Genomic DNA, 144,179 nt, shown 5'->3' with positions numbered 1-144,179 from the left:
TCCTCTTCTGTGGGGAAATATGAAGTGCTCTTGCCTAGGTAGACCTTTCATTTTTTATGGTATCGTTTTTCATGGATATGAGACCCAATCCCCAATATTCTTTGGATCATGACATGATAATTGTGATAGTTTACACCATTGTGATTCCCATGTTGAATTCCATAATCTTGGGTTTGAGGAACAATTATTTAAAGTAATGCAAAAATTTGGAGCAACAATTGGTTTAACAAAAAGGCATATTGTTTGCACTAAAAATTTCATTGCAAAAATCTGGAGTGTATTATGTATGTTAGTATCAAGAGAATATCTTACAAATGTTTGTTTTATTAGTGTAATTGTCTCTTTATACGTATTTCATAATAAAGATCAAGTGTAATCCCCTCCTGTGTTGTTTTAAATGTGTGAAAAACCCTGTCATTCCTTTGGTATTTACAATGCTCATACTAATATTAGCATATGCATATACTTGTAAGTTGACACTAATAGTAACTGAAATAGACAAAATGCACACACACTATGCTATCTCTATTTCAGAATGCTGTACATGGTTTTCTTTAATTTTCCATATCATATTTTGTATACTATGATAGCTGCAACTATAAACAAATTTACAGGTTTATTGGGCTGGATTGATCAGACTCCAGGTAATTCAAAGGGAAAATAAAATACTGCTCCCATAAGCCTAGGATTCTAGTTCAAAGCAATGTGCTCCATCCTTAGTTCTGTTCTGCAAGCTTATCACATCCTGTGGTTAAGACACTGTAGATTATATCAAATTTCTATACGTCATCCATCCCAGGGCTTATTTGATGATGACATTTTTCCTCTTTTATTATATTATATATGCCACAGGAATAAGCCCCTTCTGTAATTCACCAGGATGCACAGAGTAGACATTAGCACTTACCAAGTTTATACTTAAATGTTAGGGATGACAGTGATAAAAAAAAAAAAAAAAGTACAGTTCATAGAATAAAACAGAACAGGCTCAGAGCTTTAGCTCTCCCCAGAACAGAGTCTCCATCAGGATTTCCGGGGGGCCTGGGCTCAGCTGTTGGCTGTTTTCTTTTGACACCCACCACTCTCGGAGGCTCTTATAGATGCCACCTGCCTGGCTGCCCAGGTCCAGGAATGGAAGCCCAGAGAAGAATCTCTGCTGTGTTCACGTCTAATGCTGCCTCCAGCACACCTCATGTCCACTGCACAGGTATGTCTCCAAGAGACAGCTGAGAGTGTTGGGACATCCATCAGTGCAGGAGGCCTTTGTTTTGATTCCTAGCACCACACACACAAAAAAATCTTAAAACTCATTTTTAACTGGTATTTTTTTCCTTCTTTCCCTGTTTCCTTTTAAGTGATTTTGTGAACTGATTTTCCCCTACAAGCATTCCATTTACTTATTAATTATAGCAAAACAATATCCTTATTACACAGGATATAACCAAAGGGTTTTATGTAACATGGTACTGATCAATTTCATAGCACTATAACAGTCAAATAGAGATCACCTCTTACTACAACAGATGGTTACTCAACACCTTAAGGATGTTTTCTTCTCTGGAGGGTTCTCCTATATGAATCTTTTCTTCAAATTTTCAAAAATATATCATGGTCATTGATACATATTATTATTTGTGAATATGCACATGGAAAAATGAGCACTGTATTGTACAGGTCTTTATATATATATATATTATGTATATATATATATATGCATATGTTAAACACCAAGAGTTCCTTAAGCCCACTCAAACTTACAAAGAATGATGAATAAATGCATACAAAATTTTAAGTATGCATCATAAAGATCAATCACAAATATAGTAAAATGTACCACAGAGCCTAGAAAACAGCTACACATATACTTTTGGTGAATTAATCAATAATAGACCATTAATCGCAATGGCACTGAATGACACAGAAACACCAAAAATCTCACAGAATGAAAGGTCTTATTGTTAATATCTGTACTCAAGTTTTAAAGTAACTTGAAAATTCTAAATAAATTATATCAAACACTATTAATACTCATAAACTGACTCAAATTTAAAGTTGGTGACTTCAAAGTAATTGTGACCAAATGAGGTAAAGGAACATTTTTACTCTTTTCATAGGATTATATAATAACATCATAACAAATATTTTTGGAAACATTCCAAATATCTAATAAATTTATGTATTCAGCAAAATAAGGGAAGAACATCTAGCTAATTATCATAGAGGATTCCAAAACAAATAATTAAAAGAAGAAAAAAAAATCTTCTGAAGAACACAGTCACTAGTATATTACAAAAATTTACTTAAAATCTCTGCAAACTTACAATGTTTGTAGATATACACATTCACAGATAACAAGACAAATGAAAACTAATGCTACAGAGTATTTTCAATACCTTGTATAAGTGGATGTTTATGTTTTTTCCACATCTTGGGTATTTCAAATAATGTTGCAATGAGCATGAGTGTGCTTGTATATTTTTGAGATTCTAATATCTAGATACTTTTGGATGAAACTCAGAAGTTGGATTACTGGCTCATGTGATCAATTAGTTAATAAAGTCACAATCAAATACAAATTATTCCTGACAATTAGTGGCTAACTTTCAGGCCTTTTGTTAATCTTCCAAATACTTTAGGGATATTCTACTAGTTGCTTGACTTCTCCTCAGGGAAAGTCTCCAGAGGTGAAAGAATCCATAAATCATCCTTACAAGTGCCATGCCAAGAAAACAGGGGAATCAAGAGAAGAGGTTTCATTTCAGGTAACAAGGACAGAAGCAGAAGTTTTAATGTGGTGCGTATGTTACCAGTACCTATAGAAAAGGTCACATTTTTGCTATGGTTCTGTCATCTAATATTACTGATCATTTCTGATTCGAGTTTCAAACATATAGTTACCTAGTGATTCTAAGGTTTTTTTTTTTTTTTTTTTTTTGTAGAATTGTTGTTATTGATTCTTTTTAGTTATACATAACATTAGGACTTATTTTGACATAATTATCTAGTGAGTGTCTCTAGGCTGTTTTTGTGACATTTTAACAAATGGTTGGAAATTTAATGATTATGTAAATAAATAGATAAATGTGATTCATTCCTGATCTCTTCATAAGCAAAAGTGAGCTTCCACTTCACACTGAGATATGAAAAGCATTTTTTGAAGAGTCAGAGACTTTCAAGTCCCCAGTTCTATAGTGATGGTAAAGTACTCCTCTTTTTGAAGTGGGGAACGAACTGAGTCTAAGAAAATTGAACATAGAGTTAAAAAATGAAATTCCAAGATTCACTAAAGATATTAAACTACAAAAACCAGATTTTTTTCCCATTGAATTTCAACATGGTGAAAGCAAATAGTTTTCATCTTTACTTACAGAAGTTCATACTGACCAGGTCACTTTTTAAACACTTCATGGTTACAAATAAAACCAAACCTAAACAACAAAAAATAAGAATTCCACTCTTTCTTATTGAATTTATTAAAAGTATCTCCTCTAATGCTTTATTCTGCAACATTTTCATATGACTAATTTAGGAATGATGTGTACTTGTAGCAGGGTAGGCTGTCAGGTAGTCACATGACTAAGAAATATTTTAAGTAAGTTAAAAGTTCATGGTATTTAATCTGATATATAATTAATGTCATCAAATTCTATGATTCTGACTAGTGGAGCCCACTTGTAGATTGATGTTGTGACAATTTTCACTATAAAGTTTCATGTCTATTTTTTTGTTGTTGTTGTTTAGGAAAGATTGGTGCTCACAATATTTTATTCCAACAGTAATTTTTTTCTTTAAATGTCATACCTCTGCTCTTATGCTATACCTGTCCATCTTCAATCTTTTAGATGCTCAGGTAGATTTCATTTGCTTATACACATGTTTATATGCATTACCATATTTGGAAGATGTTCTACAGCAGATCTGAAAGAATTTCTATGAATTTAATGCACAATAGGCTTTCCAATGACATCCAGCAACCCATCCACGTCATCTTTACTGTATTTTATTGTGTTTCTATGGGATTATGTACCATATTAAAAGTTTACAAATTGTAGAGCTTCATAAAATTTATTGCAAAATACTTTCAGCCTTTTTTCTTCTTAAAATTAATAGTCCTTTATCAAAAGAGAATTTTATGAATCTTCATTGTATACAACCAGTGCCACTGATTTTCTACAAATTTCTTCACATTATCTCATCCACATCTAGATTTGTGCATATAAGATACTAAGAATCTGTTACATACAAGTAAGGGTATTCTAATAATAATGACAGAGTCCCAGGAGAAAATTAACATTTTAAGGCATTTTATACTAACGTGATTTACATTAAAATATTTCTAAAATTGTTATGAAAAACAAAAGGTAGATAATTCAAGCCAATAGCACACTTCCAGTTTTAGTAAGTGTGGGGGTCATGGGATAGAGTCTGGATATGTTTTATATACTTGTCCAATGTGATCTGTTCATCTCTTCACTATTTCAGCCCTGGAGAAGAAGTGAAGTTCCTGTGCACAAGAATGCTCATTTACATTCCTAAAGAAAACCTCTTTCGGGTCAGTAACAGTCACATAACCAACACTAAGAGAACAAAGACATTAGGTACTTGACCTTTGGGAAATATTTCAAAGTAGCAGAGACACAGTGAATCATTTAGTCACCCTTAATTCTCAACAACCCCAGAAAAGGGTTTTGTTAAAATACTTTCTGAAAATAATCTTCGTAAACAATATGCTTACATACAACTTGGATAATATGTATACCCTATATATTTCTTTATATACATATAAAGATAATTTCCAGTGATTTTTTTTGTAGTTTTGGTATTCGTCTACACTGAATAAGCTAAGAGTTTGAGTTGTATCAACTAGTAGTATATAGATTTTATAAGACTATGTCAAATAGAAAGTTGTATGAATTTATGGAATTTGTCATTAGAAATTTTTATTATGTAATCAGCATAGATGACATGTAACTTAATTAAATATAATTGTAGATATGTGATTGTAATTATAGAAGTGCAAATAAAAATAAGAAATAATAAAATTATTATTCATTATTGTATTCATTTTATAATATTTTAACTTTCATCATTTTGCTTTCTGTATTCACATAACTGTATCTCTATTTCCAACTTTATGTATATATCCATCATCTATGTAAAGTTGATTTATCTATTTGTCTATCTACCTATTACCTCTATCTATGAAGGATTTTTAACCTCAGAATGAGATTGTTGATCTGGACACTAATTTGGGCAGAGTGCTCAGTAGTTTACCTGATCACTAACCTAAGATACCAGCAGCAGTTCACTTTAACAATCATGACAAAATATCTCTAGATATCACCAAATGATCATTAGTAAGAAAAGTAACCTTGATGAGAATGAGTGACGAATCTCTGACTCCTTTTCTCTAGATTTTTATTTTTAAACATGCATTTATTTTAGACTATTTTAAATATGAATATTTGGACATAGCTTATTTACCCTAGCTTTGCATAACAAATATTAGACTCTTGCAAATATTTGTAATCTATTGACTTTGATACTATCTACCCAGAATAGGCTTTCTAATAAAAACAGATGGAAAAGTACAATCTGACAGTGGTGCATGAGTTCATTCTGATGGGTATCATGTTGCGCCCTGAGCTGCAGGCTCCACTGTTTGGGCTCTTCCTCATCATCTACCTGGTCACAGTGCTGGGCAACCTGGGCATGATCATCCTCACCAAGGTGGACCACAGCCTGCAAACACCCAGGTACTTTTTCCTAAGACACCTGGCTATTACAGATCTTGCTTATTCTACAGTTGTGGGCCCCAAAATGTTGATAAATTTTGTGGTGGATCAAAATACAATCTCGTATTATTTGTGTGCTACACAACTAGCTTTCTTTCTTGTGTTCATTGCTTGTGAACTTTTCCTTCTAGCAGCAATGGCTTATGACCGCTCTGTGGCCATCTGTAACCCTCTCCTCTACACTGTCATCATGTCACAGAGGGTATGTCATATACTGGTAGTTGTTCCCTATCTCTACAGCACATTTGTGTCTCTTCTGGTCACCATAAAGATTTTTACTTTACGCTTCTGTGGCTACAATGTCATCAGTCATTTCTACTGTGACAGTCTCCCTTTATTACCATTGCTCTGTTCAAACACACATGAAATTGAAGTGATAATTCTGATCTTGGCAGCTTTCAATTTGCTTTCCTCTCTTCTGATCACCCTGGTGTCCTACCTGCTCATCCTCATAACCATTCTCAGAATGAAGTCAGCTGAGGGCAGGCGCAAGGCTTTCTCCACCTGCGGATCCCACCTGACGGTGATCATAGTGTTCTAAGGGACTTTGATCTTCATGTATGTGCAGCCTAATTCCAGTCACTATTTTGACACTGATAGATTGGCTTCCATATTTTACACCGTAATTATCCCCATGTTGAATCCCTTGATCTACAGCTTGAGGAACAAAGATGTAAAACATGCAATACAAAGCACATGGAAAAAGATATGCACTGCTTTTTCTTGAAAACTGCATACTTTATGAGTCATACCCATCAGGTTGTTATGGGACCGTCTACTGCATTTCTCCAAATAGCATAGCTAGCAAAAAATGGGCTCAAAGTATATTGAGATTGACCTTCTTTGTCTTCTTGAAACTTCTAAATGCTATGAACACACACTGAACAAAATGGTAAAGAACCTTGCCTTCCTGAATGGAGAGACTTTGTTAGTGTGAAAATTAAAGAAATTCATCAGTACAATATGACTGGTCTGTCATCTCTACACTATAGGTTGTATGTTGTATGAGAGTGAGAAAGAATATCATGTACAGATAAGAGATGAACTACATATTGTTATAGCCTCGACTGTTGTAATAAGATTTTAGGACCCATATTTGTGTTTGTGAATGTGTTATGCCTTGCGTAAGCATGATTGTTCCATGTTATGCTTCATACACATCTATGGGTTGTGTTAAATCAAATTTAATTGTGGTACAAAAAGACTCAGTGTAGCATGCTGATTTGCAAGTCATAAGAATATGCTCAATGTCCCTCCTCCACTTGGAAATCTTAGAGTCCTTCCCTTTTCTTATCTGTATCCTTACTTTCACATATGAGTGAGCCCAGGAGTGCCTCTAACTCAACATATTTGGCTATTTAGTAACTCATTGATTCAGCACTGAACTTGATTTTTGTCTAATCTAGTCCTTGAATATATGTTTGAGTGGACGTACCAATTAAGATAAACTTAAGTTCTTCCATAGATGCTCCCAAGATTTTACTCCTTTTTTCTTTCCTTCTTTCTTTTACTTTCTTTTCCTTCCTTCCTTCCTTTCCTTTCTGTCTCTTCCTTCTTTCTTTCTTTCTTTCTTTCTTTCTTTCTTTCTTTCATTTTCTTTCTTTCTTTCTCTTCTTTTTCTTTCATTTATTTATTCCTTAATGGATTAATATTAATTCCTGGCTGCCTATTTTTGTCTAATGGATAGTAACTCTCCCTTGCTTCTCTAAAGGCAAAGAAAAATTCTTTTTTAAAAGTCATGGTCTGTTTGATATTTCATTCTTACCCAAAGTACCTACTCTGTGATGAATTAGCATTGTTGTTCTTTTTTGTGGCTGATTTTCCTCAGATTGGTTCCATGTGAAAGTACTATTTTTTGGATGTGATCCATTCTTTGATTGTACTGATGGTAATCTGGTTTGAAGGAAGCAACAGAGATAATCCTACAATATTTGAACTATGCTGTATTTATTCTTACTTTGTCCTTTTTTTGTGGTGCTAGAATTTAGACCCAGGTCTTCAGGTACATTAGGGGAGCCCTCTACCACTGAACTGTTCCCCCACCCTGCACTATGTTACATTTTTAATGAAGGCATAATATATTGTATATTGACATACATACCATCATAGTGTCTGAAGATACTGCATCTGTATAAAATGATCTGTATGTTTTCATTGTATTTATTAATTTAACATTCATAGCATTTTACTGATAGAGACTGATCTGTTTTCCTAGTGTAATATCATCTAATAAAATTATCTTTTACCAATCAAATATGAATGAAAAATCATTGAAATAATAGCATATATATATACATATATATGTACATATATGTATGTATATACTTATATATATACATACATATATATATAGTCAGTTAAGGATGAATATTCCTGAAGTTTATGCAGTTATGTTCTATTTATTATGATAAAAATATATAACAGAGTTTCAGCAATTGGTTTATATATACAACAATATATTTTAATTTCCTAGAAAATACACTGGGCAGAGATACAGTGAAATGTTAATTCACTACAAGTTTTACATGTTTACATTAAACATGTAAAACATGTTTACATGTTTATATTAAAATACTTTATTTTGTGCTACCCCAAATTAACTTTAATGAACAATCATCCATTTTAGAGAAAGATAAAGTTTCAATATTTAATTTTGAAAAACAAATGCTTCTTTCTAGGTTTTCAATTTCAGAATCTCCTCCCTCAAAAAAAAAATACATAAAATAAATAAATAAAAACAAATTCACGGCTGGGATGTAGGCAAGTGTTAGAACACTTGACTGGCAAAATTAACATCAACTAATTAAAAAATTATTGTCGGTATTTAGACACAAATTATTATTAGGGATTATATGTATAATAAAATATATGATTAAGCTTTTCACTAATAAAACAGATAACAAACATAAGATTATATCAGTGTCTACCTGAAATCTTTGGAGGCAAATTTACATATCATAAAATCAACTATTTTAAAGGAAACAATATTAGGGGCAGTTAGTACATTTGCAATGTTGTGCAGCCACCACCTCTGTCTAGTTCTAGCCCATGAGACTGAATCAAAAACAGCTGGGATTCAGCCTCTCATACTGATAGCCTTCCAATACTCAGTTTTTATGTGGTTCTAGTCTTTTTCTCTGAATAATCCAACCCATAAGCTTATATAAATAAATTTTCTTAAAATTTTTTGTCTGCAGAATAACCATAAAGCAATTTCTCCTGTTCCTCACATCCTTCAGCTCCTGGCAACCTGTATTCTGTCTCTATGGATTTTCCATTCTTTTTCTCATTTTATTGTTTGTTCTACTTAATTACACATGACAGTAGAATGCATTTTGATTCATTGTAAACAAATGGAGTACAACTTTTCATTTCTCTGGTTGTACATGATACAAAGTCAGACCATCTATGTAATCATACATGTACATACGGTAATGATATTTGTCTCATTCCACCATCTTTACTACACCTTTCTTCCTCTCTCCCACATTTCCCTCTACACAATCCAAAATTCTTCCATTCTTTCTTTATCCCCAGTCCCCCAATATGTATCAGTATCCATTTTCAGAGAAAACATTTAGCCTTTGTTTTGGGGGTGTTGGCTTATCTCACTTAGCATGGTATTCTCCAACTCCATCTATTTACCAGCAAATGCCATAAATTTTATTCTTCTTAATGACTGAGTAATATTCCATTGTGTACATATAGTACAGTTTCTTTATCCCTTCACCTCCTGAAGGGCACCTATGTTCCCACATCCTCCCCAACACCTACTGATGCTTATATTCTTGATAATAGTCATTCTAATTAAAGCGAGATGAAATCTTAATGTGGTTTTCTTTTGCATTTTTCTAACTACTAGAGATGTTGAACATTTTTTCATAAATTTGTTGATCGATTGTATATCCTCTTCTGTGAAGTGTCTGTTCAGTTTCTAAACCCATTTATTGATTGGGTTATTTGTATTTTTGGTGTTATGTTATTTGAGTTCTTTATAAATTCAGGAAATTAGTGCTCTATATGAAGTGCATGTGGTAAAGATTTTTCTCCCACCCTGAAAGTTGCCTCTCCAATTATTTATTGTTTCCTGTGCTGAGTAAGAGCTTTTTAGCTTGAATCCATCCCATTTATTGATTCTAGTTTTTATTTCTTTCACTTTGGTTGACTTGTCAGAAGTCTGGGTCCTAAGCCAACATGATGAAGATTTGGGCCTAATTTCCTTCTATTTGATGCAGGGTCTCTGGTCTCAATCCTAGATGCTTGACTCATTTTGAGTTGAGTTTTGCACAGGGTGAGAGAGAGGGGTTTCATTTCATTTTGCTACATATGGATTTCCAGTTTTCCCAGCACCATTTGTTGAAGAGCTGTCTTTCCTCCCTTGTATGTTTTTGGTATCTCTGTGTAGTATGAGATAACTGTACTTATGTGGGTTCATCTCTGTGTCTTCTACTCTGTACTATTGGTCTACCTACCTATTTTGGTGCCTGTATTATGCTGTTTTGTTGCTATTGCTCTGTAGTATAGTTTAAGTTCTGGTATGGTGCTACCTCTCGCTTCACTTTTCCTGCTTAGTATTGATTTGGTTATTTTGGATCTCTTATTCTTCAATATGAATTTCATGATTGCTTTCTCTACTTCTATGAGGAACTTCATGGGATTGTAATTGGAATTGCATTGAATATGTATAGGGCTTTTGGTAGAATGGTCATATTGATGATATTAATTCTGTCTATCCAAGATCATGGAAGATCTTTCTATCTTCTAAAGTTTTCTTAAATTTCCTTCTTTACTGTTCTGTAGTTTTCATTGTAGAGGATTTTCACCTCTTTTGTTAAATTGATTCCCAAGTTTTGTTTATTTTTATTCTGTTTTATTTTGAGGCTATTGTGAATGGAGTAGTTTTTCCCATTTCTGTTTCAGAAGATTCATTGTTAATGGTATAAGAAAAGAATATACAGAAGTTCTAGAAAATAGAAAGGGTGAGAGTGTAATCAAAAGAAAATTGGATGTTAGCATGCAAAAAAGGGAGAAAGAGACTCTGAGGGAACAGGTAAACAAAAGGAAAAGAGAGCAAGAAAAGTAAAGAAATAAAAACAAATTTTTTTAAAAAGGAGAAAAAAGAAAATCTATAGTATAACTGTCATATAGTAGGTTAGTTTTGCTGAATATAAGAGTCTTGGTTGGCATCCATTTTCTTTCAGAGTTTGGTATATATTGTTCCAAACACTCTTAACTTTTAGGGTCTGGGCTGATAAATCTGTTGATATCCATATTGGTTTCCCCCTATACATAATCTGATGCTTTTATCTCATAGCCTTTAAAATTCTATCTTTATCTTGTATGCTGGGCATTTTCATTATAATATGCCTTGCTGTGGATCTGTTGCAATGTTGTACATTTGCTGTGATGCAAGCCTCTTTTATTTGACTTTCCATTTCATTCTTCAAATTTGGGAAGTTTTCTGATATTATTTCATTAAATAGATTGTTTATTCCTTTGGTTCGTATGTGTGTACCTTCCTCAATCTCAGTGATTTTTAATTTTGGTCTTTTCATGTTATCTCATAATTCTTGATGGTTCTGTTCATGATTTCCAACCATCTTCTCTCTTTATGTGGCCAACTTTATTTTCAAGATTAAATATTTTGTCTCCATTGTCTGAATTTCTGTCTTCCAAGTGTTCTAGTCTATTGGTGATGCTTTCTATTGAGTTTTTAATTTGGTTTATTGTTTTCTTCATTTCAAGGATTTCTGTTTGATATTTTTTTCAGAATTTCTATTTCTTTATTGAAATAAACTTTTGCTTCCTAAATTTGTTCTTTTAACTCTTTATTGAAAAGATATTTTGTTGCCTACACTTGCTTTCTTATATCATCCTTTACTTTGCAGATCATTTCAGTTACATACTTTCTGAAATCCTTTTCTGACATTTCTTCTATGCTGTCAATGAATTCTATTAATATAGCATCTTTGTTTAGGTGACTTTCTTCCCTTGTGTTTTCATGTTGTTCACGTATCTTCCCCTCTAGCAGTGCAAATCCAAGATAGTGTGGTTTCTACACTATAGATTTATAGAATCCCTGCAGGTTTCCAATACCTCACCTTTAAGGGATATCAATATTAACATCACTTGATGCAAAAAATATGCAGCCTTAAACCAAACATCCCCTGTTACGATGTTAACAGTATTGTCATAATAAACAGAGATGATGTTTCTGATTATTATCTACAGTATAAACAGTAGGTTTTCAATAAGGTCTAAAATTTCTAATGGTGGACAAGGAGAGGATGGGGTAGGGGTGTAGTATGAGATGTTAATGAGGTAAGTAGTGAGAATATAGAGGTAGTAGATCATAGGAAGAGTGAAAATGGAATCAAAAGAAGTTGGTTGTTAGCAGGAGAAAAGGGAGAAAGAGAATCCGAAGAAACAGATAAATAAGAGGATAGAGAGAATAAGTTAGAAAAAATCTACAACAAAACAGTAATATACTATTCAAACCTCCCAGTCTTCAGGTGCCTGATGCATGAAAGGTATTTGATTTCAAAGACAATGGGATGTGAGAGTAGGAAATGAAAAAAGAAAACACTGGGGGAAAAGAAATAAAAAGATCTTGAAGGAAAATTGAACAATTGTTTGTGCGGTGTTTAGTATCTCCTCTTCCTCCCCTCTATGCTGATAGGCAGGGTTTTCTGGAGTTTGCAGGTAACTCCAGTCTCAGGATGGTGACAGTTGCTAAAGTGGGAGGATTAGACTTGGAGGCGAGACTCCTTGAGGCAGGGTACAGCAACGCCAGTCCCTCTGGAAGACTGCATCTGGTCTCTCCTTTGGGGTCCACTAATGTGATGCAGGAGCTTCATCTTAGTCCTTTCCCTCACTTGTGGGCTCCAAAATTCCTGGTCTATAGTTTAGTCTCTGAATTGTGTCTCTCCCTGGAGGTCCTGAGCGCTAAGTCGCAGACCTATGCCCCTGTCTGGGAAAGATGGTCTGTATTGGAAAAATCAGAACCAGGCATTGAAAGCTGTGGGCCAGCCACAGAGCTGCAGGACCTGAAACGTGTGGGTGGTTAGCGGATGGTTGGGAAACTGGGGATTGGGGAACCAGAGGACCCTGTCAATTGCCAAAACAGCAGGCCAGGTGATGTTGGGTCCCAACAAGTGTTGCCCGAGTTGTCTCTGAGAACCTGGTGGATGCCAGACTGGGTGACTAGGTGAGCCAGGATCAAGATGCCCTCACACCCTTTTCCCATATCTTTAACACCACTTAATACTAATTGATATATTTATATATATGTATGAATGATATATTTATATATATGTATATTGTACATATACATATATATAAAAAATACCACAGAAATAATTGATAAGGCAGAAGTCATAGACAACTCCTATTGTTTGATTTTATGCCATACATAATTCATGGTTATTTACTGTTTTTCTGTTGGAAATTGTTGTTCCTACTATTTTGGCATATTGTACCAATTAACACTATAAATATCAAAATAGGAAATAAATACCAAATCTATTGCTATATATAGTTTGCATAGATTATTGTTATCATTGGTCTTCCCCCTTAATCTGTGAGGCAGTAATATAGAAGGACACTATAAAGTCATAAGAGAGAAACTTTACACCTTCAGCTTCATCCAGATAGATGGGAAGATACAAAAGCAATATGGAAAAGGAAGGAACAAATCATCCAAAACAACATAGAATATCTCAACATCAATCCAGTGACCCTATAATGAAGGGAATGTCAGAAATGGATTTCAGAGATTGCATGGTTAAAGTAATCCATGAGTAAAAGATGATGTAAGAATTGAAATCAGAGAGAAAATATAAAAAGTGAAATATCACTTCAATAAAGAGATAGAGATCCTGAAAAAGAATCAGACAAAAATTCTGAAAATGAAAAAAGCAATGAACAAAATTAAAAATTAACTGGAAAGCATCACCAGCAGACTAAACTACTTTGAAGACAGTTTCAGGCAATGAAGATAACACATATAATTTTGAAAATAATGTTGACCACAGAAAAAAGATGTTAAGAGACCATGAACAGAACTAACAGAACTTTCAAGAAATATGGGATAACACGAAAAGACCAAACTTAAGAATTATTGGGATAGATGAAAACTTGTATATACAAACCAAAGTAATATGCAATGTTTTCAATTCAATGATATCTGAAAAATTCTCAGACCTAAGTAATGAAATGAAAAGTCAAATAGAGGATCTCAAATATGCAAAATTAAAACAGTTCCATTATTAAGAAAATGCCTAGCATACAGAATAAGGATAGAATTTTAAAGACTATTAGAGAAAAATGACTGGTCATGTTTAGAGAAAAAAACAATCTGGATCTCAGCTGATTTTTCAACTCAGATTCTCAAAGCTAGGAAGTCTTGGAAAAATATAAACCAAGACCTGAAAGAAAATGGATGCCAACTAAGAATGTACATCCCACAATATTAACTTTCTGATTCGATGATTAAATAAAAACCTTCTAGGAATAAAAGTTAAATGAATTCACAAATAGATAGCTCACACTATAAAACATAATAAAATATTTCATGGAGAAAAATGAAAAATAAAATTGACAACCAGAAAAGGGAGGAAATTCACTAGAAAAACAATCAATCATAGGAGAAACTATTTCAAATTAAAAACTTGAAAGAAATCAAAATGATAGGGAATAAGAATTATTTCTCAGTAATAACCCTGAGAGTGAATGGTCTACATTCATCAATCAACAGACAACAAGTGGCATATTGTATTAAAACACAATAACCCACAATATACTGTCTCCAAATCACTAACCTCAAAGGCAAAGTCATCCCCAGACTGAAGGTAAAAGGAGGGAAAAAACACATACCATTCATATGGATCTCATAAACAAGCAGGAGTTTCTATCCTCATATCAATTAAAGTGGATGTCAAGCCAAATATAATCAAAAGGGACAAAGAAGGAAATTTCATATTGATTAAGGGAATCATACATAAGGAAGACAGAACAATCATAAATATTTATGTCCCAAACAATGGAGTATCTATGTATATCAAACAAACCCATCTCAATTTCAAGAATCAAATAGACCAAAACACAATAATACTGGGTAACTTTAAAATGCCTCTCTCATCACTAGATAGATATGCCAAGCAAAAACTAAATAAGGAAGCTATAGAATTAAAAATACAGTTAATTATTTAGAATTAACAAATATATATAGAATATATTTTATCCATTAATAACTGAATACACTTTCTTCTCAGCAGAACATGGATCCTTCTCCAAAATAAACCACATCTTAGGCCACAAAGTAACTCTTAACAATCACAAAAGTTTGAGATAATAACTTGCATTCTATCAGGTTATAATGGAATGAAATTAGAAATTAATGATGAAATTTAAAAAAATAGAAACTACTATAACACTCAGAAAAAAATAATATGCTGTTAAATGACCAATGGATAGCAAAAGAAATCAGAGATGAAATTTTAAAAAATGCTTAGAGATAAATGAGGATAGTGACAAAACATGTCGAAATCACTGGGACACTACGAAGATGATTCTAAGAGGAAAGTTTATTGCATTGAGCTCATTCATTAAAAGACCAGAAGTCACCAAATCAATAACCTAACATTACATCTCAAAGTCTTAGAGAAAGAAGAACCAGTCAACATTAAAAGCAGTAGAAAACAGGAAATTACTAAAATCAGAACCAAAATAAATGAAATTGAAGCAAACAAAAAGAATTTTAAAAAAATCAATGAGAAAAAAGATGGTTCTTTGAAAAAAATAATAAAATTGACACACCCTAAGCCAAACTCATGAAAAAAAATGAGAAAAAACTGAAATCATTTAAATTCATGGTGAAAAGGAAATATTATCATGGACACTACTGAAATACAAATGAAAACCAAAAAGTATTTAAAAAATTTATACTCTAATAAAATAGAAAATAATGAAGACATCAATGAATTTCTATAGACATATAATCTACCAAATTGAACAGGAGGACTTAGAAAATTTAAACAAATCAATTTTAAGCAATGAAACTGAAGATGCCATCAAAAGTCTACCAACAAATTAAATCTAAGGACCACATGAATTCTCAGTCAATTTCTACACCTTCAAAGATAAATTCACACAAATATTCCTTAAATTATTCCATTAAATAGAAAAGGAGAGAACCCTTCCAAACTCATTCTAAGAGTATCATTGTGATACCAAAATCATACAAGGAAGGAAAGAAAACTTCCAACTGATATTCCTAATCAACACAGATGCAAAATTCTTAATAAAATACTGGCAAATCACATGCAAAATATAGTAAGAAGATAGTCCACCATGATCAAGTGGTATTCATCCCAGGGTTGCAAGGTTGTTTCAACATGAAGAAATCAATAATTGTAACTAATTCATCACGTCAATAGATTTAAAGCCAAGAATCATATGATTATCTTAATGGATACAGAAAAAGTGTTGATAAAATTCAACATTTATTAATGTTCAAAGCACAAGGGAGAGCAGGAACATACATCAACATTGTAAAAGCTATGTATGCTAAAATCAAGGGCAACATCTTTCCAAATGGAGAAAAATTGAAAGCATTTCCTCCAAAAATTGAAACAAGACAGGGATGCCTTTCTTCACCACTTCTACTTATCATGATTATTCAAACCCTAGCCAAAGTAATTAGACAAAATAAATAAAAGGGACACTAATAGGAAAAGAGGAGCTCCCTACTTTCCAATGACACAATCTAATATTAACAAGACCCACCAGACTACATCAGAAAGTTCATAGAACTCATAAATAAATTCATTAAAGTAGCAAGATAAAAAAATTAGAGCTGAAGAAATAGCTCATTTGAACTGAAAAAATAGCTCATTTTGGAGAGCACTCACCTAGCATGCACAAGGGCTGCAGTTTGAATCCCCCGTGCCTCAGAAGGAAAAAAAAAAATTAATACCCATAAATAGTTTTTGTTCCTAGATACCAATGATGAATCAGTTGAAAGAGGAATTAGGAAAACCATCCCATTCACAATAGCCGCAAGAAAATAAAATACTTTGGAAACAATCTAACAAAGGAAGTGAAAGACCTCTACAATGAAAACTGCAGAGCACTGAAATAAGAAATTGAAGACCTTAGACAATGGATAGACAGAATTAATATTGTCAAAAAGGACATACTACCAAAAGGGCTATACAGATTTAATGCAATCCCTCTTAAAATTTCACTGACGTTCCTCATAGAAAAAACAGTCATGAAATTCATTTGAAAAAATAAGAGGCCCAGAATAGTCAAAGCAATTCTTAATGAGAAAAGTGAATACCAAACCTTAAATTATACTACAAAGTTACAGTAAGAAAAACAGCATGGTGTTGGCCCCCAAACAGACATGAATATCAATGTAACAGAATATAATTCATAGAGGTGAATAGAGACAAACTCACATATAATCATTTATATCATACAAGACCAAGGTACCATCAACATATGTTGGCAAAAAGGTCACCTCTTCAATAACTGGTGCTGGGAAAACTGGAAATCCATATATAGTGGAATGAAATTGAAACCCTATCTTTCACCCTGCATAATACTCAACAAAAAGTGGATCAAGTAATTAGGCATTGGACCAGAGACCCTGTTTCTACTATAAGAAAATGTAGGTTCAAATCTCTATCACGTCAGCTTAGGAACCGACTTCCTAAACAAGACTTATAAAGCATGAGAAGTAAAATCAAGAATCAAAGAACGGAATAGTAACAACCTTAAATGCTTCTTCAAATCAAAGAAAACAATCAAGAACATGAACAGAGAGACTAGAGAATGGGAGAAAACATTTGCAACCTGCACCTCAGATAGGACCTTTATCTCCACTGTACATAAAGAACTCAAACAACTTAACACCACGAAACAAAATAACCCAATCAATAAATGGGTGTAGGAACTCAACAGGCATGTCACAGAATAAGAAATAGGACTGGCCAACAAATATATGAAAAAATGTTCAACATCAGTAACAATTAGAGAAATGCAAATTAAAACTACATTGAGATTTTATTTCACTCCAGTCAGAATGGCAATTATCAAGAATAAAATAACAATAAATGTTGGCAAGGATGTAGGAGAAAAAGGTACAATCATACAATGTTTGTAGGATTACATATCGGTACAACCACTATGGAAAGCAGTTTGGAGACTCCTCAGAAAACTTGGAATGGAATCACCATTTGACCCAGCTAAGTCATCCCTTACTTTGCTATATACCCAAAGGACTTAAAATCAGCATATTTCAGTGATGCAGCTGCATAAATGTTTATAGCAGATCAATTCACAGTAGCTAAACTGTGAACCAACCTAGGTGCCCTTCAATAGATGAATGGATAAAGATAATGTGGTATATATACACAATAGAATATTACTCAATCATAAAGGAAAATGAAATAATGGCATTTTGGTAAATGAATGGAACTGGAGACTCATTATTTGTGAAATAAACCAATCCCTTAAATCAAAGGCGAAATGTGCCCTCTGATATAAGGATGCTAACACAAAAGAAGTGTGGTGAGGCAAGAAAAGAAGGTCATCATATTAGACAAAGTGGCATAAAGAGAAGGAAGAAGGGATGGAAATAGAAAAGAGAGTAGAATAAATCAGACATGACTTTCCTATGTTTGTATTTGAATAAACCATCAGTGAAACACAACATCACATAGCACTGCAAGTATGGGATCCTAAATAAAATAAGTTATAGTCTTTCTGTATATAATATGTCAAAATATACTCTACTGTCATGTATACCTAAAATAAATTTAAAATAAATACCGACGAATGATCTCGCTGATAAGCAGATGAGGACATATAAGGGGGGGTAGGAGGGGTTAGCGTTAGGGTTAGGGTTAGGTTTAGGGTTAGGGATAAGGAGGGTAGTAAGAATGGAGGAAGGAAGGACTGTATAGAGGGAAAAGAGGGAAAAGAGGGGTGGGAGGGATGGGGGGAAGGGAAAAAAGAACAGAATGAATCAAACAAGATTGCCCTAGTAAATTTATGATTTTTTAATTAAAATTAAAAAAACATAAAATTGTTCCATTGTAAAATGATATTCATGTAAAATGATATTCAGGTAAATCATCAGTATTGTTATCTATTATAACAATATTAATTTTAATATTAATTCAAATGTCATAGTTCCTGGAATGGAGAAGGGGCTTATTAAATTTTTGTCGATTGGATGATTGTGTAAATTGACAACTTGTATGCCCAAAATATCAAGTATGCTTATGGCATGACAGAGGAGAGGTAAATTGCTTACACTTTATTATTCTATGGTAACAATAAATTCACACCCTTTTCATTGTGGAGTCATCAAAAATAAATATAAGATTTTTTAATTAAAAAAAGAATAACTACTAATAAATTAGAATAATTGTAATAATAAAAAGTAAAATAAAGGTAGCTGAACAGAAAAAAATAAATAAATAAATACCTTGTAACAAATAAAGAACTGAGAGGAAAGATGTCATTATATGCCTGTTTTATTAATTGGTTTAATATTTTGAAGATTCATATCTATTTTAAGAGGTATTGGATCTTTGTTTCTTTGTAAACATTTATTTAATTGTGCTTAACATGAAATTTACTTCTCAATATTTTAAATGCTCCATTTAGTACTGTTAACAATAGGCACAATGTTGTACAGCCCATCTTGAAATTTATCCGCATGATTGAGATTTCATGTCTATTTATTTGGAACTCATTTTCCTCAATTCCCTGTCTTCTGCAATCACCACTCCACTTTATAATTCTATTTTTGAGTATTTTGAATATATCATGTAAATGTGGAAAATAGCAGTATTTTTCTTCTGTGATTGGTTTGTTTTATTTAATATATTCTCCTGGTCTATCCATGTTATCACACAATGAAGCATATAATTCCTTAAGTCTGAATGATATTTCATTGTTTGCATATACATTTGTCTTATCCATTCGTCCTTCAATAAATACATTTATATGTCTTTCTTTCAGATTATGCTGCAATGAACATAAGTGTACTAAGATCTCATTGTAATTCTAATATGCAAATACTTCTAGATAACATCCAGAAGTCAGTTTGTAGGATTCTACAAAAAATGCATAAAGAAGTAGTTAAATTTTTATGAATTTTTTTTTTGGTAATTAGTTGACAACCTCCATGCATTTCATTAGGGTTTCAAGTGCTTTAGGAATGATCACAAATTGTTTGTTGTCTCCTCAGAGAGAATCTCTACATTAAGAAGAAATTAATAAATTTTCCAAAGAAATGTCATGTTAAGGAATACACAGGAGAATCAAGAGAGGAGTTTCATTACAGATAACAAACGTAGTTTGATGAGTTGGCATATTTCATCAGTCTCTACAGAAATGAACATATGTTCACAACAGCTGTTCCCTTTAATATAAGTGAGCATTTCTCATTCGATTTCTGCACTTTCTTCTACTCCATAATGCCTCAATTGCAATGGGATCTTTCTCTCTTTTTCTTTATATTAATTTTGGAACATGTTCACCCAACTTGAATGGGTAAATACTCATAATAAGCACCTTTGAAACATGCACATTGTGTGGGTGCCTAGATAATATTGAATTTTATAGAGATATACTTTTACATTTAACAGATGAAAAAAGTGAGAGCAGATGAAACATAAATAGAAGGAGACATATTTTAAAGCAAAAGTGGAAACAGCAAGGATTCGGTCTTTCATTCTTAGGTCTTTCTGAATATGTAGGTCTTAGTGATCCTCTCAAAATAATTAGCATTTAAAATTATGGAAATGACTGTATGAATGGGATTCATTTTCAATCTGTTGATAAGGAAAAGAGTTTACTACTCATGTAGAGAAATAAAAGAATAGTTTATTGATTTTCAGGAGATTTTTACATATCCAATTTTTTAGTCATATGAAATATTTTTCCTTTTGTTTGGAATTTGCCTAAATTTTTTTCACAGTGTAATTTAAAAAGTACACTTGAGTATGAACATAGGTTATTAAACTTTGCGAAATCAGCTTGGTTCTTTCTATTGGACCCCAAAACCAATAGGAGGAAACATTTCGGTATTTTTTTATATTGCAGCAAAATAGATTATCGTATGCACATTATTTGGTAGAATCTCATAACTTCACACCAAATCAAAACAAAACCATAAAAATGAGATTTAAACATTATTACTTCATTTATTGAATGGACTTCTTTGGTGGGATAATCTGAAGTACTTTGTTATATTTAACATGAGAAAGTGTTCTGGTAGGAACAGAGTAGGATATCAGGTAGCCTCAACCATATAAATAATAACTTATGTGATTTAAGACCAAATTGTATGTAAATATAACTGAGTTTATGTATATATGTGCAGAATTGTAAGATGTTTTTGTTTGCTTGTAGCTCATACACGGACAGCCATCACTACTATTTTTGCTAGAGTGTCATTCTGCTAATTTTTCTTATGTAGGGAAAATTAATTACAAAAATTTTTATAGAAATATTAATAATCTTACCTTAAAAATGCTACTCGTCTGTTACTATGCTTTATTTTTCAAATCCCTGAAGTTGTTTAGGTATTCAGATATAATTTTATTTGGATATTTATCTGAATAATGTGTTGTCATAGTTGAAAAAGTGTTCCCATGGAGTTATTGTAAATAAGATTCTAAAAGATGAGGGAGAAGCCTTATATACCTCATCTTCAGCGTATATGTCTCTGTGGTTTACACACCATAGTAAATATTTTATATTATATATAACTTTAAAAATCTATTTAAAAGTTCTTGACCCTTTTTATTTTCTTTGAGATACAGTGTCCTTTATCCTAAGGAAATTTTATGACTCTTCATTGTACAAAACCAGTGCCAATGACCTCTCTTTCTCCTAATTGTTCAGATTTCCTCACACTCCTTCAGGTGAACCATAAAGTCTATCAGATATGTTACGTGCAAGGGAATATATTTCAAATTTAATGAAATTGCCCTCAGGGGAAACGCAATATTTTAAATAAATTTACATCAACCTAAATTATATTAAAATTCTATAAAATTTTATAAAAAATAGAAGTTAAGTAATCCAAAAGAATCATAAAAGTAATAGAAAATGGAAAAATCGGCATGCTACTTGACCTATTCTCATCTATTTTTTATTTTAGCCTTTTAAAAGAAGTGGAGCTCCTCTGTAGAAGAATGTACAGAAAAATATATAAAGAAAACCTATCTCAGGTAGGTTACTGCCACCACTTAAAAATAAAAATAAAAGCAAAGGGATATTTGAGAAGTATTTTGAAATAGCATGGACACATTGAATCATTTAATCATGGTTCATCCTTCCAAATACACAGCAAGATCATGTTTGTTCTGTATGTGGCGATCAACTTTGATAGATGATTGCCCAAAGTAACCTCTGTATACACTGAGTTAATATAGTATGAACTACATCTACATGCATACAACTCCTGGTTCGTTTCTTCATGTCGATACAAATGCAGTGTGATCTACTATTGACTTTTTATTAATGCATCTGGCCAATAACTATCAAGGGAGTTAGAAGTTGCTCATCTAACTCCTTGAAGTATTAGGATCTATAAGACTAAGTTTTGAATTGGGAAGTTCTTTGCAATTTTTTGGAATTTGTCATTTTAAAGAGCACATAATTAGAATATATATTAAGTAATATTGAAAGTACTTATTAAATATCACCATATAAATGTAATGATACAAATGAAAAACAGAAAACTTTACATAATAATCATCAATTTATTTAACAGCAAATATTTTAATAATGTTTAAACTTAATTCACTTTTGTGTTATAATTTATACCAATTTATCTGAATCTGTAAGTCTATCTTTTTATTTTCAAGGTATTCCATCTGTTACTTTTTCTCAATTTGCAACACACTTATTGACATGGATAGCACTTTGGGCTAGATATTGGATATGGTACTTTGAACAGTTTAAATAACCACTAACCATTAGAGCTCAGTAGCAGTTCATGTCCCAGTTGGGACGATGAAAATATGCAGCAATTAAAAATGCTCTTTTTTGAGTAAATTCACCCGGTATGAGAACCACTGCTGCACCTTTGCCTCTATCTCTATTTATATATTTATTTGTGTCAATATTGATTCATTTTCAACTATTTTAAATTAGAAATATTGGATATATCTTATTTACCCTAGATTTGCATAATTAATCTTCATAGGATGACAGTCAAAACATAAAAACCTTCCTACTGTGTCTATCAAATACAGGCTTTCTAATACCACTGAGTGGAGAAACACAATCTGACAGTGGTGCATGCGTTCATTCTGAAGGGTATCACATCACGCCCTGAGCTGCAGGCTCCACTGTTTGGGTTCTTCCTCATCATCTACCTGGTCTCAGTGCTGGGCAACTTGGGCATAATTGTCCTCACTAAGGTGAACCACAGCCTGAAAACACCATGTACTTTTTTCTCAGACACTGGCTATTACAGATCTTGGTTATTCTTTAGCTGTGAGTCCCAAGATGTTAGTAAATTTTGTGGTGATTCAAAATGTAATCTCAAAATGTTTATGTGCTATACAACTAGCATTCTTCATTTTGTTCATTGGTAGTGAACTTTTTATTCTGTCTTCGATGGCTTATGACCACTATGTGGCCATCTATAACCCTCTCCTCTACACAGTCATTATTTCACCGAGGGTATGTTATATACTGGAAGTTGTCCCCTTTCTCTACAGTACGTTTGTGTCTCTTCAGGTCACCATAAAGATTTTATTTATCTTTCTGTGGTTACAATATAATCAGTCATTTCTATTGTGATGGTCTTCCTTTATTATCTTTGCTCTGCTCAAATACACATGAAATTGAAGTGATATTTATGGTTTTAACATACAGTAATTCGATTTTCTCTCTTCTGGTCATCATTGTGTCCTACCTGCTCACCTCAAACTCATTCTCAGGATGAAGTCAGCTAAAGGCAGGTGCAAGGCTTTCTCCACCTGCAGATCCCACCTGATGGTGGTCAAGGTGTTCTATGGGACTTTGTTCTTCATGTATGTGCAGCCCAAGTCCAGCCACTCATTCGACACTGATAAAATGACTTCCATATTTTACACTCTGGTTATCCCCATGTTGAATCCCTTGATGTATAGTTTAAGGAACAAAGATGTAAAGCATGCTCTATGACAAATATGGAAAAAGATACATCACATTCAAAAATATTTCCATTAAATATAAATCCTAAGAACATGGTTGGGATACAAACCTGCCTTGTGTTCTCCCGGCATGTATGATAAGCACAAAGGGACTCAACATATATATATAAAAATTTGCCTTCTCAATTCCCACCAAATTTCTGAAAGCCAAAACATACTCATGAAAAAAACAGTATAGTCTTTGCTTTCCATGAGGTGGAAGGATGAATTGTAGACATAATAACTGAGTAATTATCTAGTAAAGAAATCAGGTTTAGCATCTGTAGACCATAAGATCAGGAAGCAGATTTGTATCCTGCATGAGCATGAGGAAGACCAGTATATTTAGAAGAAACTATGTGTGGAAGAGGACTTGAAATGTTTCTTTTTGCAATCTCAAGTATTACCTTAAACTCTCCCATGTCCATGTGCATATTTTTGTATTGTGTGTGTGTGTGTGTGTGTGTGTGTTTGTGTAAACATAATCTTTAATTTTAAACTTCATCCGCTTCTGAGCATTGAGCTTCATTATGATATTAGGAGGCTTGGTAGTGTTCTTTGAAGGAACAGTCATTCAAATGTGTCCAGATGTCCTTATTCCAAGTGGGGATCTTAGTCTTAGACTCCTTTTCCTTTCTTTTTTCTTTCCTTATCCAGGCCTTTACTTTCATGTATGAATTCCAAAAAGTCTATTAAAATTTTGACTGTATAATAACACTTAGCTTGAACACTCCATCCAATTATGTCTAATTTAGTGTAGTGTGTATATGAGTGAATGTACCAGTTAAGATAAATTTCCTAAGTTCTGTCAAAGAAGTTTCAAAGTTTTTGCTCTTTTTTCTTTTCTTCTCTTCCTTACTGGCATGATCTTGATTCCTTACTACCTGTTTTTATCTAATGGAGAGTTATTCTTCCTTACCTCTCTAAACAAAGGTAAAAGTATTTTTTTAAATGTCATGGTCTGTTTATGATTTTATTCTTCCTTCTCTATGGTGAAGTAGTTTTATGATCTTCTTTCTAGGGGCCCATGTTCTTCGAAGTAGGCAAGTGAGCATGCTATCTTTTGGTTAGGATGCGTTCTTTGACTTCATTGATTGTTTAACCCATCTTAGAGGAAGCAAACTGGCATAACCCCACAATCTAGACATTCCTGTATCTCTGGTGAGATGCAGAATCATGGGCACTGAGTTCTAAGCTTTTCATGTCTTCTGCATGTACTTCATCCACACCCTCTCTATAATCCTCCATGTATTCATCATTTTTATTATTTAGCATTCATATCATTATTTACATAATGAAAGAATTGTTTTTTTAGTAAAGGCTCATGCAATAAAATTATGTGTATATATTTGATCAGAGATGAGTAAAAATAATTCATTGGAATGATAAAAGCATGTGTTAATTTTCTATGGGTGATAAATTTTATCATTTATTAATCGTGACAAAATTATATATACTTAATGGCTAGCCATTGACTTGTGAATTTAAATTCATTAGTATTTAAGAAAAGAGCATAAATTTATAGAAAGGGTTGTTAGAGGTAAAGTGAAATGTTTATGTCAGCTTTTGTTGGTATAGGATTATAGAAATGTGTAATTTAATCTCTATTTAAATTATTTCATATGAGTCACCAAGCTAACTTCAGTGAAATAGTACCACTTCAGTGAAGTAGTACCACTTTTATAATAAAGATATGCTTTTTTAATTTCTGAATTTGAAAAATATGAATAGAGATATTTTCTCATGCTCTCTCTTCTTCTTCTCACATTCATGCTTCCTCTCTCCTCTCCTCACTTTCTTTCTCTCTCCTCCTTCTCGCTTTCATGCTGTCTCCTCCATTTCTCTCTCCTGCGCGTGCGCCCTTTCTCTTTCCTTTCTCTTTTCCTCTCATTTTCTCTCTTACCCTGCAGGGAGACACTTCATCTGTGTGCTTAATAAACTCTCTTATGTGAAAAAAAAATGAATATAATTATCCAAAATATCACTTTCAACATATCTTGGTGGTACATTAATACTCCTTGAAATGATGAACAAAACCCAAAAAAGTAATGTGCTAATATTTAATATTCATTAGCATATTTCATTCATGTTCAGTTTTTTCATTTCGTTTTTCACTATACATTTTACCATGGAGTACAGTTTTAAAACATGTACCTGGCATATGATTATTTTATTGGCTACAATAGATTCAATAGACTTTCATATTTTATATAATGTTAATTCAGAAAAGTCAGCAAAATTTAGAATAAGAAAAATATAAGACTATTGAGGGGCACTGAAAATGTCTATAAAAATATCAACCTGTGTTTTAGGTGAATATCCTAAAGAGTGGTGTATTATAATTTTTCATTTACACAGACACTAAAAGACAGTAGAAAAAAAATTGATAAGTAAGAGAGTCTCAAATGAAAGTTTGTATTAAAATACCAGTTCACTACTACCTATAAATCTAGTCCTGGTGGCTCGACAGAATGGTACCAAGTGTTCAGGTAAAATCCAGTAATAAATCTCTGGAAACCCTTCTAGAAATATGAAGAGAAGGTGAATTTTAGAACATTTTGTGGAGCACTCCTCAGATATCAAAGGCAAATAAAGGCATCACATACGTAAAATACTAGCTGGTGACTCCAGCAATATGTAATACAATAAGTTAGATTTAAGCAAAGACTTTAGTTTTGTTTTAACATTCAGTATTTGAATTTCACATGCCATGTGAAGAAACTGAAAAAGAAAGCATTCAAATGAAACCTCTATGTATTTAAAATGCTTAAGTTCCCATATGCATTAATAGGAATAACTATGACCACATTAATATTAAAACCAAAGTTTCTGAGATTGGAGGTGTTCTTCTGTTCTCTTTCATTTCTATTTACAATTCTGTCGTATTGCAAAAATAATTTTATTCCTCCCATTATGTGTTCCTATGAGAATATCTTGCTTTGTTGTGTGTTTGTTTGTTTTGGAAGGCAACTTTCACACAATTACTTCTTCACATAAGTCATGGACACTACACATTATCCATGCATTTACTAGACTCACAGATAAAAATCACCCCTGTGTGTATATGTGTTTGTGTTTTTGTGTCTCCAGATGTATATGAAAAAGATCATGGAAAAGATCATTAAACGCAACTGAAAATCACAAAAATTGATATGTGAAATTTTAAAGTGTGCACAAAGAAAATAACAGCAAATATAATAATAGAAACTAGCAACCAATTAGTAAAACTAGATACATAGGTGGAATTATTATGAACCAAGTCAAAAGCCATAGAAAATGAACAAAATATATACTCAGAGAATTTACAAAGTCAGAAATATCTTGTGGCATATATATTAGTATTATGAAAAATAAATACAAATTCATATACAAACCACTTAGGAACTTGTGAAGTTAACCAAAGTTCAAAACTGAAGTGCTACTAAGTATTGGTGAGGGGTGAAGGAAACATTCTCATTCTACTAGAGTACATATAAAATTTATACATCTTTGGAAAACAATTTTCAAATTTCTTGGAATTCCTGCAAATCAGGAAACATATTTTATGTAAGTCAATTAGCATGAATAGATCATAAATCACATCTGAGTGAAAAATATTTTCAGGATAAAACCTACAACAATTTCAACATTAATTCAAATACTCGCAAAACTATACTATAGATTGTAATGAGTGCGTGAAGATATGTCACCAATGGCAACATCCATATGAATGACAAATTGTACGTAGGGCTTACCTCTAGTAAAATAGATAACTTGTTAGGGTTGGTGCCAGGATTAAAAGGAAGACAAACGAGTGCATGAAGTTTCTGTTTTATGAAATACACATTTTAATGATTGAAACAAACCAGACTTCCTGATGTGAATATATAATTCAATTTTATCCCAGTGTGTTGCAGAGAAGATCCATTTGCAGAGCTTCAGTGTTCCCTGCACAGGATTCTTGCATTCTTGCTTGAGAAGATTCTGGGTAAGACAGGAGACTTATAAAAGAATAATATAGTTTATTGGAAGGGATAGGAAAAAGGGCTACTCTCACAGAGACAGTGGGTTCTCTCTGAGAAGAAAAGGAACACCTGTCATGCCCTCCAGTTTTGTTGGGAGTTCCAGGGATGTTTCCCGAGAGTCCCACCCGGGTCTGTCTCTTGAAATTTGACTCACAGCAGGATGGCATCAGATTTTCAAGTCCATAGTGTGCATAGTAAACATTCAAGGCAACTAAGTCACTTTGGCCCATGCCGATCACATCTAACTGGGACTTGATCTTAACAACTTTTCGTTAGGGGGAATTATCCTTATCTCCCTGAGTTCTGGAACTTGGTCTGCGTGAGGGTCACAGAAGTCCCCTGCTCCTGATAACTTGTATTCTTCATGACAGCATTTCAGAACTGCATTTTTTCTTCAGATAAAAGGTTGTTTGCTGAGGAATGTAGCATGTCCTATTGACTTAAACCAAGCAGGTTTGCAGGTAAATTGCTTTGTAGATGAAAGTATGTGGGGTGGCACAACAGAACAGTTTATTGATTGATCCCATTAATCTCATGTTCCTACTATTCACATATTTTTGTTACCTGTCACTATGTAATATTCAGGGAATGTTGGTATAGTTTAACCTAGGAAAACATATATTGTTAATAATTTCCAGAGGATTTAAGGTAAGTAGAATTCCCTTAGTTAATGAAATTACATTGTAAGAGTTCAGGATGCAGACCAAGATGACAGATGAAGATGTTCTTGTGATTCTTCTCCCACAGAGAAGATGAACTATTGGTACACTGTTGAAGTACTACATTATTTCACAATAGCTAGGAAGTCAAGGGAGAGACCAGAGAACCTGGCTTTAGTATAGTAAAAATGATGTTGAAGAAAGCATGAAGGAAAAAGCAGCCTGCATAAGCCTTCCCCAAATATAAGCAGTACAATGTAGAGATGCATCCTTCTAGGAGAGAAAGAGAGAATGGAGTCAAGGTTACAGACTTGAAACCCAGTATTAAACCCACCAGTGTGAATCCAAGTACTGAGCAGAGCCCCATGACTACTGCCAGAAGCCCACACCTGAGACTGAGCTGTTGGAATTATACAACGCAGGCTGCAAAGGGTGGTAGGCTGCTTCTACCACCCCCCTCCCTGACCCCAACCTCAGGCAGCAGAACAGGAAGCAGGACTCTACACCCTGGGAAGCAGGGCAGGGAGGACCACATGGGAGTTTGTCTTAGAACTCAGTGCTAGGACCAATGCAAAAAGTGAGAACCATCGTGAGGCAAATAATATGGCCTGAGAACCAGGCCAAAAGCCTGGATCAGGTGAATATCTACCTCCTGCAGGGATACACTTAAGTCTGGCCAGAGTCTCTAAAAGCATTGGAGTGGTTGTGGAGAACCCCCATGCAAGACTACTTGTGCTGGGAGAATCAGATGTGATCAAGCCTAGTGTCAGATTTGGTGGGCAAGACATCATCTCCGCCATCCACTCTGTAACCTTGGACACCACAGCTAGCCCTAGACTGGCTGGTTCAGCTCATAGATGGAAACTTCAGACCTGCTACAACACCCAGCAGAGATGTGTTCCTCAGCTTCTCGGTGATTTGGCCTTCATCACTGACACCTGGCCCATGAGCTTGGGTGCACTCCTGAGATCTGTGCAGGTCCTTGTGGCTGTGGATTCAGGCAGGACCCTTCTTAACATCAGTGTCAGTGGTGTTATTGTCTTTACAAATACTTTACAAATTTGAAAGGTCTTTACAAATACTATACCAACATTGGAGCATACAGCATGGAGTAAGATTGGACTTGCTGAGTAGGATGGGGCAGTCTACAGAAGAGAAAGTGCGTTCTTTCTGTAAGCAGAGTAATAATGTGCCCCTTATCCACAGTGTAATTGGGGGGCGGGTCTCAAGGAAACTTTGGGAGAGTTCCACCAAGGTGTTATCTTTTAATTTTTGACTGACAATAGGATTGCTTCAGATTGTTAAGTCTTTAATTTGTTTGATGATCTTTGTTTTTAATTAGCCCATTATTCTGAGACCTGTTATACTTGGTCTATAAAAAGTCATAAAAGTTTCCCTTCCAGGTAACTTCTTTTCTTTTCATCAGCAGTGGGACCCTGAAAATACCTCTGCAGATAACAGATTTTGGATAAGTAATGTAGCATTATATTTACTTTTGTAAAATTATCTGTATATCTAATAGGGTATTATTATCAGGAGTCCCAAATATGCAATAGTTATTGATATGGTTATTTTTTGGAACTCAATATTGGGTATAAGAGTATGTTTGCAGATTAACTGACCTATAACCATCAGATGACTGTGGCAGTCCACCTCCCTATAGTTATGTGAAAATGTCTGTATATTTTCAAAAATATTATTTACTGAGTCAAATCGCACTACTAGGGAACAACTTATCTATTTCTGCCTCTGCATTTGTGCTTATGTATATTTTTTGGTAAATTTTTAAGTTTTGGAAATACCTTATTTACACTGGATTTTCATAATTAATCTGCACATAACAATATTCAAAATATACCAACTTTGCTACTGTGTCTGTCAAGTGCAGGTTTTCCAATCAACTTAGATGGAAAATACAATCTCACAGTGTTGCACGAATTCATTTTGAAGGTCATCACAGACTGCCCTGAGCTGCAGGCTCCATTGTGTGAGACCTTCCTCATCACCTATGTGACCTCAGTGCTCGGCAACTTAGGCATGATCATCCTCACCAAAAACTACTTGTTATTTCATTCTTGCATAAGATGCTGATTCTGTAATGAAATAAGTTGTTTTTCTTCCTTCCTGTGGCTGAGTTTCCTCTTATTTGTTGCATTTAACATGTGCTGTTTTTGATCAGGATCTGCTATTTGATAGATTATATAAACCTACTTGGCGGAAGAAAACAGACATATTTATGATTGGAACTGTGCCTATATTTTACTCATGGTACGTTATATTTAATGTACATACATGTGATGTTATCTACATGTACCTCACCCATAATACTCTCTGAAGTTCCCTGACTTTTTCATCATTTTATTATTTAACATTCATGTTTTTATTATATAACATTATATCATGGAGATATTGATATTTTCTAAATATGCCATTATGTAATAGAATTGAGATAACTAAGTTTGGATAATACCTTAATAACAACATATGGATCACATCTCTTCTCAATATATACTCCTATCACTATATTTCTACTTTTGATTGAAAGTGTCTCCTCAGTCCTCTCCGTATGGTTTCTTCAAATATTAAAACTTAATAATGGTCACTGTTATTTGGATATGAAGTGTTCCCCAAAAGCTTCTGTGTTAATTCAGGAGGTGAAATAATCAGAATATGAGAGCCGTAAGCCAACAGTGGACTGATCCACTTGTTGCATTAATAATTTGAATGGATCCTGGGTGGTAACTGTAGGCAGATGGGGAGAGGCTGGAGGAAGTTCATCACAGGAGGTGTGCTTTGGGATTTACATATTTTGTCCCTGGCTCCTCCTGCACTCTTTCTTCTTCCTGGCTGTAATAAGGTGAGCAGCTTTCTTTTATCTTGCTCTCTGCCATGATGTTTCAACTTCACCTTCAGCCCAGAATGATAGAGTCAGCCAAACTTGACCTGAACCACTGGAACCCTGAGCTCAAAATAGATTTTTACTCTTCTAAATTGTTTTTGTAGGGAATATTAGTCACAGGGATGAAAAGTTGACTAAGTGGTCAATAATATATATTACATGTACATATCTCAGACTTTCAAACAAACATTGCACATGTGTATCTCTGTGTGTGTGTGTGTGTGTGTGGGTGTGTGTGTGTGTGTGTGTGTGTTTGCAGATATGCATCATTCAGCATGGAAAAAATCTTTATAAAACACAAAAAATTCAGAAAGATTGATACTAAAATAAAATTAGATATGGACAAGAGATAATTAAGAAACCAAAATTACATAAAGGTTATATAATGTATTTTGGAAAAATGACTTAATCAAGGGGTATTCAAAAAGGAAATTTAAATATTTCTTTAAAAAAATTAAAATGGGTTTGCAAGATGCAAAAAATGGTGTGCAGAAAATCAATACAAAGAGGGAAATTTATACCAAGCAACACCTGTATCAAAAAAAAGTAGCAAGGACGAAAATAAACACTCTATCAATATACCTTATGAAACTAGAATCAGAAAAAAAAAGAAAAACAGTGTTATTATAAATAAAGAAATGACAAAGATCAGACCAGAAATTAAAAAAAAAGAGCCTGAAACTAATAAAAAAAATCAATAACATAAAAAACAGTTTCCTTAAAAAAGTCAATGAAGTGGACACACCTATATTTAAAGTAACAAAATAAAGCAATAACCCAATTAAATAAACTAAGAACTGATTAGGGATCTTGGAATATAGCTCAGGGTCAGAACACTCACCAAGTGTGCGCAAGGTGAGCTTCAACCCCTAGCATTCAACAAAGGAAGTAATGATAATTTATCCCAACTGACACCTCAGAAACACAAAAGATCAGTAGAGATTATTAAGAACAACTTAATGTAGGCAAGTTTGACAATCTAGAAGAAATGGGCAAATTCCTGTATGCACACACTGAGAACCAAGAATGAATCAATAGGACATAGGAAACCTGAATGAACCAGTAAGGAAGTAACAACTTTGATCAAATAATGAAATTTCCCATCAAAGAAAAGATCAGGAGTAGATATTTTCCTGCTGGCTCCTAAAAAGTTAAATAAGAAATATTATGAATTCTTCTTAAATTATTCCTAGAGGGAGGAATTTTCCCTAATACAGTCTATGAAGCCAGCAATACCTTCACACCAAAACCACACAAAAACCAGCATAAAAAGTATTAGCTAATATCTTTGATCAATGAAACTACAACAATCCTCAACACAATTCTAGCAAATCAAATCCAACAGCATGTTAAAAAATATTTTTAAGTATTTCTAAGTGGGATCTATCCCAGGAATCCAAGCATGCATCAACATATAAAACTCTATAAGTGTGATATATCATATAAACTGAAAGAACATCAAAACCTATTCATATGATTATTTCTAATATGCAGAAACCAGGCTTCATAAAATTCAATAACTTTATATGAAATGAGAACACTGAACTAGTACGAATGGAAGGGAATATACTCCATATCATGAGGGTCATATATACCAAGCTAACTGCTAACATTATATGGAAAAAGGAAAATCTGAACTCTTCCTCTCCATGATCTGGAACATACAAGAGTGTCTGCTATCTCCATTTTTGTTCACCAATCAGAGTAAAAAGGTAAGACAAAGAAAACTATCACCCAACTGGAAAAAAGAAGTCAAACCGTTGCTGTTTGTAGATGACCTGATCTTATATACAGAAAACTCTAAAGGACTGCAGAAAAATAGTCTTAGAACTAATAAAGACACAGCAATATTGCAGAATACAAAATCTAAATACAAAAACAAGAAGTTCTGTTCTATAACAATAGTAAATCACCTGAAATGGAAATGAAGACAGAAATTTCATTTTCAAAGGCTACCAATATAAATAAAGAATACAACTAGGCAAAATTTAACCAACAAAGTGAAAAGTCTCTAAAATGAACACTGTGACATATTAATGACAGAAATTGAGGTCACAATAAAATGGAAAATGATCCTATCTCCATAGGCTGGAAGATACTGTTGAAACGTCCATGCTATCCCAAATGATCTACACATTTAAGGCCATCCCAAGGAAAATACCAAAGAAGTAATATATAGAAATAGAAAAAGGTTTTATATGGAAACACACACACACACACACACACACACACACTCACACATATAGCACACACACCACACCCCAACAGACAAAGCCTTCTTGACCAATAAAAACAAAGCAGGAGACTCACTCTATCTCATTTCAAAATATACTAAAAATGCTACAGTAATCAGACGAGTTGCAGTCAGCCTAAAAACAGACCCTTAGAACAATGGGACAGGATAGAGAAACTAGAAATGAGCCCATGTATCACAAATCACCCGATGTTCAATGGAAGGGCTCAGAACACATGCATTAGGGAAGAAGACAGTCTTTTCAAGAAAAAGTCCTTGAAGAAGAGAATATCTGCATTCAGAAGAATAAAACTCCACCTCTATCTCTCATTAGTTACTAAAATCAACTTGAAATGAATTAAAGACTTAAAAGGAAGATCTGAAAACAAGAAACTACCAGAAGTTTATATAGTTTAGTACATTGAAATTAGGAAGGATTTCATAAGGAGACCGCAAAAAGCACAAAAGAAAATTTTAAGTAGACTAATAGAATTAAATTATAAAACTTCCAGGCAGTAAAAGAAATGATCATAGCAGTTAAGGCCCAACCTACAGAATGGGAGCTACAACTTTTGTATCTGACAAGGGGTGAATGTTCAGACTATATAAACAATGTCAAAAAAATCAATAGCTAAGTAATCAAATAACCCAGTTTAAAAATACAACAAGGTCAAAATAGTTCTGAAAAGAAACCACACAAATAGAAAAGAGAAAAATGAAAATGTTCAACACCAGTAAACACCTAAAAAATTTAAATCAAAACAACAATAAAATATCATCTCAAAAGTCATAGTTATTATTACCCAAAACAACAACAATAAATAAACAAAACTCCCCAGAAATAGAAAACATGACATGTCCAGGTGAACATATGGATAGAAAAGAAGACCTTGCACTGTTAGTGGGAATTTAAGTCAGAATGTGATTTATGTTAAACTATATGGAAGATTGTGGAAAAATGAAAAATAGATCTGCAATGTTATTTAGTCATCCCTCTGCTGAGTACATATGCAAAGGAAAACGGAATCATCATGGTGAAGAGACATCTACACTCCAGTGTTCTTTCCACCACTATTCAGAATAGCTTAAGCTCAACCTAAGTGCTCACCAACTGATACAGGTATAGAGAAAATTGGTGCACAGAGACAATGATGTATTATCTACCTCCCAAATGGAATTGAATCCTGTCACTTGGGATGACATGGATGGAACAGGAGATAAATTGTGCTATTGTATGTAACCAGATACAAAATGGCAAGTAAGTCATTTTCTCACTGAAATGTGGCCCACAAACAAGTTAACCTCAAAAAGTTGAGAGAAGAATGCTGTTTAGCAAAGGGCAGGATAGTAGGGTGAGGGAAGGATGAGGACATGTTGCTTGATGTGTCAATACAGAGAAGACAGGTATAATAGATTCTTTAGTGATATTGCATAGTGGGTAATTGTCAAAAGCAATAATAAATGAAAAACTATAAATATTTTGTATGTTTCACTTAAAAGAAATAAGTGAGGAGATAAATATTTTTACCTGATTTCAGCATTACATAATGAATACATAAAATATTAAATGGTAGCCCATAAATATGTATAATTTGATTTTTATGTATCAAAATAATTGGATTTGTATGTATCAGATCAGTAAGAATTCATTAACATAACAAAAAGAAGTTCTTAAAATAAAGTGCTACCTACCATGAAAAATAAATCTTGAGCAACTAAACTCAATTGGCTACTAGAAACAAAGCCACACATGTTATGTCCACTGATCCTCAACATTGGTGTGAAGACTACGGGATGAGGAAAGGATGGTATCATAAACAAATGGTTTTGGTATAAATAAATATATACATGCAAGAGAATGTAATCAGACTCTCAAACTACATCATGTTGATACATGAATTTAATATGGATTGAAGATTTAAACAAAAGTCCTAAAGGAATAATTCATAAAGAAAAAGGTTGCAGGGTTATGGGGTTGACCATGAGATTTTGGTGACCACACAAAATCCAAGCAACAAAATCAAAATTAGATAAATGATACTATATGCAACTATAAAGCTTCTGCCAGGGAAAGAAGCCATCAGCAGGTGAAAAGGCAAGTGAAAAAAAGCGATGAATTATTTGCAAACCACAATCTAATATGAAATGAGTATGAAAAACACAAGGATTTCCTAAAACCCAAATAACAAGATCTTATTTCTAGATAATCACAGGAATTGAGTATGCTTTAGGCAAAGAAGAAAATGGCAAAAAGATGTGTGAAAAAGATGTTCAACATCACGCATAACTAGGGAAATGTAAATCCGAAAAGTTTAAATCACAGGACAGAGAACACCATTCACTCATTAAATGGCATCAGGTCAGGCCTCAGCCAGAATGATTTTTTTTTTTTTTTTTTTTTTTGTAATGAAGCAAATAATTTGACTGCTCTGTGAAAACAGAAGATAATTTGAACATATTCCCTTTGGGACATCTGCTGTGGGCTTCATTAACAGTTCCTTTGGTGGATATAAACTGTTTAATTTTGCCACATTCACATTGCATCCCAATGTATATTTGCTGATCCTTCAATACAAGGAAATTTCAGACATTTTGAAGGGTGTTTTGGGCACTTGAACCTAGGATTTCAAGAGCAAGTCTATTATTTGGTACTAGACATTTTAGTAATAGCAGTAGTACTAAATACTTTATTTCTTGCCTATTGCATGTGTGGATCACTTATACTCGTCAATATCTGATTTAGTAAGTATTCTGCCTAGAAATTTAAACCCAAACTTCAAGGAAAAGAATAAAAATAGAAAATATTGAATTTACATTTACTGTACCAATGAGTGTGCTTCTTAATGCATGTGTGCTTTCCTGCTGATGATGGATGAAGATCATTCAAGGTAAGGACAATCAAGACTCCGACACAGAGTAAGAAGGCACTTGATAATAACTTCAAATTCTTTGGCATCTTCTATTTTGATAAATTTGGTAGGGCACAAATTTTGTAATAATCCTTGCATGTAATCTAGTAGTCTCTACAGATTGCTACTTATTTCATACCATTTGCTAATTTAAAAAACTGACTTAAAAAAATCCTAAAACATCAAACTGAGACTTGCTTTAAGTTCATGGGTCAGGGTGTTGCCTGGGGCCAAGTCCAGTGACACAATGAAGTCAATATGTTAAGGGAGGCAGGAAAACAGTGTCCATAAATGCATCTACTCTGGAGGGAAATCTGGCACTAAATCTACTCTCTAGCAATTATTATGTAGGAAATTCACAAAAGGTGAAATAGCAGAAAATACAAAGTAACATTTCTGCACCAACAGCTCAATAAGTAGCTTTTGTCATTTCCCTCCTCTTTTGCAGACTCAATGTTTGCTCATGAAGCCCAAGCTAATCCATGCTATCTACCTTCAATTGGGATTAGATTTGCAGAAGTAGATCAAGATTAAATTTATAACTTTCTCTTATATTATCTTCAAGAATCATAGCTATTTTCTTTAACTGATTGCATGAATATATATTAATGTTGATTCTCTTTAAATAGTGTTCCTTTTTCATTTAGGATAAAGGTCTGTCTAGGAAGAATTTTGTTGAAATACAATTTATCACAGCAAAAGTATGCCCCTTGTAATGTAGAAAAATGAATTATGGCAATTTTCAAGTGTTTTTTTTTTTTAATAACTCAATTCAAAAAGCTTTTTATTCGCTAAAGAATAATACAGGAGCCAGGTGCAGTGGGGCACACTTGTAATCTCAGTCACTCAAGAGACTGAAGCAGGAGGATCTCAACTTCAAAACGAGCCTTAAGAGATTAGTGAGGCCATAGCAATTAAAAAAAAAAAAATCCTGTCTCCAAATAAAAAGATGAAAAGGACTGAGGATGTGACTCAGTAGCTAAGCACCACTGTATTCAATCCCTGCTACAAAAAAAAAAAAGAAAGAAAAAAATAATAATTCAGGAACATAAAGCATTAGCATGGAAAAAGTATCAAAATTCTAAGTGTGATTTAATGCATTTAACCACAGAGAATAATCTTTAAAGGCAACCTAATGCAGCACTTCCTCTAAAGTTACTCATCCCTGAATCCTGAAAACAATATGGGTACTCTGATACTTATAGATGAGTATTTTATATGAAATCATTTTATTCAATTGTTGATAAGATGTAGAATTCTGATTCTGTTCCAAAACTTTGCCCTGATATAATATCTCCAGTATGTAGATATCAAATATATGTTTTTTTGTTCCTCAGATTTGTCCTAATGTGCTTTAATAAGAAAAAGCCTAATGAAACTCAGTAGTACATTAACCCATTAACAGGATTATTTTTAAAAAGTGACATGATATCTATCCTATGAGAACACAGATAACTTTCCCACGATTCTGCAGTAATCAACATGAAAAGTCCATTGAAACTGTCTTCTGATCTGCTGAATAGAATTTATACAATGTGTGTGCAAAGCCTTCCTTATTTAGCAGAGTCAGACTAGGTTGAGCCAAGGGACTCAGAGGCCTGGCTTCTAGGAACTGCCAGGAGGTATGTGGCACTGTGTGGGAGTGGTTCTCTGTTTCCTTCTGGAATTTTCCCCATAAAAGGATGGCTCCCCTAACTCCACCTTATCCTGTCCATCACAGAAGAAGCTCCTCCCAGTCCTGGTCCCCTTTACCTGTATTTTATAAGTAAAGGAGAGTTGGGCGACTCAGTTGTGGTAAAGAGGCTAGAGTTGGTATGGCCAGACCCATCACATCCCCTCTCATAAAAAGAGTATGGGCTCTTGTGTGTTTATTGACAAGATAAATATTGGGGGTAATAGAAAAACTGCCAACAGCCTCCTCCAGCAGTCAACCCTTTCCTCCTCCAGGTGGAACATGGTAGAGAGGACCCAGAAAAATCTCAACAACATACATTTGTACATTATTGGGCATGGATCCTGTTCCTTACAGTCATGGTGCTGTTCCTTCTTTCCTAGTAATCTCAGCTGTGATTTTATGATCATCTTCAAGTGTGCTCCATGGGATTTCAGCATGAAGAATGTCACTGAAGTAACTGTGTTTGTGCTGAAGGGCTTCACTGACAATCCTGAACTGCAGATCTTCTTCTTCCTCCTGTTTCTAGCACTTTACCTGTTTACTCTCATGGGAAATTTAGGACTGATTGTCTTAGTCATTGCGGATTCCCGGCTGCACAACCCGATGTACTATTTTCTGGGTGTATTGTCTTCAATAGACGCCTGCTATTCCTCTGCTATCACTCCAAATATGTTGGTGGACTTTCTGTCAAGGGAGAAAGCCATTTCATTTGGTGCATGTGCAGCCCAGATGTTCCTTGCTGTCACCTGTGGAACCACAGAGTGCTTTCTCTTGGCAGCCATGGCTTATGATCGCTATGTGGCCATCTACAACCCACTTCTCTATTCAGTGAGCATGTCACCCAGGGTCTATGTGCCGCTCATGGTGGCTTCCTGTGTTGGTGGGATTCTGCATGCTATAACGCACACGGCTGCCACTTTCAGCCTGTCCTTCTGTGGATCCAATGTAATCAAACACGTCTTCTGTGACATCCCTCCTCTCCTTGCCATTTCTTGTTCTGACACCCGCCCCAACCAGCTTCTGCTCTTCTACTTTGCTGGCTCAATTCAGATTTGCACTATCCTAATCATCCTGATCTCCTATGGTTTCATTCTGTTGGCAATTCTGAGAATCCGCTCTGCTGAAGGGAAGAGGAAAGTCTTTTCCACCTGTGGCTCCCACCTAACTGTAGTTTCCATTTTTTATGGCACTGCTGTATTCGTGTACGTGAGACCAACATCCAACTATGCTTTGGAGCACGACATGGTAGTGTCTATATTTTATACCATTTTTATTTCCATGCTGAATCCCCTCATCTACAGTTTGAGAAACAAAGATATAAAAGCAGCAATGCAGAAAGTGTTTGGGAATAATCAGCTTATCAACAAAGGCTGTTTTTCACAGTAGGCATTCACTGGTAAATTAAGAAAAATACATTTGACAGGATCATAAGAGTTCCTCAAAATTTCCTGGTATTGATAGTTCTCTGATTTGTGGCCATTTGATATACCAGTCAGGGTCATTCTTTCTTGTGTTGTTGTAAATGTGGAATCATCCATTTGCTTTTTGCTATGATCATACTTAAACATGTATACACATATGTATGTACATCATCTACTAAGTGAAATATACAAAACTCCAATACACACTTGTATTTATTGATGTAATTTTTAATATTCTGTATATTTTTCTGCCTAAATCATAATGTATAGACTATATTCCATGTAGTTGTGAATAATTATATTATGTCAACCAACTTGATCAAGTATTATATTAAAACATGGGGGAAAAGTCACCATTTCCATAAGCCCAGGATGTTTTCCATAGAATCATAGATACTTGGATGTGGTTCAAAGCAATCTGCTCTATTCTTATCTCTATGCAATCCCATTCAGTCTATGGTTTAAACACCAAAGATAACATGCTCATATTCCAGAATCACTTCCATGTCATGATTGGTGAAGGGGGATTTCTTCTTCTTTTTTGTACCTTCCCTAGCATAGGCATAAAATCATTCTTTAATTTCTCATAAACTATTGATGTGACATCAGCAGTGTTCAAGACTAAAGTTAAACAGAAGAAAAACAAAAGGAAAGCACAATTTGGAGAGTAATGTATGACTGGATGACAGATTTTGTTCTTGCCAGAACTGAGCACACAGGGTCATGATGAGATCCCCCACAGACCTGGCCCCTGTTCAGCTTTTTCTTGATTCCAGAATTCTGAGAAGCTCTTGCAAATGGCATGCCACCTTTTTGCCCAGGTACAAGAATAAATACTCTAGAATGGCTACTGTGCTCATCTTTAACCCTGCTCCCAACAAACCAAAACTTCACTGCACAGGTGTGTCTTTATTAAGTTTGTTTCAGTGATATTTTTTCCTTTCTTCCCCCATTTTCCTTTATTGTATTATTTCATAACACCATTTCCTCTCTGAAGGGCTCTTTTTTTCATTAATTGCTGTAGGACAAGGTGTTTATTACATAGAATACAACCAAAAGATATTTTTCTAGAATGGGATTAATAAATTCAAATAAGCCTGTAAAAGACAATGCAGAATATCCTACTTATTATACATAAGTATCTCAATTATAATAATTCCCCAGATGAAGATGAATCAAGTTATATCAAGTTAATTCACATTAAAATCTCCCTTAAACATCAAAAAACAAAGCAAGAAAAACAAAACAACTGGAAATTGCCCAGTGTTTTTGTCTGGATATGTGAGGGGAGGGTAGAGATTGGGGTAAATTGCCTGTATTCATCCTCCTTGATGTGATCCCTGTTATTCATCATTTTAGCCATGACATGGAAATGAAGACCCTGCGCACAATTATCATAGATGTAATTGGATTAAATGTTCCAATTAAAAGATGTAGAGTGTATGAATACTTTAAACAAACGAAGAAACTACTGTATGGTTCTTTCAAGAGGTGACTTTACATCTAAGTAAATGCTGGGGTTGATTTTGAAAAATAAAGTAAGATATCCCATGCAGATGGAATCTGCATAAATAAGTAACCATATTTACATCAGATAAAATGTACTTAAAATAAGAAGCCACTAAAATACAAAAGGATAATTATAAAATGATAAAGGGGTCAATTCAGCTAGAGGTAATAAAAATTCTAAGTATTTATGTATCCAAAATCAGAGCTCCCAAATACACAAATATTAAAAGAAGATTACAGTTTCTCTCTTTTTCTTTGGAGATAATAATACTGTAATAAAATAATGCTAAGGGAATTTAACACTCCTTTTCCAGCTATGGATATATTAAGCAGAGTGAAAATCAGTGAAGAAACAAGAGTTAAATTGCTTCTTTGACAAAGCAGACCCAATAGACATCCAAATCCCATCACACTCTGAGTCTACACCACCATCTCATCAGCCCATGGCATGTTCTACAGAATTCATCTTATGGCCAATTACAGACAACTATGAAAAATGTTTTAATTGAAATCATATTATCTTTTTCAATCTACATATAAGAAAACTAGAAATCATTGGATAGAGATATGTTGGACACTGCAAAATTACATGAAAATGAAATAGTCTACCTTGGAAAAACTAATGGATCGTGGTAAAACTCAAGAAGAAAGTTTAAATGATTCATGAAATAAATTCAGAAGCAGATGTAACATACAATAAACAAACAGTGGGATTTGGAAAATGAATATCAAGAGGTGATTATATATCAAGCAATGCCTACATAAAAAAAAAATATATATATATATATATAGAACTCAAAACACTCTACCAGTACGTCTTATGAAACAAGAATAAGAAGGATAACAAAACAAACCCAACCCAACAAAGATTTTCAAAGGAAAAAATGATAAAGAATAGACTTTAAATAAGTGAAATTGAGACTAACACAAATGGAAACAATCAATAAAATGAGGAACTGTTTCTTCAAAAAAGATCAGAAAAATTGATGCACCCATATTTAGACTAGCAAAAGGGAAAAAAGACTCAATTAAATAAAAAAAATGTATGAATAGGGAGCAGAGATAGAGCTCAGTCATTTCAGCATTTTCCTAGCATGCACAAGGTCCTGGGTTCAAACCCAGTACAGAAGAAAAAAATAGTGGGAATTAATTTCATATGACACCTCAGAAATGCAAAAGGTCATCAGAGATTTTTATGAGCAGCACTATGTCAGCATGGTTGATAATTTAGAAGAAATGGACAAAATTCTGGATGCACATACATGATCAAGAAGCAACAGAACCAATCAATCAGGAAGAAATATAAAACCTGAGTAAACCTGTAAGAAGCAACAAGTTTGAAAAAGTAAGAAAAATCTCTCATGAATGAAAAGCTCAGGAAAAAAAAATTTCCCTCTGGGTTCTAAAGAGATAAAAGATAACTAATACAAACTCTTCTTAATTTGTTCCAAGAAATAAAAATGGGAGTAATTCTTTCTAACACATTCTATGAGGCCAGCAATACTCTGACACCAAAACCATACAAGACATGCCATAAAAAGTATTGGCTAATATCCTTGCTCAAAAATGAGACAATAATCCTTAAAAAAATTCCAGCAAATCAGATGCAACAACATGTTGAAAGGTTTTTTCAGTATTATTATGTGAGATTAATCCCAGGGATTCAGGTATGTGTCAATATACAAAACTATAAATGTGATACACATTATCACCAGAATGAAAATCAAAACCATATGTCTGATTATCTCCATATGTGCAAAAAATGTGTTTCTTAAAACAAGAATACTGAACATGTAGAAATGGAAGGGAAGTCACCTCAGGATCATGGAGACCATATGTAACTAGCCAGTTACTGACATTATACTAAAAGGGGAAAAACTGAAATCTTCCTCTCCATGATCCAGAACAAGGGTGTCCACTTTTTTCCATTTTTATTCATCAGCCAGAGCAACCAGGTAAGAAAAAAGGAAAAGGTCACCTGAATTGGAAAAGAAGGAGGGAATCTGTCACTGTTTGTAGACAACATGATTAAATACATACAAAATCTAAAAGATTGCAGCAAAGTACTCTTAAAATTAATAAAAATGCAGCAATGTTATGGAACATAAAATCAAAATACAAAAACCAGGAGCTTTGCTTTATGAAAACATAAAATCATCTGAAAAGGAAATGGAGACAAAAGTACCATTCACAAAAGATACAAATATAAACGAAGATCTAGGAGAAAATTAACAAAGTGAAAAAAAATCCTAAAATGAACACAATGAAATATTAATGAAATAAGTTGAAGTCACAAAGAAATTTAAAAAAAAAATCACATCTTCCTAGGCTGGAAGAATATATAATCTCAAACTGCCCATTTATCCTAAAGAATTAATAAATTCAAGGCAATCCCTATGAAGATTTCATTGCCCTAATTCAAATAACCAGAAAAAGTTGCCCAAGATTTATAGGGAAAAACACACACACACACACACACACACACACATACACACACACCAACAGCCAAAGCCATGATGACCAAGAAAAACGAAGTCAGAGTCAGTTCCCTGCCTTTCTTTCAAAACATACTACAAAGCTACAGTAGTCGGATGACTTGCAGTTCACCTAGAAACCGACTCTAAGACCCATGGGACAGGGACCTTGCATCTCAAGCCACCTGAGCTTCCAAAGAAGTGCTAAGAACACACATTAGGGAAAAAGACAGTCTTTTCAAGAAAAAGGGCAGGGAGAAAAGGATATCTGAATTCAGAAGAGTAAAACTGGACCTGTATCTCTCATTAGTTACTAAAATCAACTCAAAATGGTTTAGGAAAGACTTTAATGGGAGATTTGAAAACAAGAAACTACCAGAATATCACATAGGGGAAATACTTCGGAACATTGAAATGGGGAAGGATTTCATGAGGAGACAATGCAAAGCACCAAAGAAAATTATAAGCAGACAAGTAGGCTTATTTCAAACCATAAGTTTCAACAAAGAAGGAAATATTCCTCAGAGTGAAGAGACAACCTGTGGATTGGGAGAAAATGCAAGAAATCTATGTATTAGACAAGGGGTAACTGTACAGACTCTATAAATAATGCCAACAATCAATAGCTAAAAATCACAAATAATAAAAATTATAAATGGACAGACCTACACTGACTTTTCTAGAAAGAAGACGTATAAATGGACAACAGAAAAACGAAAAAAATGTTCAGCATCATGAATCACCTGGGAGGTTCGAATCAAAATCATAATGAAATGTCACCTCAAAAGAGTAAAGCAACTATTATCAAAAACAACAACAAACAAAAACAAGTACAAACAATAACAAGATCAGGTAAAGACATGAAACAAAAAGGAAGACTTGTACACTGTTGGTGGAATGTTAAATCAGAATATGCATTACGGTAAAATAAAATATAGATCTGCAAGGCTCTCCATTCATCCCTCAGCTGAGCACACACACAAGGGAAATGGAATCAGCGTGTTGAAGAGACATCTACACTCCAGTGTTCTTTGCAGACAGTTCACAAAGCCATAAGCTGGAAGCAACCTAAGTGCTCACCAACTGATGCAGTCATAGAGAGTGTATGGTAGATGAGACAATGGAATGTGATTTGCACAGAGAAAGCAACGAAATGCTTTAATTTGGAATAACATGGATGGAACAGGTGATCAATGTTATTTGAAAAACTATATAAATATATATCCATAAATGTTTAACCAGATTTAATATTACATAATGAATACATACCTCGAAGCACCACATGGTCACCAACTAATATGCATAATTTACATTTTAATGTGTAACATGAAAATGAATTCATTAAAATAGCTACAAGAAGTTTTGCCATGAAAAATAAATTTTAGGCAAAGGAGCACAATCGGCAAACTAGACAGTAAGCCATGTATATATGGCTACTGATATTTAACAATGACTTTAGAAATGCATGATTGGCAAAAGATAGTATCATTAGGAAGTGGTTTTAGTAAATATAAATATGTACATGCAAAAGGACGTAATCAGACTCTCCATCTATATCATCTAGGTATATGGACATAAAATGGATTGAAGGTTTAAACATAAATCCAAAAAGAAAAATTTGTAATAGAAAAGCTGTTGGCCATAATTTCTTGGTGACTGTTTCAAGTCAAGTAAACAAACAAACAAACAAAAAAAATGGGCGAGAGACTACATTCAATTAAAAATTTCCTGCCAGACAAAGATCCAATCAACAGTGTGAAAAGGCAACTGACAATATTGGATGAAATATTTGCAAACCACCCTCTAATATGAAAGGAATATTAAAAACACATAATGAAGGCCTTGGATGTGGCTCATGGTAGAGTATTAGTCTAGAATCCATAAGGCCTGGGGTTCAATCTCCAGCAAGCATAAATAAATAAATAGAAATTCCTAGAAAATAACAAAATCAGATATTTAGAAATAATCAGAAGAACCAAATGTACTTTCTGCAAGGAAGAAAAAGACCAAAAGTTGTGTGGAAAAGATGTTCAACATCACTAATAATGAGGGAAATGCAAATCTGAAATACTTAAAACACAGGACAGAGAACACTATTCACTCAATAAAGAGCATCAGGTCAGGTCTCAGTTGGAATGATCTACTTTTTGTAATGAAGCAAATCATTAAACTGCTCTGTGGAAACAGAAGATAATTTGGGCATATTCCCTTTGGGGTATCTGCTGTGGGCTTTGTCAACCGCTCCTTCAGGTGTTATAAACAGTTTAAATTCAATGTATTCACCTTGAACCCAAACTTCTATTTGCTGATCCATTGGAAAGAGAAAATTTCAGAAATTTTGAAGGGTATTTTGGGCACTAGAACCTAGGATTTCAAGAACAAGTCTATTATTTGTTTCTAGACATTTTAGGTACTAAAGAAATAATAAGGAGTTCTTTCCTTTTGTATGTGTGCATCACTTATATTAAGATATGATTTAGTAAGAGTTTTTTTCTACCTAGGAATTTAAATTCAAACTATGGAAAAAGAAGAAAAGGGGAAATTGTTGAATTTCTGTTTCCTACACAATAAGTATGCTCCTTAGGAATGTGTGCTTTCATGCTGATGATGAAGGAAAATAGTTGAAAGTAAGGACAATTAGGAATCTATCAACACAGGGTAAGAAAAAGGACATTTTCCACTCTGTGGAGTCTTCTATATTGATATTGTTGGAAAAGAACAGTAATTTGGTAAAAATCAGGTAACTGCTATACAATCTCCTAGTCTCTTCCAATGGTTAATCATTTCATAGCATTTCTTTTAGGTTTAATGGCTTAAAAATCCCAAAAGATCAAATTGAGCCTTTAATTATGTGGGACAGGGTGTTGTTTGGGGCAGAGTTCAGTGGCACAATGAAGACAAGATATTAAAGGAGACAGGAAAAGAGTTTTGTCAAGTACATCCACTCTGGAAGGTGATCTGGCACTGAATCTTATTTCTGACAATTATTATCTGTGAAAGTCACAAAAGGTAAAAGAGCATAATAGGCACAAAGAAATGTTTCTATACCAGGAGGTCAATAAGTGGGCATTATGATTTCTCTCCTCTTTTGCAGATTTACTATTTGTTCAAGAAGCTCAACATAATTGTTGTTTTCTATCCATTGAGATTGGATTTGGAGAAGTACATCTAGATTAAATTTATAATTTGATTTTACACTGTCTGGAAGTATCATAGTTATTCTCTCATCTTAACTGATTCCTTTGGCCATGTGTGAATATTGATGTATTGAAATAATATAACAGTTTTAGCATATAGAAGAAATATCTGTCTCAACAAAAAATTTAGCTGAAAATATATAATTTCTTCAAAGCAAAAGTACATCTTCTGTAACATAGCAAATGAAAATGCAATTTTCAAGAGTGTATGAGTTTTTTCACAAATATTATAATTTACAAAGCTTTTTATTCTCTAAAGAATAATTCAGGGATATAAAGTGTAGTTACAGGAAAAATATAATAACCCTGTGTGATTAAATGCATTTAATCCCCAAAGAATACTCTAAGTGGAAACTAAATCACCACATTCCTGAAACTATGTTGTTTATCCCTGAATATTTACTGCAAAATTGTAAAATAAATATTAATGTGCAGATTCTTCACAAGAGTATTTTATGGCAAGTCAATGAATGCAATTTATGAAAAGATGTAGAATTCTGATTCTGTTCCAATATTCATCTGACATAACATCTCCAGTATGATCAAATATGTTTATCAAATATATACCAAATATATAATTATCAAACATATACATTAACAAATACATACTTATCAAATACATATCAACTATATTTCAAATATATGCTTTTCAAAAATTTATATTTATCATATATTAAATATATGTATTTGATAACTGCATACTTGAGATGTTATGTGAGAGCAAAACATTGGAATGGAATCAGAATCCACATCCTTCAACACACACATTTTAGTTAGGCTCTTTTTGCTTTAATCTGATTTTAAATGAAAAGAGCTAATGGAACTCAGTGATACAACAATCATTTGACCTGATCATTTAAGGAAAATGGCAATGAGATGCATCACTGTGTTAACACCCATAACCTTCAGTGACTGAAATGATCGGCTGATTCACACTCTCTTTTGATCTGCTGCTTGGAAATTACACACTGTCAAAAATACATTCATACACATTTATAGGCATGATTCATGTTCCTTACAGTCACAGTACTATTTATTCTTTCCTAGTACTCAGTTGTCATTTTATGATCATCTTCAAGTGTGCTCCATGGAATTTCAGCATGAAGAATGTCACTGAAGTAACTGTGTTTGTGCTGAAGGGCTTCACTGACAATCCTGAACTGCAGATCTTCTTCTTCCTCCTGTTTCTAACACTTTACCTGTTTACTCTCATGGGAAATTTAGGACTGATTGTCTTAGTCATTGCGGATTCCCGGCTGCACAACCCGATGTACTATTTTCTGGGTGTATTGTCTTCAATAGACGCCTGCTATTCCTCTGCTATCACTCCAAATATGTTGGTGGACTTTCTGTCAAGGGAGAAAGCCATTTCATTTGGTGCATGTGCAGCCCAGATGTTCCTTGCTGTCACCTGTGGAACCACAGAGTGCTTTCTCTTGGCAGCCATGGCTTATGATCGCTATGTGGCCATCTACAACCCACTTCTCTATTCAGTGAGCATGTCACCCAGGGTCTATGTGCCACTCATGGTAGCTTCCTGTGTTGGTGGGATTGTGCATGCTATAACACACACGGCTGCCACTTTCAGCCTGTCCTTCTGTGGATCCAATGTAATCAAACACGTCTTCTGTGACATCCCTCCTCTCCTTGCCATTTCTTGTTCTGACACCAGCCCCAACCAGCTTCTGCTCTTCTACTTTGCTGGCTCCATTGAGATATTCACTATCCTAATCGTCCTGATCTCCTATGGTTTTATTCTGTTGGCTATTCTGAGAATCCGCTCTGCTGAAGGGAAGAGGAAAGTCTTTTCCACCTGTGGCTCTCACCTAACTGCAGTTTCCATTTTTCATGGTACTGTTCTATTCATGTACGTGAGACCAACATCCAACTATGCTTTGGAGCACGACATGACAGTGTCGATATTTTACTCCATTGTTATTCCCATGATGAATCCCATTATCTATAGTTTGAGGAACAAAGATGTGAAAGAGGCAGTGAAGAGAGTTTTGGGAAATAATTGGTTTATCAAAAAGGTCTGTTTTTCATAGTAGACATTTATTGAAAAAATTGAGAGTGACATGTTTGACAGTATCATGACAGTATCGTGAAAATGTTTCTTTTCTCTTATCATTGTAATTCTCTTATTGTGAATATTTAAAATATAGATCATTCTCAATCCTCTCTTGTGGTATATTAAATGCAGAAATCCTACATCATCCATTTACTCTACAATGGTCATATTTCTATATGCATATGCATATGCATATACATATACATAGTGCTGATATAAGTGAAGGGCACAAAATCAATATATTTACATATTCTTTAATATTCTGTGCATTCTTTTATTGATTTCTATCTAAATTATATTTTAGTTGCAATTATCGATTTTTTGATATTGTCTGATCAGTTTGATCAAGCACCATGCTAATCCAAAAAGAACACACACAAAAAGTCACTGTTTTCGTAAGCCCAGAATGTTTGGAAATCTTCCATGATGTCATAAGTACCTGGATCCAGTTAGAGCAATCTACTGCATGTTATATCTGTGAGCAATCTGTTCATCTTGTTGTTCCGACACCACAGATAGCATGCTTGAATTCCAGGATCTGATCACTTGTTGGGGTCTTAAGCCCCCTTGCTCTTCTCAACCAGTGGCAAGGGAAGGGGACACTCCCCAACAAGGTCAGACCAGGATAGGTAAGGCCGACTGACCGCCCGCTCCCAGCCCTCCAGACGGAGGACAATCAGATGCGTCAGGGAGACCCGTCACAGCAGGAACTCGTTTATTGAGGAAATCACACAGCTTTTATGTTGGGTGGGGGCTAGGCGGGAACTAATCAGGTTAAAGGTCAGCAAGGCATGGAGTGTTCACGCAGGCAAGAGTCCCATAAGACTATATGGCAAGCACGAGCTGATCATGTTCGCGGAACTATTGTTAACCAATCCCTGAGGGTGGTCCGGTTCATCGTCATTAACTATTGAAACCGCCTTTGAGGCCTTGATCTTGCTCACTCGCCAGGGAGTAAGGAGTCAGCCTGAGTTAGTTAACGTGTCATTAGTCCCAACATATCCCCCTTTTTTGTTTTATATTAAGGGTGTGTCTGTCTTAGGTTGCCCCTGAAAGGGTCTTACCCGTCATGGACCATCACCCTAGCAGTTTGGGGGTCCGCCTTAGTTGAAGGTGTGCCTGTCTTAGGTTGTCCACAGCTGAGCAACATCCTTACCCGTCATTGACTACCACCTTAGCACTTCAGGCGGGCCCCTCAGGAGGAGCAGGGCTTAAGGGAGAGACACTTAGACCCCAGTGTCCTGATACGAGTGATCCATGATCCTAAAGTGCTCCCAATCATCATTATGAAGGGCAGTATAATGCTGTGGGACCACTATGAGCTGCACAAACTTAGCCTGGCTTTTCAGGAAATGGATAAGCTTATTGATTATGCAAGGCCCAAAGGTGAACACAAGGATAATGGTGATTAGCAGTCCCATAAGCAGGATGAGGTAGGGGAGCCACCCATGTAACCCAGTCCAGAGGAAATTAGAGTGGAGCTCTTTCCTAAGATGTTCCAGATCTTCTTGTAGGTTTTTGATTTAATCTTGTACAATGCCAGAGCAGTTGGTGTACAAACAGCACTTCTCACCAAGGAACAGGCAAAACCTTCCTTCCTTCGCCGTTAGCAGATCCAAACCACGATGATCTTGCAGGACAATAGCGGCCAAGGAATCAAGTTGAGCCTGTAGATCTAAGATGGTAGAACTGCAAAGTGCAATGTTAGGAGCTCTGTGTAGCTCTCAAGGAAGTCCACTGTCCAAAGTCATGAGGTCAGAGACCCCAATCTCAATCACTGTTGTCCCATTTTGCTACTGCGCATTACATTCCTAAATGTCATTTTAAGAAGTTTACATATATTGACTCCTGAGTCTATATGAACATTAGTTAACACAGTCTAACATTGTATCTAAACATGAACTAAAGAAATGCTGAGAGGGCTTTTAAATTTCCTTTTGTGTAGCAAAGTGACAAAATGTTTTTATGTTTAACCTTTAAACAAATCAGGATCTCAATAACCTTCAGAAATACATTTAACAAATTTTACATATACCCTATTGATGACACAGGTCCTATAATAGAACATTAGTGATAGAAATAAATCCCCAATAAAATTTTCTCTTTTTAAGTTTAAAATTACTATTACAGACAAGTTTAGTTTGGAGAATAGCAGCTTGATAAATTCCCACATTTAATATATAAAGAGTGACCATTTCATAATTACCTTGACATTTTTATCTTACCAAATTTAGTTTTTTAAAGAAAAATTTAGACTCTAACATAGTACAATACTCTTAACAGTTGTTTAACCATAATTGTATACCCCAATTTTTAAGACTAATTTTTCTAAAGAATAAAACTTAATAGACACAAAGTTAAGAGTTCTAAGAAATCCTTGTCATTTTCAGAACATTAGTATTTCACCTTAGGAAAAAACCTTAAATAGCTTTAACTGTGTCATATACAGACAACCAACTTAGTTACATGCAAACTTATTGAAACTTGCCCTTTATAGACTTAGCATTTATTTAGACCCTCATGTATTTTATCACATAAGCACTTTCTTACCCAGAAAGTTTTGTTTTTCACTAAATACATTTCCATATTTAGAACCTTTTATTTTTTTCTTTTCTATCTGTTGACCTTTTTGTTCACATTCTGAAACAACTCTTATGAAATTTCTTAATTTATACAAATTACTCCATTTTAATAAAATTAAATATTTTGTTATTTATAGTACTCTAATTGAAACACAGTTGAAACCTTTAGAACCCTTTGTATATAGAATTATACCTGTTAGGACATAACTCTTAGTAACCTTGTTTTTAGTTTAGTGATGACATAAAACAATTTTCTCTACAAACACATTTGAGTAATCCCATGCATGTCAACTCTAATTCACTTATTTTGTAAAAACCAAGATATCAGACAAGTGTCCTGAACAGTATTTGCCAGCTTTTTCTTGTTGGAGGAAAGTCCTAGAAAAATTGATGTTAGACATTTTATTAACCTCGACATTTTATTAGTTTGACCACCTAGGTCTCGCAAGTCTTTGCGAGTTATTTTCAAGACATTTTACTTCTATTAGTTTACCCAATTTAAATTGAACCTTTTTAAATCACGTGAATTAAAAGTATTTGGATCCATTTTTAAATTTTAATTTTAGGAGCGCTCAGTTTTGATACAGACAAAACATGACACCAGACAGCACGACATACATATAACACAAAATCAAAGGCCTTATAACTTATAGGTGACTTTCCATTGCAATGTAACAGATGTTCAAAAACTCTAGTTGAATAAAAAAAGAACTGATCAAAAAGTCATGAGCTCAAAAAAAAAATGTAGAATTCAGAAAAAACAAGAGTCCTGGAAAAATGATACAGCCGTTAATTACTTTAGTAAAGCACCATAACATTTACTTTTGCTGGAGTTCAGGTAAGACTCTTTTTGCTCTTTTTTTTTTTTTTTTTTTTTCCTTTTGGGTTTGAGACCAGTCTCCTACTGAGCCTTCAGGCTTTCTCTATTTGCATTTCAATGTAAGCTTTGACTGAGATCTGGATCTGAAAGGGGCCAAAATGTTCTAGCAGAAACTTGATGCCTAGGGCATTTTAACCCTTATTCCTGGTTAGTAATCAATTCAGGTTTGGACACAGAAAATTGTGAAACAATTATCTCCCAATACTGTGGGGACTGGGGTACTATATCATACTCCTTACTAGGACATGCCACTGATGGTTGGGCTGGTTACTCCCTCCACACCGGTATATGTGGGACCTCCTGGCAGGAGGACTAGGTGGGCTGGGCTGGGCTGGGGAATGGAAGCAGAAACAGCTGAGTCAAAGTTGGAGGAGGAGGAGGGATTTTAGAATACTTGCAGTAAACATACCTCAAGAGGGTGTGCTCTTGGGTGAATTATATTGTTCTGGTTGATGGTATTTGAGATTCCTGGCGGGCACCCAGATAGGATTCGGTTCTCCAATTGGGAATACACATCCAAAACCTCTGCCAGCACTTATTAGTGGATCAGGACCACACCAGCATCCAGTTAATGGATCTTTCCATTCAACTTCAACTTTCAGGTAAGGCACCTTATTGGCCCAGTTGTCCTTGGAAGGCAGTTAAAGGCTGATTTTTTGAGAAATTTAAAATATTTAATGTAAGCATTGCTGTCCTTAATTGATCATGGGGGTTATTTTCCCCTTTTTGTTTTATTAGTTGATTTTTTAAAGTTTTATTATGTCTTTCAATTATGGCTTGTCCTTTTGGATTATATGGGGTTCCTGTAGTGTGTTTAATATGCCAATTGTTGAAAAAATTCTTGTAATGATTTACTTGTAAAACAGGGTCCATTATACATTTTGATTTGGTGAGGCAAGCCTAAAATGGCAAAACATTGTAAGAAATGGCTTTCAGCATGCTTGGCCTTTTCACCAGAGTGAGCAGTGGCCCAGCAGGCATGGGAGTAAGTATCAATAGACATGAATATATATTTTAATTTTCCAAATGGTACATAATGAGTTACATCAGTTTGCCAGATAATGTTAGGTTTTAGACCTCTGGGGTTTACCCCAGGGGATTGGAGAGGTGGAACCTGTAAGAATGGTAGGCAAGATTTGCAGGTTCATACAATCTTTTTTAAGTTCTTTACAGGGACCAAAGGAAACTCATGATGTAACCCTCTCCAATTTAAATGGGTCAGGTCATGAAGGCCTTGGGCTAGTTGTAAGTCCTGTTGAGGTTGGGCTGTAGCTATTGAGGTCCCTGATGTGGCTCACTGGTCGGCCACAGCATTGTCTTGTGCAAGGGAGCCAGGCAGATTTTGATGTCCTCTAAGATGCTGTAAGAATATGAGTTCAGCACGCTCCTTTAACAAGGACCGCACCTGAATCATCAAGGGAGTAATAGGATTTTTATCTAACTTGATATATGAAGAGACCAATGTAGGTAGCAGGTTTACCACATATAGGCTGTCTGAGAAAAGATTCATGGGTTCTTGTACTTGAGTTAGGGCCATAGCAATTGCATATAACTCCTTAAATTGTGCTGACCCAATAACTGGTTCAAAATGGGTAATTACTTCCTGTTTCACTAATCTGGGAGAGGGGGGGTAAATTACAACAGCAGATCCCTCTTTTCCTCCATCTGTGAATACATTTACAGCTTTAGGGAGGGGTTTAGTGGAAAAAAGCATAGGGAGTGCCCATTTTAGTTTTGAAAATGAGGACACCCATTTGGTAGACCCATAATGGCAATCAGTCTTCCCTAAGAAACCCTCCAATGCACAGGATACTCTATTGTTATTCCTTCGGACCCATTCAAAATCCGACAGGCGATAGGGCACTGTCAAAACATGAGGCTCTTTTCCATAGTGCCTAAGGGCAGTATCCCTGCCTTTAATTATAAGGTCAGCCAATTGGTCTAGGTGAGCGTAGACCCTAGGAGCCGCCCCTATGACTGCGTGTATCCACTGAAGGGGCTCTCTCCCTGAGTTATGGCTGCAGTGGACAGCTGAGAACCGGGGAGAATCCAGAGGCTAAGGGGTCTTCAGGCCGGTATCGAGCCAACCGGGTAGAGTTAAGGGCTGCTTGTATATTTTGGAGTATGTGTTGATGGTCTTGAGTTAGGGTAATAATGTTTGTTGGATCTTTGTCCCTCAGCAGGTCAAAGAGAGGGAGGATGTCCTCCATAGAGATAGGAAGCCATGGCCTCAACCAATTAAGTTCCCCTAATAATTTTTGTAAATCAACCAAGGAATAGGAGGATTGGAGGAGTAATTGAGGTTTAAGAGGACAAACAGAATCCAATTTAAGCTCAGTTCCCAGTATCTTGAAGGGAGGGACAGTTTGGACCTTATCATTAGATATATGTAGTCCTCCTCTCTCCAGAAGGCTTTGGAGTTCTTTGTATGCTGAGCTTAGTTGTAGGGCATCAGTGGCTCCTATAATAATGTCATCCATGTAAATATACAAAGTAATCTGTGGCCTTTTTCGTAGGGGCTGAAGGAGCTCAGAAACAAAATGTTGACAAAATGCAGGGCTATTTGCCATGCCTTGGGGTAGAACCACCCATTCATAACGTTCATCTGGTCCTTGATAATTGGTAAAGGGCACTGAGAAAGCAAACTTCTCACAATCGTCTGGGTGGAGTGGTATTGAGAAGAAACAATCTTTGATATCAATAACAAGAAGCAAGAGATCTCTTGGGATAGAGGGGGTCCAGGGAAGACCCCTTAGAGGGGTTCCCACTGGAACCATGGGACTATTAATTTTCCTGAGATCTTGAAGCATTCTCCATTTTCCTGATGTTTTTTGGATGACAAAAACTGGACTATTTCAGGGGCTTAGAGATGGTCTGATATGACCTAAGGTTAGTTGTTCTTGTACAATATTTCTTAAATGTTGAAGCTTATTTTGGGGTAATGGCCACTGTTCCACCCATATTGGGTGACCTGGGAGCCATTGGATGGCTGGCGTTATTGGAACAGTGGCCCTTAGGATTGGGGATGAGGCTTTACCCGGGGAGCTGGGACCTTCTGCCTAGATGCCTCAAAAAGAGGGTCTCCTCTGTAATTGCTAAAGGGCCAGATAGATTAAATTGTTGTTCATATTCCTCTTGCTCAAGGAGGTCATCATACACTGCCTTGTGATCAGTTGTTATATAGACCTCTGCTTCCCCTAAGATATCCTATCCTAGTAAATTTGCAGTAAGACCTGAGGCCACGAGGGGGTGCACATCTCCCTGGGCACCGTCCACATCCCGCCATTTGAGCCAATCTTTGGTCTCTTCTGATTTAGTATTACCTCCTACCCCAAGCAACTGGGGGCCAGGAATCAACCTCCACTGAGGTGGAACTTCCTCCTTTCTTAACACAGTCCTATCTGCTCCAGTGTTGATGAGACAGCGGAATTTCTTTCCTGCTATAAAAATGTCCATTTTTGGCCTGACCCCGGGGACAATGGGAACAGTCCAATGTGCTTTAGGGGGGCTATTGGGGGAGAAACCTCCTTTGTGTGACGGGGCTGGAGGGTGCCCCTTGATTAGTTTAAAGGTTTCCCCTCAATGTCGAATTTAAATTTGCAATCCTTCTGCCAATGGAATCCCTTTCTGCATCTTGGGCAAGGCGTTTTGGGGGTGGCCAGCCTTTGAGCTGAACTGGCCGGACTTTGAGCTGAACCCCTAGAGCATCCGGGCAGAGCCTCAGAATACACTCGACCAGTGGGGCAATCCCTTTTGAAGTGGCCTGGTTGCCCACAGCCATAACATACTCCTTTGCCCTTAGTCCCGACTGGTGACAAGGCTGCCATGAGAGCCTCAGCAAGTGAGGCAGTTTGGGCCTGTAGGGCTGCAACCAAGGATTGAGACTGATGCGCTTGCATGCCAATATCTTTGGTAGCCACTATCCACCTTCCCATGGAGCGATCTTTCATCCCTGCACAGGCCAATTTGTGATCGGTAGTCATTCCTTCCCAAACTAACATTTTAACAAATTGATCTCTTAGGGGCCCTGGAGGAAATTTTCTCTGAAGGCTTCTTTCTACCCTTTCAATGAAGGTTGCTAGGTCCTCCGTTGCCTTCTGGGTAATTCCTGCGATGGGGGGTTCTGAGGGGCCCTCCTCTAGCTTTTTCCATGCTGCCAACCCTAGGGTTCTTACTTGTTCTTGATATAGGGCTGGGATGGCAGCCTGTAAGAGGCCAGTAGAGAACTGGTCACTGGACCCCGAGAGCATCCCATAAGTAACCGGGACGGGAGGGTTAGCGGCCTGGTTCCGTTCAGCCTGAGCATGACATTCTTCATTTAAAAAGGCACACCACTTTAGATATAAAGGACCAGGAAGGACAGCTTTGGTTAGGTTCTTCCAATCCTGAGTGGTGCACTGCTGGTGGGCGAGGCCCTGGAGGATGGTTTCAGCCCAAGGGGAATTGGGCCCATCCTCTGAAATAGCTTTCTTTAGTTCCTTTAAATCTTGTGCCTCCCATGGGTACCATATAGCAGGCCGGTGACCCCCTGGATTAGCATTTACCAGGAAGGCCATACAGGGAGGGGGGAGGGTAGAGTCAGTGCATTCTCCCCCAGTATCATAAAATGGCCGCTGGGAAGATTTCCCGTGATCTGGACAAGATGGTGGCAATGAGCTTCCCTGGGGCAGAAGTGGGCCCTCACTATGTGTAGAGGCTGGCTGCCCTCGTGGTTCCTCCACCTCGGGAGGAGCAGACGGAGATGGATTGGGATCCTCATTAAAGGTCTCCCAACGTTGTTTACTATGTGGCAAATTTCTGGAAGGAGATGCAACAGAAGGAGCCAGCAGGGAGCCCCCCTTGGGAGGTCCTGGAGAGAAGCAGGCCTTAAGGGCGGATAACGTAGGGTAGACTCCCAATGGGGGACCCTCCCCTAAACCTATTTTCCTCTCCCTAACCAGTTGTACACGATCCCATGGGGACCACTCAAAAAGATTAGCCGTGGGAAGCCAAGGGGCCACCCGAGTAAAGGTGTCCCAGGCTTTTTCCGCCTGTGTATCAGACCACTCAAGGCCCCTACTCTTCAGCATGAGTCTAAGAGCTGAGAGCGCAGGGTCACCATGTGTGGTGTGTGTTTGCCCATCTTTTCGGAATGCCTTACCTCGGAACGCGCTTGGCCCGATGTGTCGGTACTTTCGGTTTCGAAACTGCCTCTTCCCTTTGGCTGCGGTTCAGCCTTGAGGGGCCCGACGTTGGGCGCCAGATGTTGGGGTCTTAAGCCCCCTTGCTCTTCTCAACCAGCGGCAAGGGAAGGGGACACTCCCCAACAAGGTCAGACCGACTGACCGCCTGCTCCCAGCCCTCCATGCAGAGGACAATCAGATGCGTCAGGGAGACCCGACACAGCAGGAACTCGTTTATTGAGGAAATCACACAGCTTTTATGTAGGGTGGGGGCTAGGCGGGAACCAATCAGCTTAAAGGTCAGCAAGGCATGGGGTGTTCACGCAGGTGAGAGTCCCATAAGACTATATGGCAAGTGCGAGCTGATCACGTTTGTGGAACTATTGTTAACCAATCCCTGAGGGTGGTCCGGTTCATCGTCATTAACTATTGAAACCGCCTTTGAGGCCTTGATCTTGCTCACTCGCCAGGGAGTAAGGAGTCAGCCTGAGTTAGTTAACGTGTCATTAGTCCCAACAATCACTGACCTGATTTGTGAGGGTGATTTTCCTCCTCTTTTAGTCTGTCTTCCATGTCATAGAACTAATCCCATCCTTTAATTCCTCACAGATATTGATACTAGACCATTGATACCATCAGCATTTTTCAAGGTTAAATTTGAATACAAGTCAAAAGAAAAGCACGATTCAGAAAGTTTGATGTACAACCGAATGACAGCTTTTGCTCTTGCCATAATGGAGTACACATGGGTCATTATGAGATTCCCTACAGGTCTGGTGCATACTCAGCTTTGGCTCTGTTCTTGATGCCCCCACTATGTGAAGGTCTTGAAGATGGCGCCCCTTCTTGCCACCCAGGTACAAGAATGAACATTCTAGCCTCTCTACTGTGCTCACTTTTAACCCTGCTTCCAACACTCCAAATTTTCACTACACAGACACGTCTCCATTAAATTGTTTCAGTGACATTTTTTTCTTCTTCCTTCATTTTCTACTATTGTTTTTGAATTACTTGTTTTCTCCCTCAAGTGTCCCCTTTATTCATTAATTGTAGCAGAATATCATGCTTATAACAAAGAACCCAACCTGAAGGTGTGTTCCTAAAATGGAATGAAAACACTTAAATAACTTTGTAATAGACAAATACAGTCTATCTCCTACCACAGTGTAATCCTACACAATACCTTTAAGACTTTTTCTCCCTTGGATTACGCTCTCTTGTGACATTATATGATTACTCCCTTCAAGTATTAAAACTGAGTCCTGATGATGGACATTTACTATCTGTGCATTTCCAGTGGATGAAAATCAGGACTGACATTGTATGTACATGTGTGTGTGTTTGTGTGTGTGTGTATGTGCATGTATTATTAAGCATGTAAGAGTTCTTTAATCACTGTTCAAGCCTACCAAGAATTTTATGCATATACATTTTGAGCTCTGCATCTGTCTCATAGTAATCACTGCAATAGTGGAATACACCACATACTTTAAAAAATAGCTACAATACACATCTGCTGAATTAAATGACTATTAATCCTTAGAACATTTAGATAGCATACTTACACCAAATAAAATAACGAAGAAAGAAACCCTTAGGGTAAGTGTCTGAACTTAAATTTAATAATGACTTGGAAAATTTAAATGTAAAGTCATTTTAAACACTCTAAATACCCCAAATCAACAAAAATTTAAAAATTGGTGATTTCATATAGGTGGTGAGGAAATTAAGTAAAATAAATAAATAAAAAGTATTGTACTGTGAATATGAGATGTGAAAAAATATCAAATTTCTGATAAATTTATGTATTCAGCATAATCACAGGAAAATCTCTAACTAAATGAAGTAACATTAAATAGTAAAAAACAACCATGTGAAGAAAGAAATTTGCAGAATAAAACATTCAGTAATATGTCACAAATATTTACTTAGCACCTCTGTAATTCATAGAATGTTTGCTGAAGAGTAAGTAAATTTTGATTTAACCAGTGACAAATAGTAAATACTGCTTACATCTGGGAAAGGAGAGAACCGAGTGGGATTTGGACCAGAAGACACTCAAAGTGAAACAGATGTACAAAAACCTCAAATTTTATAAAATATGATATTTATGTGTAAAAAAGATTAACACTAATATATAAAGGCAATCACACTTATATTTAATATGTTAGGAAAAACAAGTACATTAAATTATAGGAAAAAGTAAATCTTTATTTGTGCCAACCCAAATTGGTGCACATCTGTAATTCCAGCAGTTCCAGAGACTGAGGAAGGAGTATCCCAAATTCAAAGTCAGCCTCAGCAACTTAGTGAGGCACTTAGCAACTCGGGGAGACCCTGTCTCTAAATAAAATATAAAACAGGGCTGGGGATATGACTCAGTCATTAATCACCTGTGGGTTCAATCCTCAGTACCAAAAAAAGAAAAAAAAGTATATTTTTATGGTTAATATTTTAACATTTACCAGAACTCTTAAGTAGAATCCCTTTAGTTTGTTAATTAAAAATTAATAATTTTCAAACACAAACTAATGTAAGCACACTACATGGGAAACTTCTGCAGACCAAAACTATTATGACTAATGAAAAGGCAATTATTTATTGCATGTAAAATTTTTATTATCAAGAATGCACACATATTACATAGACACATTATAAAAATAGGCACTACTTATAAAAGACACAGATAACAAACATGTAAGTTATATCTAAACTCATTTAAAGATACTTTATTGAAGTAAAATTCACCTTCCTCGAAGTGAATTATTTAAAATTAAAAGGTAATGATTTAGTGCCAATTATATTCACAATGCTTTATAGCCACCAACTCTAGAGTTGTATTTCCACCAGTGAAAGTTCATTTCTCCTCATTCTGGCTTTGCTCATCCCTCCTCATGTGTTTTCTTTTCCTTTTCTTTTCTGGATAACTCCAAAAGTATTCATAATAGAGGTGACCTTTGTTCCCCAGATGCTTTAAAGTATTATATTTTCGAGAGTCACACCTGTTAAGAGTTTGTACGGTACTTCATTATGCTTTTCAAATACTCATTTCATAGTAGTAAACATAAAAGCTGCAGTTTTAATAATTTCAAATGTATAAAGCTGAACTCTTAACTGTAACTCAATGTTTCACAGCTGACCTCTGGAACATATTTGATTTCAGTAATTGATTCTTCACATCTGTTAGCAACTCCTCATTTCCCCCAACCCCTAACCCTTGGAAACTATCATCCTACATTCTGATTTCATAATTTTTAATACCATAAGTGAAAATCATTAATTATTTGTCTGTGACTATTTTATTCAACATAATTTTCTCCAAGGTTTCTGTGATATCATATGTTAGAGGATATCTTTTTTTAAAGAGTTTTTTTAATACTTCTATTTTATTTATTTATCTATTTTTTTTAATGTGGCGCTTTACATATGCTAGGCAAGTGCTCTACCACTGAGCCAAAACCTGTCCTCCCCGCTTTTCTTTGGTTCTGGGGATTGAACCCAGAGGTGCTTTACTTCTGAGCTGCATCCCTAAAAATTTTTGTTTTTTAAATTTTAAAATAGAGCCTTGCTATGTTCCAGGGACTGGCCTCTGACTTTCAATCCTCCTGCCTAAGCCTCCCATGTCACTGGGATTACAGACAAGCACCACCACACTCAGCAGAGTATACCATTTATAAGTCTTATGAATATTCCATATTGTACATAAATTGTATTCATGTATTCCACCATGAATGCATATTTATGTTACTTCCACTTTGGTCTGTTTCAAAAAAACATGAGGGCACTGATATCTCCTTGAGTCCTAATTTCAATTCTTTTGAACAAAATCCAGAAGTTGGATGGCTGGTTCATACTATACTATTAATTAATAACTGAATCCACAGTTGAATACAAATTGTCCCTGATAATTAGTGGATAACTTCTAGGCTTTTGATTATACTTTCAAATGCTTTAGGGATAATCTACTTGTTGCTTGACTTCTCCTCAGGGAGAGTCTCAAAATATGAAAAAAAAAATCTATAAATCATCCTCACAAATGCCATGTTAAGAAAACATGGGGGAATCAAGAGAGATGTTTCATTACAGGTAACAAAGAGTGAAGGTTTCAAGTGGTATGGTATATGAATAATATCTACAGAAATGGCCACAATATTCCCTGGCTTTGTCATCTGATGAAAGTGGCTATTTCTCCTTTGCAATGCCTTAAATGCAACAAGATCTCTTTCCTTTTCTCTTCGTATTAATTTTTTAATATTGAATATTTTTAAATGGAGTATTTTTGAAGCAGATTGTGTGAGGTTGAAAAATATTTAGATGTACATATAAATACATATATAATAATATATTATATATACACATGTGTATACATTCATGCATGTATTGTGTTATGTGTGTGTGCATATGTGTATGTGTGTGTGTGTGTATGAATGACAGAAATTCAAAGAAAGAGGAGATGAGGAGATGAACCCCAAAGGATTTTTTTGGGGGGTGAAAGTCAAAATTCGAATTTCTTGTTGCTGGCAATACGCAGGGCCCCATTCCTACTGGACAAGTACTGCACCACTGAATGACAACTCCAACCCAAGAGGCTGAAGGACTGCCAAAATTCAGTCGTTCATTTTGAAGTTCTCCCAAATACTAATTTAGTCACTCTAGACTCTTTTTGTCACCCTTTCAAAAGTAATTTAAAAATCTAATGATTATGTAAATTATATGTAAGTGTATTCATTAACAATCTCTTAATAAGCAAATGGGAGTTTCCACTTTACACTGAGAGATGGAAAGCCTTTCTTGACCATTAGGAGACAAAGTCCCCAGTTGTATACTGATGGTAAAATATTCTTTATTTTGGAGTGGTATCTGATTCAACTTTTTTTGGTGCATAGAGTTAAAAATGAAATTCTAATATTCAATAAAGATAGCAAACTATGAAAAAGCAGACTGTTTTGCAGACCTGTAATCCCAGCAGCTTGGGCAGCTGAGGCAGGAGTATGGCAGCAGCCTAGAGAGGTTGTAAGCAGACTAGTGTGACCCGTCTCAAAATAAGATGCAAGAAAAGGGCTGGGGATGTGGCTCAGTGGGGTCAATTCCTGACACACACAAAAAAAAAAAAAAGGAAGGAAGAAAATACAGAGGAAGGGAAAGACAGACAGACATAAAAGCAGATTGTTATTTTTTCCACTGAACTCTAAGACTGGTGAGAGGAAGCAGTTTCTATCTCTGCTTACCTCTTAGGAGATTGGTACTTACCAAGGCACTTTGTCTTTTAGCTTCTTATGATTACAGATCCCAGCAAACTAAACAACAAAAACCAGATATACCCTTTTTCTTATCGGATTTATCAAAAGTATTTCTCTAATGCTTTAGACTGGTGCACTTTCATATTTCTAATTAAAGAAGCATGTATGTATAGGGCAAGGTTGAATTTAAGACACTCATAACAATGTAAGCAGGATTTTACATACAGTAATTGGAAGTTGTACTTAATCAGCTGTATGTTTAACATTGTCAAATGTCATGATTTTGCCTATTTCCCTATGCATTTCTTATAGACTTCTGTAACAATTTTCCGTGTAGAGAATGCCCTTATTCTTCTTTTATAATTTAGGAGAGATTGGTGCTCACATTATTTTACACAAGTGGTAATAATAGTCCTGCCTTGACTGTGAAATGCCTGCTTGCATGTTACTCCTTTCAATCTCCAGTCTATTAGAACCATGAAGATATATCTTGTTTTTCACACATGTTCATTTACCCAAAATGCTTTATTACATTTGAAAAAATGTTCTTGTGGACTTTGTGGACAGAGGGATTTCAAATAACATCTAAGACTCCATGCGTATGTCATTTTGAATATGTTTCATTGCATTTCTATGATATTATATATCATATTATAAGTTTTATACAGGATAGAAATTTATAAAATCAAAAGCATATGAAACTTTCTTTCTCCTTAAAGTACAGTGTCCCTTCATCCAAATCCAGTTTCTTGACTCTTTTTTGTATAAAGACAGAATGTACCTGTTTGTCCTAATTTGATCAGACTTCCTTATACTCACCCTGTGTTCTTGCACGTACTATATATCAGATTTGTTACATGTAAACAAGTATATATCAATTACTCTGACAGTGTACCCAGGGGAAGATTAATATTTTAAGTGAATTTGAATCATAATATCTTACATTAAAATTTTATTAAATTTGAAAACTATAGATGGTAGGTCATCCAAAACCACAGCCTATTTGGTTCAATTTAAGTCATCAAGAAACTGGGGCAGCTGCAGAGATCAGGACAGGTTGCAAGGTTACATCCTACCTTGACCTGTTCCTCACCTATTCGTCATCTGAGTCTGGTGAGTAAAGTGCTGAAAAGTGTTCAAATTCATCTGTAAGGAAAACTTCTTCAGGTAGTTTGCTGTTAAAAAGAAAACAAAACCAAACAAAAAACACCAGCATCAAGAACATGATCCTGAGAGATTTAGTGGGTAATATGCGTACACCGAATTGTTTAATCACCTTCTCAACAAATCTGGAAGGATATACTGGTTTTGTATCTGAGAAAAAAGGGTTTAGGATAAATTACTGTCACAGAGTTATATATGAAAAGGTTACATGCAAATAAAACAGTATTAACATATGTATATCTTCTGGCTTGTTTCTTTTCATAAAAACAATTAGCAAAGTGATCACTTAGAGTTTCCTATTCATAACTGCCAATTGTGGTACATTTTCAACTCTACCTGTGAGAATTTGAATTTCAAAGGACCATGTATTGAAGGAGAGAGTTGTATGCATTAGAAAATTGATTATTAGACATTTTACTTGTGTAATTTACATCAATACCATGTTCGTTTGTTAAATGAAATTAACAGATGTCAAGAAGTTATTGCAATTATACAGAATATTAAAGAAGAGTACAATTATCCATTTATCTAACAAAAATAGTATTTAGGTTATTTAAACGTTGGTGGCCATTTTTGCTTTATAATTCTGTATAACTTCATCAGTATCTCTGCTTATTCATCTATTTATGCATCTATCTATCATTATCTATCTATCTATGTAGGTTTCTCAACCTTGGTACAAGTTGTTGGTGTGGATATTGTTTTGGGCAAGATATTGTGGATCACAGATAATCTTTAATCATCAGATGACAGTAGCAATTCATTTTCTTGTTGCAAATATCAAAATATCTCCAGACATTGCACAAATTTCATTGGTAAGCCAAATCACCATATATCAGAACAAGTTGATCTCAGTCTCAATTTCTGCATATTTTTATTTGTAAAAATGTTTATTTTCTAATATAACTCAGAAACTAAGGATTTATCTTATTTGCAGAGTTTTAGAATAAATGTCCACATGATAATATTTGTAATCTACTGACATTGCTACTATGTATTTCCAATACAGGCTTTCTAATAAAATTGGATGGAAAAACCCAATCTCACAGTGGTGCATGAGTTCATTCTGAAGGGTGTCACGTCACACCCTGAGCTGCAGGCTCCACTGTTTGGGCTGTTCCTCATCATCTACCTGGTCTCAGTGCTGGGCAACCTGGGCATGATCATCCTCACCAAGGTGGACCACAGCCTGCAAACGCCCATGTACTTTTTTCTCAGACACCTGGCTATTACAGATCTTGGTTATTCTACAGTTGTAGGACCCAAGATGTTAGTAAATTTTGTTGTGGATCAAAATACAATCTCCTATCACTTTTGTGCTACACAGCTGGCTTTCTTTCTTGTGTTTATTATCAGTGAACTCTTTATTCTGTCCGCCATGTCCTATGACCGCTACGTGGCCATCTGTAACCCTCTCCTCTACACTGTCATCATGTCACAGAGGGTATGTCATGTATTAGTGGCAATTCCATATCTCTACTGCACATTTGTGTCTCTTCTAATTACCATAAAGATTTTTACCTTATCCTTCTGTGGCTACAATGTCATTAGTCATTTCTACTGTGACAGTCTCCCTTTAATATCTTTGCTCTGCTCAAACACACATGAAATTGAAGTGATAATTCTGATCTTAGCAGCTTTTAATTTGATTTCCTCTCTTCTGGTCATTGTTGTGTCTTACCTGCTCATCCTCAAAGCCATTCTCAGGATGAAGTCAGCTGAGGGCAGGCGCAAGGCTTTCTCCACCTGCGGATCCCACCTGACAGCGGTCACTGTGTTCTATGGGACTTTGATATTTATGTATGTGCAGCCCAAGTCCAGTCACTCCTTTGACACTGATAAAGTGGCTTCCATATTTTATACCCTGGTCATCCCCATGTTGAATCCCTTGATCTACAGCCTGAGGAACAAAGATGTAAAGTATGCCCTAAAGAGAACCTGGAATAAGATACACAATGTATTTTCTTGACGTTTATATATTCTATGAGCCATAAATCGTGTTTGGTTGTGAACCTGTTCTGCTTCCCTCCAGAACAGTAAGCAGAACTGGGTTTGGATTGGCCTTCACATTTCTGAATACTGCAAATATTTAATTGAACAAAAACTGAAAGATTTTGCCTTCCTTGAGGGGGAGAGATGAATTGTGGTATAAAAATTAAGGGGATTCTGAATAAATAGGCTTGGGGTCTATATACATTAAGGTGTATGCAATAGGAGAGTGACAATAAGTAATATGTGCAGAAAAGGAGTTGTGCTTTTCTGTGGTCTCAACTATGAAACATATTTTCAGCTCACATGCTTGTTTTAAAATGTGTTGTTCTTGGATGTAAATGTAACCGTTCTGTCTTAAGCACAGTTCTATAAGTTGTGTGACCTGATTATTTGAAGAAATCAGTCACAAAAATCTGCTCATTTTCCTTTTCCACTTGAGGATCTTGAGATTTTTCTCTTTTCTTATCAATAGTCTTAGTTTTATATGTGTCCAAGACATTCTATTAACCTTTTAGCTATTTAGTAGCCTACAGGTTCAGTGCTGTATGTAATCTTACCTAATTCACCACATCTGTGTATGGAAGTGAATGCACCAATTAAGGGAGATCTCTTAAGTTCTGCCCTTGAAGCTTCTGGGTTTTGCTCCCACTTCTTCTTTCCTGGCTCAGTCTTGATTAATTAGAGCTTGTGTTTGTCTCAAGATATTTACTCTCCTTTACCAGGCTTAAATGCAAAGAATAAATCCTGTTTGAAAAATCATTGTCTATTTGTTATTTTATTCTTACCTAAGGGACCTGTCTCTTATGGAATAGACTCTTGGCCTCTTTATCTCTCTCTCTTTTTCTTTCCCCTTTGGATAATATTCTTTAGGTTTGGTACATATGACAGTGTATTATCTTTTGGTTAACCTCCATTATTTCATAATCCCAGTTAGTGGAAGCAAACAAAGATGGTCTTACAATTTGAGCCATAATATATTTCCAATAGAGAGTAGCATGATATGTATCTATATATAATTGTCATATCTTCTGGACACACTTTGTAACTCTCTCTAAAATCATCCATGCTTTATTATTGTTATTCTTTCACATTTGTAGCATTTCCTTTATATTATGTAAGGACTGATCTGTTTTCTTAGAACACCATCATGTAATAAAGTTATTTTTGAATCTATCAAATGTGAATAAAAATATTTCATTAGAATACTAACAGCAATTGTATATTTTCATGTGTAGGTATATATAACTAAGAGGTTTATATAATTTATTATATAATATAACAAAATTTCTGCAAATGGTTTATATATGCAAGATAAATATATATATATATATATTTTTTTTTTTCTTTTTGTTTGTACTGGGGATTAAACACAGTGATATTTCAACACTGAGCCTCATCCCTGAACCCTTTCTTAATATTTTAATTTGACACAGGGTCTCACTAAGTTGCTGCTGAAGTTGGCTTTGGACTTGCAATCCTCCATCCTCAGTCTCCCAAGTCACTGGGATTACTGGTGTGTGCCACTGTATCTGGCTAAAAAAAATTTTAATTCCCAAGAGACCTTATGTTGAACAGAGATAAAATGAAATGTTTTTAATTAGTAGTTTGGGAATACAAATTCTGGGTATGTATAAATTAATATAATTCCTAATTATTTTATGTTCCTTCAAATTAATTTCAGTGATAATTATAACTTTTTAAGAAAAAAATATTTCTAATATTTAAATTTCAAAAACCACACTGTGAGTAAACATTGCCTAATATGTTACTTCTAAAATAAACATTGACCAGCTTTTTGATAATTCTTCAAATTATCACGTTAATAGTATGCTCTGGTTGAACATTTTATAACATCTTGCTCATTTAGAAATTGGTGTTTATTGCATTATTATGTGGAATTAGAAGGTATTTCATGGATTTTTTTCATTTAATGTAATATTCTAAAAACCAAGAATGGCATATGATTTAAATACTTGATTGAAAAATTTGAGTCAACAGAATTAAATATTGTATACAATAATGATTCCAAGGTCTATACAATTAAGAATAAGATATTTTGAAAATTAAGAGCCCTCTGAGTATTTAAACAAACAAATTTGTAGTTACAATTAACATCATAAGGTGTGGGGTATTATATTGAATAATTTCAGAGACACTAAACAACACGTTAGAAAAAAAAATCATGGATGAAGATAGTCTCAAAATGGAAATGTATTAAAAACAATCTTTCCACACCATCCCCAAATCAGTTCCAGGTGACTCAATCTGAAATTCTTCAAAATGTATAGGGGGAAAAAAAAAGAATAACTAATTCTTAGAAACACTTAAAGAAAACTAAGAAGATGGTACATTTTTTCAAATTTTTGAGGAGTGCTCACCTGATATCACAGACAAATAAAGGCATCAAATCTTTCAAAATTCTTAATGAAATGTTAGTAGGTGAATTTAGCAGAACATACAAACAATAATACACTGTGCTCGATTTAAGCCAGAATCTAATGTTTCACTTATTTGAAAATCAAAAGGTCATTACCTATATTGAGAAACTAGAAATCAAGAAATAAAATGTATGAGACATGTTAATGAATGCAAAAAAATTGGAAGTTCCAATATGCATTAATGACACAAACTTTGAACAAACTGTAAATTGGAAACTTCCTTGGGTATGCAGCACAGATGTTTCTTGGTATAACTTTCAGAGACACAGAAGGATTTCTCTTGGCTGCAAAGGCTTATGAAACTATGTAGCCTTTGACTATACAATTCAATGAGCTTATCAGAGAGGCTACATGACACTCATCATTGTGTCCTACGTTGGAGGAATTCTGCAGGCTAGTATACACACTGTGGCCACTTTCACACTATCCTTCTGTGGATCAATGAGATCAGACACATTTTCGGTGATATCCCTTCTCTCCTTACTGTTGCTTATTTTAAGATCTGCACAAACCAGCTTCTCCTCTTGTTTTGTTCCAGGTTTCCTGAGATATCTACTGTACTAGTAGTCCTGATCTCCTATGGTTTCCTTCTGTTGTCTATTCTGAGGATATAGTCTGCTGAAGAAAAACGGTCTTCTCCATGTGCTTCTCACCTAATGTGTATCCATTTCTCATAGGAATTTTCTTTTCAGATATGTGAGTTAAAATTCCAACTAAGCTTTGGATCATGACATAATAGCATAGCTATATTATACAATTGTGATTCCCATGCTGAATCACATCATTTATAATTTGATAAAGATGCAAAAGAGGCAACACAGAAAAATTTGAAAGAAACTGGTTTATCATTTAAGCACATTTTCCACATTTTAAAAAGTGATGTTCCATATGTCCATATCAAGTGGGTAAGGTGAAATTTTTGTTTTGATTCATTAATATGCATAACTGTTAAAGAAAACGGGGGAAATTAAACACCATATCCACACATGTCCCCTTTATGTTTCCTAAAACCTTGCCGAGCTGAGGAGAAAATGAGAACAAGTCTGGGTCAAGATGACCAGATGCATATTATCATTGAGGAAACTGGCTTTTTCATGCACAGCAGGAACTAGGCCATGTTAGTGTTACCTGTAGAAAGTTACTTTCTTGCATGTATGCTAGGGTACTGTTCCTTTGGGATGCTGGTCATACAATAAAACTAAGCATTCTGTTGCTAATTATGTCACTGTTTCTGTTCCTCTCTCAATGGTGACTGGCTGGAACTGAGGACACCATAGAAAGGTTATGAGTCACAGATCAGCCAGGTATCACTGAACAAAGCACCACGAGGGAGAAGAGGAATTGCTTGCTGAAGCTCCTTGAGGGATGCAGGTGCCATCTCTTCAGCCTCTCACCACCAAACTCTTCTTGGAGCAATCACTGATCTCATAAGCTTTCCTCAATAGATCATAGGTCTCACACACTCTCTCTGTCACTTCCTTTGGCTTTTCCACAATGTGCACCACTGTCCTGGTACCACTGGGTTGTATAAGGAACAATATACAACTATCTGCAATTCTCTTCTTCTGCAGATATTTTAAAATAAAGATTAATGTGAATTCTGTCTTGGTTCATTTAAAATGAAGAACAAAAATCCTCTATTTGCATTTTCCAGTATTTATACTAATTTGTGCATTTAAGTATGTGGGTACATAAATGCTGATACTGATGCATGGGAATGGCTTCATCAAATACTCCTAATCCAAACACTTATCGCTGTTGCCATAAGCCCAGAGCACTTTCCACGAAGTCACTGGCACCTGATTTCAGATCAAAGCAATGAGCTCCATTCTCAATCCCAGGCTGTGGTTCAGGTAATGGACTGAAATTCCTGAGTATTATCCCTGAGTTAACTCATGATGCTGTGTCCCCTCCCCCCTTTTTGTCATCTGTACCACAGGTATAGATCCATTTTTAATTTCTCACAGAATACGGAAACTATACAGCATTTTCATCAAGATTAGTCTTAAATTCAAGAAAAAACAAATACAAAGATAAAATAGAAACACCTGGCAGATATTGCTTTTGCCAGAACAATGCAAACATCTATTAATGTGAGATTTCATACTCGTCTGGACCCTACTCAGCTTTTAGCTGTGTTTTCTTTTGATATTATTACTCTGTGAGAGCTTTATAGATGATACACTTTCTCATTGCTGAAATCTAAGATGGAAAGATCAGAAAAGTTTCTTTACTATGTTCCTATCTAGCCTTGCTTTCCAGCACATCTTGTTTTCATTGCAAAGATATTTCTACATCAAATACTTTATTCCTTTTAAAAACATCATGGTACTTTTTTTGCCCTTTTTACATTTTATTTTGAGACAGTGTCTAACTAAGTTGCTTAAGGCCTCACTAAATTGCCAAGGTTGGCTTTGAACTTGTGATCCTTCTGCCTCAACCTCCTGAGCCACTAGGATTAGAGGCCTGTGCCACCATGCCCAGTCATTGTGCTTAATGTGTATTCTGCATTCTTAATATTGAAACTACGCAATTCAGTACTGTTAACAATTGGCACAATGTTTTTCAACACATCTCTGGAATTTGATTATCTTGAAAAAATTGAGCCTTCATGCCTATTTATTATCAACTTCTCATTTCCCCCAACTCTCCGTCCTTTGCAGCCATCCTTCCGCTTTCTGAATCTGTGAGCTTGAGTATTTTGAATATCTCATGTAAATGGCATCATGCAGTATTCATCACTCGATAATCGGTTTATTCAGAATAATGTTCTCCAAGTACCTCCATGTTATCACACATATCAGGATAGAAATCTTTAAGGCTGAAAGATAGTCCATTGTTTGCATATACCACTTTTTATTTATTCATCCATCAATGAATATTTATGCTGTTTACACAGCTTTGCTCTTTCAAATTATGCTGCAAGGAATGTGACACCACTAATATCTCCGGAACCCTAATGTTCAGATGCTTCTGGATAAAATGCAGAATTGAGTTTGCAGGATTCTATGATGAGGAGAAAAAGAAAGAAGGAAAGAAAGAGAGAGAGAGGAAGGAAGGAAGGAAGGAAGGAAGGAAGGAAGGAAGGAAGGAAGGAAGGAAGGAAGGAAGGAAGGAAGGAAATCAAAGGTGAAAAACGTTGCCCCTGACAATCTGTGAACAGCCTCCAGGCATTTCATTAAGTATTCAAGTGCCATAGTGATAATAAATAAATTGCTTTGCATTTCCTCAGGGAGCATCTCTAAAGTTGAAACAATGCATAAATTGTCCTTGAAAATGCCTAATTCAGAAATACATGGGAGGATGACAAAAGAAGCTTCATTATAGGTAACAGAGGTAGGTTTTATGAGGTCACACTGTGGCAAATGTCTCTTTAGAAATTATCACATTTGTTATGGCTATTACATCTATTCTATATCTGATTAGCTTCTATGCTTCTATGCTTCTACTACTCCATAATGCTTGAACAACATTCAGAGTAGGAACTCTTTCTTCTCTCTGCATATTAAATATTATTATTTGCACCCAAGTTTAACTGGTAAGCACTCATAAGCATGAAATGCTTACATTGTATGTACTGAGAAAATACTTAATTTTGAACACATTCAGTTTCATATCAAATGGATGGGAAAAGTGATAGTAGATGAAACATAAATAAAAAAACTATTTTTTGTAGAGGAGAAATTGTAACAGCAAGGATCATTTATACCATTTTAATGTCCTTCCATACTTAGCGGCTCTTAGTTTTTTGGGTAACTCTTTCAGAAGTCAGTTCAATTTTAATTATGTAAATAAATTTATCTGTGATCTCTTGATAAGGAAAAAAAATGACCTCTTGTTTAGATATATGAAAACATTTTTCTAGTATCAGGAGACTTTAAGTGACCAGTTTTAAAGAAATGGTAATAATAAAATGCATTTAGATGCCACCACCTGTTTTTGAATCTAATTTTTAAAAAATAAACTTGAAAATTCAATAAGGATTAATGAACAATGAAAAAGCTTTTCTTTAATTCTTGCCATTAAACTCCAAAACTGGTTAAAGGAAGCATGTTTATCTTTCTTTGCTTTAAAGGGATATTGGTACTGATTTATCATATGCACCCTATTTAGAGGTATTTTCATTATTATGAACCAAACCAAAATAATAAAAAAAACTTACTTATTATTGCATCCATTAAAGATATTTATCTAATGCTATATCTGACAAATTTGGAATATTTAATATGAGAACGGTATCTGTACAAGTACATGTTGCAAAACTGAATGATTTTATGTGTTTGTAGCTTGTGTACAGATGCCTGTCACTATATTTAAGCAAATTGTGCCAATTACAATTTCTTTTAATCTAGAACATTTTGGTATTCATTTTCTTCATAAATAATAACAAAAGAATAATAATTGTTTTACTTAAATGTCATTTATCTGCTACTACGCTAGATTTTTAATACCTGGGCTCTTAGAAATAATCAAATATATTCTATTTGGTTTTATGCACATTTATTAGCATAATGTGCTCTGTCATATTTGGAAGAAGTTTTTGTGGCCTTGTGGCAGAAAATTTCAAAATGTATCCAACAATAAATGTGTATCTCAACTCTAGTTTATTTATTGAGTCCCTATTGTGTACCATAGAAAATTTTATAGAATATAAAATTTTATAGAATATAAAATTTTATAAAAATTATTATAATCATTTCAACCTTTAAAATTATCGATACAACATAGTAACCAATATTGTCACATATTTCTACATACACATCACATAATTTAGTCAAGGGTAGGTACTTAAATTAGACTTCTTTTATTTAAAATACATTATTTCTTCTGTACGTGGTGGTGCAGCCTGTAATCTCGGTGAATCAGGAGACTGAGGTAGGAGAATGGCAAGTTCGAAACCAATCTGGGTAATTTAGCAAGACCTTGTCTCAAAACAAAAATTAAAATGGTTGGGATGTAGCTCAGTTGGTAAAGTGCATTGGGTTCAATCGCCAATACTTAAAAAAAGAAATGTGTGTGTGTGTATTCACTCAAAATGAATTTTATGAGACTTCATTGTGTAAAATCAATGCAATGACATCTCTTTGTTGTTGTTCAAAATTTCTTATAGTCTTTCAGTTTTTTTGGTATGAAAAAGTGGATCTGATTTATTAAATACAAGCATATTTTAATCATAACAAATATTCTCACTGAGGAAAATAATATTTTAAGTAAATTCATATCAAGATAACATGTATTGAAATGTCATTAAATTATTTTGGAACAGAAAATAATTAATCCAAAATAATAGCACACTGATTGTCTAATTGTTGTCATGGAGTGGGGAGGAACAGTACTAAGGAGAGAATGGAAGAATTTGCACGTATTAAGTACTACTTGGGGGACTTTTGAACATCAGCCATGGCCCCCTTCTCCCTGCCGGGAGAAGTCTGTATTATTAGCTTTAAATAAAACCTGCTTAATATGCTTGCCTTGGCGTGCTTCTCTAGTGTTCAATCTTCAACATTAGAAGGAGCAGAACTCGTCACCGGTAAACGGCGGTATCAGATTTGGAGGCCCCAGCGAGATTTACGACAAGGTAAGTAAGCTTCTTTCTCCACGCACCTCACATCTGTTTGAGGTGCATCTTTCTGTCTCTTTATTTTTGGAAGGCAAAATGGGCACCCGTCAGCTACTTAAATGCAGCTAGTGCAGCCGCCATTCTTAAGACTGGGTGAAAGGTTTCCTGGCCCAGGCAAGTTTCCAATCACCTGCTCTGCAGGCATGTTGGACTGTGCTGAAGCCGTTTCCTACTTTTCTGTCCAGGCCCAGAGCGCAATTGCCGCCAGTACACAGTGTCCCTAGTCCTGATCTGCCCAGGATGCGTGGAGGTGGAGGAAGGGTTGGAACAACTGCGGGGTTCTCAGCCCCAGCTACTCTCGGGTGGACCCCAAAGTTTCCTTCTCCGGATTTCCCCTCCCGACAGCCCTGAGGGGTATCCAGAGTGATCGGTAGACAAATGGCACTGAGGGAAAGCGCCAATTACCTTTGCCTCCGTATGGGCCGCACAGTGCACAACACTTCCGCACATCCACTCCCTCTGGATGCTTCCCTTCCCTTGCCGGTCAGACATTAGGAATTCTAACTGTAGGATTAAGGCCTGGGATGATTAGTATGAAAATGCCCAGGTTCCCTTTGTTCGCATGGTTAGCCTTCACTAGTCTAGACACTAGAGTCTCCCCATTACTGTTCCTGTGCTTAAATGTGCTCACGGTGTTCTCTTTAAGCTGCAAGAGGGAGGCATTTAAAAACCCCTCCCATGAGACCCTCCAAGCAAAGGGCGTTATACGCCTAACAACCAATAGATGGCCCCTCACCCTCTGGAGATTCCTTTAGTCTACAGGGCAAAAAGATAGGCAAAAGGCACACTTTTTTACTTTTGTCATCGTTTTTCATAATTAGGAATTTATAGTGGCAGGAGGAAAGCAGTAATGCCCTTAAGTCTGAATCCTCCCAGGGTCCCTAGCACAGGGCAAACTAGGACCCTAGCACTTTGCCGAAGAAGGCCAGAAATAACTTTGGCAAAGCCAGGTAGTGAGAGACGGGTTTTTCTGGACCGTAAGGAAGCTCAAAGTTAGGGAGACGTCCCTAACATTTCTAACTCAGAAGGGAGCTTCTCTCTCAACAGTATTGCCAGGTTCACCACTAGCCTGCATACTGCTAAATTGCAAATGATCAAGAAAAGTGCCTTTCATATGTTACCATGCTTGACATCAATAATCTACCGTGAGAGGAGAAAGCCTTGAGGAATTGCCCACTAAGGGAGGAAAATTGAGGGGACCCTCCCAACTTAAGACAGACAAAATAAATTTAAGGAGGCTCTTGGAGGATCCTAATAAATATTGAGATGTTTCAAAACTTATGCCAGGTATGACTTCACCTGGAAAATTATGCTATTAACCATCTAGAGCACAGGCAGTTCCCAGAAACCATCCTAACTGGGATTTGAATAATGAGTAGGATGCCTAAAAAACTATTATGCAGCCTTCAGGAAAGTCCTGCTATTTTCATAGAGAGACTTAGGAAAGCAATAAGAAAACACACCACTCTGAATCCTGAATCCATAAAGAGCCACCTACTTTTAAAGTATAAATTTATCATTTAGTCAGTCCCAAATACTTAGAGGAATTTACAAAATTGGCACGTGGCCCTGATCAATCCTCAGATGATCTTCTCCAGCTTGCGTCTTCCGTTTTTTTTAATAGACATCAAAAGGAAAGAAAAGGGAACATATAGGCAAGAAAAAGGACTTATTAAAGATCATTCAAACTGATAGAAACTTTTAATGCCTTGCAATAGTCCATGCAATTTGTCCATTTTTAGGAGTTAAAAAGCAAACTGCCTAGTCCAAAACCTTAGAATAATGAAGCAGTAATTTCCCCCACCCTGTAGTTCTTAATCCATACACTTTTATCTTGTACTCCAACTACTGCTTGGTTTACTAAGTTAGATTTAAAAGATGACTTTTCCTGTTTATGCTAGACGCTGAATGGCAATTTCTGTTTGCCTTTGAGGAACCAGATACTGTATCTCAACTAACCTAGACAGTGTTGCCTCAGGATTTAGATGGCCCTCACCTGTTCTGGACAAACCTTAGCTAAGGACTTAACAAAATTCAGAGATAAAACATCTGTAATTGTTCTCCAGTAAGTAAATGACATCCTTTATGTGCCTCCACCCAGGAGGAATATCAAAAGGCCATTACAGAAGTCCTAAACTTCTTAGCTAATAGGAATTATAAGATCTCAAAAAATAAAGCTTAATTATGTCATCAACAGGTTCAATACTACAGAAAATAGCCACCATAGGACAATATTCTGCTCCAGGAATATCAAGAAGGGGCCTTACTTCAAGCTCCTGTCCTCAGCTTACCTATGAAGCAAGATTTAACCTGTTAGTCACAAAGGGGAAAATAAATCCTGGATAAGTAGCCATAGGCAGCGCAATAACCAATGGCATATCTCAGTGAAGAACTTAGCAAAGTAGCTTCATTCTCAAAAGTAATGGAAAATAAGGTCTCATAATTTTCTTTGACATCCAACCTGTCCTGATGAGATGGCTAAAATGCCCTAGGCACAAAGTTTGTGTTAAAACCTGTTAGATCCTTCCAGATCTCAGTCAAGGCTTACATTGAAATGTGAATAAAGGAAACCTAAAGGCTCAGTAGGAGACCGGTCTCGAACCCAAGGGAAAAAAAAGGTAAAGAGAGCCTTATCTAAACTCCAGAAACAGTAAATTTTATGGTACTTCACTAAAGTAATTAACGGCCATATCATTTTTCCAGGACTCTTGTTTTTTTTAATTATATGTTTTCTTGAGCTCATGATTTTTTTGATCAGTTCTATTTTTTTATTCAGCTAGAGTTTTTGAACATCTGTTACATTGCAATGGAGATTCACCTATAAAGTTACAAGGCCTTTGATTTTGTGTTATTTGTATGTTGTGCTGTCTGATGTCATGTTTTGTCTGTATCAAAAATGAGCACTCCTAAAATTAAAATAAAAAAAAATGGATCCAGATACTCCCAATTCATGTGATTTAAAAAGGTTCAAATTGGGTAAAATAATAAAAGTAAAATGTCTTTGAAAATAACTCGCAAGTCTCTAGGTGGTCAAGCTAATAAAATATTGATGTTAATAAAGTGTCTAATATCAATTGTTTCTAGGACTTTTCTTCAACAGGGAAGAGACAGCAAATACTCTTCAGGACACTTGTCTGATATCTTGGTTTTTACAGAATAAGTGAATTAGAGTTAACCTGTATGGGATTACTCAAATGTGTTTGTAGAGACATCTGATTAATTTACAAAGTTAAAATGCTAATTGTTAAATAATATCAAGTACTTTTAACTCCTTAAATTCCATGGGGTATCATACTTAAACATTATTGGTGTTTTCATAGGTTGGTAAATAAAAGGGTTTAAACTTGCTTTGTGTCATCACTAAACTAAAAACAAGGTTACTAAGAGTAATGTCCTAACAAGTGCAATTCTATATACAAAGGGTCCCAAAAGTTTCAACTGTGTTTCAATTAGAGTACTATAAACAACAAAATATTTAATCTTATTAAAATAGAGTAATTTATCTAAATTCAGAAATTTCATAAGAGTTGTTTCAGAATGTGAACAAAAAGGGGTCAACAAATAGGAAAGAGAAAATAAAAGGTTCTGGGTATGGAAATATATTAGTAAAAGGAAAAGAATGTTTCTGGGTAAGAAAGTGCTTGTGTGATGAAATACATGAGGGTCTAAGTAAGTGCTAAGAAAGTCTATGTAAGTAAAGGGCAAGTTTCAACAAGTTTGAATGTAACTAAGTTGGTTGTATGTGTGTGAGACAGCTAAAGCTATTTAAGGTTTTTTTCCTAAGGTGAAATACTAATGTTCTAATATAAACCAAAGCTCAATCTATATGGTAAAATGACAAGGATTTCTTAGAAACACTAATTTACTCTTAACTTTATGTCTATTAAGTTTTATTCTTTGGAACAATTAGTCTTAAAAATTAGGGGTTCATGCAATTATGGTTAAACAACTGTTAGATTATTGTACTATGTTACAGAGTCTACATTTTTCTTTAAAAACTAAATTTGGTAAGATAAAAGTGTCAGGGTAATTGTAAAATGGTCACTAGTTGTATATTAAATGTGTTCATATTTTTCAGGTACACAAGTTTTTAAAGCAGGGAATTTATCAAGCTTTGCTATTCTCCAGATTAAACTTGTCTGTAATGGTAATCTTAAACTTACAAAGAGTAAATTTTATTGGGGATTTATTTCTATCATTTAATGTTTTATTATAGGACCTGTTATCAATAGGGTATATGTAAAATTTGTTACTTTTTACACTGAGATAAAAAATTTCAAATATAAATGTATTTATAAATGTTAGAGCCTGACTTGTAAAGGTTAATATTGTGAAACATGAAAACATTTTGCCACTTATGTTAAAAGCTCTCTCAGGCTTTTTTTTAATTCATGTTTTAGATATAATGTTAAATTGTTTTAACTAGTGTTCATATAGACTCAGGAAACAATATATGTAAACTTCTTAAAATGACATTTAAGAAAGAAGCAAAGATCAACATCAGAATTAGAACACTTAAGATCTGTAAAGAGCCACGCCTTACCTGAGATAAGGCTCTGCCTCCCACCTCACTGTGTGTAGGATAGCTCCAAAATAAGCCAGACTTCAGCTTATTTAAAGTTATAGTCAAAAGATTGGTTTTTGTTGTAAAAGTACTGTGATCTCAAATAGGGGATATAATGTGGTCCTCAGTCAAAACTCAAGATAGCTATTATACCAACAAGATATATTTTTACTCTTGCTAATTTCACTTAGTAAAACTGTTACCTGTTGATGTTTTGCAGAAGTAGCTGCTTCAGGAACACACAACCTAGGTAACTTGTGTTAATAAGCCATCACCTATAGAACAGATAGTGGTAACTTCTAGTACTAATATAGACTCCAGTTAGATAAAGGGGTAAATAACTGTAAAGTTATAGACACTGAAGTTGAAGCCCAGTACTCTTACTTTATGACTGGTGAGACTGGCTTGCTGGATAATTAAGATCAAACTTAGAGATTGGAGTTAAATACAGAGGTCAAGAAAAGTCCATATTTGGGTCTTGCCCTCAATGTCAGCCCGAACCCAGGGAATAAGAGAACTTCTCTAAGGAGCATTGCAACTCTGGGTCACACAACCTCCTGATCAAGGAGATTGTTGAGACTACAGGATGAAAAATCACCCAGTGCATCTGCTGCAGAGGAGGGTCATGGAAAAGGGGAAACATCCCTTGATGCTTCTAAAGGAAGTCACCTCATCAAGAGACCCTGCCTAATCAAAGTCACTGGTGGAACCGGGAAGCCGCTCTTAAGTTCTCTATGAGTGACCCCTGTGGGAACTCAGCTGACTCTTCAATAAGACAGGAACCAGGTCAATTTGACCAGCTTGATCTTAGATACCCAGCAAAACAGTTAAAACCAAAATATAGCCATTCTTGGGCATTTAAAGGAAATAATAGTTAAATGTAACTTAAGATGTACACTTGTACTAGCCCACTAGAATAAAGACTGGAAGCTACAAATGAAAGAAAGATTCTGCAGCAAATGTGCCTGATAACTATCAAGAGAAACTGCCAGAGTCAGAAGTTTTAGTCAGTTTAAGACCTTTCTATGCTACACAGGTATGATTATCTAGCCCTAAATAACAGAAGTATAGAGATCTCTACTAAACACAGGTTATACCAATAAAGGGATATTTTACAAAATCAGATGATATTAAGTAGCTTAACTATATTTTCTGGGGACATCAACGACATTAAGAGTTAAATGTTGTGTTTACATTCCTGATAACCTGGACAATGTTAAAGTCCCCAAATAAAGGCCTTGTCCTCTCCAGCCTTTGCTAGGCCTAGTTATGGAACAATTTCTCAGTTCTTCCACCTCCTGGTGAGAGACTGACTTCTGTCATTTTCATGATACTCAGTGGCATGTTTCAGATGCTGCAACATTTACTTTGTACTAATCTCATTTCAGTACTCATGTCTTTTTGTTCTTCTATCATAGAAGCACCCACCCCCAGATGACTTTACAACCTGCTCTTCCCCAACCAGGCTTCTTCCTGGGACCCCTCGATTGACCCCATTTTTAGAAAACGAACTCCAAGCTGCTTGCCCCATGCCACCCACTTCCAGCTCGAAGAAGTCAGAGCGGTCATCGACCTCCTTCCCCAGCAGCATGGAGTTCCTAAGATTAGAGGGGGGGAATGAAGCCAGAATTGGGAACAGGCAGTTAGTGTAGAAAAGGGAATCGGGTCAAATCGAGGAAATGGCCATAAAATCATCTGCCTCTGGAAGTTGGAGACTGCCCCTGGAAGAATGGAATGTCAAGGATCTTCGGAGCCCATTGATTACCAAATTTACCTGCCTTTATCAAGAACTGCAAGCAAGAAGCTGCTAATTAATACCCCCTGGGCCCTTGCCTGCCTGAATCACCTTGGCCCTCCCCCTGCCCATGGCTTCTCTCTTAATGCAAAACCAAGCCCAGTCATGTAGGCAGGAAGGAGAGATAAAGAAAGGAGAGAACTGGAGAACAAAAGAGAATTTAACCTATAAAAGATGTAGGGTGCGCTCACTTCTTGGGACTTTTGAACATCAGCCATGGCCCCCTTCTCCCTGCCAGGAGAAGTCTGTATTATTAGCTTTAAATAAAACCTGCTTAATCTGCTTAAAAAAAAAAAAATAAGTACTACTTGACCTGTTGTAATATACAAGTTATGTATAATATAGCCTATATCTACATACATATATCTCTCCTGGTTTGTTTCTTATAGAGAAAATTTCAGTGTAATCCATTACTATTTTGTTCATTCATTCTTCCATCCAAATCTATCAAATGCATTAAAAGTTTAAGTTGCAACAGGTTTAAGTCTAAAAATTTTATAGAACTATACTTTGAAGTAGGCAGTTTTTTACATTCTGGAGGATTATAAAAAAAGGGTCTTATGCTACTTGTAATAGTGTCATGTATATTTTTGAATGTATCTATTAAATTTCACTGGGAAAACAACTAAAAAGGAACGTGTAGAAAACAGTACAATAATCACCCATTTATCAAAATATTTTTTTCATTTTTGTTTTATATATTTTATATCTATATCTTTTACATATATATATACATATATATATGTATATGTATATCAGGATTTCTTATCTTAAAGCATTTACAAGCCTTGTATGTGAATATTGGTTCGTGTTTGGTACTGGATATAATAAAATGGTTAGCAGTTCAACAGTCTGCTAAACTATCTAAATATTAAATGCCAACAGCAGTTCATCCCTCAGTTGGGACAAGCAAAATGTGGACAGACTGATTAATATTCTGTGAATAAAAAAAATGAGCACCTCATATTTACCACTATCTCTATACATATTTTAAGTGCAAATATACATGCATTTTTAAATATTCTAAATTGAAAAATCTCTTTACCTTATTTACTCTGGCCTTACATAATGCAATCCCAGTTGATGATATCTGATTTTTTTTTTTAACTGTGCTGGTATCTTTACCCAGAATAGGCTTATAAAATACCTGGATGGAGAAACACAACCTCACAGCTGTGCATGAGTTCATTCTGAAGGGCATCACATCGCACCCTGAGCTACAGGCTCCACTGTTTGGGCTCTTCCTCATCATCTACCTGGTCACAGTGCTGGGCAACCTGGGCATGATCATCCTCACCAAGGTGGACCACAGCCTGCAAACACCCATGTACTTTTTTCTCAGAAACCTAACTCTCACCGATCTTGGTTATTCTACAGCTGTGGGCCCCAAAATGTTGGTGAACTTCGTTGCAGAAAAAAATACAATTTCCTATTATTTTTGTGCTACCCAGCTGGCTTGCTTTCTCTTCTTCATTGGAAGTGAACTTTTTATTCTGTCTGCCATGTCCTATGATCGCTATGTGGCCATCTGTAACCCTCTCCTGTACACTGTTGTCATGTCACAGAGTGTATGTCAGGCCCTGGTGGCAATCCCTTATCTCTACTGCTCATTTGTGTCTCTTCTAGTCACCCTAAAGATTTTTAGTTTATCCTTCTGTGGCTACAATATCATCAATCATTTCTACTGTGACTGTGTCCCCTTGATATCTTTGCTGTGTTCAGATACTCATGATGTTGAACTAATAATCATGACCTTTGCAGCTTTTGATTTGATGTCCTCTCTTCTGTTTGTCCTCGTGTCCTACCTGCTCATCTTCATAGCCATTCTTAGGATGAAGTCAGTTGAGGGTAGGCGCAAGGCTTTCTCCACCTGTGGATCCCACTTGACAGTGGTCATAGTATTCTACGGGACTTTGATATTTATGTACGTACAGTCCAAGTCCAGTCACTCCTCTGAAAATGATAAAGTATCTTCCATATTTTACACACTTGTCATCCCCATGCTGAATCCCTTGATCTACAGCTTGAGGAACAAAGATGTAAAACATGCCATACAAAGCACATGGAAAAAGATAATCTATGTTATTTCTTAAAAGTTAGATATAAAAGGGAAACAGAATGTACAGTAAGTACCAATGGGTTCAGCATGGAATAAAAGTAAAACTTCTAAAGGCTGAAAATACTTTAGTGAACAAAGAAAGTCAAGTCTTTGCTTTCCTGGAGGGAGAGAGATGGATTTTAATCATAATAATAGAGTAAATTCTAGAGTGAATTAGAACAGGTTTCAAGTCGATGGAACACAGATCAGGTAGCAGAGCAGCAGGTTGTAGAAGGCTAAGAATGATTTGTATTTACAGAAGGGGATTTGAAATAGTTCTATTTATTCTAAACAACTACAAATAACTTTCCAGTTCCCACGTGTGTTTTGTATGAATTTCTCTTTTTGTGTGAGCACAATCTTTCCATTTTAGGTCATCCACTTCCAAAGGTATCAGGTAGCTCATTGTACTGGGCTAATTTGAAGCATTCAGTCACATGAATGTGTTCAGATGCTCCTATTCTATGTCAGGATCTTAGACTCTTCTTTGTTTTCCTTAGTTCCTTTTCTCTCACATATGAGCTTGGGAGAGTCTATTAAATGTACCTATTTGGTTATGGAGCACCTGATACATTAAGTGCTGCCTCAAATTCCATCTCATTCAGAATATGTTTGTACTTGAGTGAAGACGCCAATTAAGATATATTTCTTAAGTTTTGCCATAGAAGTTTTTGAGGGTTGCAAGGATGTTTCCCCTTTTCGTTGCTTGTTTTTGTTAATAGATAGTTACTCTGACTTATTCTCTAAATGAAAAGAACACCTCTGTCTGGTTTAAAAGGCATACTCTGTTGTTTAATTCCCATATAAGTTGCATACTTAATGATGAAATGGATTTGATTTGCCTCTTCCTTATAGCCAACATTCTTTATATTTGCCCCATGTATTATTGTAACATTTTTTGTTAGAATCCATTCTTTTTTTTTTTTTACCTTTTTTTTTTATTGTAAACAAATGGGATACATGTTGTTTCTCTGTTTGTACATGGCATAAAGGCATACCATTTGTGTAATCATAAATTTACATAGAGTAATGTTGTTTGATTCATTCTGTTATTTTATCCCTTCCCCCCACCCCTCCCACCCCTCTTTACCCTCTATACAGTACTTCCTTCCTCCATACTTGCCCCCCTCCCTAACCCTAACTCTAACCCAAACACTAACCCTTCCCTCCCCCCCATTATGTGTCATCCTCCACTTATTAGCGATATCATTCATCCTTTGGTTTTTTGAGATTGACTTATCTGACTTAGCATGATATTCTCCAATTTCATCCATTTGCCTGCAAATGCCATAATTTTATCATTCTTTATGGCTGAGTAATATTCCATTGTATATATATATACCACAGTTTCTTTATCCACTCATCAATTGAAGGGCACCTAGGTTGGTTCCACAGTCTGGCTATTGTGAATTGAGCAGCTATGAACATTGATGTGGCTGTATCTCTGTAGTATGCTGATTTTAAGTCCTTTGGGTATAGGCCAAGGAGTGGGATAGCTGGGTCAAATGGAGGGTCCATTCCAAGTTTTCAAAGGAATCTCCACACTGCTTTCCAGAGTGGCTGCACTAATTTGCAGCCCCACCAGCAATGTATGAGTGTACCTTTCTCCCCACATCCTCGCCAACACCTGTTGTTGCTCGTATTCTTGATAATCGCCATTCTAATTGGGGTGAGATGGAATCTTAGGGTGGTTTTGATTTGCATTTCTCTTATTACTAGAGATGTTGAACATTTATTCATATGTTTGTTGATTGCTTGTAGATCTTCTTCTGTGAAGTGTCTATTCATTTCCTTAGCCCATTTGTCGACTGGATTATTTGAATTCTTGGAGTAAAGTTTTTTGAGTTCTTTATAGATTCTGGAGATTAGTGCTCTATCTGAAGTATGATTGGAAAAGATATTCTCCCACTCTGTAGGCTCTTTCTTCGCATTGCTGATAGTTTCCTTTGCTGACAGAAAGCTTTTTAGTTTGAATCTATCCCAGTGGTTGATTCTAGCTTTTATTTCTTGTGCTATGGGAGTCCTGTTAAGGAAGTCTGATCCTAGACCAACAAGGTGAAGATTTGGACCTACTTTTTCTTCTATAATCTGCAGGGTCTCTGGTCTGATTCTGAGGTCCTTAATCCATTTTGAGTTTAGTTTCGTGCATGGTGAGAGATCTGGGTTTAGTTTCATTCTGTTGCATATGGATTTCCAATTCTCCCAGCACCATTTGTTGAAGAGGCTATCTTTTCTCCATTGCATATTTTTGGCCCCTTTGTCTAGTATGAGAAAATTGTATTTATTTGGGTTTGTGTCCGTGTCCTCTATTCTGTACCATTGATCTACCTTTCTATTTTGGTACCAATACCATGCTGTTTTTGTTACTATTGCTTTGTAGTAGAGTTGAAGATCTGGTATTGCAATACCCCCTGTTTCACTCTTCCTGCTAAGGATTGCTTTAGCTATTCTGGGTTTCTTATTCTTCCAGATGAATTTCATAATTGCTTGCTCTATTTCTGTAAGGTACGTCATTGGGATTTTAATTGGAATTGCATTGAATTTGTATAGCACTTTAGGTAGTATGGCCATTTTGACAATATTAATTCTTCCTATCCAAGAACATGGAAGATCTTTCCATCTTCTAAGGTGTTCTTTAATTTCTTTCTTTAGTGTTGTATAGTTCTCATTGTAGAGGTCTTTCACCTCTTTTGTGAGATTGATTCCCAAGTATTTTATTTTTTTCGAGGCTATTGTGAATGGGGTAGTTTTCCTAATTTCTCTTTCTGAAGATTCATCACTTATGTATAAAAATGCGTTGGATTTATGGGCATTGATCTTGTAACCTGCTACTTTACTGAATTCACTTATGAGTTCTAAGAGTTTTCTGGTGGAATTTCCAGGTTCCTCTAAATATATAATCATGTCATCAGCAAACAGGGATAGTTTGAGTTCTTCTTTTCCAATTCGTATCCCTTTAATTTCTTTGGTTTGTCTAATTGCTCTGGCCAGAGTCTCAAGAACGATGTTGACTAGAAGTGGTGAAAGAGGGCATCCCTGCCTTGTTCCAGTTTTTAGGGGGAATGCTTTCAGTTTTTCACCATTTAGAATGATATTAGCCATGGGCTTAGCATAAATGGCCTTTACAATGTTAAGGAATGTTCCCACTATCCCTATTTTTTCTATTAATGGCCTGAATTCATCAATCAAAAGACATAGACTGGCAGATTGGATTAAAAAGAAAGATCCAACAATATGTTGCCTGCAAGAGACTCACCTCATAGAAAAAGATACCCATAGACTAAAGGTGAAAGGATGGGGAAAAACATACCATGCACATAGACTCAGCAAAAAAGCTGGAGTATCCATCCTCATTTCCGATAATGTGGACTTCAAGCCAAAGTTAGTTAGAAGGGATAAAGAAGGTCATTTCATACTGCTTAAGGGAAGCATAAATCAGCAAGATATAACAATCATAAACATCTATGCCCCAAACAGTGGCTCATCCATGTATGTCAAACAAATCCTTCTCAATTTCAGAAACCAAATAGACCATAACACAATAAAACTAGGTGATTTTAACACGCCTCTCTCACCACTGGACAGATCTTCCAGACAAAAATTGAACAAAGAAACCATAGATCTCAATAACACAATCAATAATTTAGACTTAACGGACATTTATAGAATATACCATCCAACCAAGAGCGAATACACTTTCTTCTCAGCAGCACATGGATCCTTCTCTAAAATAGACCATATATTATGCCACAAAGCTAATGTCAGCAAATACAAGAAGATAGAGACACTACCTTGTATTCTATCAGATCATAATGGATTGAAGTTAGAAATAAATGAGAGAGTAATACACAGAAACTATTCCAACATCTGGAGATTAAACAATATGCTATTATATGATGAATGGATAACAGAAGATATTAGGAAGGAAATTAAAAAATTCTTAGAGGTAAATGAGAACAAAGAAACATCATATCAAAATCTCTGGGACACTATGAAAGCAGTACATAGAGGGAAATTTATTTCATAGAATCCATTCTTTAGCTACACGTGATCAATGTTCGAAATTGTGAAAAGTAAACAAAGATAGTATCATGATTTAAAATATGCTGTAATTCTAGTGAGAGTATACTTCGATATGTTGCAATTGATGTACTTTTCTTCTCTCTGGAAATCCTTCATCCATGACACTCTCTAAAGTCCTCTTTTTTATTTCATTATTTTTATTGTTAGACACATAATGAATTTTATTTATATCATAGAAAGAATTATTTGTTTTCTTGCCATGCCAATGTGCAGTAAATTTATTTATACAGCTGACCAATAGGAGTGAAATAATTAAGTAGCATTGTAAAAGCACATGTATATTCTCACCTGTTAATAAATATTCCTAAATAGTTTGCATAACTGATTTTATGTTTATTGTGACTATGTTATATACCTTATGGTTCACTATGTTTTTATTCATATATACACAAATATCTAAGAAAAAACTGTAATTTTTTAGGAAGTGTATGTTGGACAGATGTAAAGTGAATATTTATATTGTTTTTCTGTGAGTGCAAGATTATACTAAATTTAAACAATATATTTAAAAATCATTTATGTGTTTCACCAAATTAATACTTTGAACATTATAACTTTTATGATATAAAAGGTAAACTGCTTTAAAATACAAACAAAAATATCTGAATAAACATAATCCAAAACTCTATAACTAAAATAAATCTTGATTGAATTTTCATAGTGTGTCAAATGATAAACAAAAATCACAAAGCAATATGGTAACATTTAACAACTGATAACACATCACACCTTCATTTTAAAAGTTAGTTTTTTTCTCATTAATGCATGAATTTATAAATTATTTTAGAGGGATTTAGACAGCATAAAACACTTAAAAACTACAATCTGTCATATGATTTTATGATCTGCTGTAATAATTTGAATCAGTAAATTTTCATATTTTGTAGTACAGATTCAGAAACTTCGATTTAGTATAAGAAAAATACACAAACTGTATGCACATTAGGATGTCTATGAAAAATTACTCAGGGTTATAAGCAGTGGTGTACTGTAGCTGTCCATTTATAGAGTCACTTAGATGCACCACAGGAAAAATTTCATGTTGAAGATTGCCTCAAAATGGAAGTTTGTATTAAAAATAAATTTCTACCTTGATCCAAAAATCAGTCCTCAGTGGCTATGGTGAATTATGTGTCAAAGGGAAAAGGAGTCACCTCTCTAGAAATTCCAAAATCTAAAAAGAAGTTATGTTTTCTGACATTCTGAGGATCACTTCCCTGATATCAAAGGAAGATAAAGGTATCATTTGTGTGAAAATTCCAAATAAAATATTAGTTAATCAATCTAGCAGTAAGTACAATCAGTAATACACCAAGTAATGTGTAAGCAAGGCATTCGTATTTGGTTCAATATTCAAAACTGCAATATTCACTATGTAATGAAACAAAAAAGAAAAACACATATGATATCACAATAAATATAAAAAAGGCAAAAGCTGGAATATGCATTAATAACAAAAACACTGAGTGATATTAAAATGGAATGTCCTAATATAGTATTCTCCCTTTTTACTGTCTCTCCTTTGGTTCTTTTTAACTTTTATTATACTGCAAGACTCATTTCCTTGTCAAGGAGAGACTTTAATACTTTATTCCTACAGGGAAATCTCTTAGAAAGCAGAATTCAAAGGTTATTACTCTACATTGATATTATTGAGTTCAAATAATCCCCAATGTTATATACACACAGCCTCACATATTTCTACTCCAATATTTTTGCTTTGCTTCGGAAGGATCACTTCTCTACTGTTCATATGGTTCTTTTCCTTAAGTGTCAACATTTAGTCATGGTCACTGATTAGCACTATCCCTGAATTTCTAAGCTTGCAAACAAGGACTGTCTGCATGTGTGTGCTATTTGTGTGTGTGTGTGTACTTGAGTATAACTCAGCACAGACAAGACACTTAAATACAATTGAAAATCACAAAGATTGATAGATTTATGCATTAAGGATTACAAAGTATGCACACTGAAAAGAATCCCAAATAAGGTAAAATAAATACACCACAGACTAGAAAAAGAAATATAATTGTGCATCTATGGAATTACTAATTAAAATGTCTAAAATCCATAGAAAAGTAAACAAAGTATGTATAGAGAAAAATAAAAAATTTAGAAATATTTTCTGTCCTATGCTTTCACTTCAATAATATTCTGCACAAAACAAGTAAAAATTTATATCAACTGCTCTTACAGTTTCATAATATTGGAACTTGCTTAAAAGTGTAGAGCTGCCATGGAGGTATACAAGTTATAGTCACTTTGGGAAACAAACACATATTTAGTAAGTTTACGTGTCCTAAAAAAAAAAAAAAAAAAAAAAAAAAAAAAACAAAGACCAATTAGATCCAAATAAATTCACATGGAAACAAAAATATATCTGGTTGAAAAATTTGTATAATGTGAGATTTAGAATTTTAAATACAAATTTAATTTGAGAAACTAGACTAGATATTTCTAATGATTATGCAAATATATCTTACAAAAGGCTACTTCCATACACATGATGAATTAGAAATAGGGTAAAGAAGACTTCTTATTAGGATCAGAACCAGGATTCAAAATAGATGAAAGAGTGTAAAAGAATTTTTATGAAGTATAATTTTATGATAAAAATAATTCAAAGATTATCTGAAGTGAAGAAGAAGTAAAAATATTTATTAAGAATTCCACCATGGTTTAATATAGAAAAAACCTGAAATTCTACCAGTAGCAATTTGCCAGGGCATTTAAGGTTAGTAGAATTCCCTTAGTAATTAAATTGTATTTTAAATGTTGGCGTAGTGGAACAAGATAGCCAGTGAGGATTACTGTCCAGCGCTTCCCTTCCTACAGTCACACTAATTGTTAATTGATATCAAGGGAACAAACCTACCATCACTAGAGCTAAGGAAGCCACCTGAGGGAACATGGAGCCTGGTTTTAGTATAATGAAAACAGAGTTAAAGAAGCCAGCAAAGAATGGGTGGTCTTCTCCCAACTCCCCCAAAACTGCAGTGTGGAGAGAGCTACCACCCATATGGGAGAGAAAAGGGGAATTAAATCAAGACCTTATGCATGAACCCAGCATCAAGCCTTGCCATGTTGGATCCCAGTCCTAGGCAGAGTGCTTTGACCTCTACCTACTGGAACAGTGTTATCCAGTCTGCAAAGTGACTACTTCCATCATCCTCCATGAACCTTTCACAGCAATGTAGGAAACAAGAGTCTACCCATGTAGAATTTCAGAATAAATATCACCAGAAGACTTTGTTGTACAGCTCCGTACCTGGCACACTGCAGAGAAAACCAGCATGAGCCAGAAACAAATGGCCCTATATGTAGGCCAGAGCACAAAGATGAAATTTAAGAACAGCACTGACATCAGGTAGAGACCTACATGCTTGTGAGGCAAATTTAAGTTTTGACAGACTTAGAGTGGGTCAGGCACACAGCAAACAAGGCTGCCTGGGCTGTGAGAGTCAACTGTGACCCAGCTTAGCAAAAGTCTTTTTTTTTTTTTTTTTTTTTTTAATGGTTGCTTTTTTTTTTTTTTAATTTTATTGTAAACAAATGGGATACATGTTGCCTCTCTGTTTGTACATGGCGCAAAGGCATACCATTTGTGTAATCATAAATCCACATACAGTAATGTTGTTTGATTCATTGTTATTTTTTCCCTTCCCCCCACCCCTCCCACGCCTCTTTACCCTCTATACAGTACTTTCTTCCTTCATACTTGCCCCCCTCCCTAACCCTAACTCTAACCCTAACATTAACCCTTCCCTCCCCCCCTTTATGTGTCATCCTCCACTTATTAGTGATATCATTCATCCCTTGGCTTTTTGAGATTGGCTTATCTCACTTAGCATGATATTCCCCAATTTCATCCATTTGCCTGCAAATGCCATAATTTTGTCATTCTTTATGGCTGAGTAATATTCCATTGTGTATATATACCACCAGTCTTAATGGACAATGGACTTTTTCACCATCTGTCTTCTAATCCTGCTGTGTTAGTCACCTTTTCAACACTGTGACCCAAGGACCTGAAAAGAACAACCAAGAGGAGGAAAAGTATTTGGGGCTCATAGTTTCAGAGGTCTCAGTCCATGGATGACTGACTCCATAGCTTTGGGCCCAAGGTGAGACAGAACATCAGGATGGAAGAGGATGGTAGAGGAAAGCAGCTCAGGACATGGTAAGCAGGAAACAGAGAGTTCTGTTCACCAGGGACAAAATATAAACCCAATGGCATACCCCTAGTTACATATCTCCTCCATACCTTATCTGCATACAGTTACCACCAGTTAATCCATATTAGTGTATTAATCCACTGATAGGTTTTATTCTCATAATGTATTCAATTCACTTCTGAAGAATCTTGCATTGTCTCATACATGAGATTTTTTGGGGCATCACATATCCAAACCTTAACAAACATGCACTGAAGAAGAGAAGTCTTTTCAATAAACCATGCTCAGAATATTGTTCAATCATATGCAAAACACTGAAACTAGCCCTCTATCTCTTAACAGCTATGAAAATCAACTCCAAATGGATTAATAACATAAATCAAAAACCCAAAACCATGAAAGTTCCAGAAGACAGGAAGAAAATTCTTCAGAATATTGAAATGGGCAAGAATTTTTTGGAGATTTGAAGAGCACAAATTGAAAATATAAATAGTCGAATTAGATTACACTGAACTAAAAACTCCTGCTCTCAGGGGAAAAACATCAAGACCCAACACAAAGAATGGAAGAAAATATTTGCCATGTATATACTAAACAAAGGTCAATGTCCTGAAGACATAGGAAACTCCAAATAATACTTAAAAACCAAAATAGCCCAAAAAATATAATAGACAATAGACCTAAATCAACATTTATCAAAAGAAAATACACAATTGAAGATCAGATGGCAGAAAAAAATGGTAAACATCAGGAAGCACATGGGGAAAAGGGAAACTTGCACTCTGTTGTTGGGAATGTCAATTAGCATACCCACTATGGAAAACCATGGAGGTTCCTCAAAAAGTTAGTGATCACTCTACCACATGATCCAGCAATCACCTGGCTAGGTTGGTATTCAAAAAGCTGAAATTAGTATGTGGGCAACAACATATCTGTGCTCCTGTGTTCATGGCATCATTACTTACAGCAGTCACCAAGGGAGGCAGCCTAAGCACCCATCCCCCGGTGAATGTGCAGGAAAAAACGTGCATATGCACAATGGATGGTGTTTACCTCAAAAGGAATGAAATCCTGGTCTCTCTGACAACTTGAATAAAACTAGAGACACTTAGGTTGTATGAAATAAATGTGGCACATAGAGTCAAGTGCCACATTTTTTCACACGTGTGCCATGTAAAAAAGTTATTCTTATAAAAGTTTAGAGTAGACTGGTGGTTACCAGTGGCCAGGAGGAAGGGTGGGTGTGGGCACTGAAGAAATACTGATATCTGTGCTAAATTACAATTAGATAAGCCGAAGAATTTTTGTTGTGCTATTTTACACCACGGATGGTGTAGGCAGTTTACTGTAGATTTCAAAAACCAGAAGAAAGAATTTTGAACATTTTCACCTCGTAGAAATGATGTGTTAAAGAGGATGAATTTGTTTCAACTGATTTCAACATTACCAAATGCATACGCATATAGAACCATCACCTAGTGCTTCATTATTTTGTATTATTTTATGTGTGAGTTAAGATGAATTTAACTTTAATACAATTGTTTAAAAACTTGTGGGTCTTGCAAAAAGGAGACATTTTGAGTACTGGAATTCAACATATGTGCCACAATCTCACACATATATGGTTTATTGACTTCCAAAATGATTTTGAAAAAGATCCAAGCTACAGGAATCCAATTTTCTGATTGCAAATAAGTTACAAAGCTGCAGTAACTAAGAATTTTGGAAATGGCTTAAAGACAGAGGTAGACTAAAGCAACAAAATGGAGTGTCCAGAAGCAATACCATCTTATATGGTCAACTGATTTTCAAATGGATGCCGAGAACACATAATGGAGAAAGAATGATCAGTTAAATCAGGAATGGAGGTTGGCAATAATTTAAAAGGATATAACTCCAAAGTTAAGCAAAAGAAACAAAATCATACAAGTATCACCACACGTAACTAAAAATCCTCTGCAAAGCAAAGAATAATGATCAGCAAAGTGAAAGGCAAGGTACAAAACAGGAATATATATCTAAAATGGAACTAATATTGAAGTACTTTCGATAGTAAAGAACAATTTAATTTATAAATAGACTGAGGACTTTATTATTAAAAGAAGTAAACAGCAAAAGCTCATTCCTGCAGCACATGCTCAATAGGATTGCTATAATTTCTCTCATCTTTTGTGAACTTAGATCAAAAAACAAAAACCTAAGATATTTAGTTTTCCAAGTACTATTGATTTGGATTAATAGAAATAGATTTATACTAATTTTAGAAGTTGATCTTATAATATTCAATCTCTAACATTCATATTTATTTACTCTTTATAACACTGAATCCTTTGAAGGTTTGTTAATAAGTGATGCACTTATTATTATGAAAGGACCCATTTAGTTACCTCTCCCCCTCCTTCACTTCCTTCAGTTCCTCCTTAACTCTTTTCCATTTCTATGTATTTTTCTACTATGCATATTTCTTAAAACAGGATTTATGGCAAAGGTAGCTTTGTTTCTTGTCTACTTTGAATTAGTTTGATTTCTATATTCATATCTGGCATGTATTGAAACAGTTCCTTTTAAAGATAACTGTGTTGTGCTTAACATAAGATTCAGACTCTTAATTTCAAAGCAGAAAACAAGACTGTGTTTAAAACAGATCTCTTGAAATATTTATTTAGTATAATCAAGATTTCATCTCTATTTTTGAGCATCTCCTCTTTCCTCCAAACTCTTAGCCCTTGGTAATCACCATTCCAATACTAATTCCATAAGTTTGATTATTTTCCATATTTAATGTAAGGGAGAGCATGGGGACTTGTCTTTCTGTGAGTCGATTTTTTCATACAGCACACAATGTTCACCAGTTTCATCCATGTGCATAGTGCAGGTTATCATTCTTAAGGGTAATTAATATTCCACATTGTGTTTGTGACACATTTTACAAATTTATTAATCTAGGAATAGTATTAAATGTTTCCCCATATCTCATCTATTTCAAATTATGCTACAAAAAACAAGAAGGTATAGGCATTTAATTTAGATCCTAATTTCAAATCTGCACAAAACTCAAAAGAGGGTTTGCTACATCCTATCATAAATAAATAAATATTGAATACAAATTGTCCCTGACAATTCATGGACAAACTCCAGGCCTTTCATTAAGTTCTAAAATGCTTTAGGGATAATCTACTAGTTGCTTGGCATCTCCTGAGGGAGAGTCTCAAATGGTGAAAAAAATCCATAAATTGTCCTCAATAATGCAATGTTAGGAACACATGAGAGAATCAAGTGAGAGGCTTCAGTGCAGGTAACAAAGATGGAAGGTTTTGCATGTGTTAGCAGGAGCTACTGAAGTAGATACATTTCGCTGTGACATTGTAATCTTTTGCAAGTGACCATTTCTGTTTCAGTTTCTGAGTTTTCTTCAGCTCCTTAATACCTCAGTAGCAATAGAACCTCTCTCTGTTTCCTTCATCTTTTTAGAATATTGACACCTGAGAAGTTGAAAGCTCATAAGTGTACACTAGGTGTGGGCTTATAAAATAATTTAATTGTGCATACATTCAATTTAATATGTAAAAGCAAAAAAAACCTGAGGATGATATGTAAATTAAAAGACCATATAATGGCAAAAAATTGAAACAACAGAGATTAATAACCACTTTTTTATTTCCTCCCAAATATTTAGGCATTTAGTGGCTCTATGCTCTCTTATGACCCTAAGATAATTTAATATTTAAAATTATGTAATTAAATACATATGATTTATTCCAGATGTCTTACTAAGAGATTGGAGTAATTGCTTCACATTGACATAGAAAAAGCATTTTTCAATATCAGGAGACCTGGTTTTATAAAAAGAGCAAAATTTTCCATATTTTGCAGTGAGATCTTACTAAATTTTTCTCAGAGCATAAGATTAAAAGGAAAATTGAGTATTTGGTAAAGATGAGTAAACTGTGAAAAGCAGTTTGATTCTTTTCATGGAACCTCAAAACTGTTGAACATAAAACATTCTTTATTTTTCACTTTTTATTGACAAGTACAGTTATATACATGTATGGACATAAAATGGCATTATGACTTTTCAATATAATGTGAAATGATTCAACTAAGCTAATAATAATACTTTTCTTTATCTTATAAGATTATTAATTAATACTGATTTTATTCATGTTGTATTGTAGTATTTCATGATTGCTAACCAACCCAAAACAGAAAAAATAAATTACATGGTTCAATCTATTTCCTGTTCTTTTATTAAAGGTATTTCTCTAACATAAAATGAGGGAGTTTATCATTTTAATTAAGGGTAAGATATCAGCAGCTACAACTATATAAGAAATATTATATTTGAGCTAAGTGGAAATTACATGTAGACAGTTTTATTTAAACCATTGTAAAATTGTTAGTTTGTATTTCTTGTAAAAAGTGCATGTCACTAAAATTTGCACTGCGCAGTTGGTCATGTCCCTTTCCTTTCTTTATGAAGGAAAAAATGCTTCTTCACAGCTTTTACATCAGGCTAAGGATGTACCTGCCAAACACCTGCTATTTTGCCACCCCTTATAATTTCTGGGTTATTAGAGAAGTTTAGATACATTTTATTTTGTTATGCACACATACACCTGTAAAGTGTGATACATTATATTGGAAGAACTTCTTTCAATTTAAATGTACAGAGCACTATAAAACATATCCAAATATCTTTATCTCATCTTTATTATAGTTTATTTTGTCTACATGGTGTTATATGTCACAAAAAATGTACAATATAGAATATTTTAAAATTTATTTGGAAAATATTTGAGCATTTTTCTTTAAGTATCTAAATGAGATTATATGTCCTCAATGTACAACATCAATGCATTATCTTTCTCCACATTTGTTCATATTTTCCTAATATTCCCTTATGTTATAGTACAATAAAGTGAATCTAATTTGTTACACACATGTAAGCATATTTCATTTATAATAAAAATATCACAGGGATGAATAATATGTTGTTAATTTCTATTATGATAGTATATGTTAATTTATTTTTATAATAGTTGTTTTGATTAGAAGATAATTAATCCAAAACAATTGCACATTGTCTATTCATACATCTTTCTAGTCTCAACCAGCTGTGTTAATAGGTGGACCTCTTCCCCATTTCTTTCAAGAAAATTATTCAGTAACTTTTAATATAGGGAGTTGTATACAATCTTATAATTTCTCTTTAGGAATCCTTACTGTGTAACTGTAGTGCATTATCTGATATTATTCCATGCAATTTTAATTGTGACTGTGTAATTTAAGTACATGAAAATAAAAACTTAAAAACAAAAAAACCTATAATTGTACTTTTATCTAACACCAAAAAAATTAACAAAATTTAAATTATTTTCCTACTTGCTTTACATATCTATCTATATACATCTGTACATCTCTCTATGCATCAGGATTTCTCATCCTTGGAAGAAGGTAACTGATGTAAATATCGTTCGGGCTGCACATCGAACAGAGTTGAATGTTTAGCAGCTTAACTGGCATCTAATTGGTAAATGTCAGTGGCAGTTGACTTCCAGGTTGGGAAAACCCAAATATGACTAAGCAATGAATAGGATTCTATTGTGAGTAAAATCACCATAGATTAGAACTATTGATAATTTATTTCTATGTATTTGTACATGTACCTATGCATGTGATTTCAAGTTTACTACTTTGGAAAGTCTGAATATATCTTATGTATACCAGCCTTCCATAATGAAAGTTTCTCAAGTAATAATATTTGCAATCCATTGATTGCACTGATGCTGTATCTGAAACAGGTTGTTTAATGAACTTGGATGGAGAAACACAACCTCACAGTGGTGCATGAATTAATTCTGATGGGTATCACGTCACGCCCTGAGCTGCAGGCTCCACTGTTTGGGCTCTTCCTCATCATCTACCTGGTCTCAGTGCTAGGCAACCTGGGCGTGATCATCCTCACCAAGGTGGACTCCAGGCTACAAACACCCATGTACTTTTTTCTTAGAAACCTTGCTTTCACTGATTTTGGATATTCTACATCTGTGGGCCCCAAAATGTTGGTCAATTTTGTTGCGGATCAAAATACAATTTCCTTTTATTTTTGTGCTACCCAGCTGGCTTTCTTTCTCTTCTTCATTGGAAGTGAACTTTTTATTCTGTCTGCAATGGCCTACGATCGCTATGTGGCCATATGTAACCCTCTCCTCTACACTGTCGTCATGTCGAACAGGTTATGTCAGTTGCTAATGGCAATCCCCTATCTCTATTGTACATTTATGTCACTGATGGTCACTATAAAGATTTTTAGTTTATCCTTCTGTGGCTACAATGTCATTAATCATTTTTACTGTGACTGTATGCCTTTGATATCTTTGCTATGTTCAGATACTCATGATGTTGAACTAATAATCATGACCTTTGCAACTTTTGATTTGATGTCTTCTCTTCTGATCGTCCTTGTATCCTATCTGTTCATTCTCAAAGCCATTCTCAGGATGAAGTCAGCTGAGGGCAGGCGCAAGGCTTTCTCCACCTGTGGGTCCCACCTGACTGTGGTCACTGTGTTCTATGGGACTTTGATATTTATGTATGTGCAGCCCAAGTCCAGTCACTCCTTGGACACTGATAAAGTGGCTTCCATATTTTACACCCTTGTCATCCCCATGTTGAATCCCTTGATCTACAGTTTGAGGAATAAAGATGTAAAGTATGCCCTACTAAGCACATGGAAAAGGATATGCAGTGTCATCTCTTAAAGGGCATAGAACATGAATTGCATGAATATGGTTTGACCGTGAAGCAGGTCTGTCTTCCCATGTTTAGCATGTTCGGCAAACAACATATGTTTAAAAAATTACCTTTATTGTAGTTAACAGTAAAATTTCTAAATGCTTAAAGTACATTAGTGAGCAAAACAGCAAGATCTGCTTTTCTGAATGGGGAAAGATGAATTGAAAAAATACTGAATAAACTGTATGATAAAGTAGAATGAATTTAGGGTTTATAGTTTACACAGGGAGTTGTCAAAGTTTGATGCTGTACTGAAATGAGAAAAAATATTATGTTCGGAAAAAGAGTTGTTGTTTTTTTATAGTCACAACTATTGTAATAAACTTCCAATGACAGTGCATGTGCTTGTGTGTTTCTCTTTTTGTGCAAGCGTAACCTTTCTGCTCTAGGTTTCATACAGATCTATGGGTTGTGCTAAAATCAAACTGCATGTGTCATCAGGAGCTCACTGTAGCACAGTGATTTAAATGACTGAGTCAGATGCCAGTACTCAGTGGCCCTCTTCTACCTGGGGCTCCAGGCTCCAGTTTTTCCTCACCAGTGGCCTTTCTTTCATGTACGAGCTCAAAAGAGCCTATTTACCTAACCTAACTTACTACTCAGAAAATCAGAGGTTCAGTGCTGCTGATACAATTCCATCTAATCTAGTCCTTTATAGACACTGATGAATACATATTTAAGAGATGATATTGGTTTTTTTTTTTTTTTCACAGCATCACTTGGTTTCACTGGAATTTTTTTTGTTGTTGTTTTTTTGTTTTTTACAGTTTTTTTTTATTGTAAACAAATGGGATACATGTTGTTTCTCTGTTTGTACATGGCGTAAAGGCATACCATTTGTGTAATCATAAATTTACATAGGGTATTGTTGTTTGATTCATTCTGTTATTTTTTCCCTTCCCCTCACCCCTCCCACCAATCTTTTCACTCTATACAGACCTTCCTTCCTCCATTCTTGTCCCCCTCCCTAACCCTAACTCTAACCCTAACCCTAACCCCTCTCTCCCCCCATTATGTGTCCTCATCCACTTATTAGCAATATCATTCGACCTTTGGTTTTGTAAGATTGGCTTATCTCACTTAGCATGATATTCTCCAATTTCATCCATTTGTCTGCAAATGCCATAATTTTATCATTCTTTATGGCTGAGTAATATTCCATTGTATATATATGTCACAGGTTCTTTATCCATTCATCAATTGAAGGACATCTAGGTTGGTTCCACAATCTGGCTATGGTGAATTGAGCAGCTATGAACATTGATGTGGCTGTATCTCTGTAGTATGCCGATTTTAAGTCCTTTGGGTATAGGCCAAGGAGTGGGATATGTTGTTTTTACTATAAGCTTCCAGGACTTTCATTTTTCTTTTAAATTTTTCTCCCTGTATTTGTCTAATAAATGGTTAGTTACTTGTCCTCACCTTTCCAAAAGAACAGAATAATTTTTGTCTAAAACTCAGCTTACATTTTACGTTTTCTTGCCCTTGTCTCATGTTGTGTGATGAAGCAAGTCTCTTGCTCCTCATTCAGTGACTGCTTTCCCTACTATTTGGTCCCAAAGAGAGTGTCCGGTCTTTTCATTAGTATTCGTTCTTTGCATATATTTGATAACATGACTTGAAAGAATCAAATGCAGACAAGCCATGACTTGAGCTGATCTGTGTTTGTAGGGAGAGTGTACTGTGGTTGTGTCAACACAAATGCTTTTCTTGTTGCTTTGGCACATTTCATGTAAAACCCTCCCCAAACTTATTCATGTTTTCTTTATTATCTTTTTTCATTTAACATTCATGCAATTTTATTTGTATCATATATAGATTGATCTGTTTCCTCTTTACACTCTCAAGTAAAATATTTATCTATGTATCTAAACATATGTATAAAAATAATTAATTGGAAAAGTAAAAACATACAAATATTTTTCATGTGGATATAAACATTATTACAGAGTGTACATGTTTTATTTTTTGTTCCCTGTGAAAGCTTAATATACCTAGTTGTTAGCTATGCATTTACTCACATATGCATATATAAACTTCTGGGATTGGCTAGAAATTGGGGTTGGACAGAGGTCAGATAAAATGTTAATATGGTTTGGTAAAGGACACAAGATTGTAATAGCTTTAAAATTATTTTTTTATTAATTTTATTAGCTATTTTTTGTTATACCAAATTAACTTCATGGAAAAAATTTGACTTTTATAATAGGTGAAGGTAGAGCTTCTAATATATAAATTTAAAAATATCAATAAACATAACTCAATATAGCACTTCTAAAATGATTCTTTATGGAGCTTATATAGTCCTCAAATGATAAAACCACAAAATAATGGGTTAATATTTAATATTTGATACATGTTTTCATTTTCACAGTGGCTCTCTTTTACATCATTATATGGATTTGAAAGTTATTTCAGGAAATTTTTCATGGAATATAAAAAAATCTGCCTTACGATTTTATTATTTGAAAAAATAATTTCTGTGGATGTAGTTTCATATTTTATGGAGTAACTTCAAAACACATTTAGAAAAAGAAAATAAAAATCAAAGAAATCTCGAGTGTTTATAAAAAGTTTGCTGTAGGGCTGGGGCTATAGCTCAGCTAGAAGAGTGCTTGCCTCACAAGCACAAGGCCCTGGGTTCAATCCCCAGCACCACAAAAAAAAAAATAAAATATAAAAAAAATAAAAATAAAAAAAAGAAAAAGAAGAAAAAGAAAAAAATAGGAAAGGAAATCTTTCTGTGGTTGCCAGAGATGTAAGTAGTGTGATTTTTCACTTGCACTGGCATGAGGAGAAAATCATGGTAAGGAGGATGTCAATCATGAAATCTGTGTTAAAAAAAACTCACCTTTTCTGCCTCAAATACCTGCTGAACTGGAGAATTCTCATACATATTTAGAGAAAAAAGAGTAAACATTATCTAAAAATTCTTCCAGAAATGTAAAGAGAAGCTGTACTTTCTAACATTTTTGTAAAAAGTCCCTGATATTAAAGGTATCACAGGTGTAAAACTCTAAACCGAAGGTTAACTGCTGAATACAGAGCACTATGCACAGTTTTATATCATATCTTAACATGATAAAAAATATCATGTGAAACTCCTATAATACAGTTTAATTGTTTCAACATTCAAAAACACAATGCCATTCACCATCCTAGCAATTAAAAAAGAAAGCATGTAATGACATCTCATTTACTTTCAATTCTCCTCCATTTTTTATTAATAATTTTCATTATAATTATAATTGTAGAGTCATTTTTTTCCTCAAGTGCAGACTTCATTCTTCAATTCCACAGAAAAATCTCTTCAGAAGACAGAATTCCATCAAATGATCTTTCTCTAAGTTTAGATTTTTAGAATTTTATATAATACCTCAAATTTATATAAGAAGAGTATCTTTTTCCCATCACAAATCCTACCATAATTTCTCTGTTTTTAATTCACAGGCTGTCTTCACCGCTAATCACATTTCCTTATTCAAATATCAAAGTTAAATCAGGGTGATAGCTACACATTGTCTGTGCATTTCTTAGGTTTGCAAACAAGGACTGTCCCTATGTCTGTGTGTGTGCTTGTGTTTATATGTGTGTCTAAGCAGATGTGTGTGGGTGAATGTGTGGATATGACTCAGCATTGGAATGTCCCTTGTTGAGCACAATGGTGCATGCCTGGAATTGGAAGGCTGAGGCAGAAGGATCCAAGTTGAAAGCCAACCTTAGCAAAAGAGAGGCACTAATTAACTCAGTGAGACCCTATCTCTAAATAAAATACAAAAGAGGGCCCAGTGGTTGAGTATCCCTGAGTTCAATCTCTGGTACCTCACTCCCACTCTCTCAAAAAAACTGAAAATCACAAAGTTTGATACATTTAGTTGTTAATGTTTCTAATGTCCATACAATGAAAATAATCATAAATAAAATAAAACAGCCACAGACTGCAGAAAATAGATGCAAATGTGTACATACACAGTTAATTAGTTGGTAGGTCTAAAATCCATAGAACAAAGAAAAATTATATATACAGAAAATTATAATACTTCAATAAAATGAAAAAGATGAATGAAAATTTGTATAAAGTGCTATTACAAGCTCATTATTGACAAAAGTTTAAAAGTACATGGCTACCAAATAATAGCAATGAGATGGAGTAAAGGCAACATTCCCACTCAATCACTGAGTCTAAGAAGTCATCCTATCTTTGGGAAACATCTCACAAAAATCTAATAAGTTTAGATATACTGCAAAATCAAAGAACAATTTTTGTTTATGGAGGAGTTAACATGGATTCGTCCAAAACATACCTAAGTAAAAAGAAAAATTGCCAAATAAAACTGTCACCATTTAAAATATTAATTTAATGTATCTGCAAAACTACACGGCATATTGTTCATGAGAACATACATATACGTTACCAATGGCTACATCCACATGAATGAAAAACTGTTAGATAGGGGTTACTTCTGGTAAAGGAGGTAACTTGTTAGTATCAAGACAGGGATTAGAAAGAAAGAGGAAAGAGTGCATAAAGACTTGATAATAAAAATATACTTTTTTACATTTTTATTAGTTATATTTATACATAATAATAGTGTGGGGTTCGTTTTCACATATTTATTAATGCATGTAACAATTTGCCTCATTTCGAGCTCCAGTATTTCCTCTTCCCCTTCTTTTTTCCTGCCCCTTAATCCTGTTTCTTTACTCTGCTGTGCTTCCTTCCATTTATTTATTTATTTTAATTAGTACATTATAATCATACAGAAAAGTGGGATTCTTTGCAATATATTCACACATTAATATAGCATCATTTGGTGAATTTCATTCTATGTTTTTTTTTTCATTTTTCCTCCTCCTCAATTCCCTTCCTCTACACTACTGAATTTCCTCATGTTTACTTATTTATTGTTTTTTAAATTGGTGCTCTATAGTTAAACATAAATTGGAATTCATTGTGATACATTCATGCATGCACATAACATAATTTGGTCAATTTCATTCTGCAGTTCCTCCACTTTCTGACCCCCTCCCTCTCTCTGATTTCCCTTACTTTAATTCACTGTTCTCCTTTCTGTTTTCATGAAATTCCCCTCCCCTTTCCAATTCATTATTTCTCTCTAGCTTTTGCAAATAAGAGAAAACTATTGACCCTGGACTTTCTGAGACTGGTTAATTTCATTTGGCATGAAAAATGATTAAGTTTCAAGTAAATCAAATTTAACTAATTTAAATAAGTGAAGTCATTTTTTTCATATAAAATTCATTATAAAACAGTATGACTTAATACAAGAAAATATGTGGCTCTATTGTGAATAATTTACAGAGGAATTTAAGAATATCAATTAGTAACTTATATGTTCAAAGTTGAGAAGGTAAAGATGGCAAATGAGAAAGATGCTCCTGTCCCAAACTTACATAAATTACAATAGCTCTTCATTCAGCAAATTACCTGCATGGTAGCTAAGGAAGCCAGGGGAGTGACCACTGAGCCTGATTTTGCTATAATATCCAGAAAATTGAAGAAGGAGAAGAAGAAAGAGTGTCACTAAGTTCTGACAGCACAGCTATCTCAAGGCTCGTGTTCCTACAAAGGAACCTACAAAGGTCTGCCCAGCACTGGTCAGGGACCAGTGCCTCACCGGGATGCACAGGTGTTACAGCCAACTTCAGTGCCAGCTGATCCTGAGCCTGGATGCGCTCCTGAGATCGTGCAGGTCCTTGTAACTGTGAAACTCAGGGGAGTCTCAACATAATGTCAGTCATGGAGGTCAGGGACTGCCTTCACCACAATGATCTTAGCCTTTGGGCAGCATAACTTGGAGCAAGACTCCATTTGTTCATGGTAGGACAGTGTACTCAGCACAGGATTCACCTTGGAACTTCTCACTAGGCTGGTGAAACTGAAAGCTGATCAGAACTTAACAGCTTCCAAACTCAGGCCTGTCTGAGAATGGAGCCCGAAACAGTTCTATTGTCTATCAGAGAAAGACAGTTCCAAATTATGTTTTTTAATTTATTTTTTTATTTTTTTATTGTAAACAAATGGGATACATGTTGTTTCTCTGGTTGTACATGAAGTAAAGGCATACCATTTGTGTAATCATACATTTACCTAGGGTAATGGTGTTTGATTCATTCTGTTATTTTTTATTTCCCCCCACACCTCCAACCTTTTATCCCTCTATATAGTCCCTCCTTCCTCCATTCTTGCCCCCCTCACACCCCCATTAAGTGTCATCATCCACTTATCAGCCAGATCCTTCATCCTTTGTTTTTTTGAGATTGGCTTGTCTCACTTAGCATGATATTCTCGAATTTCATCCATTTGCCTGCAAATGCCATGATTTGTTATTCTTTATGGCTGAGTAATATTCCATTGTATTATATATACCACAGTTGCTTTATCCATTCATCCATTAAAGGGTATCTAGATTGTTTCCACAATCTGGCTATTGTGAATTGAGCAGTTATGAAAAATTGATGTGGCGTCATCTCTTTAGCATGCTGATTTTAAGTCCTTTGGGTATAGGCCAAGGAGTGGGATAACTGGGTCAAATGGTGGTTCCATTCCAAGCTTTCTAAGGAATCTCCACCCTGCTTTCCAGAGTGGTTGCACTAATTTGCAGCCCCACCAGCAATGTATGAGTGTACCTTTCTCCCCACATCCTCACCAACACCTATTGTTGCTTGCATTCTTGATATTTGCCATTCTAATTGGGGTGAGATGGAATCTCAGGGTGGTTTTGATTTGCATTTCTCTTATTACTAGAGATGTTGAACATTTTTTCATATATCTGTTGATTGGTTGTAGATCTTCTTCTGTGAAGTGTCTGTTCATTTCCTTAGCCCAATTGTTGATTGGGTTATTAGTATTCTTGGTGTAGAGTTTTTTGAGTTCTTTATATATTCTGGAAATTAGAGCTCTATCTGAAGTATGAGTAGCAAAGATTTTCTCCCACTCTGTAGGCTCTCTCTTTGCATTGTTGATAGTTTCCTTTGCTGAGAGAAAGCTTTTTAGTTTGAATCTATCCCAGTTATTGATTCTTGCTTTTATTTCTTATGCTAAGGGAGACCTATTAAAGAAATCTGATCCTAAGCGGACATGTTGAAGATTTGGACCTACTTTTTCTTCTGTAAGATGCAGGGTCTCTGGTCTGATTCCGAGGTCCTTGATCCATTTTGAGTTGAGTTTTGAGCATGGTGAGGGCTAGGGGTTTAATTTCCTTCTGTTGCATATGGATTTCCAGTTTTCCCAGCACCAGTTGTTGAAGAGGCTATCTTTTTCCCATTGCATACTTTTGGCACCTTTGTCTACTATGAGAAAATAAATACAGTTCCAAATTATTTAATTCACGATAGCTTTAATGTGTCTGGTTTCAGTAAACTTGGGCCATGAGGACATCTCATCAATACACAGTGCAGATCATTGTAGGACTTGGTTTTCCCTCAGTGCTGTGATGATTTTGGTGAGTTCTAGACTAAGAGTGCAATATAGCTTTGTGTCAAAACAGCAATAGCTGACTTGAGGAAACCTGGGGTTGGATTGCCACCAACTTGTGAGGCACTGGAAGGAAATATAGCCTCAATCACAGTTGGCACACTGCTTAGAATCCTAGAAAAACAAACCAAACAAACCTAGTTTATGAAGCTAGGATACCTATTTTTCCCCCCATATCATCATATATTAACAAGACAAGAGCATTCAGGAAATAATGACTTAATAGTCAAAAAAAGTTTTCAGAAACTGACCAAAAACAAACATTAAAGTTAACCCAATGATCTTCAAGAAAACACGAATCAATGACTATATATTTTTCATACATCAATGAAGTGTAATTTTGCATTTTCTGATTGTACATATTGTAGGTCTCATTGGTCATGCAGTCATATATGTACATGAGGTAATAATGTCTGTTTCACTCTATTATCCTTTCTACCCCCATACCCCTTCCTCTCCTTTCACTTCCCTCTACCTAATACAAAGTAACTCTATTCCTCCCTAGAACCACTCTATTGTGAATTAGCATCCACGTATCAGAGAAAACATTTGGCCTTTTGGTTTTGCGGGTTTGACTTTTTTCACTTAGCATGATATTCTACAATTCCATCCATTTACTGGCAAATGCCATAATTTCATTCTTGAAATTATGAGTAGTACTTGATTTTATATATATAAATAAATATATATACATATATATATATATATATATATATATATATATATTTCTCATCTGTTGAAGGGCACCTAGGTTGGTTCCATAGTTTAGCTATTGTAAGTTGAGTAGCTATAAACATTGATGTGGTTGTGTCACTGTAGTATGTTGATTTTAAGTCCTTTGGGTATAAATGGAGGAGTGAAATAGCTGGGTCAAATGGTGGTTCCATGACTATATTTTAATGCAGACTTTTAGCAGAGAAATTGAAGCAATTAAAAAATTTAACAGAAACCCTTGATCTGAAAACAACACTAAGTAAAATTAAAAGTGTGATAGAAGGTATCCATGGTCAGAGAGTATGCATGAAGATAGGATGTTTGAAAATACATAGTTGGAGGAGGAAAAATAAAGAATGAGGAGTAGTGAGGGAGATTTTCAGTCCATTTGGCATAAAATTAAAAGACAAAATATTCAGATTTGGAGATTTAGCTCAGTGGCAGAGCACCTGCCCAGTATATGAAAGGCCCTGAGTTCAGTCCTCAGACCTAATTTAAAAAAATAAAATTAAAAAAAGAGTGAGGAAATTATTCTAGTTATTTGGGTTCAGGAGGACCTGTGAATCCCAAATCCTTATTCAAAGAGATCATACAAATATTTACCATACCTAAAGAAGAATGCCTAATACCAGGTTGAAAAGGTTAAAGTTCACTAGACAAATAAATATTGTGGGGGCACCTGGCTCTCCTTGCAGTGCTTGACAGAGTTCCACGGAAGGATGATTGCAGAGACTCATCCTAAAAGGATTGTAGCCAGAGGTATGCCTCCCTAGCTTGGATGTTATTCTGTGGAGTTTTCCTAATAATATATTACTCACTTCAGTCTGGGGATCTTGCTAGAGGTGATGGGAATAATTCTACAAATTTCCAGAAAAACATCACGGAGACAAAACACATGTTGAAACCCTGTGATGTTAACCTCACTACAGGAGAATGTTTTTATTGTGTTAAAAATCAAACACTGCATTTACTGGCACAGCCAGAACCTGTTGGGACACAGAAATTTATATATAACAATGTTTCCCCAAGTTCTAAGCACAAAGCACCCCCCACAGTAGCTACTAGATATGGACTAGATTATTTTATCAATGGCAAGCCCTGGTACCCACCTAAAGGCAAGCCCTTAGAGAAGGTAGATATAGATCTCCCCCTGTCTCCTACAGGGTGGTTTAATCCAGATGATGGTTGTGTTTATGTGTGGTAGTAAGGTAAAAGAATAAGGTTTCACAACATTCCTTCCTTCCTACAAAGAATAGGTCACCCCTATAATAAACATTGGTACACAATGCCCTGTTCTGGGAAAAAGAACTACATAAGACAATGTAATCTATTCAGTAAAAAAAACTTGGCCATGAGAACCACTGTGACCGCTGCCCTCCTGTAGCCCTTAACTCAGCAATTTAGATATTAACCAGATGGACTTAGTAGAAATGGTCACGTGAGATTATTTGTCTATCACTTTACCGCAAACATAGTAAGAATAGTCTTAGGTCATATAGAGTTTAGATATTAAGGAAATAAATATTGTATTAGCTCATTAACATAGTTAGATATGCTTAAAATAATTGTGATTAAGGAAGGATAATCTGTAAGGTTACTGTTTTCTCATAATCTTTCGGTAAAAACAATTTCTGCCTATGCTTTGGAAACTTCTTTGATTTTATTAATCATAAGCTTGTCATCATAGCCTGAAAAAAAGTGTATATAAACCCAGCCTTCCCCAGAATAAAGTGGGATTGATTGCACCAGAACTAGAGTCTGTGTCTTTCATTCTCCATCCATCGCCTACGCTGTCTCCCCACGCCCCGTTTACCAGTGTGGAACCCATGGACTCCTGCTAGGGCTGGACCCCGGCAAAATATTAACTAAGTCTGTTCCAAGAAATATTATAATCCAACTCTCCCATGTGAAGATAAGAAGATTCTCAGACATCAAGAGAAAAGAAAACTGAGTAACTCCAAGGAGTGCTCCAATTCACCTAATAGCAGACTTCTCAGCAGACCCCTACAGGACAAGACAGAGAGGCTGGAGATTTTCAAAGTGTTGAAAATGAAAAACTGCCAAAGCATGAACATGCACCTAGCACTCCTATGCTTTAGAAATGAAGGAGAAATAAAGATATTTCAGAAAAGCAAAAACTGAGAGAATATATCCCTCCAGGCCTGTCCTACAATAGTAACTAAACTATGTTTTTACACTGAAAGACACACTAAAAAGATGAAGAGAGGGGAAAACAAAAAACTCACTAGTAATAACAAAACATTCAAATGCAGAATGCTCTAGTGTTGTACACAGGATGCATAAACCACTATATCTTATATGAAGACCAAAAAATACAGTGAAAAGCAGTAATGATAACACTTTAGTTTAAGGTATAGGCAAAGAAGAAGATATAAAATGTGATATTAAAAGCACAAAATGTGGAGAGGAATATAGCTCAAATGCAGAGACATTTTTATTAATTTATTTTCTATATAATATTTAATTTCATTTAAACATTATATTCATGTAATATTACTGTTATTTCTAGGTAGCTCAAAATTTTGGGAAGGTAAGCATGATATAAAATATAAAAGTTACAAACCAAATATAGAAAGAAAGGAATAGGAACACATTATTGAGCAAATTACTTAACCCTGAAGGAAGAATATGAGACACACACAGAGGGAGAGAGAGAGAGAGAGAGAGAGAGAGAGAGAGAGAGAGAGAGAGAGAGAGAGAGAGAAAAAAGAATCTATAGACAAACTAGAAAATACATTACAATATGGGTAGAGTAACACCTTACCTCCTGATACTTATTATAAATTATTATGGATTACCTTCTCCAATTAAAAGACACAGTATTGAGTGGACTAAAAAAAAAAGACAATAATTACATTGCTCTTGAAAAACTCACTTTACACGAATTGGATGATATTGAGAGAAAGAAATGAAGTATTCCATGTGATTGGAATCCTCAGGTTTACAGGAGTAGCCATACTTATATCAGTCAAATAGACTTTAATTGCAAAACTATAAAAATGACTACAAATGTCATTATATAATGATAAGTGATCAATTCAGCAAGAACAAAAAAAATTCTGATTATGTCTGTACCCCAAATTGGAGAACCCAAATATGTAAAGCAAGTAATATTACAACAAAAGGTTGAGAGAGATATTTATGAAATAACAGGGAGCTTTACCACCCCATTTTTTAACAATGATAGTTATACAGACACAAAGTGGACCTCACAGACATCTCCAGAAAGTTCCATCCAAAACCTAAAGTATAAATAGTCTCCTCATAAATATATGGAGTATTTCCTCAGATACTCACACAATTGGCCACAAAACAGGTGTCAACACATTTATGAAAAATGGGATCATATTGACTATCTTTTCCATAAACAATACTGTAAAACTAGATAATTAAAAAATTATTTTGTAAAGAATGCATATAAATGAAAAATTTTAAAGCACCCTACTCTGTAACAACCAATGAATCAAGTAGAAATCAAGAGGGAAATTTTAAAATTTCATGAAAATGGAGATAATGGTGTAAATATGGAATACAGCAAAACAAATACCAGGAGAAAAGTGTATAGCTAGCTAAGCCTACATCCAAAAAGTGAAAGAGCCTCCAAAAAGGACTCAGAAAAGCAGCCTATCACTGTATCTCCAGAATCTAAAAGCCCAAGAAAAAAACAATTCCACAAACACATGCAATACATAAGTAAGAGCAGAAATAGATGAAACAATTTAAAAATGCAAAATATTGATATAAAACAGTACCTTGAAAAAGAGGAACAAAACAAAAATGCCCCTTAATTAGATTAACCAAAAGAGAGAAAGAGAAGTCTCAAATAAATAAGAGATAGATAAGTAGCATAAGATAGAGCTCAGGGGTTGAGTAATTGTCCTGCAAGTTCAAGACCATGATTTCAATTCCCAGATCAAAAATTAAAAATAAAATAAAGAGAGGGGGACTATTGCAAATGGCACTGCAGTAATATAAAGGATCTTCTGAGAGAGATTATTTTGAAAAATGCTACATCGTAGAGTGCTATTTTCTATAACCTGGAAGAAATGGACAAATTATGGATGCATACATCTCACCAAGATTGAATTGTGAAGACATTAGAAATCTGAACAATTTGAAAACAATCATGAAGCCTCCCATCAGGGAAAGGTGGAGGATAAGCTATTTCCTTGCTGAACTATAAAGCGTTACAGAATATCTAATACTATTACTTTTTAAATTATTGCAGAAAAAAGAAGGGAGATACTGCCAAACATGTTCTTTGAGGCCTGCAACACCCTGAAAAAAAAAATCACAAAACATGAAAACAAAAATCAAAGGTACTGGCCAATATCCATGATCAACATGATGCAAATTCCACAGTAGACTTCCAGCAAACCAAATCCAATAGCATATTCAAAAGATTATTCACTATAATTAAGTGGAATTCATCTCATGAATGCAAGGATTGTTCATCATATGCCACTGAATAAATGTGCTACACCTCATAGTTATGAGGTATGATTAAATCAGTAGAGAATGAAAAAAGTATCTATTAAAATTTAATACCCCTTCATAAATAAAATAAAGAACAAATAGTTTAAAAAAATTTACCTCAACTTCATAAAGACCATTTCTAATAGATACCAAAATAAGCAATCCAATTTACAAGAGTTTCAAAAAATAAATAAAATATCTCGGGCTGGGGATATAGCTTAGTAGGTAAGGCCCTGGGTTCAATATCCAACACTGCAAAATAAATAACTTAAATAAATAAATAAATAAATAAATAGATAAATAAATAAATAATCTAGAAAAATTCTAAGAAGTAAACTGAAAATATCTTCAGTGAAAACTAAAACAATTAATGAAAAATTCAAAGGGTTGTAAAAAGCAAACATATCCTTTGTTTATTCACTTAGAGTGAAAATTGTTAAAATGTTCATCCTACCACAAGCAACCTATATTTTCATCCAACCCCTGTTGAAATAATAATAACCTTCTTCATTGAAGTACAAAATACAACACTAAAAATTACATAGAACCAAAAAGCAAGCAAGAAAAAAGAAACCAAACAGGAGAATTTACAATACCTTATTTTGAATCATATTAAAATGTAAATTAATGAACTCAGCATGTGTTAGAATAAAGCGTGATCAAGAAAACAATACAGAGGAACAGAAACCCTAAAAGACAATGCACACATCTACAGTCAACTGAATGTCAGCAAGCACTAAGAACACACAAAGGAAGAGGAAAAGTTTCTTAAATGACTGGAGCGTAAAAATTAGATAGGGGACCTTTGTCTAGTATGAGAAAATTGTATTTATTTGGGTTTGTGTTCGTGTCCTCTATTCTATATCATTGATCCACCTGTCTCTTTTGGTGAATACCATACTGTTTTTGTTACTATTGCTTTGTAGTATAGTTGAAGGTCTGATATTATGATACCCCCTGCTTCACTCTTCCTGCTAAGGATTGCTTTAGCTTCTGGGTTTCTTATTCTTCCATATGAATTTCATGATTGCTTCCTCTATTTCTGTAAGGTATGTCATTGAGATTTTAATTGGAATTGCATTGAATCTGTATAGAACTTTTGGTAGTATGGCCATTTTGACAATATTCGTTCTGCCTATCCAAGAACATAGGAGATCTTTTCATCTTCTAAGGTTTTCTTTAATTTCTTTCTTTAGAGTTCTGTAGTTTTCATTGTAGAGGTCTTTCACCTCTTTTGTTAGATTGATTCCCAAGTATTTTTTTTTAACCTATTGTGAATGGGGTATTTTCCTTAACTTCTCTTTCTGAAGATTCATGACTTATATCTAAAAATGCATTGGATTTATGAGCATTGATCTTATATCCTACTACTTTACTGAAGTCACTTATGAGTTCCAAAAGTTTTCTGGTAGAATTCCTGGTTCCTCTAAATATATAATCATGTCATCAGCAAATAGGCATAGTTTGAGTTCTTCTTTTTCTATTTGCATCCCTTTAATTCCCTTTTCTCATACTAGACAAAGGTGCCAAAAATATGCAATGGAGAAAAGATAGCCTCTTCAACAAATGGTGCTGGGAAAACTGGAAATCCATATGCAACAGAATGAAACTAAACCCCTATCTCTCACCCTCCACAAAACTCAACTCAAAATGGAACAAGGACCTTGAAATCAGACCAGAGACCCTGCAACTTACAGAAGAAAAAGTAGGTCCAAATCTTCAACATGTTGGCTTAGGATCAGACTTCCTTAACAGGACTCCCATAGCACAAGAAATAAAAGCAAGAATCAATAACTGGGATAGATTCAAACTAAAAAGCTTTCTCTCAGCACAGGAAACTATCAGCAATGCAAAGAGAGACCCTACAGAGAGAGAGAAATCTTTGCCACACATACTTCAGATAGAGCACTAATTTCCAGAATATATAAAGAACTCAAAAAACTGTACACCAAGAATACAAATAACCCAATCAACAAATGGGCTAAGGAAATGAACAGACACTTCACAGAAGAAGATCTACAACCAATCAACAGATATATGAAAAAATGTTCAACATCTCTAGTAATAAGAGAAATGCAAATCAAAACTACCCTAAGATTCCATCTCACCCCAATTAGAATGGCGATTATCAAGAATACTAGCAACAATAGGTGTTGGCGAGGATGTGGGGAAAAAGGTACACTCATACATTGCTGGTGGGATTGATTAGTGCAGCTGCTCTGGAAAGTAGTGTGGAGATTCCTTAGAAAACATAGAATGGAAACACCATTTGAACCAGCTATCCCAACTCCTTGGCCTATACCCAAAGGACTTGAAATCAGCATACTAAGAGATACAGCCACAACAATGTTCATAGCCGCTCAATTCACCATAGCCAGATTGTGGAACCAACCTAGATGCCCTTTAATGGATAAATGGATAAAGAAACTGTGTTATATATATGCAATGGAATAATACTCAGCCATAAAAATAATAAAATTATGGCATTTGCAGGCAAATGAATGAAATTGGAGAATATCATGCTAAGTGAGATAAGCCAATCTCAAAAAACTAAAGGATGAATGACCTCGCTGATAAGTGGATGATGACACATAATGGGGTTTGGGAGGGGTGCAAGAATCAAGGAAGGAAGGACTGTATAGAGGGATAAGAGGGGTGGGAGTGGTGGTGTGGGAAATAACAGAATGAGTCAAAAACTATTACCCTAGGTAAATGTATGATTACAAAAACCGTATGCCTGTACTTCATGTACAAACAGGGAAACAAGATGCATCTCATTTGTTTACAATAAAAATGAATAAAAAATATTGGATGGGGGACAGGAATAGGAAAGAGATTTGAATGAATGGGACATGACTTTCCTATATTCATATAGAAATACAGCACAGTGAATCCCCACATCACATCCAACCACAAGAATGAGATTCTAATTAGAATAATATGTACTCCATGTTTGTATACATATGTCAAAATATACTCTACCATTATGTATAACTAAAAAAATAACAAGAAAAATTGGATACCGGAATGAAGAAAAAGGAACTGTACTCCTATCTCTCATTAGCAACAAAAATCCATTCAAAATGGATTAAAGACCTAAATGGAAGACCTGAAATTATGAAACATCATAAAGAAACTAGGAGAAATGCTTCTCTATATTGAAATTGACAAGGATTTTTAGAGAAGACCACAAAAAACAAAAAACAAACACAAAAGCAAAAGCATAAATAGACAAACAATGCCAAACTAAAATATTTCTGTTCCAGGAAGGAAATAATCATCAGAGTGAAGATACAATATATAGAATGAGAGAAAATATTTGTATCTATCTAATAAGGGTCTAATGTCCAGAATATATAAGGATGTCTCAAAAGTCTAAAGCTGTACAACAAATAGCCCAATTAAAAATGGGCAATCAATAGACATTCTCAAAAGAAGATATACAAATGAAGAAGAGGTATGTAAAAAATGCTTAAATATGATAATAATCAGGGAAATTCAAAATAAAGCCAAATTATATCACCACACCACAGTAGAAAGGATTATTATCAAAAATAAAACTAGTACAGGAAAGCATGTGGAAAAAAAGTAAATTTGCATAGCAGTGGTGGGAATTTAAATTAATGCAATCATTATGAAAAATTTTACAGAAGTTCCTCAGGAGTTCCAGCGAGTGAGCAGTTAACTGCGCATAGGTTGTAAGCCAGCTGAGAAAATAAAGGTCAGAAAGAATAATAAAGAATAAAGACAAAAGACAAGAAGATATTTTAAAAAGCAGGGCCAGGTGTGTTGGTCAGCCAGATGGGTCTTACTTCTACAAAGAAGAAAAGCCCCAGTCCTTTATTGTATAGGAAATCATATCAAAAAGATTCATTTTGAAAAGAAACTTCTTCAAGGTAAACAAAAAAGGGAAGTCAAGCAGGAAGAGGCTGATTGGACCTTATCTACGTGCATGATGTCTTCTCCAGCTCTAGGCTGCTGGTGCCTCAAAGTCAGAGAGGGCATTCTTCAACCCCAGAGCAGCAGGCATCTGAATTCAAAGCTTTAGAACCCATGAATGTCACACCAGGCATGGAATCTGCCCCATTTAAAGCAGCCACCTGCGAATGGGTGTGTCTTTTAGCATGTTGGCACCCCGTGATTCCCAGAAGCAGCAACCTTCTGTCCAAGGCTGTAGAGTTCAAAGCAATGATTTCTTTGCTGCTCCAGACACCCTTCCCTTGATCCAGCAACCCCACTACTAGTTCCATATCCCAAGAAAAGAAGTCAGAGTGTGGAAGAGACATCTACACACCATGTTCACTGTAGCACTGTTCAAAACAGCCATCGAATGGAAGCAAACCAAGTATCCATCAACTGAGGGATGAATAGAGAAAATGTGGTATGTACACACAATAGAGCACTATTTAGCTGTAAACAGGAATGACATCCGGTCACTCTTGACAACATTTCATTATGTTTTTTAAAAATATTGTTATTTTCAATATTTTAAAATTTCATTATTAAAACAATTTCATTATTTTTTTTAATAAATCTGGTACATGATATCAAATGTCTCATTTCCTCATCATAGTTGGTATATAAAATAGTTGTGCTCACAAACTTTGAGAGTAGAATGATGGTTTTTCAGGGACCAGGAACAACAAAAGGAGGGAGAAAGAAAAAGAAATAGTAACTGATGTGCACTAAATTATATTTAGATAGGAATAAAACTTACTGCTCTGTTACTGCACAGAAAGGTGATTATAGATAGCACTAATTAATGTATATTTCAAAACTAAAAGAGTTTGAATAGCATAATAAAGAAAGGACAGGTATTTGAGGAAAACACATTCAATATGGTTAAACACTACACAGTGCATTCATGCATAGAAACAGTGCATGGTGCCCACCTTATCATCATTGATATGATAATTTGAGGATTTACTTATCAGATAATATGAAGTTATAATGAAAACAGAATAAAAACAAAAGGAATGGGTGTAGGGAAGACATTTTAGGCAATGAAGCACAATTGAGAGCCCCAATACATTACCCCACACATATGGCCAACTGGTTTTCAACAAGGCTGGAAAATAAAACATGAGGAAAGGAGAGTCTCTTCAACAACAGAGTGAAAGAATGAAATGAGACAGTTCTTTAAGGACATACAGAAATATCAGCTTAAAATGGGTCAAAGGTGCTGGGCTTGGTACTGTACTTCTGCAAACCCAGCTCCACGGGGGGCTGAGGCAGGAGAAATCAAAGTTCAAAGTTAGCTTCATCAATTTAGGGAGACACTTTGTCAAAATTAAAATTAAAAAAAAAAAAAGGCTGCTAATGTTGTTCAGTGGTAAAGCACCCCAGAGTTCAATCCCCAGTACTGGAAGAATAAAGAAATAAACATACAAACAGATAAATAGAGCTGATTGTAGCTCAGTGGCAGAGTGCCTCGGGATTGAATCTCCAGGACTACAGGGAAAAAGTGAAAAAAGAAAAGAAAAGGAAAAATGAATTAAAGTTTTATTCTAAACACCTGAGAACAAATCATCAGGGAAAATCATCAGGACTGTGGGGTTGTCCATGATTTCTTGAAATGACACAATAAACAAACAGCAACACAAAACTTAGACAAGTGGGTCTAGGTCTGCATCCAACTAAAAGATTTTGAAAAGCAAAGGAAATAGTGACCATAGTGCAAAAAGCAAACTATAAAAGTAGGATAAAATATTTGCAAACCATATTTCTAATATGAAACTCAATATTGAAAATATATAAGAAACTTCTAAGAAAGAAAAAAAAATCTGACTTACAAGTAGGCAAACATCTTGAAAATACTTTTCTTCAGTGAAGACAGTGGCCTACAGGTGTATTGAAAGATATTCCATACTCCATGTCACTAATCATCAGGGAAATGCAAATCTGAAACATTTGAACAATAATTAACAGGGAACAAAAAAGTAAATGTTTCCAGAATGGGCAGCAGGTAAGACCCATTCTGGAAACATTTACTTTTTTGTTATGAAGTACATCATCATGTTGCTGTATTAAGGCAGATGACTACCGGGGCATATCCCCCTTGGGACACCCCCTGTGGGCTTCTTCAATAGTTCTGTAAGTGGATATAAACAATCTAAATTAGCCATAATCACAGTGTACCTGAGTCTGTGTTGCTGTGTCTTGGGTAAGAGAAAATTTCAGATCATTTGACAGATATTTTGTACTTTCAATTACAACTATACTATTTTGTATTTAACATTTTAGCTGCTAAACTTCAAGTACTAAATACATTAGTTCTTACAAATATAAATCACATATATTCAACAAAATCTGTTTTATTACTTTAAACCAACTTCTTGGTAAGAAAAAAAAAAAAAAGGAAAATACTTAATTTGTGTGTTTCCATAAGTAAATAAGTGTGTCCCTTATCAGGTATACATTTTAATTTTTCTGATTTATATATTTCAAAGTAAGGAGAGTTATTAATTGGATCACTGGATTATAAAAAATGTTTGCTATATTGAACCATTGGAGCTCTTGTATTTTGATATAATAGTTAAGAAGCAGAGCCGAGATATGAGATCTAGTGATCTCTTCATACTATGACTTTCTCTTAACATGCCTCTTTTTTAATGATCTAAAATAGCCAAACCCATCTTGACCCAGGCTCTGCTTTAATTCCCTGAGAAGCAGGGGTGCAGCTGCGTAAGGGAGCCACAGTGTAATGGGATCCAGTTGAACATACTGGAAAGAGCATGCACTCCTGAAGGAGAACTGGGACTGCCTTTAAACTCTGGAAAACATTACCTAGAAAATTTGCTATTAGGTAAAACATTGTAATGTTCACGAAAGTTCATGCAGCAAATGGCTGTTATGATTTCTCCCCTTTATTGCAAATATAGTGCTTCTTCATGGAGCTCAAAATATGTGGGCTTTACCTTCAACTTAAATTGTATTTATGAACACTAATTTTATAACTCGATCATAGTTATCTTCTCTTTAGCTCTCTTTGAATATGTGTCATTATTGACTTACTGTGCAGAATAACTTTCTTTGAATATCTAATAGAAATGCCTGTCCCAAGAAGAATTTATCTGAAACATCTTATATATTCAAAGCAAAAGTAAGCCCCTATAATGTAGAAAAGGGAACTGTAATAATTTTCACATATATTGTTTTTGCCAAATCACTCAGTTCACACAATTTATTATTCTCTAAAGAGTAATTGAGAAATATAAAATGTATTCATTGGAAAAATTCATATATCAAAATGTGTTTCATTGAATTTAATCCTAATAAATTGCCCTGTGAATGAACTAATTAAGCACATTCTATAATTAAATTTAACATAATGTCACTAAATATTAACTGTAATGTTGAAATTAAATATTAAATTTAACATTGTATAGGTAAGTAAATTATAGCAAATCATTCTTCATAGTTGATGACCAATATAAAATTCTGATTCTATTCCAATGCCATGTCCCTGACATCATAGCTAATTTTAAAAATATTTTTATTTGAAGATGGATACAATGAATAAATTTATTTTAGTTATTTCTGTTTCTATGTGGTGTTGAGGATCCAATCCGCTGCCTCACACCTGCTAGGCAAGTGCTCTACCACTGAGGCAAACCCCAGCCAAAGGCTCATGTTTTTAGACGTCAGGAGGAATTTTTTTCTCCCACTTACCTTATGTTTCAATGTGAATAATTTTGAAATAAGCTAATAGAATCTAATGTTATATTAATCAGTTTACCTGATGACTTAAGAAATGACATGGGTATAGTCACTGTGTAAACAGCCTTGTGTTCTACGTGACTCTCCAGGGAATGCTGGGAGCTGGCCATTCACCATCATGGCTGTCTTCTGATCTACTGCTTGGAAATTATGCAGACAAATAAGCACACATACACACACACATGTGCATGTCCATGCTCCTTAGGTTCACTGTGCTGTTCATTCTTTCCCAGTTATGTCGGTGTGATTTTATGATCATTTTCAAGTGTGCTCCATGGGATTTCAGCATGAAGAATGTCACTGAAGTAACTGTGTTTGTGCTGAAGGGCTTCACTGACAATCCTGAACTGCAGATCTTCTTCTTCCTCCTGTTTCTAGCACTTTACCTGTTTACTCTCATGGGAAATTTAGGACTGATTGTCTTAGTCATTGCGGATTCCCGGCTGCACAACCCGATGTACTATTTTCTGGGTGTATTGTCTTCAATAGACGCCTGCTATTCCTCTGCTATCACTCCAAATATGTTGGTGGACTTTCTGTCAAAGGAGAAAGCCATTTCATTTGGTGCATGTGCAGCCCAGATGTTCCTTGCTGTCACCTGTGGAACCACAGAGTGCTTTCTCTTGGCAGCCATGGCTTATGATCGCTATGTGGCCATCTACAACCCACTTCTCTATTCAGTGAGCATGTCACCCAGGGTCTATGTGCCACTCATGGTAGCTTCCTGTGTTGGTGGGATTCTGCATGCTATAACACACACAACTGCCACTTTCAGCCTGTCCTTCTGTGGATCCAATGTAATCAAACACATCTTCTGTGACATCCCTCCTCTCCTTGCCATTTCTTGTTCTGACACCGGTCCCAACCAGCTTCTGCTCTTCTACTTTGCTGGCTCCATTGAGATATTCACTATCCTAATCATCCTGATCTCCTATGGTTTCATTCTGTTGGCAATTCTGAGAATCCGCTCTGCTGAAGGGAAGAGGAAAGTCTTTTCCACCTGTGGCTCCCACCTAACTGCAGTTTCCATTTCTCATGGCACTGCTGTATTCATGTATGTGAGACCAACATCCAACTATGCTTTGGAGCATGACATGGTAGTGTCTATATTTTATACCATTGTTATTCCCATGCTGAATCCCCTCATCTACAGTTTGAGGAACAAGGATGTAAAAGAAGCAATGCAGAGCGTTTGGGCAAAATTAGTTTATCATTAAAGTATATCTTTCACTCTAAAATTATATTGAAAAAGTTTGTGTGATAGGTATGTCAGTGTCAAGAGGATGTAATGAAAGTGTGTATTTTAATGTGTTAGTGTATTTCTTGTTTGAAGACATTTGAAAATAAAGTTCACTGATGATCTCTACTATGTTGTTTTACAGGCAGAAAAATTTTTAACATCCTTTTGCTTTTTCAATGTTCATACTGATATATGAATATGCATACACACCTATGAGCATCTATGCTGATACTAAGTGAAATGCTAAAAGATCCACACATGCTGGTGAATACTTACATAATATTTGTTTTAAAATTCTGGGTATGTTACTTTAACCTCTATCTAGATTATATTTTAGGTTCTTATAGTTGGAATTACAAATTATTATTTAGTAATATCTGTCTGGCTTGACCCAACACCATTTAATACAAGGAAAATAATTTTGTGTTCATAATCCTAGGGTGTTTTGCATAGTCATTTGTACCTGATTCTAGTTCAAAGCAATCTGCTACATCTTTATGTCTATGCAGCACACTACTCAGCTTGTGGTTTAGACACCACAAGCAACTGGATCAAATTCCAGAGTGTCATCACTGGGCCCTGTTTTGAGTGTGAATTTTTTTTCTCTTTTTTGATATCTTCGACAACACTGTTTTAAGACTATTCTCTAATTCCTCACCAACTGCAGTTAAGTATACATCTGCATTTTTCAAAATTACACTTTCACAGGAGAATAACTGAAGGAAAACACATTTCAGAGTCCTGTGCTACTGGTTAATAGATTTTGCTTTACCTAGGACTAAGCCCAGATCCACCCTTAGGAGACTCCCCACAGTTTTGACTTATTTTTCTTTTAACTGCTAATACTCTGTAAGTCTGTTGCAAATGCACCTCTTTCTTATTGTCATGTTCCTGGAAGAAAAGAACAGAAAAGAACTCTGGTAAACTCATATTTAACCCTCCTTCTAATATACCTCATTTTATTTGAAAATATAGGCCTCAAATTTTAGTTTATATGATACTATTTTTCCTTCTGTTATCACTACTTCTAATTATTTTGTGAATTAATTTCTCCCTCAAGATCACATTTATTTATTAATTATAGCAGAACAAAATCTTTATTATGTATTATATGAAGGATACTTTCTAAATGTGTAACTAATAAATTTAAATGAAGACACAATGGTAAAACTACAGAGCATCTCCTACACAATGTATTCCTACTTAATGCATTTGAATTTGTTTTCATCTCTTAGAGGGTTCTCCCTTGTTATATCACATGACTCATTCCTTCAAATGTCAAATCCAAATCATGGATATTGATTTCTATTATCTCCACATATCTAAATCATATAATTTTTTATTGAACCTGCATATACATGTTTTAAAATTATGTATGGGAGAGTTCCTTATACACAATTCAAAATTCCAAAGATGAATTTTATGCTTTAAAGATTTCATCTGGATTATAGTAATCAATTACAAATATACTAAAAGTACAAACCACTATTTGAGAAAATAGATACATCTGTTGATTAAATACATAATTGACTAAGGAAATAATGAACAAGCATCCATATAGACAATTCACAGAAAAAGAGACTTTTTGTTTACAGTGTATGCATTTTAATAATGATTTGGAAACTGTTAATGTAAAATGAAATTAGATACTTTTATATGCGCTTAAAATTGACAGTAATTAGAAAGGTGGAAACTTCAAAGTAATTATGAAAAGTTGGACTAAAGGAACATTTCCTCTCTGCTCATGGAATGTAAAAGTAAGTTGTTTTGAAAACAGACTATTAATTTCTAGTATTTATATATTCAGGAATGGCAGAGAATATGATCCTGCTAGAAGAATTAAGATGGATGATTCCAAAATCAAACGACCAAGTTTAAAAAAATAAATTTTTAGAATAAGAATTTCAGTAGCATATTATACAATTTCACTTAAAATATCTATAATGTTAAAGTACGTTTTATAAATACACCAATGTATGGCTCACCAATGATAAATGCAAGAGAATGACAAATGGTAGACGGTGCTCACTTCAGACCACAGAAAGAAACTGACAGGTTAAAAATCATGATTAATAGGAAAGGAAATATGTCCAATAGTTTCAATTTTGAAAAATGTGATTTTTATGGTAAAAATGAAGATTGATTAAGGTAAGCCAGGTATGGTGGCCATGTGTATTATCCCAGCAATGTAGAGGCTGAGGCAAGATTGAGTTTAAGGTCAGCCTAGGCAAATTAGGGAGATTCTGCCTCCAAATAAACAAAATAAAATTAAATAAAAATGAGCCATGGATATAGCTCAATGGTAAAGCACAGTTGGATTCAATCATATGCACTGGTGAAAGAAGAAAAAGAAAGAAAAGGAGGAAGGAAGGAGGGAAGGAAGGAAGGGGAAGAGAGGGAGGAAGATGGAGGAAGTGGGAGGGAGGAAGCGGAGTAGGGAGGGAGGAAGAGGAAAGAGGGGTAGGAAGGAAGAAAGAAAAAAAAAGACAAAGATGAACATATAAAGTAGGTTTTGCTCTGACCTAATAGTCATTAAGAAAAGAAAGCATGTTTTGACTTAAGAAAAACGTATAGTTATTAATATTTGTCAGAAATTTAAGGTTACCATGATCCTGGTAGTTAATTACATGTATTTTTAAGTTATATAATTTGCAAATACAAGCACTTTTCAGTACTCCAAATTCAAATCTTCAGTAAAGCAAAATCTATGGCAAACTGAGAAGACATTCATTGTATTGATAAAATATACACAATTTATTATTAAGAATGTATACAAATTATATGGGCAAAAAGCAAAATTAGACTTGTTACTAAATAAGATACAAATAACAAAAGTGTAAAATTATATGCAATTTAAAAAGACCTCATCATGATAAATTTCACAGGCCACAAAACTAGCTATTTTAAAGGACCGTTTAGTGGCAATTCTTACAGTAACAGTGCCACGCAACCACCACCTCTATCTAGTGCACCAAGGATTCCATCACTACAACATTCCCACTAAGCAATTTCCCCATCCTCACTTCTTTCCACCCCAGTAATATTTTTTCCATCTCTCCGAATCGTACATTTCATGTGAAGGATTCACAGTAAAGATGATTGTTGTTGCCCACGTACTTTGAATTGTACATGATCATCAAGCTTCCTATCTTTAGCAGTATGTATTGACACTTAATGACTTATATAAAAAAAAGTTTGGTGTGCTTAACATGAGTGACACCCTCTCAATATTTTCAACTCTGTCATACAATACTGTTAATTACAGCAATGATGTTTCTCATCAAGTCTCTAGAACCCTTCTATTATACGTAATTGAGACTTTGAAGTCTACCTATTAGCAACCATTCATTTTTCCCAGTCCTCAGTTCTTTGCAACTAATTATAGATTTTTTGATTTAATAAAGTTGAATATTTTAAATATCTCATGTAAGTCAGATTATGCAGTGTTTCAGCGAGTGGCTTATTTAATTTACATAATGTTCTCCAGGTTCACCCCTGTTGTCATAGATTACAGGGTGTAATTCTTAAGGTTGAAATAATATTACCTCTTTTCTATATACTATTCTCAATTTATTCATTTAACAATGAATGGATAATTAAGTTGCTTGCATATATTGGTTATTTAGAAAAATGCTGCAATGAAAATAGGAATCTAAAGTCTCATTGAGATCTTATTATCTACACTTTTGATAAAACCTATAAGTGAGATTTAAGTGTAAAATAAATATATAAGTAAATAATTAAATGAATACAGAAGTAAAGTCATAGTTGATTATAATTTTTTTCTAATGATTAGTGAATAACCTCCAGGCATTTCATTAAGCTCTCAAATGCTTTAAATATAATGAACAAATTACTTTGGCATCTCCTCAGGGAGATTATTAGAAATTAAAAAAATAAAATAAAAAAGCACAAATTGCTCTTAAAACACCGTGTTCAGGAACACATTTGAAAATCAAGAGAGAGGTTTCATTGCAGGTAATAAAGACAGAGGTTTAGGTGGTGCCATGTGTTACCAGAACCTACAGGAACTGTCATATTTTGCTATGGATTTGCCATGTAACTAAGTGGCCATTTTTGATTCTGTGCTTTCTACAACTGCTTAATGGCTGCAGAAATAGAAGCTGTTTTTTTTCCTTCATAGTAATTTGTGAATATTTTATCTATAATCTCATAAGGATTTTAAAAATACACATAATGTGCGTTTTTTCAAAAGAATTGATTTCATATAAATATAATTTTATATTTAATGGAGATCAAAAATCAGAGGAGATACAGATTAAATAAAGGGGCATAACCTCTTTATTAGAAAAAGTTGAGACTCAATGGTGTCTTTGCAAATAGTAAGTCTAGACACTTTCGGTGATACCACAGAAAGTAGTTGAACTTTTAGTGATTGTGCAGATAAATGTATAAATGTGATCCATTCCAGATTTCCTGATGAGGTGTCCTCTTCACACTGAGGTGTGCACAGAATTATTCAAGTATCAGGATACTTTATGTATCTGCTGTTAAAGTGATGATAAAATATTATTCATTTTGCAGTGGGATCTGAGTAAATTTTTCTCAAAACTATCATGTCAAAAATGAAAATTCAAGTATACAGCAAAGATAATAAACTAGGATAAAGCAATTTGTTACTTTAAAAAAATTCCTACACTATTCAGATGAAACATTTTTATCTTTCCACAATTATGAAAATTTATAATTACCATACTCTATGTACTTTATTTTAAAATTTTATACTGAAATATTTAATCCTCCTTTAATCTTCCCCAAAGCCTGCAAGGACCTGTGGTTTTGTGTATGTGAAGAAAGAGTTTTAGATAAATTATTTGCCAAAAACTACTTTGGTATATACACTAAGTTCAAGTATAACTGAGATCGTATGTACATACATATATTTTGTTTTTTTTTCTTGGCATAAAGACAATTTGCAATGTGATTCATTATGATTTTCTTATTCTTACATCTATGTAATATCTACCAAAGTTTTTATCATCTTCTGCTCTAATACCTGTAGGTACAAGGATTGAAAGAACAATATATGAATTAGAGAGTTATATGTATATTTATAATTCAAAATTCTTATTACAGAATTGGTATGTTTTTTGGTACCATGTTTACTGAACTTGATTAATAAATGTTACTATTTGATTAAAATTATATGAATGGTAAATATAAAACTTAAAAGAAGTGCTATAATTTCTGATATACCTATCACCCAAAGTTACTATTGTGTTTATGCTTTTATAATATTTGTATGTGCTATCTATCATCTCCAGTTATTGTCTCTCTCCCTCTCTCAAATCTTTACATTTGGAGCTATTGATAATTTGGGGGTGGATATTGAATACAGTGGGATGTTTAGTGGCCTAACTAGCCTCTGATTAGATGCCAAAAGCCTGTTACCAACCAACTGGGGCAAATTATCTCCAGCAGTGAATAGTATTGTGAGTAAACAACCCTAAATAGCACCACTGATCCACCTCTGTCTCTAACACTATTTATATTTATCTTTCTCTTTTAAGGAAGGAGAGTTTATTTTCAAAGATTTTAAATGGAAAAATTTCCATCTATCTTATTTACATCAACCTTGTTTAATAGAAGTGCCCAGGTGATAATATTCGAAATCTATTGACTCTGATGATGTCTCTGTCCAGAACAGGTTTTGTGTGATAAACTTGGATGGAGAAATACAACCTCACAGTGGTGCATGAGTTCATTCTGATGGGTATCACATCACGCCCTGAGCTGCAGGCTGCACTGTTTGGGCTCTTCCTCATCATCTACATGAGCACACTGGTGGGAAACTTGGGCATGATCGTCCTCACCAAGGTGGACCACAGCCTGCAAACACCCATGTACTTTTTCTTGAGGCACCTGGCTATTACAGATCTTGGTTATTCTACAGCTGTGGGCCCCAAAATGTTAGCAAATTTTGTGGTGGATCAAAATACAATCTCCTATTATTTTTGTGCTGCACAGCTAGCTTGCTTTCTTGTGTTCATTGCTTGTGAGCTATTTATTCTCTCTGCAATGGCCTATGACCGCTATGTGGCCATCTGTAACCCTCTCCTCTACACTGTCATCATGTCACAGAAGGTATGTTGGGTTCTGGTGGCAATGCCCTATCTCTACTGCACAATTGTGTCACTTCTAATCACCATTAAGATTTTTACCTTGCCCTTCTGTGGCTACAATGTCATCAGTCATTTCTACTGTGACAGTCTCCCCTTGTTGTCTTTGCTCTGCTCAAACACACATGAAATTGAAGTGATGAATCTGTTTTTAGCAGCTTTTAATTTGATTTCCTCTCTTCTGATAGTCCTTGTATCCTATCTGTTCATTCTCAAAGCCATTCTCAGGATGAAGTCAGCTGAGGGCAGGCGCAAGGCTTTCTCCACCTGTGGGTCCCACCTGACTGTGGTCACTGTGTTCTATGGGACTTTGATATTTATGTATGTGCAGCCCAAGTCCAGTCACTCCTTGGACACTGATAAAGTGGCTTCCATATTTTACACCCTCGTCATCCCCATGTTGAACCCCTTGATTTATAGCCTGAGAAACAAAGATGTAAAGTATGCCCTTCAGAGGACATGGAAAAAAATACATAATATTTTTTACTAAAGTTCATAAACCATATGACCCATACAAATAAGATTTGAATGTTAACATGTTGTTTCCTCTAGAATCTGTAGTACAAATGAGCTCAACATATTAAAACACTGGCTGTCTTAGTAATAGTCAGACATCAGAATGCCATAAAAATCAGTGAAACAAAATATTTAAAAGTTTTTTTCTTTGGGAACAAAAACTGAATCTTTTTTTTTTCTTTTACCAGTTGGAAGTTTTTAAATTTTCTTTTTCTTGTAGTACCCATATTTTTATTCTAGTTTTATCATAGAATTACATGCTGCTACATTTTATGCCTTATATTTTTAATTATTTTATTTATTTATTTTTTACAGACAGGCATTTTGATTCATTGTACACAAATGGGGTACATCATTTCATTTCTACGGTTGCACACGATGTCGATTTGTGTAATCATACATGTACATAGGGTTGAATGTAATGCTTGAAAAAGTGTACCATAGTATGGTCTTCAGATTTAAAGACAGAAAGGGCATTTACAGAGCTGTATGCTGAATGGGAGTGAGGAAGAAGAGTAGGCACTACTGGGCAGCTCAGTGGTTTCTGCAACATTCTCAACTATTACAGCAAAATTTGCAGCATCTTCATGTATATTTGGCCTTTCTTTTTTTGGGGGGGTAAGCACATTCCATGTGTTTTATGCTTCATACATTTCTTTTTTTTTTTTTTTCTTTTTTTTTTATTGTAAACAAATGGGATACATTTTGATTCTCTGTACATGGAGTAAAGGCATACCATTCGTGTAATCATAAATTTACACAGGGCAATGTTGTTTGATTCATTCTGCCATTTTTTCCCTCCCCCCCCACCCCTCTTTTCCCTCTATACAGTGCTTCATACATTTCTATGGATTATGTTAAAATCAGGGTTGGTTGTAGAATTGTGAGGTTCAGCATAACATGATTATTTGTTGAAATCAGTCATATGAATGTGCTCAAATTCCATAATTCACAGGGGCATCTTAGGGTCTTACTCTTTTCTTGTCAGTTTCTTTTCTTTCGTCTAAATCTAACAATAGTCTTTTTAATGCTATGTATTTGGGTATCAATAGCTCATGACTTCAGTACAGCATCTGATTCAATTTCGGTGCATGTGTATATGTGAGTGAATACTCACATTGAGAGAGATTTCTTGAGTTCTGACAAAGAAGTTTCCAGACTTTTGCCCTTTGACTTTCCTTACCGAGTTGATACTGATTTCTGATGGCAAATAATTTCTAATGCCTAGTTACTGTTCCTTAACTCTGTAAAGTAAAAGAAAAATTCTTGTTGAAAAGTCACACTTTACTTGTATTTTTCTTTCATTATATGCTTACTCTTATGACAAAGTAGGTCTGCTGCTGTTTCTTGTGACTGACATTCCTCACGTTTGATCCATATGTCACTTAGGATCCATTCTTTGAGTTGATTTGATATTCTGCCTGGGGAAAAATCAAACAGGTAATCCTACAATTTGCCCTGTGCTTTATTGCTTTTCTTTTCTTTTTTTCTTTGGTTCTATTTAGTTATACATGACAGTAGAATGCATTTTGACAGTTCAAAAATAAATGGAGTATACCTTCTCATTCTTCTGGTGGTACATGATGTAGAATCACACGGGTCATGGAATCATATATGTGCACTGGGTAATAATGTCTGGTTCATTCTACTATCCTTTCTAATCCTATGCCCCCTCACCTTCCTTCACTCCCCCAGCCTAATCCAAAGTACCTCTATTTTTCCCTACCACCCCTAATTACTTCTAATCAGAGTGTATTATGCTCTTTATTGATAGTAGTACTGGTAATTTTCAGGACCTAATTCATTGTAAACCTCTCTAAAATCTGGAACACTTTTTCATTATTTTCATTGATTTGTTTCCATGGCACTTTATGTTACATATGGACTGATTGTTTCCTCAAATTCATGTTCACTGTATTTTAAATTATTTTATGTTTCCAAAATTAATTCAGTGAATAAAATGTATGAGAAAGATACATATTTCTAATAGCTATGCTTGAAAATACACTCCAAATTAATTTAAAACAATATTTCACTTTTATTACGAATTTTGTGTGACTTTCTGTGATTTTTTTTTTTTTTTTCCTGTACTGGGGGTCAAACCCAGGTCTTCTTGAATGCTTGGCAAACACTCTATCACTGATTTGAATCCCCAGACCTTAGTGTAACTTTTCATAATCCCTCAAACGATAAATCGAAAACAGAACAAAATGTATTGAGGTTTAAATTTTGGTAAAATATTTTATTTATTCTGAAAGTTACTCTGTTTTTCATTGGTAAGTAGATGTATAAGATATATCAGACAGTTACATATTTTTCCATAAAATATAGTTTTAAAAATCAGGAATTATAATCTGGTAAAAGCTTTGCTAAGGTAGTTTGTGTCAACAATGTTCAATCATTTGTACAATAATGATTCAGGAAGCTCAATGCAGTTTAGAATAAGAAGTATACAAAAAATTGTCATGATATTTAGAATGTCTTTATAAAAGCAATCTGTACTTGAAGTTAAAATAATAAAAACCAGTGTATTGTGTTTTTCATTTATATGGATACCAAGAGATAAATGAGAAAAAATTAATTAAGACTCTTGAAATGGAAATTTTTACTGAAAATAACTTTACCACCACCTTAAGATTAGGTCCAGTTGGCCTGAATGGTGAGTTCTATTAATTGCTAAGGAGGAAAGGAATAACTATTTCTATAGATTCTTCCAGAATCCTGAAGAAATGTTGTATTTTCAAACTTTTGGAAGCATATTCTTTGACTATCAAAGGCCAATGAAGAGATAATACGTGCAAAAATTTCAAATAAAATGTTAGCTGACAAATCTAGTGATGTGTAAAAATAGTAAAAAATCATATTTAAGCAAATAATTTATATTGCTTTAACATTCAAATATCATAATGTCATTCACCTTAATAAGAGACTAAAAAAGAATGCATGTCTATCACATTTCAATAGATGTGGAAGTTTTTTATAAGTTCCAGTGTGCATAAACTTTGATCAACTTTTTTTTTTTTTTTTTTTTTTTTTTTTTTTTGAGGTGCTAGGGATCGAACTCAGGGCCTTGTGCTTATGAGGTAAGCACTCTACCAGCTGAGCTATCTCCCTAGCCCTTGACCACCTAATGTTGAATGAAAGTTTCTAAGACTGTTAGTATTCTCTCTCATTTCCTTCTTTTCCATTTATCATTTTTATTTTTTTAAATTCTATTTTCTTCCTGAAGGGGAAACATTATTCTTTAATTTGAACAGGAAAATTCCCTTATGAAACAATTTTATCAAGGATATCCATAAAATGTTATTATGTTCATCTAATACAAGAAAAAAATACATAAGCAGAACATTTCTTATCATCAATTCCTTTCACAGTATCTCTGATTTTGTTTGGCTGGTTCCTATTCAGAACATCTCACACAGCTCCCTCTTCAAATGTCAGAATTAAATCATGGTTACTGATACATATTATCCATGCTTATGCAGGACATGCAAACAAGGACAAACAAATTGTGCTTCTCTCTCTCTCTCCCTTTTCTCTCTCTCTCTTGTGTGTGTGTGTATGTGTGTGTGTGTGTGTGTGTGTATGATTCAGAGCATGGAAAAGATCCTTAAACACAAATGAAAATCACAAAGATTGATACAGTTTACAATTTAAAGTTTCGAAGTTTGCACAAAAATAATAGCAAATATAATGATAGAGGAAGCTATGGACTAGGGAAAATAGGTACCATTTCTCATTTGTTGGATTAATAAACAATAGACCTAAGATCCATAGAAACGATGTATATGCACAGAAAAATCACAAAATGATAGTATCTTATGGCTTATGCATATAGTTTAGTAATAATGTGAAAATATAAATGCACATAAAATACTTTTACAAACTCATAAAACTGACAAAAGTATACAGGTAGGAAAACCAAAGAATGAAGGGAGATGGATTAAGGAAAGCGTTCCCACTCTCCTAGTGGGAGTGCAAAATTGTTAGACAATTTGCAGACATGTAATGTATTTCTAGATCCAGAAAAACCAGGAACAATTAATATCCAAATAGAATGACATGGAAAAGTTCAAAATACATATCTGAGAGAAGAAATAAATTTTCACTACTAGACATTCAGACATTCAGTGTTTTAAAAATTAACTTTAAATGTGCAAAATCATATTCTATTTTTTTTTGCTAGGGCTTGAATAGAGGGACACTCAACTTATTTTTTATTTTGGGATAAGGGGTCTCACTAAGTTCCTGATATTTTAGCTAAGACTCTTGCTGAGACAGAACCAGAACTTAATCCTCCTGCCTCAGTCTCTGGAGTTGCTGGGATTACAGGCTTGTGTGCCTGGCCATACTATGTAATTTTAATGAGCATGTAAATGTAAAGTTGCCAATGACTACCTCCACATAAATGACACATTGCAGTTGGAGCTTCTCTCAGGTAATGCTAATAACTTATAAGGATCAGGGCCAGTATTAAAAGGAAGAGGAAAGAGTGTGCTATGTTTCAATTTCATAAAATATAATTTTAATGATTATAGTAAATCAAACACTAATGTGAATATGTACTCAATTTTATTTCTACTTAAAATTCATTGTGAAGATCAAGTATGGTTTAATTTAGGAAAACATTTAGCAATGTTAATATTTGATAGAGAAATGCAAATCTTCCACAAGCCAAAAGATATCATAAACTAAATGAAAATCTATTTTATTATATAGAATAACAAAATTTATTTAGGCATGTGTACAAGTGTTACAGTTCAATAATAAACTTCATTTTAAAAGCACAGAACAAATTCATCAGTAATCTGATTATTGAACTTTTCTAAATTCATTTTTTTGAAATTGAGATAATATTCACATAATATACTATTAACTATCGTAAAGACAATCATTTAGCAGCAATTATCATATCCATAGTTTGTTCAATCAACACTTCTCTACAGTTTTACAATATTATCGTCACTGCTAGATATCCACTAATTTTTCTCCAAATTTTCCTCCTTTCTGTGCCCTGGGTACTACAAAATTTGTTTCGTTGGTGTGGATTTGTATTTTTTAGGTAGTTCATAAAAATGAAGTCATACTAAATTTGAGCTTATTTTGCATGGCATCTTTTACTTTGGATATTTTAGTTTAAATAGTCATACATACTTATTTGTAATACTACTTATAACTGTTCACTACTTTTCTAAAATTTTTTATTGTAGTGAAAAAAATTATCATGCAATATACACTCTTAAACTTTTAAGTGTACAATAGAATATTAATTGTATTCACAATACTGTATAGTAGGTCTCCACAACTTATTAATCTTCCACAACTAAAACTTTGTACCTAGCCAGACATGGCAGTGCACACCTGCAATCCCAGTGACTTGGGAGCCTGAGGCAGGAGGATCTGGAGTTCAAAGTCAGTCTCAGCAAAAGCAAGACACTAAGGAACTCAGTGAGAACCTGTTTCTAAATAAAATACAAAATAGGACTGGAGATGTGGCTCAGTGGTCTAGGGTCCCTGAGTTTCAATCACTGGTCCGCTCCCCCGGAACAAACAAAAATCTTTGTACCTTTTGATATGTACCTCCTTTCCCTAGCCCCTAGACACCACCATTTTAGTTACTGATTTTATGAGAATGACTGTTTCAGATACTTATAAAAGTGGAATGGTGTAATTTGGTCTTTTTGTGACCAGCTTATTTCATTAAGATGATGTCTTCATGGTTTATCCACATTGTGAAATACAGCAAGATACCTTTATCTTTTAAAGCTAAGTAATATTTCATTTCTGAACATGTCACATTTTCTGCATCTAATCATCCATCTATGGAATTTAGGTTTTATCTACATCTTGGACATTATGAATAGTGAGGAAGTGTACATGATAGCGTATGATTTCTTTTTGAGATTCTGAGTTAATATATATATATACACATATATACATATATATGTATATGTGTATACACACACACACAAATACACACACACACACACACACACACATTTACAAAAAATACCAAGAAGAAGAGAGACCACTCTTGTTCTACCAAAAAGGAGTAAATAATATAGATAATGACATGAAAATGAATACTGTTTATGCAAAGTTAAAAATACATTTACAGTTTAATTATCCTATGGGGAATAAAACATGCATATTGGAGCAGAATTTTAGAATAGATATTTTATTTATTCCTTTACTCCATTATGTATTGCATCAGTTAGTCAACAAAAATATTTTGAATATTTCCTTACTGGGTAATTTTTTAGAGACTGATAATAGGTAAACTGACATGACTTTTTCACTTATTTTGTTCATAGTATAAAAAATTTCACACAATAAGAAACATAAAAATGTTGTAAGGATTTAAATTACAACAGTTAGCATGCTTTGAGGGAACATTGCTAACTTGAAAGAAAAAAATATTTTTCCATCCTAATTATTTAATTAAAAACTAGAAATGAGACCAGGTATATGAGGGATATCTTAAAAATTTCAATACAATTGGTATTGGATCTATTTAAAATAATTAACATTTTGAATTTATTTTGCATATCATCTCGTTTTCAAGGTTACCTTCTTGGGGGAGTTATTCTTGAAATAAAAATGGCAGCTTATATTCAGTTCTACTTCCTATATTCACATATGATCATTAGTGCCACAGTCCTGTGCTTCCTAACTGTTGAATTTTATTAATCCCAGGACCAGCAGCAGCACTTCCCAGCTGACACAGGGTGCAAGGGTACAGTTCAAGAGAAGGAGAAAGAAATTGATGTCATTACTGTGCCTTTTGTTACCCATTGATTGCTTAAGGGACACCATGATCTTCATCTTTCATTCCTACCTGACTAATGAGCATTCTATTTGTTGCTTTCCCTCTGGAATCAAGCCTTTATTTGAGAGATATATTTCTCATGTTCAGGGATTTGAACCGAGTAGAAAACATAATTGAGGGGGAAGGTTTCGGGGACACCGGACCCTCATAAGTCTTCATCATGCTCCAAAGCAACCTTATTTAGGGGCTTCAGCAGCTCTCTCTGCACAGGTAGGTTACATCTAATATTTTACTTATCACTTCGTCTAAATATAAGGTCCAACTACTTTGAAATGTTGACATTCAAATTAGACTCTAGACTGAAACGGTGTATTTTCTTTCCAAGTGACTCAACTGTCTGCCTACAGATTGCTCAGTGGCAGATATGGTGATAGAACTTAAATAATTATGTCTAACTTCTCTATTGATAGAATAGAGTGTTTGAGTATACAGAGGAACAAATAAACTTTCTTCTTTTGAATCTGTGCTTTGCTCATGATAGAAAATTAAGATGGAAATATTCCCTGGTGCCAATAATCAACCTCTGTGTTCACAGTGGGCACTGGGAGACATGAGATCATTCAGTATTCATCCCAAATACAATACATGTCTAAATAAGTTTATAACAAATTCCGTGGACTTGGGATATAGCTCAGAGGTAGAGTACTCATGTAGCATGAATGAAGTCCTGAGTTTGATTCTCAGTGAAAAAAAGAATCATTCTGTGGTAGAAAGCAATGGACTATAATTTTTAAAATTATCTGAGAAGTTAATTAATAATTAATTCATATTATAATTTCTAGTTTATATTTTGTCACATTTGGAAATAAAATAGGACATTAAGATGACTAACATTATTTATATATTTTGAAACTTTTTTTTACTATGACTTTATTGTAGTACTAGACCTATGAAATATTTGTACTAATGAATAATTTGAAAAGAATATATAAAATTAAACTAACTCAAGCACAAATGCTAAGTCAAATAAAACTGGAGAGGTGGGGGAAAAAGGAGAAAACCGGTGCTGTCCTATAGGAACTATTTCAGCAGGTGTACTCACCGCTACTGTAAAGCAACCGTGTATTTGCCATCAGACATATTTCAGTAGAGGAAGGAATTAGCAATAGGAAGGACATTAGAGTTAGTAAAGTATCACTTGTAAATATCTTTTTGCTAAAATTCATATGAGATATGGTCTTTGGGGAATGGAATTATTGAACCACCTCTGTGAGCAGTACAGTACTGTTGTACTTGTTCAGTATGTGGAGGAGGTGGGAGGGAGGCAGTTGCAAAAGGTAATTTGTTAGTGTGTCCGTACTTGGACGTTTTCAGACATCAGGTTTCTATATGCTTTATGCATTTTGATTTGCTGTGTACTTAGTGTATATAACAGAAAAGTGAGTAACAATTTTTAAATATTTAGTCTTTAGATGTTAAAGGGATTGTCAATGTATGACCAAATAGTAAAATCAGCGTGTTTTGCAAATTTTGTGTTGAACTTCATAGGAAAGTTTGTGCTCTGTAAGTGACTTCTGGATGTGAATTTATTCAAACATTTCTGAGCATTACATATGCCTGAAGTTGTCCACAGGGCTGAAAATAGAGAGAAAGAAGTGAGGAGGAGGGAAAGGTTCAAGAACCTCAGGAGACAACTCAGATTATGGGCTTTGTTACGTGTGCAATTTCAGTTAACAGTGCTCTGTTCAGAGGGGAGCAGTTCTCATGTGGAACACCTTCTCCTCCAACATATTGAAAAGGGCTTGATACTTTAAAAGTAGAAGTAATAGAATAAAACTTTTTGTCAAAAAAACAAGTATTGAGGTTCAGGCCTGTTTGCAGGCAGCTGAAAAAAAGTGATGTTGCAATATATAAGGAGAAAGGAAAATATTGAAACTCTCCAGGTTGACTGATGATAAAAATACCCTGAAAAGGACACCTGTAGAAGCCAAGGAAAAGTAACTGGAAGTAACGCCCGTTCATTGATTTCTTAAAGATCACTCTGGGAAAACACATAGATGTGGGCATACATATACACACACACATGTATATTCATCAAGTTTGGTGCCTATATGACTTATATTTGCATTATAATAATCCCAGCGACTCAGGAGACTGAGGCAGGAGAATTGCAATTTCAAATCCAGCCTGATCAACTCAGCGAAGCCCTATGCATCTTAGAGAGATGCTGCCTGCAAGTTAAAAAAAAAATTATATATACATATATATGTATATATTTATATATATTTATATATGTATTTTAGTGCTTAAGCACCCCTGGGCTCAATCCCTGGTGTGTGTATATATATATATATATATATATATACACACACACATATATACATACAATGAATAAATAAATTTATTATCCAAATATATCTAAGAAACTCAATTATCTCTGGTGGGTTTCTGTTTCCATGATTTGTGAAAAGAAGGGGAGAAAAGCAATTAAGTATTGAAACATTTTAAAGGTTTGTCAATCAAAATAAACTGATTTTAAATGATGCACTTAAAAACCTAGCACGTAACAAAGAAAGTGACTTTGATATCTTTCCATTTTCCTCATTAAAAGACAAACACAACAAAAATGGTTTCTGGGAATCTCACCCACGTGACTGAGTTTGTTCTCATGGGAGTCTCGGAGCGCCCAGAGCTGCAGATCCCCCTATTCCTGCTCTTCCTGCTCATCTATGGGCTGACTGTGACAGGGAACCTGGGCATCATCACCCTCACCAGTGTCGACTCTAGGCTTCAGACCCCCATGTACTTTTTCCTCCGACACCTGGCTGTCATCAATCTTGGCAACTCTACTGTCATTGCCCCTAAAATGCTGGTCAACTTCTTAGTAAGTAAGAAAACCACCTCCTACTATGAATGTGCCACCCAATTGGGAGGATTCCTGGTTTTCATAGTAGCTGAGATCTTCATGCTGGCGGTGATGGCCTATGACCGCTATGTGGCCATTTGCAACCCCCTGCTCTATATGGTGGTGGTATCTCACAGGATCTGCCTTCTGCTGGTGTCCCTCACCTACCTCTATGGCTTTTGTACAGCTATTGTGGTTACGCCTTGTGTGTTCTCTGTGTCTTACTGCTCGTCCAACAAAATCAACCATTTTTACTGTGACAACGTCCCTTTGTTAGCCCTGTCCTGCTCCGATACCTACATACCAGAAACAGTGGTGTTTATCTTCTCAGGGACAAATTTGTTTTTCTCCATGATTATCGTTCTCATATCCTACTTCAACATTGTCCTTGCCATTTTGAGAATACGTTCCTCCGAGGGACGACAAAAAGCCTTTTCCACCTGTGCTTCCCACATGGTGGCTGTCACTGTGTTCTATGGGACACTCCTTTTTATGTATTTGCAACCAAGGACCAACCACTCATTAAGCACGGACAAAATGGCTTCAGTGTTCTACACCCTAGTGATACCCATGCTAAACCCTGTAATTTATAGTCTAAGGAATAAAGATGTAAAAGACATTTTGAAGGGATTCCTGCATAGTCCATGCAAATAGTTCAAACCAATGTAAATTTAAAACTACAACTATCTTATTGGTTTTTTGTTTCCTCCTGAAATCTCTTCTCTTTTCCAAAATGGCAGTAAGTGATTAGAAACTACATTTATTTCAGTAGGACAAATTTAAATTGTCCTCATTCCAACTTTAATTACCGAAACCAGAGAAAATCCTATGCATGTAATAGATAATAATTATAGGAGAATCACAGTCTCTGGAACAAAAGTCCACAGTGCTTCTCCTTTGCTAGCAAAGCAATAAAACTTCTTTTTCCTTTTCTTCAAAAAAAAAAAAAAAAAAAAAAAAAACAAACAAAAAAACTAGACAATAATTATAAAAGAAGGACATAGTAAATTAAAATGGGAGATAACAAAGAGTTCTTAAGATTTCTAAGTAAGTAAGAGATGGCTTATAACAGGGGACTAGAAGGTCTGTGACAATAATTTCTTGGGAAAGGGTCCAATCTGAGATTACCCTCTTTGCCACTGACATCTTTGTTGAATTACTAAAGATGATATATTTTATTTTTGCAGCAGTTTCTTCATCGAATTCTCAACTTTTGAGGTATCATTTTATCTTGTTTTTAGTAATAAATGTGTATCAAAGAAAAGGTAAATTTTTAGCAAAAGATATATACTAAACAAATATATATTTAGTACACATGGGAAAGAACACATAGAAAAATAAACCAAAACAAGTCAACAAAAGCATTTTCTTCTTTCATCTCTCTCATTGGGTGCTTGTACAAAAAGCAAAATTCTGTCATTCACCCAAAAAAATGTTTGACCAATTTTTCTACCTCATGCTAACGTTATTGTTTAAAGTTGATTTTCTCTTTGTTGAAGCCATAAAACTCAATATCACTTTTTATAGTACTTTCATTTAATGTAATTTGGAGTGAAATAAAATTATACCCTCCTTCATAGAAGACATTGTCCTATTGTTCTGCAAGTGTCACATATTCTTAAGAGTTCCCCTGAACAACAACAAAAGAGGATAATATGGCCATGGGCCAAATCTCTGTATGAGCAAAATGTTACCAATACACAATGGAGTAAAGGAGAAAGAACCAGAAACCTGATGTAAATGTAGTATCTGGAAAGAAACTGCATTTATGAGAATTTGGGGGTAATTAGAAATAAACAAAATCTAGGAGCTCTGAGACTCAGATCAATGAGTCATCATCTAAATCTAATCCTAAAGGAGAAGAAATGAAAGAAAAAAATATACACAACTAATGACTATTTCTGGTCTCAAGGAACAACAATAGAAATAGCTTAATGGTTTTAGCTGTGGACATTTTTATTTATTTATTTTGCATATGTGTTTCTAGTTTACAGAAGTCTCTTCCTGCAGAAATTTCAAGGGGATTGTTTCCATGGTTTTTCGGCTTCTTGAGGTTTCCCTTTGACATGTGCTCTACTTCCAACCAGCTATTTTATTGCCGTTTCTGTGATCACAGGTCCTCTGACCCTCATGGTCTTTTTATGATCAGGTATATGATCCATGAGAACCCTCCCAATCTCAAGATCCTTAGTGTAATCACAACATCAAATTTCTTTTTCCATTCAAGGTTACATGTTCAAAGGTTCGGGACATCAGAGCATGGACTTTTTGAATGGGAGTATTATTCTCCCCAGAACATCTCTTTTGGCATGTTTTATGAAACTAGACATCCTAAAATTTGGTAGCTATCTTATCAACTAGTGTTCAATATTTTAGCTCACGAATGTTTACATACAGCTACACTTTCTGTATTGTTTAGCTTTAAAACTTTTGCCAAAAAAACACCATACACAGAACCTTGCTTAAATAAAGAATAAACAAAAAATCATTTAATTCAAAGGTCCTGCATGCATGCACAAGCATAGGTACACACTCACATTTTTGTCAAACTTTTCATTCAGATATGATGAATTCAACTCCATCGACCCAAGCAGGTACACTTGCCAATCACAAATAATTAATGAAGCAAGATAAGAAAGTAGTTGGTCAGCTCTGATTTCCCTATTGGTCAAGGGGAGATTATACCCTGAATTTCCCTGATCTTTGAGGTTGTACCTCATGCCCAGAAGGTTCTATGGCATGTCCTGTGGGGCTCTAGTGTTTAGGGGGACTAGAGGAGATAGGAGATATAACATACTTTCGTGAAGTGAGGTACTTTCTGAGCATACTTGTGATAGTTCAGGAAGACTTGAAAAGTAATTCATAGAGGTTCTTCACAGTATATCTGTAGCAGAGTAGTAGCTCTGACTTAATACCATTATATGAGGATGCTCTGTACATAAAACATCACAAGCATAAAAATCTCAGGTGGAGCAAACATCAAAGCCTCTCAGGAACTTAAGTATAACACAAGCCATCAAATGTCTCCAAATTCAGAAGACCAGTAAATTCCATTTTACAAATTTAAACCTAAACATTGGCTAGAGGGACACAATATTTTTTTAAGGAATTTATTTTGTTTTGAAGGTCTATGAACATATATCTCAATACTTTAATGCTTAAATACCAAGACTGTCTAGGTTTAATAGCTTCTCCACTATACTAATAATCCTGCAAATATGATTTTAATTGACATACATCAGAATTTTCACAATTCAAAAAAGTTGAGGAATATTAACATTTCCAATAAGACTTTCTTGCCTTTTACGTTTGATTCCTCTTTCCCTGGAAATCCTCAGGCTTTCCCTCAGGTTGTCTACATTTGGTAAGCCACACCATTATCAGAAAAATGCATAGGGGAGATACTTCAGGACACTGTAATGGGTAAAGGTGTTTTGGACATGACTTCAAAGGAACAGACAATAAAACTACACCTGACAAATGAGACTACGTCGAACTGAAAAGCTCTGTGGAGCAAAGGAAACAATACATAGAGAAAGAAAACAACCTATAGAATGGGAAAAATATTTGCAAGATATTCTTCTGCAAGGCTTAATACCCTGAATATATAGGAACTCAACCAATTAAGAGCAGAAACATGAATAACCCAATGAAAAAGTTGGCTAAAGATCTGCACAGACATTTCTCAGAAGAAATACAAGTGACCAATAGATACATGAAAAGATGCTCAATGCCATTAATTATTAGGAAAATCCAAATCCAAATCACAACGAGATACCACCACATCTTAGTGGGAATGGTTATTATCAAAAGGACAAACATATTTATCAACTGCTGGTGAACCTGTTGAGAAAGACTGTTGCCATACAGTGTTGATGGTAATGCAAATTAGTTCAGTCTTTGTGGAAAACAGTGTTGAAACTGCTCATGAAATTAAAAACAAACTATCATGCAATCCAAAAATCCTACGACCCATTGCATATAGAGGGGAAAGTAAACCAAACTGTTGAAAAGACACCTGTACTCCTTTGTTTATTGAAGTCTAAGTCATAATTACCTAGATATGGAATCTACTGAAATGTTCATCAATAATTGAATGGATAGAGAAAATGTAGTTACATGAGGAAATACTATTTAGCCATAACAAAGCTTGAAATCCTATCATTTGTGGCAATGTGATCAGTCCTGGGACATTATATTAGGTGAAAGAAGTCAGGCACCAATAATAAACAGTGTATGCTAACACTCATAAGAGGAGTCTAAAAATATGATTTCACAGGGGTTTTGTGTCGGAGTACTGACTGAATTATGACCCTTGAGCTGTCCGGCTACAGAAGAGATGCCTCTTCTGCAAACTTTCAGTACCAAGCTGCTGATAAGAATGACCAGTTGCTATGGTGGAGCCCTGTTCAAAAGTAGGTTCCATGCCTGCCATGGAATTATCAGTTCTGGAACTCAAGTTCAGACGCCAGATGCTGAGGGTGTAGAGAATTATGGGTGCAAGCAGATAATTATATTTGGGCTGCACAGAAATTTGTCCTTCACTGTGAGTGCTTTGAAGAAATTTCCTCACAATTCCTTTTAATAATGAAACCTGTATAATAAAGTGCTGAGCTGCTCTTGGTCACTATCTCCTACCAGGGTTTAGTGATCCACCAAGACAGCTTTTTTACTCTTGGTGTGTCTGTTTGTCTTTACTTCATCCCTTTACTACCTCTCCTCTGGTTAACTGGATTAAGGGCCTTGCAGGTCATGGCAGTTGGCTCCTGAACAGAGACTGGACCCGGGGAAACTTCTTCAAATTGTCAGATAATTGGAATGCTCCTGAAGATGAGTGTCGGATAAAAGAAGATGAGGGGTGACTTTATAGCTTGGTGTAAAACATGGGACAGCTAGGATCTGAAGAAAGAGACCTGCACGTTGCTTTGCTGAGATTATACTTCAAAGAGGACACAGTTGTCATGATTTTTAGAATTTGTCACCAAAACTTGCCTCTGGTACCCAAGTCTCTGGGAGAACTTGGTAAACAACACCATGCTAAGTATGCATCTGAGGGTCCTGACAAAATCCCTGTGAGGACTTTCGCTTTGTTGTCATTAGTATGTGATTGTCTGCACTCATCTCGTGAAGGTGTCAAATGGTGGACTTCTGACAAGATTTCTGACCTTAAAAACACCGTTAAAGTTGTAAACAGTTAACAACAAGTTCTCCACCAACAACACTCTTCCTCCCTCACCAGAGGCCTCCTGACAGTAAACAGGAATTGGAGGTGGAGAGGTCTAATGGGGGCAAAATTAGAATTATGAGTACCCGGGTCAGTAATGTTATCACTGCTGAAACAGGGTCTCCAGAAGAAACATGCACTATCACAACACATCTTAAGAAAATAATTTTACAGAAGAAAAAATTGTTATAAAACAACAGACCTCTTTGCTTTTTAGTTTCAGTTTGATCTCTGGCTCTTCTACATTTGCATTTAAAATGTAAATTATGAAGGCCTACGAAACCTACAAGATTTACAAAGTCTTCAGAGAATTGGTCAAGTCAAAAGGAAAAAAGTGTCACATTTAAATCCAAGTCACTTCTGGCCTGGCTGGCTATCTTTTCCACTCCATTTTATTAACAGGCTCCTCTCTAATGCTACAGCACTGGAAGGAAAAGTGCATAAATCCCAAATGTACAAGATACGATGGTGTTGGGGACAAATCTGTTAGTCCTCAGCACAGGTGGCCACCTGAAACAGTTGCTTTCAATGTTCTTCCTGGATGTTAGGTTTTACACCTGGCATTTCCAACTGTAGGACTGCTTTATATTTAAATCATAATGTAAAAATCTGACAGATTTTTCTATTTTAATTTCTAACAGATAAATCTAATAGAGGCTTTAATAAACATCTGTAACATTGCTTCCTAACTGAGGAGCACCACTTACAAAAAGTCACCAAATTTTGTTTCTTGTCTGTTTTGTGTATGTGTGTACACCTATTTATTTTTTATCATTTTTTTTTTACAGATTGCATTTTGAGTCATTTTACACGAATGAGGTACGACTTTTTGTTTCTATGGTTCTACACGACATAGATTCACACCATTTGTGTAATCATACATGTACATAGGGTAATGTCTGTCTCTTTCCACCACCTTTCATGTCCCTCTATGTAATCCAAAGTTCCTGTATTCTTACCGCCCATGCAATCCCACTTATGTATCATCATCCACTTATCAGGGAAAGCATTCAGCCTCTGGTTTTTGGGGATTGACTTCTTTCCCTTAGCATGATATTCTACAATTCCATCCACTTACCTGCAAAAACCATAATTTTATTCTTCTTTATGGCTGAATAATATTTAATTGTTATATATACCACAGTTTCTTTATCCATTCATCTGTTGAAGGGCATCTAGGTTCCACAATCTGGCTATTGTGAATAGAGCTGCTATACACATTGATGTGACTATATCCCTGTAGTAGGCTGATTTTAAGTCCTTTGTGTACAGGCCATGGAGTGGGAGAGCTGAGTCAAATGGTGGTTCCATTACAAATTTTCTAAGGAATCTCCATACTGTTTTCTAGATTGGTTGCACCAATTTAATCCCACCAGCAATGTATGAGTGTACCTTTTTCCCAACATCCTCACCAACACTTATTGTTCCTGGTATTCTTGATAATAGTCATTCTAATTGGGATGAGGTGAAATCTTAGGATAGTTTTGATTTGAATTTCTCTTATTACAATAGAGATATTGAACATTTTTTTCATATATCTGTTGATTGCTTGTAAATCTTCTGTGAAATGTCTGCTCATTTCCTTAGCCCATTTATTGCCTGGGTTTTCTGTAATCTTGCTGTAAAGCTTTTTGAGTTCTTCATAAATTCTGGAGATTAGTGCTCTATCTGAAGTGGATGTGTTAAAGATTTTCCCCCGCTTTGTAGGCTCTCTCTTCACATTATTAATTGTTTTGTTCCTTTGCTGAGAAAAAGCTTTTTAGTTTTCATCTATACCATTTATTGATTCCTGCATTGATTTCTTGTTCTTTGGGAATCTTCTTAAGGAAGTCTGGTCCTACATGCAAAAATTCTTAACAGAATTCTGGCAAGTTGTATACAAAAACATATTAAAAAGATAGTGCACCATGATCAAGTGGGTTTCATCTGAGGGATGCATGGTTGGTTCAACATCTGGAAATCAATAAATCTAATACACCACATCAACACACTTAAAGTTAAGAATCATATGTCATTTCAATAGATGCAGAAAAAGCATTTGATAAAATACAGCACCTCTTCATACTGAAAACACTAGAAAAAATAGGGATAGTAGGAACATATCTCAATGTAATTCTAAATGGACAAAAACTGAAAACATTCCTTCTAAAAACTGGAACAAAATAGAGATGCCCTCTTTCATCACTTCTATTCTACATTGTCCTTGAAACTCTAGCCAGAGCAATTAGACAGATGAAAGAAATTGAAGGCTTACAAATAGGAAAAGAAGAACACAAACTGTCACTACTTGCTGAGAACATACTCTAAATTTAAAAGATCCAAAAAATTCCACCAGGAAACTTCTAGAACTAGTAAATGAATATAGCAAAGTAGCAGGATATAAAATAAATGCTCATAAATCTAATGCATTTGTATTCATATGTGATGAATCCTCTGAAAGAGAAATTAGAAAAACTACCCCATTCACAATAGCCCCAAGAAAATAAAATATTTGTGAATCAACAAATATTTGTGAATAAATCTAACAAAAGAGGTGAGAAAGCTCTACAATGGAACTACAGAACACTAAAGAAAGAAATTAAAGAAAACCTTAGAAGATCAAAAGTTCTCCCATGTTCTTGGGTTGGCAGAATTAATATTGTCAAAATGGCTGTACTACCAAAATTGCTATACAGATTCAATGCAATTTCAATTAAAATCCCAATGATGTAACCTCATAGAAACAGAGAAAGAAATCATGAAATTCACTTGGAAGAGTAAGGGACAAAGAGTAGCAAAAACAATCCTTAGCAGGAAGAGTGAAGCAGGAGGTATCACAACAATAGACCATCAACTATACTTCAGAGAAATAGTTAAAAAAAAGGCATGGTATTGGTATCAAAATAAACAGGTACACCTAGGGTACAGAATAGAAGACACAGAGACAAACCCACATAAATATAGTTATCTCATACTACACAATGGAACCAAAAATACACAATGGAGAAATGATAGCCTTTTCAACAAATGGTGCTGGGAAAACTGGAAATCCATATGCAGCAAAATAAATTAAACCCCCATCTCTCACCCTGTACAAAACTCAATTCTAAAAAGCATCAAGGACTTAAGAATTAGACCAAAGACCATGCACCTAATAGAAGAAAAGGTAGAACCAAATCTTTGCAATAATCATTTTAATAATAAAATCTATATAATAAACCCGTTGAGCTGCTCTTGGTCACTATCTGCTACCAGGGTTTCTTGATCCACCAGGCCCAAGCTTTTTCTCTGCTTATATGTCTGTTAGTCTTTTCTTTATCCCTTCCTCACCC

General features: G+C 34.9%; 6 protein-coding genes and 2 pseudogenes across 8 annotated transcripts; all 8 read left to right on the top strand.

Annotated features, from left to right (window-relative positions):
• Positions 1-5,580: 5,580 nt before the first annotated feature.
• LOC306638953 (olfactory receptor 8K3-like) lies at positions 5,581-6,522 on the top strand (annotated as a pseudogene). Its single transcript has one exon. The product of its transcript is annotated as an olfactory receptor 8K3-like (transcript).
• Positions 6,523-12,865: 6,343 nt separating this feature from the next.
• On the top strand, positions 12,866-23,999 carry LOC306639705 (olfactory receptor 8K3-like; annotated as a pseudogene). The gene is made up of 2 exons: positions 12,866-12,929; positions 23,100-23,999. The product of its transcript is annotated as an olfactory receptor 8K3-like (transcript).
• A 14,786-nt stretch (positions 24,000-38,785) lies between these two features.
• LOC306639704 (olfactory receptor 5T7-like) lies at positions 38,786-39,772 on the top strand (the record flags this gene model as incomplete). The annotated part of the gene is made up of 1 exon (XM_079103481.1): positions 38,786-39,772. The coding sequence occupies one exon, from the start codon at positions 38,786-38,788 to the stop codon at positions 39,770-39,772; it is 987 nt and encodes a 328-aa protein (XP_078959607.1).
• Positions 39,773-48,051: 8,279 nt separating this feature from the next.
• Positions 48,052-49,035, top strand: LOC306638897 (olfactory receptor 5T7-like; the record flags this gene model as incomplete). Its single annotated transcript, XM_079102347.1, has 1 exon — positions 48,052-49,035. One exon carries the CDS (start codon positions 48,052-48,054, stop codon positions 49,033-49,035), a length of 984 nt encoding a protein of 327 aa, XP_078958473.1.
• Positions 49,036-65,113: 16,078 nt separating this feature from the next.
• Positions 65,114-97,612, top strand: LOC306639703 (uncharacterized protein; the record flags this gene model as incomplete). The annotated part of the gene is made up of 2 exons (XM_079103480.1): positions 65,114-66,043; positions 96,668-97,612. The coding sequence occupies 2 exons, from the start codon at positions 65,114-65,116 to the stop codon at positions 97,610-97,612; spliced, it is 1,875 nt and encodes a 624-aa protein (XP_078959606.1).
• Positions 81,647-82,588, top strand: LOC306638960 (olfactory receptor 8K3-like; the record flags this gene model as incomplete). The annotated part of the gene is made up of 1 exon (XM_079102410.1): positions 81,647-82,588. One exon carries the CDS (start codon positions 81,647-81,649, stop codon positions 82,586-82,588), a length of 942 nt encoding a protein of 313 aa, XP_078958536.1.
• Positions 97,613-118,325: 20,713 nt separating the features above from the next.
• LOC306639702 (uncharacterized protein) lies at positions 118,326-125,944 on the top strand (the record flags this gene model as incomplete). Its single annotated transcript, XM_079103479.1, is given in 3 exon segments — positions 118,326-119,279; positions 119,281-119,292; positions 125,000-125,944. Coding segments are annotated over 3 exon segments (1,911 nt in total).
• A 9,421-nt stretch (positions 125,945-135,365) lies between these two features.
• On the top strand, positions 135,366-136,298 carry LOC306639046 (olfactory receptor 8J3-like; the record flags this gene model as incomplete). Its single annotated transcript, XM_079102488.1, has 1 exon — positions 135,366-136,298. One exon carries the CDS (start codon positions 135,366-135,368, stop codon positions 136,296-136,298), a length of 933 nt encoding a protein of 310 aa, XP_078958614.1.
• Between the last annotated feature and the right edge of the window lie 7,881 nt (positions 136,299-144,179).

Source organism: Sciurus vulgaris, assembly GCF_902686455.1.
Source record: "Sciurus vulgaris genome assembly, chromosome: 11".
Classification (NCBI taxonomy): domain Eukaryota; kingdom Metazoa; phylum Chordata; class Mammalia; order Rodentia; family Sciuridae; genus Sciurus; species Sciurus vulgaris.
This window is presented reverse-complemented; position numbering and strand designations above follow the sequence as displayed.